The sequence below is a fragment of the Aotus nancymaae genome, unplaced genomic scaffold (assembly GCF_030222135.1).
Source record: "Aotus nancymaae isolate 86718 unplaced genomic scaffold, 86718_ANA_hifiasm-v0.15.2.pri h1tg000016l, whole genome shotgun sequence".
In the NCBI taxonomy this organism is placed as follows: domain Eukaryota; kingdom Metazoa; phylum Chordata; class Mammalia; order Primates; family Aotidae; genus Aotus; species Aotus nancymaae.
Window position 1 is genome coordinate 53,141,410 of NW_026988428.1, and position 138,659 is coordinate 53,280,068.

A 138,659-nucleotide genomic window follows, 5' to 3' on the forward strand; every position below is an offset into this window, starting at 1 on the left:
CTGTCACCCAGTCTGGAATGCAGTGGGGCAATCATAGCTCAACACAGCCTCAACCTCCTGGGTTCAAGGGGTCCTGTCATTTCAGCCTCCCAAGTAGCTGGGACTATAGGCAGAAGCCTCACCATGACTGGCTAATTTTTTTCATTGTTATTAGAGATGGGAGTCTTGCTGTTTTGACTAGGTGGGTCTCAAACTCCCAGACTCAAGTTATCTTCCTATCCTGACCTCAAAATACACTGGAATTACAGGTTTGTACACTACATCTGGCCAAGATTGGGGGTTTAAAAATGCTTTACTTTTAATTTTTGTGAGTACAGAGTAGGTGTATATATTTATGGGGTGCATGAGATGTTCTCATACAGGCATGCAATGTGTAATAATCACATCAGAGTAAATAGAATACCTCTCATCTTAAGCATTTATTCTTTGTTTTACAAACAATTTAATTATGCTTTTTTCCTTTTTTTTTTTTTTTTTTGAGATGGAGTGTAGCTCTGTCTTCTGGGCTGGAGTGTAGTGGTCCAATCTCGGCTCACTGCAATGTCCACTCCCCAGGTTCAAGTGATTCTCCAGCCTCAGGCTACCGAGTAGCTGGGACTACAGGTGCTTGACACTGCCTCCGGCTAATTGTTTTTTTTTTTTAGTGGAGACGGTGTTTCTCCATGTTGGTTAGGCTGACCTCAAACTCCTGATCCTCCTGCCTTGGCCTCCCAAAGTGCTGGGATTACAGGCACAAGCCACCATGCCTGGCCTCTTTTAGCTATTTTATAATATACAATACATTATCGTTTACCATTATCACTCTGTTGTACTATTAACTACTACATCTTATTCTTTCTAACTGTATTTTTGTACCCATTAATTATTCCTGTGCACTCCCTCCAGCCCACTACTCTCCCCAGCCTCTGGTAACCATCATTCTACTCTCTATCTCCGTAAGTTCAATTGTTTTTATTTTTAGCACCCACAAACGACTGGGAGCATGCAAAATTAGTCTTTCTGTGTCTGGCTTATTTTAGTTAACATAGTGATCTCCAGTTCTACACTTATTGTTGCAAATAACAGATTCTATTCTTTTTAATGGCTGAATAATATTCCATTGTGTATATGTACCATGTTTTCCTTATCCATTCACCTGTTGATGGACATTTAGATTGCTTCCAAATCTTGGCTATTGTGAATAGTATTGCAATCAATATAGAAATGTAGATATTTCTTTGATATGCTGATTTTCTTTCTTTTGGGTATATACCCAGCAGTAGGATTCCTATGTCATAAACAAGCTCTCTTTTTAGCTTTTTGAGGACCCTCCAAACCATTCTTCATGGTGGTTGCACTAATCTACATTCCCACCAACAGTGTACCAGGGTTCCCTTTTCTCCACACTCTCATTAGCATTTGTTACTGCCTGTCTTTTGGATATAAGCCATTTTAACTGGGGTGGGATGATAGCTCATTGTAGTTTTAATTTGCATTACTCTGATGATCAATGATGTTGAGGACCTTCTCATATACCCATTTGCCATTTATACGTCTTCTTTTGAGAAATGTCTATTCTGATCTTTTGCACATTTTAAATCAGATTATTAGAGCTTTTTTTCCTATTTAGTTTTTCCCCTGTACTCCTTATATACTCTGGTTTTTAATCCCTCATCAGATGGATTCAGGATTGGGTTTTGTCTTTATTTTACACCCAATTCTAAACCATTAAATGCTGTCAAGTGGAGAAGTGACTTAATATTTATATTGGAAGATGACTTTGTGCATTTGCAATCTATTGCTGTGTAACATACCAGCCTGGCATGGTGGCTCACACCTGTAATCCCAGCACTTTGGGAGGCCGAGGCAGGAAGATCACAAGGTCAGGAGTTCGAGACCAGCTGGGCCAACATTATGAACCCTGTCTTTATTAAAATACAGAACTTAGCCAGGTGTGGTAGCACACACCTGTAATCCTAGCTACTCAGGAGGCTGAGACAGGAGAATCACTTGAACTCCAGAGGCAGAGGTTGCAGTGAGCTGAGATCGTGCCACTGCACTCCAGCCCAGGGGACAAAGTGAGAGAGTGAGACTCTGTCTCAGAAAACAAACAAACAAGAAAAAAAAAAACCACCCAAGGTATAAATTTACAATGATGTTTATTAGTCTTCTCACACTTCTGGAGGCTGACTAGACTCACCTGGGCAGTTGTGGCTCAGGATGTGGTTGCCTTCAAACAGTATGGAGTTAGAATAGTGTCAAAGGTTTCCTTGCTCAAATATCTCCTGGTTAATGCATGCTGTCAGCCAGGGCTTAGCTGGGGCTACCTGGTGGAATACCCACACATAACCTCCCTACCTGGCCTGGGCTTTCTCACAAAACGGCGAATGGGTTCTAAGTGCACACCTCCCAGGAAGGAGAGCCAAGTGGAAACAGTATCATCTTTTAAGACCTAACTTTGGCAGGTCAAGAGCAGCACTTCTACTGTATTCTACTTACAGAAGCAGGGGTCTAAGCTCATTTTCAAGGGAAGAGAAACTGAATTCTATCTCTCCATGACAAGTGCAAAAAAATTTGCAGACAACTATTCACAATAGTGAAGAGATGGAATCAACCTAAGTTTCCTTCCATCAATAGAAAAAAGAATCAAGAAAATGTGGCAGCCGGGTGTGGTGGCTCACGCCTGTAATCCTAGCAATTTGGGAGGCCAAGGTGGGCAGATCACCTAAGGTCAGGAGTTTGAGACCAGACTGGCAAACATGGTGAAACCTGTCTTTACTAAAAATACAAAAATTAGCAGGATGTGGTGGTGCACACCTGCAATCCCAGCTACTTTGGGAGGCTGAGGCAGGAGAATCGCTTGAACTTGGGAGGCAAGGGTTGCAGTGAGCTGAGATTGCACCACTGCACTCCAGGCTGGGTGACAGAGTGAGACTCCATCTAAAAAAAAAAAAATCAAAGTGAATCAGAGAATAAAAGAACTACATTAAAGCAACTGAAAAAATTATGAAAATTAGAGATAGTAGTCTAACACTGGGTTGTCAATAGGTGACCCTGAGTTAGAGAACCTAAAAAAAAAAAAAAAAAAAAAAAAACAGGCCTGGGCATGTGGCTCACACCTTTAATCCCAGTGCTTTAGCAGGCTGAATTGGGAGAATAGTGTGAGGCCAGGAGTTCCAGAAAAGCCTGGGCAACATAGGAAAACCCCATCTCTTGAAAAGTAACAAAAATTAGCCAGGTGTGGTGGTGCATACCTGTAGTTATAGCTACGAGGGAGGCTGAGGCAGGAAGATTTTTTAAGCCCAGGAGTTTAAGGCTGCAGTGAGCTATGATTACACCACTTTGTTCTAGAACCTGGGTGACAGAGCAAGGCATTGTCTTGAAAGAAAGGAAGAAATGTAAGAATGGAGGGAGTAAGGGAAGGAGGAAGGGAGGGAAGGAAGGGAGGGAGGAAGGGAAGGAGGGAGGAAGGAGGGAAGGAATGGAAGGAGGAAGGGAACAAGGGAGGGAGGGAAAGGAGAAAAAGTGAAAAAGAAAGAAGGAAAGGAAGGAATGCAGAGATAGAGGAGTACATAATCAGTATCAAAGGGCACACCATATACCTGGAAAAACTAATACAGAATTAGTTTTGACCTAGAGCCAACCCTGGCTAAGCTACTGAACTTCAATGATAAAAAAAAAGTACTCCACTGGCCTGTTGAGAGGAAAACATAACACACAAACATGTGAGAAGAACCTCCAGCCAGCCTCAGACCTTCCTATAGCCCCAGCCAGAACCAGATGACGATAGAGTCAGAACTTAAAGAACTAAAGAAAAATGAATCAAGAATATTCTCCCAAGAATGATGTCATCCAAGTATACAAGCGTTAAACAGAAACTATCAAACCAATTTCAAAAATACAGCAGCTGTGGGTGAAGATAGAAACTGCAGATTAAAAAGAATCATGACGCATTTAACTTTTTCATAATTTTAATGAGCGTTCAATGAAAAGATATCACTTGCACACAGGAATTTATCTGAAGTTCAGAAATTCTCCCACCTTACTTTAGTTTCTTCAGCTTCTGTTGTATCACGCAAATGAAACTTATATATATTTAAACTAAACACAAACAAAATATGTAGTTATTTTTCATCAATTTATCTATTCATCTAACTACCTATTTGCACAAAAAGAGTTTTGAATTAATTATCACCTTTTTTTTGTGAGATAGAGTCTCACTCTGTTACCCAGGCTGGAGTGGAATGGTACAATCTTGGCTCACTGCAAACTCTGCCTCCTAGGCTTAAGTGGTTTTTGTCCCTCAGCCTCTTGAGTAGCTGGGGTTACAGGCACCCACCACGACGCCTGGATAATTTTGGAATTTTCAGTACAGCCAGAGTTTCACCACATTGGCCCGAGGGGCTTACCACTGGCAGGAGCCTGTGCTGGAGAAGAAGCTTCAGGCCTGGACAGGACACCGGGAGTCAAGAGCTGGCCCAGGAGAGTCCATGAGAGGTGAGCTGGGCTGAGAAAGGCTGGTGCAAGGAAGGACCTGGGCCCAGACTTGAGGCCAGTGCCAGGAGATAGCTAGGTCCAGAGACGTCTGCCAGAGGCACGAGCTGGGCCTCAACTGGCCAGTGTGAAGAGGCGCTGGGCCTGTGGACTCAGCTGGGATTCAGCCAGGCAGCCAGGCAGGATCTTGACAAGGGGAAGCTGCCAGCAGGCAGCAGCTGGTGCTGGGTAGGCTGTGGGGAGTCCAGAGCTGGGCCTGGAGTGGCCAATGTCAGGCAGTAGCAGGGCCTGTCAAGGCCAGCGGGAGGCAGAATGGAGGCCTGGAAAGCCCCACTTGAGGAAGCTTCGGGCCAACAGAGGAAAGGCAGCTGGAAGCTGGCCAGGAGCTGAGCCAAAAGAAGCTGCTGGGAGGCAGGACGCAGTCCAGTAGATGCAGCCAGAGAGGAGGATCCGGGCCTGGGGAGGCCGCCAGAGGGAGGCATAGGCTGGACCTCCCAGAGAGGCTGATGGGAAGCAGGAGCTGGGCCCCAGGGGGCCGTTGGGAGGCAGGAGCTGGCCCTGGAGGGGCCCACGTGAGCACATTTTGTGCCCATGGGGAGGAGACGCCAGGAGGGCAGGAGCTGGGCCTGGAGAGGCCGACTTCAGGACCCAATGCTTGGGCCTCCCGAGGCCAGCGGGAGGAGGCAGCAGGAACTGGGCCGGCAGAAGCTGACTCGGGAACGTTTGGGGCCTGGAGAAGCCCTGGGAGGGCAGGAGCCGAGCCTGGAGAGGCCAGCGTGAGGCATGAGCCAGTGGACCTGGAGAGCCTGAGTTGAGGGCCTGAGCTTTTGGGCCTACAAAGGTCCAAAAGCTGGGCAGGAGCCGAGTCCACATAGGTTGCTACGAGGCAAATTCGGAAGTTGGGCCTGTAGATGCCGCTGAGAGGAAGAGCTGGGACCCGAGAGGCCTACCTGAAGATGTTCTGGGTCCAGGGAGGATGCCAGAAGGCCAATGCTGGGCCCGGAAGGGCCGCTGGGATGCACTGGCTTGGCCCAATGGGGCCACAGGGAGGCCGGGGGCAGGGCCTCTGTGGCAGCAGCTGGGCCTGAGCAGAGGCCACCATGATGGCACGAGCTGGGCCTGGAGGGTCCACTGAAAGGCAGAGGCTGGGCCCGGAGGGGCCTGGCACAGGCAGGAGCCGGGCCTGCAGAGGCCAGGCCCAGAGAAGAAGCTTCGGACCTGGACAGGCTGCCGGGAGGCAGTAGCTAGTCCGGGAGAGTCCGTGATATGCGAGCTGGGCTGAGGAAGGCTGCTGCGAGGGAGGACCTGGGCCTAGACTTGAGGCCAGCATGAGGCGAGAGCTGGGTCCGGAGAGGTTTGCCACAGGCACGAGCTTGGTCCCTGGGCTCGTGGGAGGCCCTGAGCCTGTGGACGCAGCCGGAATGCAGGCAGGAAGGCAAGCAGGATCTTGGCCTGGGGAAGCCACCAGCAGGCAGCAGCTGGTGCTGGGTAGGCTGTGGGGAGTCCAGAGCTGGGCCTGGAGCAGCCAATGTCAGGCAGTAGCAGGGCCTGTCAAGGCCAGCGGGAGGCAGAACGGAGGCCCAGAAAGCCCCACTTGAGGAAGCTTCGGGCTGACAGAGGAAAGGCAGCTGGAAGCTGGCCAGGAGCTGAGCCAAAAGAAGCTGCTGGGAGGCAGGACGCAGTCCAGTAGATGCGGCCAGAGAGGAGGATCCGGGCCTGGGGAGGTCGCCAGAGGAGGCATAGGCTGGACATCCCAGAGAGGCTGATGGGAAGCAGCAGCTGGGCCCCAGGAGGCCGTTGGGAGGCAGGAGCTGGCCCTAGAGGGGCTCACGTGAGCACATTTTGTGCCCATGGGGAGGAGATGCCAGGAGGGCAGGAGTTGCGCCTGGAGAGGTCAACTTCAGGACCCAATGCTTGGGCCTCCCAAGGCCAGCGGGAGGAGGCAGCAGGAACTGGGCCGGCAGAAGCTGACTTGGGAACGTTTGAGGCCTGGAGATGCCCTGGGAGGGCAGGAGCCGAGCCTGGAGAGGCCAGCGTGAGGCATGTGCCGGTGGACCTGGAGAGCCTGAGTTGAGGGCCTGAGCTTTTGGGCCTACAAAGGTCCAAAAACTGGGCAGGAGCCGAGTCCACATAGGTTGCTACGAGGCAAATTCGGAAGTTGGGCCTGTAGATGCCGCTGAGAGGAGGAGCTGGGACCCGAGAGGCCTACCTGAAGACGTTCTGGGTCCAGGGAGGATGCCAGAAGGCCAATGCTGGGCCCGGAAGGGCTGCTGGGATGCACTGGCTTGGCCCGATGAGGCCATAGGGAAGCCGGGGGCAGGGCCTCTGTGGCAGCAGCTGGGCCTGAGCAGAGGCCACCATGATGGCACGAGCTGGGCCTGGAGGGTCCACTGAAAGGCAGAGGCTGGGCCCGGAGGGGCCTGGCACAGGCAGGAGCCGGGCCTGCAGAGGCCAGGCCCGGAGAAGAAGCTTCGGACCTGGACAGGCTGCCGGGAGGCAGTAGCTAGTCCGGGAGAGTCCGTGATATGCGAGCTGGGCTGAGGAAGGCTGCTGCGAGGGAGGACCTGGGCCTAGACTTGAGGCCAGCATGAGGCGAGAGCTGGGTCCGGAGAGGTTTGCCACAGGCACGAGCTTGGTCCCTGGGCTCATGGGAGGCCCTGGGCCTGTGGACACAGCCGGAATGCAGGCAGGAAGGCAAGCAGGATCTTGGCCTGGGGAAGCCACCAGCAGGCAGCAGCTGGTGCTGGGTAGGCTGTGGGGAGTCCAGAGCTGGGCCTGGAGCAGCCAATGTCAGGCAGTAGCAGGGCCTGTCAAGGCCAGCGGGAGGCAGAACGGAGGCCCAGAAAGCCCCACTTGAGGAAGCTTCGGGCCGACAGAGGAAAGGCAGCTGGAAGCTGGCCAGGAGCTGAGCCAAAAGAAGCTGCTGGGAGGCAGGACGCAGTCCAGTAGATGCGGCCAGAGAGGAGGATCCGGGCCTGGGGAGGCCGCCAGAGGGAGGCATAGGCTGGACCTCCCGGAGAGGCTGATGGGAAGCAGGAGCTGGGCCCCAGGGGGCCGTTGGGAGGCAGGAGCTGGCCCTGGAGGGGCCCACGTGAGCACATTTTGTGCCCATGGGGAGGAGACGCCAGGAGGGCAGGAGTTGGGCCTGGAGAGGCCGACTTCAGGACCCAATGCTTGGGCCTCCCGAGGCCAGCGGGAGGAGGCAGCAGGAACTGGGCCGGCAGAAGCTGACTCGGGAACGTTTGGGGCCTGGAGATGCCCTGGGAGGGCAGGAGCCGAGCCTGGAGAGGCCAGCGTGAGGCATGAGCCGGTGGACCTGGAGAGCCTGAGTTGAGGGCCTGAGCTTTTGGGCCTACAAAGGCCGCCGGGAGTAGGACAGGAGCCGAGTTCACAGAGGTTGCTGCGAGGCGAAGCAGGAAGACGGGCCCTTAGACACCGCCAGGAGGAGGCGCTGGGCTCCGAGAAGCTAACCTGAAGATGTTCAAGGCACCCGCTTGGCCCGAGGGGGCCACGGGGAGGCTGGGTGCTGGGCCTGTGGAAACACGCTGCTGCAGAGGCAGGAGCTGGGCTGAGCGGAGGCCACGAGCTGGGTCAGGAGGGTCCACTGAGAGGCGGAGGCTGGGCCCGGAGGGACCTAGTGCAGGCAGGAGCTGGGCCTGGGGAGGCCGGGCCCGGAGAGGAAGCTTCGGGCCTGGACAGGCTGCCGGGAGGCACGAGCTGGCCTGGGAGACTCTGTGAGAGGTGGGCTGGGCCGAGAAAGGCTGGTTCGAGGGAGGACCTGGGCCCAGACACGAGGCCAGCGCCAGGCGAGAGCTGGGTCCAGAGACGTCTGCCAGAGGAACAAGCTGGGCCTCAACCGGCCAGTGTGAGGGAGGTGCTGAGCTTGTCGATGCAGCCGGGAGGCAGGCAGGAATTTGGCCTGGGGTAGCCGCCAGGAAGTAGTGGCTGGTGCTGGGGAGGCTGTGGGGAGGCCAGAGCTGGGCCTGGAGAGGCCGCTGTCAGGAGGGAGATGGGCCTGAGTAAAAAAACATCTTGAGTAAAAAACAATCTTAAGTAGAACTTTTTGTTAGACAAGCCCCCCTTCCCTTGACCTGCTCCTTCTGCTTCTGTAATAATCTGCTTACTGCCCCTGACCCTAAACTGATATAAAAATGTTGATTGCCCTTTGTTCTTGGCCAAGAGGTTTGAGCTCTAGCTGACTCTCAGATGCCAGCATAAAGGTGGACTCTCAACAAACTCAGTGCATGGCGCTTCTGTTTAAACTTGCTAGGGCATAACACTATGAGACCATTTAATGACTGCCACTTCTTTGGTAGGCTCTAAGCCCTTCCTCCACTTGGTCACACAAGTCTATCTATGCAATCCCACCACACCCACATGGCACTCCTCACTCCACACACAATGGCTGAGGTATGTGAATATGTGACCCTATTTGACACCTCCCTGCCTTTACTCATATTTGAAACAGGTTCCCTTTCTCTTTTCACTTTTTGTAAGTGAAGCAGATTATGTTGTGGGGCTTCTGTTGTGATGGTGATTAATTTTTGTGTTTAAAGATGATCATGTTCAGCACTCCAGGTTGGGTGACAGAGTGAGACTGTCTAAAAAACAAAAACTTAAATGGTTTTCTTTGATGGAATTTATAATACTTTGCTTTTGCTTTCTCACTGATCTTTAATGAGACAGTAACTGGATATGCCATCCTTGCTTTCTTCTCCAAAAATGCTGAAAACTTTTCATTTTATTTTTCTTAGTATTAAGCCCCCAATGACAGGGTTCTTGTCAGACCCAATTTTGCACATCTAATGCTTATACTAAATAAATGTTTGTTCAATAAGTGATTCTAAATATTAATTGTAAATATAAAGAAGTCATGATGAGATGGGAACAAAAGGCCCATCTTCATCAAATTAATCTCTTCTTAATTTGTTTCTGCAGATTATCTTACCTTTTAATAAAAATTAATTTGGTTGCCCACTTGACTGATGTTTTCCAGCCTTGGAATTCCATATCACGAGGGACTTTTGAAAGGAATGTTTTCCAGTAGTCCTTCCACATACAGATCATTTGAATGTGCTTCAAAGTTTTGGTCTTAAAAGAGATCTTCAAAGATCCTAAAAGATAAAACTTTTTTTTAATACCCTTAGGAAGAGAGAGAAAGAAAATTATTATAGAAAATAAAGAATACAACCTAAATAGTATTTTTTTTTTTTTAGATGGAGTCTTGCTCTGTCACCCAGGCTGGAGTGCAGTGGCATGATCTCAGCTCACTGCAACATCCACCTCCCAGGTTCTAGTAATTCTTCTGCCTCAGCCTCCCAAGTAGCTAAGATTATAGGCACCTGCTATCATGCCTGGCTAATTTTTATATTTTTTAGTACAGACCGGGTTTCACCATTTTGGGCAGGATGGTCTCAAACTCCTGATCTCAGATGGTTCGCCCATCTTGGCCTCCCAAAGTGCTGGGATTACAGGCATGAGCCATCGCACCCAGCCTGTAAATACTATTTGGAAGCAGCCTTTTGCTACTCCCTGCTGGTGACCTTTAATAACCCTCCTCCATTGCTGCTGCACACTGGCACATTTCAGGCTACACTTTCATCTGCACTGCAACCACAAGATCAATATTCTTTACCCCTTCAACCTTGTAAGCATGCTATTTTAAAAGAAGTAACTTTCCACAAAGAATTCATGGAATGTGAAATAACAATAGTAAGCAGAGGCTGGTTTAGATTAAAAGAGGCATAATAACCAAAGTTAGCACAAGAAGATTGTTTGGATCCAGATATAAAGCAAACAATGAGCTGACACCAAAAAATCATTTTTAGTTTTGTCAGATGTGATGAGATAGTGGCTGTTTGGGGATGTGCACTGAACAGGTAAAATGATATGAAGACTGTGATTTGCTTTACAATATTCTTGCAAAGGGAGGAAAAGAAATAGAACAAAATGTAGGACAATCTTAATGATCACAGAAATTCAGGAATGGGTATTTTAGTGTTCATTGTACTATTTTCTCTACTTCTGAATAGGTATAAAAACTGTAATTTAAAAATGTAAAAAAAGAAAAAAAAAATGGCCAGACACCATGGCTCATGCCTGTAATCCCAACTCTTTGAATAGCCAAGGCAGGGGCATCACTTTGGTCAGGAGTTCGAGACCAGCCTGGCCAAAATGGTGAAACCCTGTCTCCAGCAAAAAAAAAAAAAAAAAAAAAGAAGAAAACTGGGTGTGGTGGCAGGCATCTGTAGTCCCAGCTACTCATGAGGCTGAGGCAAGAGAATCAGTTGAACCTGGGAGGCAGAGGCTGCAGTGAGCTACTGCACTCCAGCCTGAACAACAGAGTGAGAATCTGCCTTAAGAAAAAAGAAGTAAAAATGAATTTACTAATCCCTGCTCTTAAGCCACATCCAAACAGAACTCTAAAGAGAAACATTCAAGCAATTTACATGATGCTATTTATATACAGCTCTCCCATGCACCTCTGAATGTAACATTTAAATATTTTGCAACACGATGGCTGGGAGTGGCTCAAACCTGGGCATGGTGGCACATGGCTATAGCCCTAGATACGACTTAGGAGACTGAGACGGGAGGATAACTTGAGCCCAGGAGTTCCAGCCCAGCCCAGAAAACATAACACGACCCTGTTTCTTTAAAAAGCAAAGTCAGGGAGCTGTCAGGGAGCTCACTGATAATTTATTTTGGTGCTATCAACAACTGCTATCAAAACACTACTACAAAATCCAAAATTATATCTATTGCCAGACCTTTCTCCTTACTTCCGAACTCATTTACCAAACTGCCTCCCCCACCTCCACAACTCAACTTGAATGTCAACTTGAAATTAATTAATTAATTTCTTTGCTATTAGATTGGCTTTCCTCTAACATCTAAAGACTTGTCTTAAATTCTTACTTCATGTTATTAGCATCAAATCTGAAGGGATCTAGTGTAGGAGCTCGGCATAAGAAACACATGTTTTTGAGAAATCACACAAAGTGAAATAATTACCATAGCCGTAAAAAGAAATATGCCCATAAATAAATAACAGTAAAAGATTAGAGGCTTTCAGTCATACTAGAGAGTGATGTTAAATCAAATTATTCTGTTAATTCAACAAGAAAATATATAAACCTAATTCTGACAAACTTTCTATAAAACAAAAAAGAACGCTTTGTTGGGGTTGAGAGTGAAAACTGCAAGTTTTAGAAAGAGGTGAGACCAACTGCAGAATGTGCTTATCACGCATCACCAAGGCTGTCCCAATCGCACCCTCTGCCTCATTATCCCCCTTATTCCACTTAATTCTTTCCCAGACCACAACCCCTTCTTACATAGTAAGTATCTCCTACTTACTACAGATTTCCCCACCGGATTAAATGCTCCAGAACGCCTGGGGCAGGGCACTGTCTTCCACACTGCCCAGTTTCCAACACCTGACTCACAGGTACCAAATGACTTCAGGATTATGAGGTTGGAAGTAGTAATTATTTCCTCAATACTTGCAGTGGTTCATAGTCATGAAAATCCTAAGATTTCCTTTCCCCTTTCAGGGACCATAAAGAAAGCAGCAATACTGTCAGAGGCATTTGAACCAGAGCAACTCCATCTAAAATAGGAGCTGGGTAAAATGAGGCTGAGACCTACTGAGTTGCATTCTCAGATAGTTAAGGCATTCTAAGTCACAGGGTGAGGAAGGAGGTCAGCACAAGATACAGTTCATAAAGACCTTGCTAATAAAATGGGTTGCAGTAAAGCGGCCAGCCAAAACCAAGATAGTGACGGGAGTGGCCTCTGGTCATCCTCACTGCTACTACACTCCCACCAACACCATGACAGTTTACAAATGCCATGGCAACGTCTCAAAAGGGGAAGCATACAAATAATCCATTCCTGGCCAGGCACAGTGGCTCACACCTGTAATCCCAGCACTCTGGGAGGCCAAGGTAGGTGGATCACCTTAGGTCAGGAGTTTCAGAGCAGCCTGACCAACATGGTGGAACCCTCATCTCTACTACAAATAAAAAATAAAATTAGCTGCGTGTGGTGGTGCACACCTGTGATCCCAGCTACTTGGGAGGCTGAGGCAGGAGAATCACTTGAGAACCTGCTTGAGAAGTAAACAAGACAGGTATGATCTGGGCTGTCAGGGCCACTGTGCTGAAGTAGGAGGAAAAAGTCAGCCAGCAGCGCTCTGTGAAAAATGAAAGGAGGATGAGTCAGTGAGCCTCGAGGCTGAGGTGAGATGGTGCTCAGTGAAGACCTCTCCAGCATGGTGACATTTCAACTGTGATGCTAATAGAAAGGAGAAGCACAGAAAGCCCTCAACTAACAGCATTCCACAAACACCAGCCCTCAGTGCAACAGTGCCAGGAGGCTGTGACCTGAGAGGAAGAGAGGCACACAAATGACCAGAGTGGCTGGCACAGAGCAAGCAATCCACAGAGGGCATGTGGAAAAAGCAGAGGAATGGCAGAGAGCAGCTCACCCATGCCCCTGCAGATCCAATCAGGGGCTGTGAGGTTTACTCCAAGTACAGTGGAAGCCACAACAGATGACATTCCAGAGAATGACAGGCTCCACCTCCTACTTTCAATGAGCCTGACCTGGCTGCTCTGTGGCATGGCTCTAACTGAGCACTGGAGGGCAGTGACAGAGGATGGGGTAGAACCTGGGCTTTGTGTTTGGGCAGAGTCAGCAGGTCTTGCTAGGCTGGATACGGGAAGGGAGACAATCATACCTCAGGGTAACTCCTGGGCATCTGGCTTGGGCAGCTGGTAGACCCTGAGAGGAGCTCATGGAGAGGGAAATGGGGACTTTGCCTGGGACACATGAAGCCTGAGGAGGGGTCAAGCAGATAGGTAAATATAGAGGTCTGGTATGAGGAGCGTCTTCAAGGCCAGGAATGAGAGTCTTAAAGACATAGACAATATAATATTTTCAAGAGGTGGGCAGGGTGGGATTATCTGTAAGTAAGATACAGTACAAAGAGAGAAAGAGGCTGGGCAAAGTGGCTCATGTCTGTAATCTGAGCACTTTGGGAGGCCAAGGCAGGTGGATCACAAGGTCAGGAGTTCGAGACCAGCCTGGCCAACATGGTGAAACCTCATCTCTACTAAAAAAATAGAAAAATTAGCCAGGCATAGTGGCGGACATCTGTAATCCCAGCTACTCAGGAGGCTGAGGCAGGAGAATCGCTTGAACCAGGGAGGCAGAGGTTGCAGTGAGCCAAGACTGTGCCACTGCACTCCAGCCTGGGTGACAAGAGGAAGATTCTATCTCAAAAAAAAAAAGAAAGAAAGAAAGAAAAAGAAAGAAAGAGGGCTCAGGATGAAGCTGCCAGCTGGCACTCTCCAGTGTAGAGAGGATGAGGGTAGGGGCCTCAAGAGACTGAAAATGAGACAGAGAGGAGCCAAGAAAGAGTCCACAAGATTTGAACATTTTTATACAAAATGGGGGGACAGAGAACAATAACCTAGAATTCTGCTGAGAAGCAGAATTAAAATGGGGCAGAGAGCAACTCTGGGTGGCAAAAGGTGTTGAATAAAAAATTAAAACTAAGTATTTTGAAGTGTTGATGAAGTATTTAAGGAACACGATAGAAAAGAAAGGTTGGCTGAGGTTGTACCTTCAAATGCCCAGTGGTGGCTACTGCCAAAGCTCTCTCTGATACTACAGAGTGGCACCCAGGCACAGGTAAAGCCCAAAGAAAAGAGGCTTCCCAATGGTGTCAATCCTCCTGCAGAAAACTTTGACTGTACAGAAAAATCTACTCAGTAAAAAGCATATGTGGTTCCATTACCCGACTCTCTCCTCTTATGTAGGATTAAAATTTCCATAATCTATGCATATTAAAAACTGTAGGATGGCTAAGCATGGTGGCTCACATCTGTAATCCCAGCAATTTGGGATGCTGAGGCAGCTGAACCACCTGAGGTCAGGAGTTTTAGACCAGCCTGACCAACAAGGCAAAGCCCTGTCTCTATTGAAAATATAAAATTAGCCAAGTGTGGTGGTCATGCCTATAATCCCAGCTAGTCGGGAGGCTGAGGCAGGAGAATCACTTGAAACTGGGAGGCAGAGGTTGCAGTGAACTGAGATCCTGCCATTGCACTCCAGCCTGGGTGACAGAATGAGACTCCATCTAAATAATAATTTAAAAAAAGTCAGAGTCCAGGTGTAGTGGCTCATGCCTGTAATCCCAACATGTTGGGAGGAGGGGGAATCAACTCAAGTCAGGAGTTTTAGGCTAGCATGGCCCAAATGATGAAACCCCAACTCTACTAAAAATACAAATATTAGCCAGGCATGGTGGCAGGTGCCTACAATCCCAGCTATTTGAAAGGCTGAGGCAAGACAATCGCTTGAACCTGGGAGGTGAAGGTTGCAGTGAGCCAAGACAGTGCCACTCTGCACTCCAGCCTGAGCAGCAACACTGAAACTCCATCACCAAAAAAAAAAAAAAAAAAAAACCAGTAAGAGAAAACTGGAGCTGAGTCCTACTCATTGTATTTACTTTCCTAAGATAAAACATTATAAAAAACATTACCACCAGGTGTGGTGGCTCACATCTGTAATGCCAGCACTTTGGGAGTCCAAAATGTGGGAATCACAGAATGAGGAGTTCAAGACAAGCCTGGCCAACATGGTGAAATCCATCTCTACCAAAAAAATATAAAAATTAGCTATACATGGTGGTGTGTGCCTGTAATCTCAGCTACTCGGGAGAGTGAGGCAAGAAAATTACTTGAATCCGGGAGGTGGAGGTTGCAGAGAGCCACTGTACTCCAGCCTGGGTGACAGAGCAAGACTCCATATAAAGAAAACAAAACAAAACAAAACAAAAGACATTACTCAGTAATATACTTTAAAGGAGGAAAAAAAGGTTTACCAAATTTTTTTGCAGAAAAGCTGATCCACTGCCTTTCTTAATTTGGTGATTCTGGCACATCATTCTTCCTTTACTGTCGAAATCACAAAAATACAAGTTTTCTCAATGTAATGGGTTTACTAACTTGGGTTGTTAAATATTATCATTATTATTATTATTATTATTGTTTTAAGACGGGTTTCACCATGTTGGTCAGGCTGGTCTTGAACTCCCGACCTCAGGTGATCCAACCACCTTGGCCTTCAAAGTGCTTAATTACAGGCGTGAGCCACCATGCCCAGCCGAAATATTATTATTATAAAATAGGCAGTATTTTTTCTCTCCTGTGACTAAAACTATTTCTACGATTCCAGAATGTACTTATTACTGAAACAATGCTAACACTGAACAAAAAAAGGAAGAACCAGACATTCATTAAAGCTGGAAAAAAGCAGAACTCGGTGTGCTCAAGAACAGCTACCAGGCCAGGCAAAGTGGCTCACGCCTGTAATCCTAGCACTTTGGGAGGCCAAGGTGGGCAGATCACCTGAGGTCAGGAGTTCAAGACCAGCCTGGCCAACGTGGTGAAACCCCATCCCTACTACAAATACAAAAATTAGGCAGCCATGGTGGCAGGTGCCTGTAATCCCAGCTACTTGAAACATGAAGTAGGAAGATTTGCTTGAACCCAGAAGGTGGGAGGATACAGCAAGCTGAGATCATGCCACTGCACTCCAGCATGGGCAACCCAGCAAAACTCCATCTCAATAAATAAATAAATAAACAGCTAGCAGGCGACATTTGCTATGGGGAGACTAGGGACATGATCTTGCTGGCAATCCTCCCATTTTAGTAAATCTAAACAGTTTAATTCCATTCTGTTTTGTCCCCACACCACGCCAGAGCCAAAACTAGTAAGAAAACACATCTAACAGTTAAGACATGATATGCATGGCTCCATACTCTAAAAGGAAACCTTCTTATGTTCTGGGTATCACGAGCATTTGATGAATGCTTGTTCAGTTGACTGGCGTAGACTTGGACAATAAACTGTTCGATGCGCTATGCCAAATAAATCTTGCATCTGAGAAGTAGGACAAAGATTGTTATTTTACTGCTGTCTACCCATTAATCCAGTATCTACATGTATTTATAATGGGTTAATACAAAGAAAATAAGTTGACTGTTTTAGAGAGTATTAGAATTTTGACAGCATGAATTATCTTATCCTGGAAAACAATTAATAGTTAGAGACATATTATTTAATGTGGAAGGTACCATTAAAGAAATCAATGTTAATTATTAAATAATTATTGCACATAATCTTCTCATCTGACTTAAGACTGAAGACGTACCTCCTGAAGCTGGTTTATCAAGCTGTAAATCTTCAGTTATTGAATTCATAAGTTCATGTCTGAAAGGTGAGAATATTTAATATTCACTAGGCAGTATTTAGCAAAGTAATATCCATTAGTACACATTTAATATTTAATCACCAAGGGTGGTTTTGAAAAGAAAAGACAGGCTGGGCACAGTAACTCCTGCCTGTAATTCCAACGCTTTGGAAAGCTGAGGCAGACAGATCACAAGGTCAAAAGTTTGAGACCAACCAGGCCAACGTGGTAAAACCCCATCTCCACTAAAAATACAAACCTTACCTGGGTGTGGTGGCAGGCACCTGGAATCACAGCTACTCAGGAGGCTGAGCTGCAGAATTGCTTGCACCCAAGAGGGGGAGGTTGCAGTGAGCTGAGATCGCATCACTGCACTACATAGCCTGGGTGACAGAGAAAGACTCCCTCTCAGAAAAAAATTAAGAAAAGACAATCTGAATGCTTGAGCACAACTAAATCTTCAGTTGAGGTTTCTAAAGAGTAACAAAAAAAAAATTGCAAATTGTCTCATAAGTTGCTTCATGGAGCATGTGTCCTCACAAGTAAAGTGGCAACTTGGCAACACACAGCTCTTTGAAGCATACTACAAAATCTTAAATGGAATCCTTTAATATTGCATTGCATTCAAGGCTATCTTCCTCTACATATCTACAAAAACAATCGTATATTCCCACATATGCTTTAAAAATCTCATGCCTAAAAGCAAGACATGGATACTCTTTTCTTCAGCAAAAGTAGCACAACATTGTAAAAGAAAATGTAAGTTGCATGCCAGTCAGGTGTGGGCGGTGTTCATGTTTCAAAAGCTAACACTGGCATGACTGACTCAAAGTTGGACCCAGGTAAATTAAAAAGGGGAAGATGAAAAATACATAAAATAGGCTGGGCACAGTGGCTCATGCCTGTAATCCCAGCACTTTGGGAGGCCAAGGAAGGTGTATCACAAGGTCAGGATTTCGAGGCCAGCCTGGCCCATATGGAGACTGAGGCAGGAGAATTGCTTGAACCCAGGAGGCAGAGGTTGAAGTGAGCCAAGATCATGCGACTACACTCCAGCCGAGGCAACAAGAGTGAAAACTCTGTCTCACAAAGGAAAAAACATTCTTTTGGGAAGTCCTTCTACATAAAGATCTTCAACATGAGACTGGAGAAAAGGGGTATAGGATCATCAACAGACCATTGGCTTTTACTGTTTGAGCTATCAGGACAAAAAGAAAAAGGGAGATCATTTAAACACAATCTGTATTGCTCTTTAACTTTTTATTTTTCAGATGGAGTCTCGCTCTGTCGCCAGGCTGAAGTGAAGCAGCACAATCTCAGCTCACTGCAACCTCCGTGTCCTGGGTTCAAGTGATTCTCCTGCCTAAGCCTCCTGAGTACCTGGGACTACATGTGCCCGCCACCATGCTTAGTTAATTTTTATACTTTTAGTAGAGACTGAATTTCACCATGTTTGCCAGGATGGTCTCGATCTCCTGACCTCGTGATCCACCCACCTTGGCCTCCCAAAGTGCTGGGATTACAGGCATGAGCCACTGAGCCAGGCATTGCTCTTTAACTTTTATAATTTAATCTCTACTTCTGTTATTGTAATTCAGTCCAAAGAAAAACTGTGTGAGGAAAATAAAAATAACACCAAAAATGCTAATATTCTGTTCATCAAAGTTCGCAGTGAAATATCCCACTACAGCCAGGCAGGGTGACTTACCCTGTAATCCTAGCACTTGGGAGGCCAAGGCAGGTGAATCGCCTGAGGTCAGGAATTGGAGACCAGGCTGGCCAACATGGCAAAACCGCATCTCTATGAAAAATACAAAAATTAGCCAGTTGTGGTGGTGAGTGCTTGTAATCTTAGCTACTTGGGAAGCTGAGATAGGAGAATCACCTAAACCCAGGAGGCAGAGGTTGCAGTGAGCTAAGATCACCCCATTGCACTCTAGCATGGGTGACAAGAGCAAAACTCCAGCTCAAAAAGAAAAGAAAAGAATAAAGAAAAGAAAAGATAGGTAGATCCCATTACATTAAGGCAATGTAGATACAGCCAGACTTTCTACAGAAATCTGAACCACATTATAAAGCGAGAAAAACATACCAGCTAATATTATTTAATACATACAGTACTAAATGGAAGAGGTAATATTTTCAAAACAGAAACATCAGTGTAACCTTATTGGACTTATAAAAATAGTTTTTTAAATAACGGAAACAGAAGATTCCCTGAACTGCAACTTTTAAGCTAGCATTTATTTACTCAAGATTCAACTAATATAACAGCTATAAGAAGTCAAGAGCTGGGCTGGGCATGGTGGCTCATGCCTGTAATCCCAACATTTTGGGAAGCTGAGGCAGGCAAATCACCTGAGGTAGACCGTTCCAGACTAGCCTGACCAACATGAAAAAAACCCATCTCTAATAAAATATAAAATTAACTGTGGCATATGCCTGTAATCCCAGCTACTCTGGAGGCTGAGGCAGAAGAATAGCTTGAACCCGGGAAGCAGAGGTTGCAGCAAGTTGAGATTGAGCTATTGCCCTACAGCCTGGGCAACAAGAGCAAAACTCCATCTCAAAAAAAAAAAAAGAAAAAAGTCAAGAGCTACCCAAGTGCGGGTGGCTCACACCTGTAACCCCAGCACTGTGGTAGGCCAAGGTGGCTGGATCACCTAAGGTCAGGAGTCCGAGACCAGCCTGGCCAACATGGTGAAACCCCATCTCTACTAAAAATAAAAAAATTAGCCAGGCATGGTGGCACTCACCTGTAGTCCTAGCTACTAGGGCGGCTGAGGCAAGAGGATCGATTCAACCTGAGAAGTGGAAGTTTCGGTCAGCTGAGATCACACCACTGCACTCCAGCCTGAGTGAAAGAGCAAGACTCTCTTTCAAAGAAAAAAAAAGAAAGTCAAGAGCATGGGTAGTATTAAAATCAAACATAACCAACAGTCTCCCATCAAAACAGCTCCATTTTTTTGCTATCATTATGTGTTAAGGTCTATCTGTTAAACACTGATATTTGTACTAATGTTTCAAGTGCACTATACAGCACATTAGTGCTTAGATTTAATATCCTTTGCTGTACACTAAACTTGAATATCATACTTTCATATTACAAAAAAAAAACTTTCCCTAAGGCAATTACCATTAATATTGCTTTAAAATTATAAAATGTGAAGATTGTTTTTATAATTTCACAACAGATGAACATTGTTGTCTTAAAACAAAATAATCTAATAAACCACCATCACAACAAAAGCCCTACAACATAATCAGTTTCAACTTATAAAAGCACTGACATTTATAAAAATTGTCAGTCAATTTATGAAACAGTGAATTCATAAAACTTTAATAGCAAATGATTTTTACTCAGAATAGTACTAAATTAACAATATCATGAAAACATAGGTCGGGTGTAGTGGCTCACACCTGAAATTCCAGCACTTTGGGAGGCCAAGCCGGGTGGATCACTTGAGGTCAGGAGTTCAAGACCACTCTGGCCAACATGGTGAAACCCTGTCTCTACTAAAAATACACAAGTTAGCTGAGCATGGTGGTGCACGCCTATAATCCCCACTACTTGGGAGGCTGAGGCAGAAGAATTGCTTGAAACCATGAGGCAGAGGCGGCAGTGAGCCAAGATCTCATGCCACTGCACTCCAGTTTGTGCAACAGAGCAAGATTCTGTCTCAAAAAATAAATAAATAAGTAAATAAAAACATAAGGAAGACGCATTTATTATGTATTTATATACCCGGTATTATGTGAAGCACTGTAGCATGTTATCAAATCTTCGAGATAGATCTTCAGTTCTCACAACCACAAAAGAGCATACTAAAGCTCAGACAGGATAAAAGACTTGGCCAAGCTGACCTCATGATCTGCCTGCCTTGGCCTACCAAAGTGCTGGGATTACAGGCATGAGCCACCATGCCCAACCTAATACCGAATTTAACAAAGCAGATAAAGGGAAATAATTAGTTAAAAAGAAAAACAATATTAATTAAATCCCCAAGATCCAGGGCTTTGCAATAAATATGTAAATAAATCCCCAATATCCATGCTGAAAGTTTAAAAGAAATGCTAACTGATAATTTAAGAGATACAATTTTTCCTTAGCTTTGCAATAATCTAGAAACAAAGAATGTTTCTCATATTTAGACAGACACTACAAGATGAACAGTGACTCCACTGTGTAAACACTCATGAATAAAGTATTACAGGACTTTTCCAGTTTAGACATACTGTATTTTCTTTCAGATAATTCTTCAATGTGTTTACATAGATCAGTGACACGATCATTCCATTTCTCTGAAAATTGAGCAAAGGTTGATTGTCAATAATATGTCCCTATATCAGAGCAACATTAACACATGATGACTTATTTCCTATATTTTACATCTCAACGGTCCGTATCATTTTACCGCTTTTGAAAAAATGTTTCCCTTTTTTGGTGGTTCTTATAATTAGTTTAATTGGACACTGTAAGAGAAGTTTTAAAGTCTAGTACCTCTTTTTATCCTTTTAATTTCTGAAAAGGAGGAGGGCAGAAAAGATCAATCAAATTAAATAAGACAACAAGGAGGCCACAATGAGAATGTCTCCAAGGGTCTTTTAGCAAACTTCCTAAAACGTGTCTCAGCTGTGTGGAAATAAGACTTTACAGCAGCCAGCGAGGTCATGCAGGCCTGTAATCCTAGCACTTAGGGAGCAGAGTTAAGTGGATCGCTTTGAGCTGAGGGCAACATAGCAGAAACTTCTGTCCCCTTCCTCACCTTCCACTACCCCCTCCATTTCCCCATCTCCTCCAAAAATACAAAACTTAGCCAGACATAGTGGTAGGCACCTGTAGTCCCAGCTATTCAGGAGGTTGAGGTAGAAGAATGACTTGAACCCAGGAGGCAAACGTTGCAGGGAACGGAGACCGCAGCCAGCCTGTGCAAAAGAGCAAGAGTCCATCTCAAAAAAGAAAAAAACAAGTTTAAGAGGAACCCCAAAGCAAAAATCCCAACCCTTTTTCTCAGAATCACTGAAACACCAGGAAGGTGTAATAGTTTTGCAGCATACCTGTAATAGGCTGACAGTGACCCCCCAAGATGCTCATAACCTAATCCCAGGAACTGGTGAACATGACCTCATACGGTAAAAGGGACTTTGCAGATATAATGAACTTAAGGATTTTTGGCAAGGAAGATTATTCTGGCTTGTCACAGTGGGGTTGATGTACTCACCCAGATCCTTATCAGAGCAGAGCAGGTGATGGAGAGTGATGGGAAGTGTAGTGATGGAAGCAGTAACCTGGAGTCATTCAAGAAGGGCAGCACAGCTGGGAGTGCAGGATGCCTCCAGGGCCAGGAAACTCATTCTCCTACAGAGCCTCAGAAGGTACCTGCCCTGCTCCCACCTTGAGTCAGTGGGACTGACTTTAGAATTCTGGCCTTCAGAACTGTAAGGGAATACATCTGTGTTGCTTTCTTTTTTTGAGACAGAATTCCACTCTTTTTACCCAGGCTGAAATGCGATGGCATGATCTCAGCTCACTGCAATCTCCACCTTCCAGGTTGAAGCAATTCTCCTGCCTCAGCCTCCTGAGTAGCTGGGATTACAGCCATGCACTACCACGCCCAGCTATTTGTGTATTTTTAGTAGAGATGGAGTTTCTCCATGTTGGTCAGGCTGGTCTCGAACTCCCGACCTCAGGTGATCTGCCCACCTGACCCTCCCAAAGTGCTGGATTACAGGCGTGAGCTACCACACCCAGCTACGTCTATGTTGTTTTAAGCCCTAATTGTGTGATAATTTGTTGCAGCAGAAACAGGAAACTAGTATCGTAGTGAAGCCTCAAAACCCACCTGAAGGGGCTGAGTGCAGTGGTTCATGCCTGTAATCCCAGCATTTTGGGAGGTCAAAGTGGGTAGATCACTTGAGGTCAGAAGTTCGAGAGCAGCCTGGTCAACATGGTGAAACCCCGTCTCTGCAAAAAAAAACTAGCTGGTGTGGTGGCACATGCCTGTAATCTCAGCTACTTAGGAGGCTAAGACATGGGAACTGTTTGAACCTGAGGATGGGGAGGCGGAGGTTGTAGTGAGCCAAAATTGTGCCACTGCACTCCAGCCTGGGTGAGAGAGCCAGACTCCATCTCAAAACAAACAAACAACCCCACCTGAAGAAAGTTTCCAGTTCTGTCAGCAGTCCCCCACCCAACCCCCAGAAGTAGACATTTCTTCTTCAGGGTGTTTTTTTTTTTTTTTTGAGATGGAGTCTCACTCTGTTTCCCAAGCTAGAGTGCAGTGGCGTGATCTTGGCTCCCTGCAACCTCTGCCTGCCTGGATCAAGCCATTCTCCTGTCTCAGCCTCCTGAGTAGCTGGGATTAGAGGCAAGTGCCACCACACCTGGCTAATTTTTGTGTTTTTAGTAGAGACACGGTTTTGCCATGTTGTCCAGGTTCTACTCAAACTCCTGGCCTCAAGTGATCTACCTGTCTCAGCTTCCCAAAGTGCTGGGATTACAGGTGTGAGCCATGGCACTCAGCACTCACCAAGGCCTTTGATAGCATGCTTTTCCAGGTGATCAGTCCTTGTCTGGGCTGGCTCTGCCACACTCTCCACCACACCAAGGTGGAATCCTTAGCTACTTTTCAGAAGAGGAGAGTGTGTACTTTAATCCCAGCTCAGTATGGTTCAGATCTGCATTTAACTCATGGAACCTGGCTGCTCCCCAGACCCTGGAGAAAAAAAGGGTCTCTCTGTGGGTATGATACAGGATGAGCCAAGATCATGCCACTGCACTCCAGCCTGGGCTACAACAGCGAGACTCCATCTCAAAAAAACAAAAACAAAACAAAACAAAACAAAACAGACTCCATCTAAAAGAAAAACAAAGACAAAACAAAAACAAATGTGCCATGGCAAAGAAAATAATTACTGTGTTCAAGACAGTTTCACAGAAAATAAAAGACAATACAATAAGCTGTCTTTTTAGATTAATTGTTATTCTTATTTTACAGTTAAAAAATGAGCTCAGGGCAAGTGTGGTGGCTCACATCTGTAATCACAGCATTTTGGGAGGCTAAGGCAGGTGGATCATGAGGTCAAGAGATCGAGACGATCCTTGCTAAAATGGTGAAACCCCATCTCTACTAAAAATACAAAAATTAGCTGGATGTGGTGGCACTTGCCTGTAGTCCAAGCTACTCAGGAGGCTGAGGCAGGAGAATTGCTTGAACCCAAGAGGTGGAGGTTGCAGTGATCCAAGATGACACCACTGCAAAAGAGCAAGACCCCGTCTCTAAAAAATAAAAAATAAATAAAATAAGTAAAAGAGAAACAGGCTCAGAGAATGTTATTTGATTGGACCATGTTGCATTTCTGGACAGTGAAGCTGAGATCAGACTTCATGTGTAACTCCCCTAGCCTACCAGGGTGCCTCTTATAAAGGGAAGACATATAAATTTGGCCTAATATACAAAGATGCTGGAACAGTCAATTCTACATACAGTACTTCCATGTTCATCAAGGGAAACCTTAAAGGAAGGTGAAATGCTTCTAGAAGGGCCTGGATACCAGTGCCCTTCCTTGTTGCCTTTGTGCTCTTCCTCCATGGGTAACAGTGACCTGAAATTACTGACTGTTCCAATCAATGGGAGAAAATGGTACCAAGGTCACCAACATCAGCCAAATTCACTTGAGGACCTATCTGTGTGCTTTGACAGACAAAACTGCTTTTGTAAAGAACACTGTATTTCAGAAAAACAGAATCACATTAACAACTAATAACACTGTAAAATGCTGATGTGTTGAATGTTACTTTAGAAAAATATGCTCAAATGTAGGAAAAAATTCTGTTAGAAAACTACGTATCAATTATCTAGCTAGCTATCTAGAGACATGGTCTCATTCTTTTGCTCAGGATGGAGAGCAGTGGGATGATCCTAACTCACTGCAGACCTGCTCCTGGCCTCAGGTGATCCCCCTGCCTCAGCATCCTAAGTGGCTGGGGCCACAGGTGGACACAGTTACACCTGTCTTTTTTTCACTACATTGCCCAGGCTGGTCTCAAACTCTGGAGTCTCGCTCTGTCACCCAGGCTAGGGTTCAGTGATGTGATCTCGACTAACTGCAACCTCTGCCTCCTGGGTTCAAACAATTCTCTCATCTCAGCCTCCCGAGTAGCTGGGACTACAGGCACGTGCCACCACATGCGGCTAATTTTTGTAAAAACTGGGTTTCCTCATGTTGGCTACACTGATCTCGAACTCCTGACCTCAGGTGATCCACCTGCCTTGGCCTCCCAGAGTGCTGGAATTACAGGTGTGAGTCACCAAGCCGAGCCACGGACTTTGTAATTAAATAGCCTAACCCAAGTGGGGTGCCGTGGCTCACACCTTGAATCCCAACAACTCTGAAGGCCAAGGTGAGAAGATGGCTTGTACTCAGGAGTTCGAGACCTGCCTGGGCAACATGGGGGCAAGACTCCCCCCCATCTCTACAAAAAAATACAAAATATTAGGTCAGGCATGCACTGTGCCTGGCTAATTTTTGTAGCTTTTGTAGAGACGGGGTTTTGTCGTTTTGCTCAGGCAGGTCTCACACTCCTGATTCCAAGCCATCCTCCTGCCTCGGCCTCCCTAAGTGCTGGGATTACAGGGCCCAGGCAGCCTCAATTTTTCTTTAAGCAGTCCCCCAATGTCGCACGCTTGAACAGTTTTTTTTTAGTTTTTAAGACAGGGTTTACCTCAGTCTCGCAGGCTGGAGTGCTGTGGTAGGATCACAGCTCATTGCAGCCTTGAACCTTGGGGTTCAAGTAGCTGGGAGGCTGAGGTGGGACCACAGAAATGGGGTCACACCACTTTGCCAGGCTGCCCTTGAACTCCTGGCCTGAAGGAAACTTCCCACCTCCCGGGCGTCCAGACACACTTTTTCTATTTTTTTTTTTTTCCCGAGACGGAGTTTCGCTCTTGTTACCCAGGCTGGAGTGCAATGGTGCGATCTCGGCTCACCGCAACCTCCGACTCCTGGGTTCTGCGGAGAAAACAAGCCAGCTCCTAGACGACACACCTCCGCGTGAAGTCGCGGAAGGTCCGCCTCTGTGACGTCGCCGGAGGCCCGCCGCTGTGATGTCACCGGAGGCCCGCAAGACATTTTCAGAGGCCGGCCCCTCACGCGGAGCCAATCGGAAGTAGAGGCGGGGCTGCTGGTTCTTCCAGGAGCGCGCATGCGCGGGCTGGTGACGGAGAGCCGGCACTTCCGCGTTGACAGGCTCCCGCCTGCCTGCAGTCACTATAAACTCCAAGAGGAATTTTAAGACTTCCCAGTGTAAGGTCTGTTCTCGCGGAGTATAAGATGAAGAAACTGAGGCCAGCACGAAAAAAATCCAATGCGAAGGAATTTATTTAGGCTCCCTAACGAGGTTCTGCAGTCTGACAGGAGGGGCCAGAGAAGTCGCACAGACGCCTCTCAGACATGGGGTTTTATAAGGAGTGAAGGAGTTTGATTGGTTGTGCTCAAGGTGAGTGCGGCCTGGATGGGACAAAATGGTATCGGGTAGGTCCTGGCGGGGCTTTTTTCTGGGCTCCCAGTGGGGGTGGGCGGGTGTGTCCAAGCTCCCCGCGAGGGAGGGGGTGCGTCCGAGGGGGTGCATCCTCATCTCTACCAAAAAAAAAAAAAAAAACTACACAAAAAATTAGGCATGGTTGTGCATGCCTATAGTCCCAGCTACTTGGGAGGCTGAGGTGGGAGGATTACTTGAGCCTGGAAGTTGAGGCTGCAATGAGCCAAGATGATGCCACTGCACTTCAGCCTAGGTGACAGGGGGAGATCCCCATATCTTTAAAAAAAAATGGCCGGGTGCGGTGGCTCACACCTGTAATCCCAGCACTTTGGGAGGCCAAGATGGGTGGATCACTTGAGGTCAGGAGTTCAAGATCAACCTGGCCAACATGGTAAAACCCCGTCTCTACTAAAAATACCACAAAAAATTAGCTGGGCTTGGTGGCAGGCACTTGTAATCCTAGCCTCTCAGGAGACTGAGGCAGGAGAATTGCTTGAACCCAGGAGGCGGAGGTTGCAGTGAGAGGAGATCCTGCCATTACACTCCAGGCTGGGCAACAGAGTGAGACTCTGTCTCAAAAATAAAAATAAAAATAGGCAGGGTGTGGTGGCTCACCCTTGTAATCCCAGCACTTTGGGAGGCTGAGGTGGGTGGATCAAAAGGTCAGGAGATTGAAACCATCCTGGCTAACATGGTGAAACCCCATCTCTACTCAAAATACAAAAATTAGCCAGGTGTGGTGGCATGTGCCTGTAGTCTCAGCTACTTGGGAGGCTTAAGTAGGAGAATACCCTGAACCCAGGAGGTGGAGGTTGCAGTGAGCTGAGATTGCACCACTGCACTCCAGCTTGGGCGACAGAGCGAGACTCCGTCTCAAAAAAAATAAAAAAATAAAAATAAAAAAGGGAACCAGTTGTATACTCAGGTGTGTACTGCATGTTATTATTTAGGTTAGGTTAAAGCTTACAGCTGTGGCATGTGTCTGTGGACATGTGGTAAAAATTTAAAGATGTGTCGGGGATGAGGGTGTAGGGACAGATAGAATTATTTGCAATATTTTCTTTCTTATAAAAAGAGCATTCTGGAGCAAACATGAGAAAATGCAAACATTTCCTTATTTGTAGTCTTCAGGGACATTTATTTTTTGGTTTGATCTTTTCATTTTTATTTTTTTTGAAGTAGGGTCTCACTCTGTCACCCAACCTCGAATGCAGTGGTGTAACCTCGGCTCACTCCAACCTCCACCTCCTGGGCTCAAGTGAGCCTCCCACCTCAGCCTCCCAAGTAGCTGGGACCACAGGCACACACTACCACACCCGGCTAATTTTTCTATTTTTGTAGAGAAGGGGTTTCACCATGTTGGCCAGGCTAGTCTCAAACTCCTGGGCTCAAGTGGTCCTCCCACCTCGGCCTCTCAAAGTGCTGGGATTACAGGCATGAGTCACCATACCTGGCCTTCACAATTAAAAATTAAATAAACTTGTGTAAATGAACTTCCCATTTCAGGTGATATATTAGATTTTAAGAAGTAGAATTTATGGGGATGAGGTCCTGAGATTTTTGTTTTTATGAGGCAACGTCTAGCTCTTGCCCGGGCTGGAGTGCAGTGGTGTGATCATAGCTCACTGCAGCCTCCAGCTCCTGGGTTCAAGTGATCCTCCTGCCTCAGCTTCCCAAGTAGCTGGGACTACAGGCATGCTACCACACATGGCTAATTTGTAATATATTTTGTAGAGGTAGGGTCTTGCTATTTTACCCAGGCTGGTCCCAAATTCCTGGCCCCAAGCAATTCTCCTGCCTTGGCCTCCCAAAGTGCTTGGATGAGGTGTGAGCCACCGTGCCCAGCCCAAGATCCTGAGACTTAAGGCTTCATTGGGTCTTTCCAGGTCATGATGGCCAAGGCCCCAGGAGACAGTCCAAGGCCAAGTGCTCCTGACATGGAGGACTTCGGCCTGGTGAAGCCACCTCACCCACCAGCCCATGTTGCTGTGAAGAGGAAGCAAGTCCTTTGGGAGAGCCAAGAGGAATCCCAGGACCTCACGCCAACTGGGCCCTAGTAGGAGATCTTGGGGCAGCCTCCCGCCCTGGGAACCACCCAGGTAAGGCGCACGGCTGTGACACAGTCTGTCTCTGAGGGCTCTGCTGCACAGCCCAGGGAGCCCGAGACATGTCCTGACCCCTAGGGAGGCTGCTTTTGAGAAAGTTGCTGCAGGCATTTGTGTCTCACCACTTGCACGTTGGCTGTGCTCACCGTCTGTCCCAGGAAGAGTGGCTTGTCTGGCTCCAGTTCCACAAGAAGAAGTGGCAGCTGCAGGCCCGGCAGCGCCTTGCCCGCAGGAAGAGGCAGCGTCTGGAGTCAGCAGAGGGTGTCCTGAGGCCTGGGGCCATCCAAGGTGGGCCTGCCACTGGGCTGGGGAGCTTCTTGCGAAGAACTGCCCATAGCATCCTGGACCTTCCATGGCAGATTGTGCAGGTATAGTCCTTGATTCAAGGGGGAGGACAGTGGTTCTGCTGAACCCCAGGGATGGGGTGTCCAGCTGGGCCCTGGGGTCCTGGATGGGAGGGTTAGAGCGGGCCTGGAGTTTCCTGCCCATCGTAGGGAGGCCTAAGGCCCTGTGCTGGGGGCTGGAAGCTACCTGGGAGGTGGCCCTGTCTGTGTGTTCCGGTGTGTCCTGTGATGTGCTGTCTGTCCGCCTGGCCTTTCAGATCAGCGAGACCAGCCAACCCTGCCTGTTCAGGCTGTGGGCACTCATTGGCAGTGACTTGCACTGCATCAGGCTGAGCATCCCCCGTGTGTTCTATGTGAACCAGCGAGTTGCCAAAGCAGAGGAGGGTGTCTCGTATCGCAGGGTAGGGAGGCAGCTGGTGCTGGCCTCTGCAGTCATCTGCCTGGGCAGCTTCTGAGGTGGTGTTCCATGATCTAGTGTGGCCTTGTGCCTCCATCTCCTCAGTACTTCATTGGGATGTTGTAGGAGTTCCTCAAAACAACGTGTGTGAGCACTGAGTGCAGAGCCTGGGGCAGGGCGAGTGCTGGGGATGGAGCTGCTGGGGTCCTTGTCATGAACAGCTTGTCTGCCTGCAAGGTCCATGAATGGCATTGATTAGAGGTCGTGAACTCTGTCCCCACAGGCTCTTTGATTAACAGCTTTATTGGGATGTAAAGTTAAGTGCCATCCAACTCACCCATGTAAAGTGCACAATTCAATGGTTTTTAATGGCATGACTATTGCCTGTCAATTTTGACATTTTCTTTTTTTTTTTAATTTTACTGTAATTCCCCGGATCCATATGCAGAACGTGCAGGCTTGTTACATAGGTAAACATGTGCCGTGGTGGTTTGCTATTGACCCCGTCACCTAGGTATTAGGCCCTACGTACATTAGCTATTTGTCCTGATGCTTTCCTTCCCCTCTCTCCCCATTTTGACATGTTTATCCACCCAAAAAGAAACCTTGCATCACTTAGCTGCCACCATCCTCCTACAATCCTCAGTAGCCATTGATCCACTTCCTGTCACCATGGGTTTGCCTGTTTGGGCATTAGATATAACTGGAACCCTACGGTAGATAGTTCCTTGTGCTGGCTCCTTCCACATGCAGAAAGTCTTCCAGGGTTTTCGTGTTGCCATTAGTGCTCCAAGGCTCTTAGGTGGCATCTTGGCCTGAACCCCATGTTGTTAGTAGATCAGCTCAGCACATTTCTCGACTGGATGCTGTGAATCACATAGGAAGTGACACATAGTTGGGGAGACGAAGTGTGCGTATTTACACCTAGATGAGGTTTTCTGGAGAAGGTGAAACTCGATTCCAGACAGGTGATTCAGTGGAATGTGCATCTAGAAAGTGGACGCAGAGCCAGGTGCGATGGTTCACACCTGTAATCCCAGCACTTGGGAGACTGAGGTTGGCAGACAGAAAAAGGAAAGTGGACGCAGAGTCATGAAGACCACCGAGAACAGGGGGCATTGTGGGATTTTCACACCATCCTGGAGATGCTGGTGCTGTCATGCTGTGCTGTGTAGAAGCGCGCTTACTTTTGGATGACTGCCAGCTCCTCTCTGGAGGGAGGCTCTGGCGCTGTGTGAGTGTTCTGTCCTCGATGTTTGACTGGACTGTGTCAGCATCCATGTCTCATAGGGCGCATGGGGGGGCTCCAGTATGATATCTTCTGATTTTGTTCCCCTGTGTGTCTTAGCTATTTCCTTTTATAATGAAGAGCTTTGTGCAGATCAGGTGGAAGTGAACTCTGGTTTATTCCTTAAAAAGCAGGATACAAGAGGTATAATATGCTGAGGTTTTTTTTTTTTTTTTTAAGCAAGGTAAATGCTTTTTCCCTTTAAATTAGTTTTAATTTTCAAGGTAGAGCATGGCAAATGGGTTTATTTCTTTCACTTTTTCTCTCTTTTTAAAGTATTACTATGGATTTGTGGATTTTTTAAAAATTTTTGTTGTTTATGTTTTTTGAGACAGTCTCACTCTGTCACCCAGGCTGGACTGCTGCTGTGGTCTTGCCTCGCTACAGCCTGGTACTCCTGGGCTCAAGTGATCCTCCTCCTGCCTCAGTGTTTAATGTTTTAAGATCAACTGTAGCCAAATCCCACCCAACACACGTTAGGTCTCTCAAGGTATACAGTAGGCCCTCACTTTATGTCATTGATAGGTTCTTCCAATCTGCAACTTTAAGTGAAATTACTTTAACTAAAATGATGTATAATGAAACAGATTTTTTTCTTCTTGGCCACATTATAATGAAACTATGTTGGCCAGACGCAATGGTGCATGCCTGTAATCCCAACAATTTGGGAGGCTGAGGCCGGTGTATTGCTTGAGCTCAGGAGTTTGACACTAGTGTGTGCAACATGCAAAACCCCTTCTCTATAGAATTTTCTTTTTTGAAAAAGGAAGAAACTACATTGAACAAAATGATGTTATTTGAGTACCTGCTATACATTGTTTCACTTAACATCGTAGTTTCCAAGAATCTATTGATGATGTTAAATGAGGACTTACTGTAATTTACATATAGTTAAGTGCAGATTTTTAAATGTGCAGTTGATTGGATTTTTGGATACATGACTGTGCCTGTGTCGCCCACATCCCCACCCACGTGCAGAACATTTCCATCACCCCAGAGGGTGCTCTTGTCCACCCCATGCAACCATCTGCTGACCTGACTTCTGTATTTCTGTAACTTCATGTATGTGTGTGATTTTCTAGAACTTTGTATTAATGGCACTAGACAGTAGACTCTTCGGTGGTCAATATCTTTTTGAGGCTCAAATTATCCCAAATTGGGCTGGCAGGATCCCTTCAAGCTGGCACCTGAGTCCTTTTGACATGCCCCGTTGGTTTTTGAACACTTCCTTGCTGTCTGGCCATTAAGAGATGCCAGGCTCATCTTGAACTTCCAGACATGGAATTAGCTGTTCCTCTAAAGAACCTGAGCCTTGTTGGGAGATTATGTTGAGAAACCAAGATTAGAGCTCAAGGGGTACCATTTCATCTAGATTCCTTCAGTGGACAGCCAAGAAAGAAAAAGATACATTTGAAATATGTAATTACACTAGTTGTTCCAGTTCATACTTACCATAACATAGTTTTTCACTTCTTTGATTTTTGTGTCAGTCTAATTTCATATTACTGGAAAAATCTAACCCTGCTGGTTCTCTTCTCCCTTGAGAATTATTCAGATTTTCCTGGTTGTTGTTATGCCAAGAAATGCTTTATTGAACCTAAATGTTTTACATATTTGAGACTTGGGTTTTTAAAAAAATCCTTTAGAGAGTGTTGATTTTTTGTTTGTTTGTTTTAGCAACAACTAACATGGTTAATTCCAGTGCCCAAGCTCTGCCTTGCCTCTTTTGTGCAAAGCCTCCAACGTCAGCTCAGCCTCCAGAGCCTCTGTTGCTCTGTTTTGGGTCACCTGTACAAGTGCAGCTTATAGTGAGCCTGGGACTTGTGCTGATTCATGCATGAAGCTAGGGTGCTCCTCTCCAGCTCTCCTCTCCAGGAGAATCCCAGCCCCCCATGCACAAAGCTAGGGTGCCCTCTCCAGCTCTCCTCTCTGGGATTCCCCCAGCCATCAATACACATCCCAGGGGTTCCTTTTTCATTCCTCTGACTAGGAAAATGTGGTTTATCTCAGTTTTTGTCACCTATACCCTCATATTAAACCCATGAGAGAATGAAGGAAGATGAACTGGGAACCTCCCCAGACCAGTGTTGACTGCTGTATTCCGAGAGTTCTTGTCTACTCACAGACTGCAGGTTGCTTTTCAAAATTGCACCCAGAGACCAGGCATGATGGCTCACATCTGCAGTTCCAGCAATTTGGGAGGCTGAGGCTGGGGGGTCGTTTGAGCCCAGGAGTTTGAGACCAGCCTGGGCCACATAGCAAGACCTCCTTTCTACAAAAAAACGAAAAAGTTAGCCACGTGTGGTGGTGTGTTCCTGTTGTCCCAGCTACTCAGGAGGCTGATGCTGGAGGACCGCTTGAGCCCAGTAGTTGGAGGCTGTAATGAGCTGTGATCACACTGCTGCACTCCAGCCTGGGCAACAGAGTGAGACCCTGTCTGTAAAAAATAAATGACATAAAAATTACTTCCAGAGTTTTTAGTTGTAATCATTGGGAGAAGTGGACTGTGGCATGGTGGGTGGACCCAATCGTTAGGGGCTCTGGAAGTCCTAGGCCTCCGAACAGCGTGTGCGTGTGTGTGCACCACAGGCATTACCACCTGCACCCTTTGACAAGATCCTCGCTGTATTCTCGCCAGGTAAATCGGGTCCTTCCTCGCTCCAATGTGGTCTACAATCTCTATGAGTATTCAGTGCCGGAGGACATGTACCAGGAACACATCAACGAGATCAATGCTGAGCTGTCAGCGCCAAACATCGAGGGCGTATATGAGACTCAGGTAACTCCCCAACCACCCTCAGCTGGACTGGGGGAGGCTCCATCCGGGTGGAATAGAGGAAAGAAACCCGCCCAGGGTGTGGGCTGGGGAATAGCAGCGATTGTGAACTTGTACCCACAGGTGAGGTGAATGTCAGCAGCGTGTCTGCCAAAGGTGGCCTATAGGCAGTGGGCCGGGCAGCTGCAGAGGCACAGCCACATCCCAGGCATGAATCAGGTGGGCAGCTGGAGTCCCCCATCCAGCCCTTGCTGGCTTGTCTGCCTGCCTCTTCCAGGTTCCGTTACTGTTCCTGGTGCACCTGGGCTGTGTGTGTGTGGTCAATAAACAGCTGGTGAGGCACCTTTCGGGCTGGGAAACAGAGACCTTTGCTCTTGAGCACCTGGAGATGCACTCTCTGGCCCAGTTCAGCTACCTGGAACCAGGTATGGCCTGCACCAGCCACCCACCATATGCCTGCCTCTCATATTTGTGGGGTAACGGTCTTGTTTCCTTCTGCAGGGAATATCCGCCATGTCTACCCGTACCACCACATGCAGGGCCACAAAGCGCTCTTCGGGATCTTCATCCCCTCACAGCACAGGGCATCCGTGTTTGTGCTGGACACTGTGAGTCCCTGGGCCCTCCATGGCAGCACGTTGGTTGGGGCAGGGTCTGGGGAAGGAGGACATCTTTACCCATAAGTGCCTGTCGATTGAATTGGCAGTGCAGTGGCAGAGGCGCAGTCTGCCCCAGAACTTTCCCCGCTTCCTCCCATACAGGATGAGGCCAACGCGACTTGCATTTGTCTAGGTGCGCAGCAACCAGATGCCCAGCCTTGGTGTCCTGTACTCGGCAGAGCATAGTCTCCTCCTGGAGAAGGTAGGCCCTGAGCTCCTGCCGCCCTCGAAACATACCTTTGAAGTTCCGGCAGAAACTGATCTGAAGACCATTTGCAGAGCTATCCAGCGCTTCCGGCTTGCCTACAAGGCGAGGGTGGTTGGGTTCCTGCTGTGTGAGCCCCCTCTCCTTTGAGGCTGGGTCTATCCGGGTCTTTTCTTCCATTTTACCCTGACCCAGGAGGAGCGCCGGGGGCCCACACTCATTGCCGTCCAGTCCAGCTGGGAGCTGAAGAGGCTGGCCAGGGAGATTCCCGTCTTGGAGGAATTCCTGTTGGTGCCTATCTGTGTGGCTGACAAGATCAACTATGGGGCTCTGGACTGGCAGCGGCATGGAGCCTGGCGCATGATCCGGCACTACCTCAACCTGGACACCTGCCTGTCACAGGCCTTTGAAATGAGCAGGTGAGCGCAGCACTGCCGCCACGGGCAAGTGTCCCAGGCAGGGCCGCCTCGGTGGTCTCTGTGACACGGTGATGTTTCCCGGCACTGACCTGTGCCCGGCACAGGTACTTTCACATTCCCATCGGGAACCTGCCAGAGGACATCTCCACCTTCGGCTCCGACCTCTTCTTTGCCCACCACCTCCACCGCCACAACCACCTGCTCCGGCTGTCCCCTGCGGCCCGCCCTGACCTGGGTGGAAAGGAGGCTGATGACAACCACCTTCTCATGGAGTTTGATGACCAAGCCACAGTTGAGATCAACAGTTCAGGCTGTTACTCCACAGGCAAATGGGTGGGAGGATGAGGCCCAAGAAACCTGACTGGTGTTTCTGCCGTTCTGTGACATCTTAAGGCCTCCCAAGTAGCTTAAGGATGGGCTCAGAGCTTGACCTCGCAGGTTAGAGCTGAGGCTGCAGGAGAGTGTCCTGGGGTCAAGGGCCAGGTGGGGCCTCCTGTGCCCTCAGGAATCTGAATAGCCTGGCAGATGTGAGGATGGGTGTAGGCAGGTCTGATGCTGGTTCCAGAGGTGGTATTGGCTGGAGTCAGGCCTGGGGGACTGGTGGTGCTTGAGCTGGCAGGATGTTGGCTGAGCATGGCGTTTCCTCTGCAGTGTATATGGAGCTGGACCTTCAGAACCTGGCCCTCAACACCATCCTCCAATCTCACCACGTCAATGACATGGAGGGAGCTGACAGCATGGGCATCAGCTTCGACGTGATCCAGCAGGCCTCCCTGGAGGACATGATCATGGGCGGTCAGGCTGCCAGTGCCCCAGCCAGCTACAATGAGACAGCTCTGTGCTCTAACAACTTCAGGTGCCACCCTCTCCTGGAAGAGTGCTACTCATAGACGGTGTCTTATCCTCTGTCCTTAATTTAGAAAGCTAAGGTCTAAGACAGTGTTCCTTAGGCTTCCCTTAATCTTGATGGCAGAGCCAGAAACCACCGTGGCGAGTTTCCCCTCTTCAGTCTGTTGTCTTTACCACCATGTGGGTCCAGCCTGGTTCCTGGCAACTGTGCCAGGTGCTGCCTCTGACCTCCTTGTGGCCGGAGGTGCTTCACACAAAGAGCCTTTCTAACTGGGGCTGCTTCTCGAAGTAAACAAAGGTGCATCATGGGAATCTCCAGCTAGCTGTGCTGAGTGTGACGCGCGAGGCGTTGGCCCTGAGGTGTCAGGAGCCGTCAGTCTGCCATGGAGGGGGCTGAGGGCAGCTTCTCGCCCTGCTCACCCATGGTGGTTCATGCTGGGGAACGCTTGCTTTGCAGTGCAGGTGGGCCAAGCCCTTCACCAAGCACTTCACTGCCTCAGTCCGCACAGCAGCCCTGGGACGGGCAGCAGTTATTGTCCATTTTCAGATGAGGAAGCTGAGGTCAGAGGGGCTGCCTTCGTGGTTCTGGTCATACCACAAATTAATGGAAGGGTTTGTGCTCAAAAACAAATCTTTGTGATTCCAGATCCTGTCCTTAGCCATAGTTTTAATGACTCCACACAAAAGGGGAGAGGGAACATGTCAGAGCTGGGAAGCAAGGCAGAGAGAGGACCGGTGGAAAGGTGCAAGGAGGCAGTCGGGAGCCTAGAGCAGGGTCTTGGCAGAAAGACAGGCAGCCCAGGCCTGAGAGGTAGAGGGAGTCTGACAGCAGGTGGCAGAAACCGCCGCTCTGAGGAACGTGGGCTTTGCGGAATTGTTGAAGTGTTTGTGATGAAAGGGAGTTTTAGGAATGGGACTTCGACCTCTGTAGGTTCCATTGTGACATTCTGTCGTTGACCCCATTGAAGTTCCCACTTCTTCAGTAGGGCGACGTGCAGTTTTGGGACCCTTTAGCTGAATTGGGGTTTCACTACCGAAGCAGCTGGCATCTCTGCCCTAAGGGGAAGCAGAGGGGGCCAGAGAGGGTGTGTACAGTGCACTTGCCCAGTGCCCAGTTGTCTTATCTGTGGCCGGGGCCCCCGCCACAGGAAACTTGTTTACACTGGCACGCACCCTTGTGGCTTTTGTGTGAGCTGTGTCCAGGTTCTACCGGCCTGACCATTGCTCCCATGTAGGGCCCAGCCTTGTGGTCCCCCTAATGTTGTAGGGAAGACCCAGTATGGCCCTTGCTTCCTCAGCAGGAAGGCACCACATCAGTAATCACCTCAGTAGGGAACAGGTGCAAAGATGTGATCCTTACAGCTTCTGCGCAGGGAGGTCACCCTCTGTCCCTGGGTCACACTAGGCAGAACCAAAGAGTCAGTCAGGGAGGGTGCCCAGGGCACTAGCCGAGTGAGAGAATGGGATGTGGGCACGTTCAGTTCATGCACAAGCACCTGAATGGTCCTTTTAAAGGAAGTGATGGGAAGGCAGGGAGCCCAGCCTGCTAGGCAGGAAGGAGCCTCTAAATTCTTGTCTCTGGCCAATTTATTCTTATATAGCTAATCCTGTAGTCTTCCTTCACACCATTTCTGAACCTCTCTTTTTTTGGAGTTGTCCAGATTTTGCTGATGCTTTTCCAAATGTTTCCTGGCAATCTGTCTGTCTCATGCCACACCCTCCTGGGAATTGTTATTTTTGTGTCAGAGTCCCTAATACTTTGAATGTTTTCATTCTGGATCTGAAAATGTTCAAAGCTTACTTCATGCTCTGAGTTGTACTGATTTTCTCTTAAATATAACTCAAAGGAGTCCATTTCCCCACATTATCTGTGCTGCCACCTCGATCCAGCCACCCTTATCTATGACCTATAATCTGTACCCTTATTTAAAAGGTAGCCTTGGCCTTCTGACTCCTTCTAACTAGATTTCTCCCTTTTTCTTAGCTCTCCCCCTTCTACAGACACACACAGTGATTTCCCATATAGCAGCCAATGTAGTCATTTCACAGGAAACTATGACCAGATTTCTACTGTATTAAAACATCTCATCTAATTCCATCTCTCTTGGATAAGTCCGACACCACCAAAACAACCACCCTCCCCTTCACCCCACCCAAAGAAAAAACAAAATATCAATTCTGCTTGGCAATTCAAATAATTTTATGCTGGGAAGAATGGATACCTTTATGACATTGTCCTCCCACCCAGGAATATAAAATACCTGTTTATACTTGTTTTAGTTAATTATTATTATTTTGTATAAGAGTTCACTTTAATTTGTTCATAGATATTTTAGGGCTTTTTTCATTAGTGTAACATGTGAAATGAGATTTTTGTTTTCAGATTATCACTCTGCTGCCCAGGCTGGAGTGCAGTGGCACATTCATAGTTTACTGCAGCCTTGAACTCCTGGGCTCAGGTGATCCATTAGCCTCAGCCTCTGTCTGAGTAGCTAGGCCTACAGGCTCACACCATCATGCCCAGCTAATTTGTTTTGGTTTTGTTTTTTAGTGAAGAAAGGGTCTCACTATGCTGCCCAGGCTGGTCTGGAACTCCCAGCCTCAAGTGATCCTCCTGCCTCAGCCTTCCAAAGTGCTGGGATAACAGGTGTGAGCCACCACACCCAATCCAAAATAAGATTTTTTCAATTTCAATTTTTAATTTCTCCTTGTAAAAGGAAAGCTGTTGATATTTCCATAGTTATCTTGTATCTGCCGTCTTATTGTATTGTCTTGTTAGTAATGATAGATTTTTAATAAATGTTGCTTGGACTTTTTTTTTTTTTGAGACAGAGTGTCACTCTGTTACCCAGACTAGAGTGCAGTGGCATGATCTCCGCTCATTGCAACCTCTGCCCCTGCCACAGGTTTAAGCGATTCTCCTGCCTCAGACAGGTGCCCGCCACTATGCCCAGATTTTTTTTGTATTTTTTGTAGAGTTTAGTATGTCTACATTTTTCAGAAATTTAATAAATCTGAAAAATCATGATTTTCAGTCAATCTAATATTGTTAGTATTCACTGTAGCTTTTGAGGTGCCCCGGTGCGTATTGCTCCACAACTTTGCCTCTGAAATAGACTCTTAGGAAGTAGGTCCCTGCCTTGTCATCTAACCCTCAGAACCAAAATGTGATGCTCCAGTGGCATCGCAGCCCCCACACCATGCTCTGATTTGCTTCTCTTCCCATACCGATACTGTCCCTTCTAGGAACAGTCTGTTGCTTATTCTGTACCTGGCCAACTCTTTCATCCTCTATGACTCAATCGGGTGTCATCATGCCAAGGATTCTTAAGCTCCCATCCTCCTAGGTCATGTTAGATATTTCTCCTTAATGCCCTACGTATATTTATGACTAAATTTGTCACACTTCATTTCATAATAACTTTCTGTGTTTGCATCTGTTTCTCCTGTCTACGCAGCCTGAGGCGAGTGGAATTGTGTTGTTTTCATCTTTAAGCCCCAGCCCCTAGCACAGGGTTTGGCCTGCAACATGCAATAAAGCCTGCAGGTTTTGCTTCCTGCCACTTTTGTGTAGTTTTATTTACTTAGAGTCCACCTTCTTTAGACATTATTTGAAACTATGTACAACTATCCACAGGTTAGTGAGAAGGTAGCACAATTCTGACTTAAGGTGAAAAAAAAAAGAATAACAAAAATAGAGGTAAAACTTAACCAGCAATGAAGTTGAAGCTGAATATGAATTTAGCTAAAATTCCTCAAAAATTAGCCTCAAATTTTGCTCCAAGTTTTCTATTAGTCCACATGAAACAAGATATTATTTATTTTATTCCATTCTCAATGTTCACAAAATCAATTTCTCAGTAGATACTGTTTTTATCTTTAACAGAATTTTGGGTGTCCAAATGCATTTTTATTACTAAAATTCAGATGACCTTACTATTTATGACTCGGTTTGAGGCACCTGATGAAAGGATTTAAAAGTTCTTTAATTTTATTTATTTATTTTTTGAGACAGGGTCTCATTCTGTTGCCCAGGCTGGAGTGCAGTGGTTCAACCGCAACTTTGATCTCCCAGGCTCAAGCGATTCTCCTGCCTCACCATCCCAGGTAGCTGGGGCTACAGGCATGGTGGTGGGCATCTGTAATCCTAGCTACTCTGGAGGCTGAGGCAGGAGAATCACTTATACCTGGGAAATGGAGGTTGCAGTGAGTTGAGACCATGCCATTGCACTCCAGCCTGGGTGACAAAGCCAGACTTTGTCTCAAAAAGAAAAAGTCTTGTTATATATCTATATGAATATTATCTAAATATAATACTTAAGTTTAACATTGGCTTTTTAATATTGAAATATATTCCGTTAATACGCAATTCATTAAAAGTCTGTTTGTGTCAAGCACTGTGTTAGTAACCTGCTCTCCCATCCCCACCACATACCAATATTAGGGATAGAAACAAAGTGTAATCAATTTTTAAATTTTAAGTAAGCCGCTGGCAATGTCTCCTTGCAAAGCCCTTGGCTAATCTATAAGTGTTATTTTTGTAGCTGTTAAAAATATCCTGTGCATTGTTCTAAGAATGATGTAGCTGATTAGAAATGACTGTTAAGTTTTCAGTATGACTTGAAAAGTGCCAGCTGCCTAGTGGTAGTTGGGAGTCACAATTTCCAGGTGGCCGTCGAGTTCCTACTGCTACCAGGATGTGCCCAGCAACCACCAGTGTTTTGGGATGCGAGTAGCCAAATACAATGTCAATAGAACAAACAAGAGATAGCCTGGGAAGTGAATTGTCATCACCTTCTGCTTGTTTATTTTTCCTTTTGGGAGAAAAAATTTCTGTATTACCCTTCTGCACCTTAGGGTTTTCTACATTTGTTAGAAAGTTGCTTTTACCCCAAACCATATTCATCTCAGAATAATCTTATCACCTTTTTGTCTGTTCTTCTCTGATCCCTAGTGATAAAATTTGCTGGCTATTTAAAAATAAGTTTAATTAAATCTATCTTCTAGGGATGCAAGATTTTGTTTTTCCTCCATATCACTCAGCTAAATTTTTTGGCTTTGACATTGTGAAGTCTGTATTTTATTATAAGGGAATAAATTAATATAGATCGTTTAAAGAGAATTAACTTCTATGGGTTTCAAGCACATAGTTTAGAAATCAAGAAACAATGTCTCCAGTGGTACTTATAAGAAATCAAGAAATATATGTCTCAATGCTAGACTCACATTATCCTGAAACACAATATCTAATCATCTAATCAAAAACAGCCTGTTCCAAGGGCTTGTAAAGGGAAACAGAATTATTTATTACAACTAATGCTTATTATGTGTTACACAATGAAAATACCTTATATCGTGTAACATCTGATAGAATCTCAACCTTTCCAAAGGGAAAATTACTTGATCGTGAAGAAGCTTTTTGAACTCTAACTTGTACAAACAACAGCAAATAGCTCTCATAATCTAATGACCTGATTAATTAGCATGGGTTTCTTTACTTTGCGATCTAGTCAGGAACATTGAGAAAAATATCACTGGAACATTTAAAATGCTTGTAAAGGATACTTCATAAAAGAATAAGGTTGTGTTTTTTTTTTTTCCCCACAGTGTAGAAAGCTGAAAAAAACAAATGAAACAAGGAGACAAAATTAATCTACTAGAAGTTTTGAAGATTTAAATGTCCATGCTATAATTTTTGACTTTAAAAGGAATTTCTGGCATTTATTTTTATAAAGAGTTTAATGAACAATTTGTTCAGCTGACCCAAAAGCCATAAATTATAAAAAGTATATCCTAAAATGCTCCCTTTCATCTGCTTAGGTTTTACCATGCTTCCTCCCACTAACCACCACCGCCTTAACTCTAAAAAGGTCCATAGATTTTTCTGCTGTCTTATAGTTTCTTATTGTGTGTACAAAAAAATAGAAAATATGTTATTTTTCTCCCTCCATTTTTCTGCATACTACTATTTTCACGGGTCAATATATCTTTCTTTAATGATATGTGAAGAGCATACTCATTCTTTTATACAATGGAGTATCATGCCATTAAACGAATAAGTATACTTTTTTTTTTGAGATGGAGTCTTGCTCTGTCCCCAGACTGGAGTGCAGTGGTGTGATCTTGGCTCACTGCAACCTCCGCCTCCCGGGTTCAAGTGATTCTCCTGCCTCAGCCTCCTGAGTAGCTGGGACCATAGGTGCACACCACCACGCCCAGCTAATTTTTTAAATATTTTTGAGTAGAGACGAAGTTTCACCATGTTGGCCAGGATGGTCTCACTCCTTGACCTTGTGATCCACCTGCCTTGGCATCCCAAAGTGCTGGGATTACAGGCGTGAGCCACTGTGTCCGGCCGCATAAGTATACTTTTTTTTTTTAACTGTTTTCTATGGATAGACATTTCCATTGTTCACTGTCTTTTGCTGTTATAAGCAATGTGGTCTGACTAAAGTAGGACATACATCAAGTTGTTCTTGTGCCAGTAGTAGGATTAATTCTCAAAAATGAAATTTCTGAGTCACAAGGCACATATCTTTTCATTTTAATAGATACTGCAAAACTGCATCTATAAGGGTTATATCAATTTATGCTCTCTCCAGAAATATATGAGTTCTATTACCCTACAACAAATAGAGTGTGTTATCAAACATTTACATTTTTCCTATTCTCTTTGGTGAAAAATGGTATATCAGTATATCCTTTTAATTTTCACTTCTTATAAATGAAGTTAAGGATTTTTTTTTTTTTCTGTGACATTTAAAAATCAAGGCTGGTCCTGGTGGGGTGGCTCATGCCTATAATCCCAGCACTTTGGGAGGCCGAGGCAGGCAGATCACTTGAGTCCAGGAGTTCAAGATCAGCTGGACCAACATGATTAAATCCTGTCTCTACTAAAAATACAGAAATTAACCAAGTGTGTTGGTGCAGTTTGTAATCCCAGCTACTCAGGAGGCTGAGACAGAAGAATTGCTTGACCCTGGGAGGCAGAGATTGCAGTAAGCTGAGATCATGACATTCATGGCACTCTAGCCTGGGTGACAGAGTGTTGGCATCTGCTCTGTCTCAAAAAAAAAAAAAAATCAAGGCCAGGTGCAGTGGCTCATGCCTGTAATCCCAGCAATTTGGGAGGCCTAGGAAGGGGAATGGCTTGAGCCCAGGAGGTTGAGATCAGCCTGGGCAACAGAGTGAGACCCTGTCTCTACAAAAATAAAATTAGCTGGGCATAGCGGCACCCACCTGTGGTCCCAGCAACTTGGGAGTTTGAGGTGGGAAGATTACTTGAGCCCTGAAGTTGAGGCTTCAGTGGGTTATACTCATGCCACTGCACTCTAGCCTGGGTAACAGAGTGAAACTCCAGATTAAATAATAATAATAATAATAATACATGTAAAAATCGAAAGATTCTTTATACAATAGGGAGGCTCACCCTTGGCCTGAAAAAATATGAGTCGACGTTTTTTCTCCAGTTTGTTGTCATCCTTTGCTTTTTCTTGTGTTTTTAGGTAAGAAGTTCTCTTTTATAGTGGTTAAATTGAACTAATCCTTTCTTTAATGGCTCTAGATATGGACACAAAAAGGTCCTCCTAACCTCAAGGTAATGACAAAAATGTACCATATTTTCTTTTAGAATTTATATGGGTTATTTTTCTGCATGTAAATCCCTGATCTATTTAGATTTGTCTTGATTTAGAGTATGAAGTGTGTATACATATATTGCATTTTTATTTTCTGGTCATGCAGTTGGTTTTTTTAATAATCCTTTCCACTTAAATCCTGTTTTCTAAATTATCTCCATGAAATGTCTTTCAGTTCACAAAGACTGACTTTTCAGAAATCTTAGACACTTGGAATTTTACTACTATATTGTTTTCATAATAATAGTATATGTGTGTAGGGCTTGACAACATATAAAGTAATTTTTTACGTATTACCTCATTTACATCCTTATTATGTTTTAAAGTAAAGAATCTGACACTGATCAAATGGATTTGGAGAAAAAGAGCTACTATATTAGAAATGTAACATTTGAGCATAAGTATAGTGCTCTGTCTCCTACACTAACCATATAATGCCATGTTGGTACACATTTGTAGTAGGCCATTCCTGCATTGCTATAAAGAAATACCTGAGACTGGGTAATTTATAAAGAAAAGAAGTGTAATTGGCTCACAGTTGTTGGCATCTGCTCAGCTTCTGGGGAGACCTCAGAAAGCTTGTAATCATGGTGGAAGGTAAAGCATAAGCAGGCATGTCACATGGCCAGAGAAGAAGCAAGACAGAGAGTGGCATGGGGAGGTGCCACACACTTTCAATCCACCAGACCTCATGTGAACGCAGAGCCAAAACTCACTTACCACCAAGGGGATGGCCCAAGCTATTCATAAGGGATCTGACCCCATGATCTGAACACCTCCCACCAGGTCCCACCTCTAACACTGGGGATTACAGTTCAGTATTAGATTTGGGTGGAGATGAATATCCAAATTATAGTGACATGAATGTGTTTTGTTGCCCTGAAGACCTAGACTATGTCTGCTGTCTTTCCACCATAACAACTACAAGAGTTACTTATTCCAAACAGACACTCAATGAATATTTCTTTGTTGGCTACTTTAATGTGTGATGGCTTCCTCTAGTAATTGTCCGCTTAATTTTATTCATATAGAGCTCTGTGTTCCAAAATGGGTTAAAAATTCCTGCTTTCCATTCATCTCTCAGTTTTCTAATGCAATGACTAGTATTTCTAAGTTGGAGCTCCAATAATAATAGAAATCGGGTTGAACCAGATAGTAGAATGGAAAAGGCAGAGATTTTCCTTTGAAAGGCCCACATTACACCTAAAAACACTTCGCTGTGTCAGAACCCAGATATAAGTGAAGGCATTTATTATATAACTGTTGGAAGACACTAATGCCAGGCAGTAAAACAGGTCGTGGAAAAGACTACTGATTTGGTGTCAATATTTGAGAATTTCAGTTCCAGCTCAGCCACGAGAGATGACATTTATTTATTTATCTTTAAAAATCACCCAGTTCTATTTCCCCTCCAATGTCTGGAAATGCCTTAAATTTCGTCTGGGTTTCATCCCTTCCACCACTCTCAGTTCATGGGCTTTGGCTCCAAAAAAGACAAGTCATGTATCAATGAGAGCAGTGCAACACTCACATCACTGGGCTAGGTTCAATGATGTAGATCTTATTCCATCAGTGGCGTGATCTCGGCTCACTGCAACCTCCACCTCTTGGCTTCAAGTAATTCTCCTGCCTCAGTATCCTGAGTAGCTTGGACTACAGGCCACGCCACCACTCCCAGCTAATTTTTGTATTTTAGTAGAGACGGGGTTTCACTATGTTGGCCAGGATGGTCTCGATCTCTTGACCTCGTGATCCACGTGCGTCAGCCTCCCAAAGTGCTAGGATTACAGGTCTGAGCCACTACGCCCAGCTGACAGTTTTCTATTAGATCTGAACAAGAGAAGATACAATTCAGGAGTTGGTATAGACAATTTGCCACTACATAGAACCTGAGAATTAAATAAATGTACAGGGAAAAAAGAGATTTGGAGAAAAACTGCATACTTCTGACGACATTGATTTTTTATTCTTGAATATGGTGTTGCTTAATGTCCGGTTCCATTCCTAAGCTTTTCAGCTAGTTGCACCGATAAATTCCACCTTTCTTTGTTTTAGCTACTTTGCAGAAATACTAAGCAGTAGATCCACAAAAGTACTTGAATATCAGTTTCTCGTCTGTAAAATACCTTGGGCAAAAGTCACTTACTGTTCTAAAATCGTATGAGATCGAAGTACCGATATGGATAAACTATCCATGTCTGTCTCATTCAGTACAGTTTTTGCATTGTGGATATTGACCCAGGGAATATCTGAATCCATGTATTGACGAGTCAGGTGTTATTGGGCATCTCCTCTATTCCTAAGGAATGTTATTAGTTCCATTTTTCATGTTTCCCCAGACAGTAAGAAAATAACAAAAGTCCTCCAACTGAATGTGTGAGGAATCCTGTGGTTTTTTTCTTGATTTTATAGCATCTTATTTTGTTATTTATCATCCAAGTGTATGTCCTCCATTAGATAAAAAATTATCGAACAGGTACTATGCCATATAGTTGTAGAGTATGTCATTTTGAAATAATTGGTTAGCCGAGACAGATACGTAAAATAACAGTGATAGGAATATATTTCTCCCTAATATAAAAAGCAACTGGGAGGCAGGCAGTCAATAGCTGGTATAGGCAGCTGCATGCAAACTCAAAGCCCAGCCTTCTTCCAGCTCTTGGTTCTGCCATCCCAAGGATTTTGCATTTCCGTCCATGGTCTGGGACAGCTGATAAATTTGAGATTGTGGTCTTCTCATTCTTTTGGCGTTAAACTGTCTTTTCTTTTGTATGACAGTAGAAAATGGGATTTTTTCTCCATGTCCTTATTTGGCAAAATTAAAAGTTGGCAAACTTGTGTCCGTGCTTCCTAACCTCCTACACACGTGTCCATTCCCCCTTTTAGACAAAGTTTAAACAATTCTAAACTGATCCATGAAATTGAAGTTTGGAAACTATTGGCTTATTGCAAATTCGACATTCAAACTGGAACGATCAACTAGAAGCATATATTAACTTAATCCTCCTCCTTACATCTAGATATGATCACCATACCAACAGATTGAGTAGCTTTGGAAATGCAGCATGAAAAAGGAATTTAATAACTTGTCCATCTCCCTTTCTGTAATACAGAAATAATAGTATCCTCATTATATGCTGGTGCTGGAGCATTAAAGAATTTCAATATTATTCTAAAAAAACACAAAAATATGACAACTTTTTCAGTTTTTCTGCATTATAGTACACTTGAGAGAGGATTTTAAAGTTAATTGCCTGGATTGAATCCTGGTTCTGTTATTTAGCGGCTATTACCCATGTGCCTCTTCATGTCTGTTTCCTCATCTGTAAAATGAGGACACAAATACTTCACAACAGTGGTTCTCAGTCATGGGTGATTGTCCTCACCCCCTCCCAGGAGACATTTGTCAAGGTCTGCAGACATGTTTGGCTACACCTTGTGGGCAGAGGTGTGTGACTGGCATCAATTGGGTAAATCAGGGACACTGATCCTACAATGTGCAATGCAGCCCCCACCATACAGAAACACCCAGCCCAAAATGTCAACAGTGTTGACGTTAAGAAACATTACCTTATAGGATAGTTGGGATGATTTAGGTAAGTTACTTGGAACAGGAAAGACTACTAAATGTTAGCTACCATGATGACCAAGCTATGTGCTAAGAGTTTTACATGATTTTCTCATTTAAACAACCCATATTGAAGAGGTACTGCTATCATCACTGTTTTATATGTGAGGAAATTGAGAATTAGGAGTGATTAAGTAGTCAACTTGACCAAGATCACAGTTAATCAATGATAAGGCCAGGACTCAAGTCCTGGTTTGTATGACACCAAAGCCCATGTTTTAAACACTACCTAAATTTACCCCTACATACGACATGTAAATTGGGAACTCTTTGTTAAAGGAAGTCTACCTAAGTTCCCTGTGAATTCACATGTTATGCTATCTCCAAGTAGCCTGAATCTAAATAATCCAGACCAAACTTTCATTTGCCTTCATTAAATAGAACTAACTCTAACAAAGTTTCCATTTTAGGGGTTCTTCCTTTTAAAATGGGCTTTCTTGTAAATGTCATATACATTGACATCCATTACAACTTCTTCAGTTATTACCAAAATGATAATCATATTCTCAGGACAACACCAACTACGAAACTGTGGCACATGTTGCAATAAATAATTTTTGTGCCACCCAGAGGGAGGAATGTAGATGACATTGGAATTTAGGGACATTTATGATGTGTGGTAAGAATGACTTGACAGATTCACTGAAATCTTTCAGGAATCATTAAGGAAGGAATCCCAGAAATAGAAGCACACTGCAATAGTTAATTTTATTCGTTCAAGAACTCATATTGCAAGCATTAAACCAAGCATAGGCTTTGATTCTGTGAGCCAAAATTCACATATTGAAGATCAGAGCAAACTGCGATTCATGTACATGGATGAAAACTAAAGGCTCAGAGTTAATCACATTGTAGTTTTTAAACTTCTACAGCCTAGGGCTCAGTAGTCACAGGTCTTTTAGGTCCTTCTGGATGTCCCACAGGGTATCTGCACTTTTCTTGAGCTGAGCAACCTCATCATCCTTGAGCTTCTGGTTGATAACGCTGGTTAATCCCCGGGCATTGAGGATACACGGAAGGCTCAGGAAGACTTCATTCTCGATGCCATACATCCCCTGCCAGAACAACAAAGCACTGAGATTAAGACACGGAACCATATGTAAAAATGATCAAAGACAGGAGGCTGAGGTGGGAGGATTGTTTGAGCCCAGGAGTTTGAAGCTTCAGTGACCTATGATCGTGGCACTACTCTCCAGCCTGGGTGACAGAGCAAGACCTCAACTCTAAAGGGGGTAAAAAAGAGAAGAATCGAAGGTCTTATGCTTCAACAGAAAGACTTGTAGGAAACTTGATAGGCACAAACTCATTCTCTTATCTGATTTTCATCACATACAGGTCCACATTTCCCCAATACTTACGTTTCGAGTTAGGTTTTATACATAGAATATGCAAACATACACTATGAGCTTTAAGTTGCTTAAAGACTTTGAGTTAAGAAAGAAATTTCAGAAAGTGGTAGCCAATCTACAAGGTCCTAGGTAATAATTAGAGACCATTAAAAGCAAGATTCTTGGACCACCTAAGAATTGCTAAAAAAACAAAAACAACAACAAAACAATTTCCAAAACACTTTACCAGTTTCTGTGGGTACTTTATTCAAAGGGTCATTTAACTATATAAGTAATCAAATTATATAATTATATTAAACATACTTTAATATAAGTTTTTAAACTTTTAATTTCAAAAATTTGGTACATACACAAAAGTAGACAGAATAAACAAATTCCTACACATGTACCCTAAGACTCAGTAATTACCCAATTTTTGACACACTTGATTTACACTGACTTGTAGAAAATGAGTCAGTTGTCTTACAAAACATTTTAATATAATTTTAGTTTTGTTTGAAAAATAATTTCTACCTGTTTTATGCATTTGCTCCATAGCTTTTGAATTAAACTGTATTTGCTAAGATATCAAGTGCTCTATGAAAGGCAATCTTGAGTTTGGTATATCAACTTTAAATGAAACTATTACACTTATTCAGATGATCAATACTTTAAGAATGTACTAAGTAAAGAATCAGAGTTAATACTTAATTTGCAAAATTATACAAAGAAGAATGACAACATCTATTGAATGTCTTAGAGTCTGTAAGTTATTGCCCTTGTTGACCAAGACTTCTGCTGGAAAATGACAATGGTTTACATAAAACCTTCAGAGACATTTCTAACTGTGAACTATGATGTTATCTGGTCTGGGCCTCTTGAAATGAATCTTTTTCTAGAATACACTGCCAGAAATCATATTTTACTTTGTAGTAGTTTGTCTTACCTTTACCATTGTTGACACGGGATGAATCCTGGATAGATTTTTCAACATGGATTCAATAAGATCAGCCACACTTAATCCAATAGCCCAGTTGGTATATCCTTTTAGCTTGATGACTTCATAGGCACTTAAAAAAATTATAAAGACATCAATGAAATAAGACTCAATCAAACCAGATCACCTGAGTTTGACTCCTGCTCTGTCTCTAATTGTAATCTTGGGCAAATTATCTAACCTTTCTTGCCTTAGTCTTCCCTTCTTTAAACTAGGATATGAATGGTAACTATTTCCTAAGTTTGTTGTGAGTGTTAAATGAGTTTATATATATGTAACATGCTTGTAACTGTAAGCACTACATGGTAAATACTATATAAATGTTTGATAACATTAGTTTATTGTATAAGTAAAGATTCATAAAGTCCCTGTGGTAAAAATATACATTTTCCAAGCAATGTAATTTATTTGTAAACATATTTCCAAACACAAAATCAGGAAACAATGAAAGTAAAAGGACAAAATATATCTCAACTGTGAGGTCTCACTTGCCACTGTCACCTAACATATTATAATCAACTAATAAAAATGATGACAATATCTTGCCCGGCAATTTTTTCAGCACAAATTGTAGCTCTGATTAGAAGACCTTGGGCCAGTTACATTATCTGGGTAAGCCATAGTTTTCTCATTTGTAAAATAAGGGGTTAAGTTAATTGAAATTATAAAGACCTTTTCAACTTTTTTAAGGTTATTTTCTCCACTTGCAGGTCAAATTCCTGAAAAACAATTACTAAAATTGAACTAAACAAAACGATTCTATATTTGAGACATCAGTTAGTCTTGTTATTAAAACTTAAACACTGTTAGCAATCAGCCAGCAAGTGTATTTATTTTGGGCAATTATGAAACCAATAGTGTCTAAGTTTACCTTTCTAAATAAATCAATCTTATTTGTTGAGAGGAGGCAATTTGAAGACTCTTCTCGCTTGTTAATTCCACATTTTGCTCCTGTTACTGCTACAATAGACTTAATCTACAGAGAAAACATTTACTTTCCCTAGGGAGACTGGTATAGCAAGTGTGACCAGTGTAAAACTCTTATCAGTTTCAAAAGATAACAGCTGGATAATTACATTAAGAGTTTATCTAAGCAGACAGTCATAGAAAATGTTTATAATTTTATTTAAGTAAAGATGAAATTAATCATCTAAAATCAAGCTCCCTTTCACTCACCTTTCAACCACCATCTTATGCACTTCCTTCCAATTTTCACTATCATTGTCAGTTCCCATTTCTGGATTCAATTCCTGAAGAGAAACACCTGCCACATTCACACCACTCCACACAGCCACTGTTAAGAAAAAAAAGGTCACTGCAGATATTTCTGACGTTATTCTTAAAAATCTTTTCTTCTTTTAGTGCAATTTCACCTCTGATGCAAGTTACTGAATACCAACTGCAACTGCTCCAAGAAGTGACTCTCTAGTATAGTTCCCCACAAAAGGCTGACATTTGCCTTCAAATAGCAACATATCTGACCTTTTAACTCTCAATAATTTTAGTGCAAAGCAGAATTGCTGTGTCACAGTTACAGAGAAAATAAAATTCTTTGCCTCTGTCTAGGTGTGTGAAATCACAAGAGATTCTAGTTGGGGACTATGCTAAACTTTTGGTGTGAGGAATTTTTTACTTTTTTCCTCCATATTTTTCTAATATATGCTTCTTTATTCTAGAGTAAAGAAAAAAAATCCTAGAATAAGACCCAAATAAAGTATAATTATGAAAATGCAGTAACAATTATAAATAAGGGTCTACTTATTTTAAGGGTGAAGAGTGTCAGAAAGAACTACACAAAACAGGCTTTTGAATTGGGCCTTGAAACCTAAATTACATATTTCTTGGAGACCTTTGGAGAACAATTATTCCTTCTCCTCCAAAGGTTTCCAAGGAGAACACTAGGTGTGGGATAGAATCTAGTGTGGCTGAAACAGATATGAAGGACAAAGCTGTTTATAGCCATATAAGATCCCCTTTTAGTCCACAACTTCTGGCAAGTCAGGGTAACTGGACATTTTCACAATTTTTGATGAAAAGTATGAAATGTGCATAATCATGTCTAGTGAGCATGGTTTAATTATCTTTCATTTTATGTATACAATATAGATCAATGTGAAAATTTTAAAAACTTTTTGGGAAAAATAAAAGTCATAACAGAAAAGAACATTGGACAGGAATCAGAAGACATGATTCTAGCTGTAGTTATGCCACTAGCTAACTAAAAGATCTTCAACAGCTACTCCACCTACTTTATTTTTTTCTCACTAAAATTAAAGTCTTGAACTAGAGGACATGTAATATCACTTCCCATCTATAGATCTAGAAATGTATAATTATAACTAGCACTTGCTGAACTTTTACTGTACACCTGACATTGTACTAAGTACTTTTTATATAGTACATAGGTGGTATAATTATCTTTATTTTGTAGATGAGGAAACAGGTTCAGAGAAATTAAGAACTCTCGTTAGTCACATTATCTTGTTAAGATGGGAGAGCCAAGCCTAAAATTATGGAGTTGACTAGCTAAAAACTTCCCATGTTCAAGTTAATCTGATCAAGAGAGACACATAGGACCATTACAATTTAACCAGACAAAAATTCAGACAAGTCCTTGGAGGTAAAAGAATTCTTGCATAGGCAGGGCGTGGTGGCTCACACCTGTAATCTCAGCACTTTGGGAGGCTGAGGCAGATGGATCACCCGAGGTCAGAAGTTTGAGACCAGCCTGGCCAACATGATGAAACCTTGTCTATACTAAATATACAAAAAATCAGCTGGGTGTTGTGTGTGTGCCTGTAATCCCAGCTACTCAGGAGGCTGAGGCATGACAATTGCTTGAACCTGAGAGGCAGAGGTTGCAATGAGCTGAGATCGCACCACTGCACTCCAGCCTGGGTAACAAGAGAAAAATTCTGTCCCCCCAACCCCCACCCCGAAAAAAGAATTATTGAATACAGTGTTATGATGTGTCAGAAAAAAAGTCAGTATTATCGTATTAGAAAGCACAAATAAATTACACTATAATTTCAAGAACAAATTCTTAGAACACCAAGATAAACCCTTTACTGAAATTGCATTTCAAACTCCTGCTGAATTCAAAAGAAGATTTATACTTTGACCTTATCGGGAGAAAATAATCCTTTACATATGTGGCAGAAATCAATTCAGTCAAATAAAACATTTATAATACAGTTTTTAATTGTCTCACCATGAAGCACTAAAAAAAGTATAATGTGATTTTAACGTTGCTCTTTCTAGAATGACTGATTTATGTACAACAATTCTTTACTTCGACTTAAGTTCCTAAAGAAAATATTTAGTTTTATCATATAGTCTCTTACTAAATAATTGAGTTATAATTAATAGTTTATTAAAAATAAGATTTCATTTCAGGTAAGGATTATTTTACATTATAGAAGAGCAGACATAATTCATTTCACCTTCAACAAACACAATGGATGTAATAGCTCTGTCTACTGAAAGGTCCTAGAAGCAAAAATATACCAGTAACGCAAGCACACCTATGCCTGATCTTGGTTTCTAATTACCATTCCTTGCTAAAAGCAAGCAGGGCTCATTAAGAAAACAGCTGATTCTAGTGCTGGGCAGGAAAACTTCAAAATGAGGCTGGTGCAACTTATTGTGGAGGAAGTGCTCAAAAAATGATGGGACAAGTAAAAAAAGACATACGAGTCAGTTTGAAAAGCCTGTAACTTGCCAAACCTGGGATAACCTGAGTGTTACAAATGATAGTGACAGAATATTTGGGGCATGAGATAAAAATCTGAGGCCACACTGATATCAATAAATGAATAAAGAAAGAAGAAAAAGTTCTGACTTACAGTAGAATGCAACTAACAAATATAGAATAAATGATGGAATTAGTAGATCATGTTTGACAACTATCGTGGTAATAATTTATTCAACCACAAATCACTAATAGATGCTAAACTTAGCAGAGAAAAATCTGATGAGGAATCAGATATTTTCCTAGCCAGTATCAAAACATCTTCCCACAAATCACTTAAAAACTACAAAGGAAAAGTAGTAACTTCACACAGAGTAACCTAGCAAAATACAACCTTAACTGACTTATCACAGTTATTCTCATCAGTTTTTGGCCACACTGACATTATATGCCTTTGGATGTGATGCCATGAGAAAGCTATAGGCTCATTTCTGTGGTATTTGTACCAAAAGTACATAGCTCAACCTAATGATAAAGAAACAATCAGCAAACCTAAATTGATGGGCATGCTACTGAATAACTCACCTGACTTTTGAAAAACGTCAAGATCATGAGAGGCAAAGATAGACTGAGAAATTGCTCAGAATGAAGGAGGCTAAGGAGATACAATAGATGTAATGTTTGAACTTAGAATGGATTCTGAATTAGGAGAAAAGCTTTAGAGAAAACTACTGAGAAAGTTGGTGAAATGTGAATTAATAGACTGTGGATTAGATGATACTCTATCAGTGTTACACTTCCTGACTTTGATAAGTTTACTGTGATTATGAAAAAGAAAATCTTAGTTTTGAGGAAATACATAGTAAAGAACTATGGAGAAAGGCGTAAGAGAACTGATTTATGCTTAATTCATCAGGGTAAAGATAAATGATAGATAGAAAGACAGATAGAGGAATAAATGATAAAGTAAATTGGAATAGAAAAGTAACTACTATTTTTGCAACTGTTCTGAAGTACATCAAAGTCTATAAAATTTGAAATAAAACAAAAAATTCAAAATGGCAAAACCAGTATCATAGGCATTTTTTTTTGTTTTACCACTTGAGTCGCCATGTTCCCCCAAAATCCATCCATGGCAGCTGCTGGGATGAATGCCAAGTTTTTCAGCCATAAGGTAGCGAAACCTTGCAGAATCCAGATTACATCCACTTCCAATCACTCGGTGTTTGGGTAATCCACTCAGTTTCCAGGTAACATATGTAAGAATGTCCACTAAAAATTTTGGAAATAATGTATGTAAGTAAACCAAAGCCAACTTCAACTGTTATGCAGCTTGGGGTGCCCAGGCTTCCCTTGCCCCACTTCCCCATGCCCCAAATGAAATGTGACCAGAAAGATGTAAATACTAACTTTTCATAGTTAGAGGTAACAGGAATGAGAGAGATAAAAAGAAACTTTTAAGCCTTATATGAAGATAGCAAGACATGAAAAGTGCAACACTGCTTTTACATTTGCATTATTATGTGAAACAAGAATACATAAGAACCTTGCAGATTAACTTAAAGTTGAAAAAAATGAAACAGGCTGAATTAGATTGTCATTTAAGTTTCCCCCAATTTTAACATTCCATAATTATAATGATTGTCATCATAAACAAAGAAGCCTTTGATTACTAATGTATCTAATCCTGCTACCTTAAGTTTTTCTGGGCTTGAGCTATCTTTCAGTAAACACTTATGATAATACATAGTATTAAAAATTTCTATTTAATAAAAGAACATCTATGCTCCTAAGAACCTTTGCTCCAGTGTGGCATATAGCCTTGAAACCACAGAGAAAAAACTTTTGCTGTTCCAGACAGGATCACAGCACTTGCAGGCTAAGCTGTAAAAAGTAAAAACTGTGCACACAAGGAAGGTGAAGAGCTGAAAGTTAATCCTGCAGCCTCCACCCCCACACTCATCTGTAGACAATGGCTGAGATAATTCAAGGACATTTGGTACAGGATAACTTTTCCTTGCCAACTTTGATTCAGCGGAAGTGACTCCCTGGAAAATCCAGCTGTGAAGCTGTATCTAGAAAGTTGCATAATCATTTAGCGATGCCTGCCTGAGGCACAGGATGCATTAACTCCCTACGTGCTAGCTACTTGTCATTCCTGTTCTACATCTACCTGGCAAACATATATATGCATGAGAAGTTTTATATCTAAGACTGAACCATTTCATGAACTCCAATCTGGGTTTACAGAGAGTAAAAATATGGAAATAACTTCTGTCCTTGCCGGCTCCCAACTCTCAATACTCAAGATACTGTGGGGATTCCCCTAGCTCTCATTCATAATCTTTCTCTATGTGAAGTGTAAGAGATAATCAATCCATTTTATTTACTATTTTACCAATGTACCTGCTATGCTCACCAACATGCAGTAAGTTTGGTGGCAACTATAGACAAAAGCAGTGTCAAATGGAGCACATTTTAGCTGTTAAGGCTAAAAAAGTGCATTCTTTCTAGTCAGAACCTTTAATGTTCACATTATAGATGTTAAGTTAGACAGGAAAGCAATTTTTAAGTCAGAGCATTTGGTATCAGCATATATTTGCCCATCAATACAGTCTATTTCCATCTTTAAAACAGACTTGTTTAATGGCTTTTTACATGCCTCTTTTCAAGGTTGATCTGTTTCAATTCTGTATAATGGGATTTTCCAGAAGACAAAAAGTCAAATACGTTAAAATGTTTCTTACAAATTGAAACTACATTCAAATGTTTCATTCTGCATCACAGGATAATCCTTAAAATTTTTTTTAAAAGTCTTTAGAATCTATAACCAAGCCAGATGAAGCAAAAACATGAAATCGCTTCTTTTTAAAAAAAAATTTTATTATGTTTTTAAATTTATTTTTTAGAAGAGAAAAAAAGAAAGAGAAAGAGGGGCTGGGCATGGTGGCTCATGCCTGTAATCCCAGCACTTTGGGAGGCTGAGGTGGGCGGATCACCTGAGGACAGGAGTTCAAGACCAGGCTGGCCAACACAGTGAAACCCATCTCTTTAAAAAAAAAAGAGAGAGAGAGAGAAAGAAGAAGGAAGGAAAGGAGGAGGAGAGAGGGAGGGAAGGGGGAGGAAGGGAGAAAAGAAAAAAGAAAGAGAGAAGGAAGGCAAAAGAAAGAGAAAGAAAGGAAGGAAGAAAGGAAGGTGTCATGAAATTGCTTTATATAAAACTCTTCTCACATTTTTCAAACGTTTGGTGTTTGCAAACACCACTAAGGCCAATAAAAGAAGACATGTAAATTGCTTCTGTAAGTGAATACTGGGACTGATTTTAGTCCAAAACAACACCAAACACCCCAAAACACTGAACTTAACAGAATAGAGAATGACAGTATTACAATAATACCTGGGTTGGAAACCACAATTATGATGCAATCAGGACTGTACTTGACGATCTGAGGAATAATGAATTTGAAGACATTAACATTTCTCTGCACCAGATTGAGACGACTCTCCCCCTCTTGCTGACGGACTCCTGCAGTTACCACTACAATCTTAGAATTGGCGGTCACGGAATAATCTTTAAAAAGAGAGGCAAAAACAGGTACTTTAAATGACAACTCTTCAATAAAACATATCCTATATGATATGCTCTAAAAGCCTAACCACATATAAGATGCTAGAACAGATATGTGAATTAAGTTTTCTGTATTGTAAGGGTTGGAAGTGTAATGTTTCTGTGGCTTCTTTTTTCTCCCTTGAACTAAACTGCAATAATCCAAACATCAAAATGCCTCAGAAAATAAAGATGACCCCAAAATATGTTTTTGGCTACGAATTCAATGAACAATCAGGAATAAAATGACATGTAAACAGTGAATCCAATAGGTAGCCAAAAAGAAAGAAAAAAAAGCAGAATCAATTTTAAGTTACTTTTACCTTAAAAAGTTAAATTTAGGAAGGGCAAAAAGGCACTGAAGTGTTTGGTTTTGTCTGGAAACTAAAACTTGGATTTCTAATACGTTTGTAGGAAGCTTATTTACTTTTTATCACTACAAGTTTCCCAGGAGATTTTATTTTTTTCTTGAGGAAGTGTGTTCTTTTGAAAAATATACAGATACTGCAATTTGATGTGATCGTTAGACTCAATAGTTATGGATGATTCACATAATTAAACTGGATTACAGTGTGCCTTTTGATGGTTACTAATACTTTGGTTCCTCTCCCATAAAATGGAGGTAATTATAGTCCCTATGTTTCATAAGGTTGTTGCAAAGATGAAGTTAGATGAAATAATATGTGCAAAATATTTCACATGGTGCCCAGAATGTCACAAATTCATAAATAATAGCTATTGTTTTCAAGGCATTGAAATTACCTTGTACCAATACTTTTGGGGTCGAAAACATGCCTGTTCTCAGATACATATAAACAAGCCATTATAACACAATAGCCCAAAATGTTACATATAAAATGTGTAGAAGTTATGTGGGAGACGGTTAATAGAAGTGATACTTCAGTTTAATCTTGAGGATAAACTGGACCCAGAAGAAAAGAAGAAACTGCCAAACCAGATTCACCAGGATGGGAAGACTAATTTTATAACAGAGACTGAGGGAGAAGAGGAGGATGATGAGGCATGAGGAAATGCAGGTTGTATCCAAATTGCGATCTGGGCAGGCTGTGCTAAAGGTTTTAGAATATAGACAAAGGTTTATAAAAAGATAAGACATTTTTAAAGAAAAGAATGCATTCAAACTTTCATTTTAGGGAATACATCTGTTTTAGGATAAAGATAACTCGTGTGGAGTGTGGAATATATAACCATTTTCTACATATACTTCTAATGGGAAAATGCCAATTTGTTATGTGTATATTTTAGCAGTAGCAAGTGGGTTTCTAGAAATGGATGAAAGAAAATTGGCCTGTAGAAGAAAGGTGGTAAGATAAACCAAATAATGCTATGAATCCAATTTGTTATTTCCTCTTAGTGACATATCAATGATCATTTATGGCTAGCAAACTCATTTTAGGTAGCTGTCCGTTAATAAATGAATATAAAATATATTAGAAATAAAAAGTAGAATAGAGAAATAAGAGCTTTTTATAAAATGAGGACAAAGGGGAAAACATTTTATAATTATATAACAATTTTGCAATAATTTGAATTTACTAAACTAGATTATAAATATTTTATTAACAGGTATTGAAATACCTGTTCCAAAACTTCAACTTTTCCTACTTAAAAATAAATCTATTATGCTGTAAGATGCATTCTAAATGTATATTTTGGGGACGTGAAAAAAATTAACATTTGTTTATTTTGGGCATTAAGTGAAATTACCTTTATCTGCCACAATTTTGGGCGTCTGAAGAAATAAGCTCCCATGCTGCAGATCCATCATTTCTCCTTTAAGTTTATCTTCCAAAACATCCACAAGAGCAAATTCATCAGCCAGAGACTGTAAATGCAAAAACAGGCATTAGAACCCTAAGCCACTCTAGGATGTCTCGGATCAAAATCTAACCCAAAGAAAGATCTTCACATGGCTAAGCACCAAAGGTCAAAACATCTTAAGAATTTTACCATGCAATAAGATACTCAACTAGGATTCAGTTCACATGATACAAACTCTACTTTAAGAGCATATAGACTAAAAGATTCATTACGAAACCAGCTTAGTTCAAGAGTAGGCCCAGTGAATACAAGTCTACATATTAAGAAGAGGGAATGGTGAAAATAAAAATACACTCAGGCCCAGAAACAACCCTGGACAATGCATTCATCCTTGAGGTCACCCCAATTTAGAGGTTTTCTGAGGGTAGATTTGGCTTAAATCACCAGGAGTATGAGTTTACTTTAGAGTAGGATTTGAAACCCAAGTTGAAGCTTAGAATCTTCGGGTTGGCTCTGATGCACTCAAATGTCTTAGTGGGGAAAGGAAGGAGCGTTTTAAGAACAGAGAATCTAGGATTGGGAGATTTTTTGACAGGTGATCACTCCGAATGTGTGCCTGAGACTTGCCCAGTTTCAGATTTCGTTTTCTATTCCAGTTGTCATTCTCTGTTCCCTATCCAAAATAAAATCTAAAGTAATGAATATACTATTTAATCTTGATCTGAAATCGTATACATATATTTATTTATACATATATATATATGTGTATATATATATATTTTTGAGACGAGTCTCACTCTTGCCCAGGCTGGAGTGCAGTGGTGCAATCTTAGCTCACTGCAACCTCTGCCTCCCGTGCTCAAGTGATTTTCCAGTCTCAGCCTCCTGAGTAGCTGGGATTACAGGTGTGCACCACCATGCCTGGCTAATTTTTGTATTTTTAGTAGAGATGGGGTTTTGCCATGTTGCCCAGGCTGGTCTTGAACTCCTGACCTCAGTTTCAGCCTCTCAAAGTGCTGGGATTATAGGCATGAGCCACCACCCCAGGCCTGGAATCATATTTTTTTTTCTATATGCTTGGAATCTCTACATAAAAACGGAAGAAAAAAAGGTGGTTGGTCTAGACACATCTAAACAAGCTGTCAGCTATGAAATTCCATTATCTTACAGAAGTCATAATTTATAAACTGTTTAAAAAGTGGTTATCCCTCCGATTGAAACATCACCAGAATCCTCACTTTTATTGTTTTTATGGCTGGTAGCAAAAATATCAGCTAAGTAGAATATATCAATACTGGGGCCCAGTTAAAAATGCTAATACAGTCATTCCTCAATATACGATACTCAAGGGATTGGTTCCAGAATCACAGAGTGTACCAAAATCTGGGTATAAGCAAATATACAAAAATGACAGTATTCACGGGATGTGAAAGACTCTCCATATATGTGGGTTTTGCATCCCCTGAATACTATATTTTCAATATATTTTTGGTTAAAAAAAATCTGCCTGTAAGTGAACCTGCCCATACTGTTCAAGGGTCAACCTATTCTAAGAATAGTAGTGTGATCCGCTACACAGGTGAAGGGTGTAGGGTGTTAATTCGTGGGGGGACAGAAGTAACTGGAGTTCAGGAAGCACTTTGAAGAAGAAGGTGGAGTAGCTCAGGCGGCAGGGGCCACCTGAGGGAGATGCGCCAGAGAGCTGGGAGACAACAAATAAGAAAAGCTGACCTACTGCTAGATAAAGCAGGTCTCGCTGCCTCTTTGACAATGAATAAACACTGTCGTCTATTGCTAAAATCTAAGTGGCTAGCCGGTCTCATGAAGTGAGTTACAGTGGGCTTGCTTGTGAGGGTTTCTCTTAGACTGAAAGCGTCCTGATGGCTGAATGAGTCCTTAGTTCTGAGCAACCAAATTACTAACAGATTTTTGAAATGACCGTTCTGTGAGTTGGGGATCACTTACAAAACATTTCTTCGTTTCCAGTTATATCAAATACTGGCATTAATTTTTATCTATCTTTACTTAAACACGTTTTGACACCTTTAAAGCTGCTTTCGTTGCTTTGCAACCTCTGATAAGAACACACAAAATTCTCATTTGTGTTTTTTAAGTCCTAAATTAATGCAATATAACTTAATAATAGCTGTGACGGTTCTATTAAGGTACTGAGCACTGGGAATATCATTCTTATTTTAGTAACATCACATGTGTGCTGCAGAAGTCAACAGGGCAAAACAATTTAGTGCTTAAGTAGAAAAGGATGTCACAGGATCTCAGATCCTGTCTCTTTGTTTCAGTGGGTGTAGAGAATTGCCTGAGTAGTGCATACTCTGCTGATAAGGAAGGAAGCGATCCAACACTTAAATAATAATAATTGAAACGCCGAATTTAGCTGCATCTGCAGCATTGACTATCCCACAAATGGAGAGGCGTGCAAATAGAGGATGTGTGACTAAGTACTGGTGCTGCTGTTTGGCTTAAATAAATCTCCCTCTATATTCACATATTTTATAAAACGAACTTACCATATGTATAATTCACTTAAGCTGTAAGTATGTTTAAAATGTTTGAAACAGCAAGATTTAGATTAACTTAAAAAGCAGTTTTCTTTTTATGGATCAAGGTCAGTTAGATATCAAAATACCATTTTTGAAAGCTTACTTAATATAACAATAAAACTGCTTTTTAAAAACAACTTTATTTTTACTCGTGTGACAGACTTAAAAAAAGGCTTTTAATCTACAGTCTTGTGTGGAACAGACACAGCCATATATTCCGCCTTTTCTTCCTCCTAAGTAATACATTGCTATCACCAGTGCCTTAGTATTTGATGGTCTTTATATCCAAGTGTTGGCCGGGCAAGGTAGCTCATGCCTGTAATTCCAGCATTTTGGGGGACCGAGGCAGGTGGATCATCTGAGGTCAGGAGTTTAAGACGAGCCTGACCAACATAATGAAACCCTGTATCTACTAAAAATACAAAAATTACCAGGGCGTGGTGGCATGCACCTGTAGTACCAGCTACTCGGGAGGCTGAGGCAGGAGAATCACCTGAATCCAAGAGAAAGAGGTTGCAGTTAGCAGAGATTATGCCACTGCACTCCAGCCAGCCTGAGTAACAGAGTAAGACTCCATCTCTCTCTCAAAAAAATGTATATATATATATATATATCCAAGTGTTTAGTATGTGTAAAATTTGTGGGAGGAAAGGGCATAACCTTTCTCAAATTATTAACTAAATGGACAAGTGCCATTTATTCAATAGTTTGTGTTTCTTCCTGCCATTTATTCAATAGTTTGTGTTTCTTCCCCTCCAAAATGCTACTTTTATGTTATTATTAAATACTATCTGAGCATGTTTCTGGCTGAAATGCCAAACCTGGCTTGTACAAATACCAAATTTTAATTATGTTTTACTTTTAAGCCAAGTCTTGCACTGCAAAACTACTTTGCAATTTGTCTGTACATACCTTGCTCCTCCTAAGAGCTTTGTTATCTGCGTTTGTACTACAAGAACATGGCTACAGTTGACTGAAGCAAAGATAAACACTCAAACCAAAGACAGACTTAGAAGCTAAGGATCTAAGATAATATTGTCTGGAAGTTCTTCATGACCCTTACAATATCATGACTTAAGACATTCAGCTCCTCCTCTTGGTGGCTAAAATGTAGAGCCTGAGATAGCTCACAAAAAAAATCAAAAGTTATGACCAAAGTTTGACAAAATATGAGTGCACCTTATAAGTAATAGCAGAAAATATTCATTTATTTATCATATAAGTGCCTGGCATTAACCTACTACTCAGGTATACACTTATGGTAAAGTCTCTGCTGTGACAGATTGCATCAGGAAGGAAACAGGAATTAAACAAACAAAAAATCTGGATAATCTCTGAAGGCAGAAGTGCTCTGAGGTGCATAAGGCAGCGAGATGTTGAAACTACTAGAAAGGAAATTTACTTTATATGGGAAGGACCTGCCTGCAAAGGCATGCATTTGCAGTAAGATCTCAATGATAAGAAGGGGTCAACCCTATGGCCTAGGGAAGAACATTCCAAGTGAAGGAAAATGCAAGTAAAGGAGTTTAAGCAAAAATGAGGTTGGTATTTGGGAGGCAGAAGGCAAATAGAAAAGATGAAGTCAGAGATGGGACCATCACGTTGCACTGGCAGGTCTGTTGCCTCTGTGTGCACGGTGCCCCTGGAGTTGTGTGCTCTAAGAAATGAGCAGGGAGGTATCTGTGAGGCCTCATGGGATTTTATGTATGTGTGTAGCATATGTGCACTGTAAAATGACTGGAAAGTTTGAGTAGGGGAGCCACTAGTTTTATGAAAGCTCCCCATGGTTATTATGTAAGCAATGGGCTGCAGAGAGTGAGCAAAAGTAGAAGCCAAAAATAACCGAGTTTCCATACGGTGGGACACCACACTAGGAAGCCTTAGTGGGCTTTGCAAGTCTAGCTACTGCATGTCCCTACTCAACCTCTCTGATGCTATACTTTTATTTAACTTCTGGGGGCAAAGTACACTATCTATGAGCTCAAAAAGGCCAGATGTGGCATATACTGTCTGTGTGATCTTAGGTGTTTGGTTTTTGTTTTTTTCAACAATAAGGTATAGATGACAATATCCTCTGACAGGTTCCAGAAAGGAATAAATGAAGTAATATACAGACACCCACATGCAGAGTTATTTTCCTTTCTCTATTAAGCCAGTGGGATTTCTAATCTTTACCATGTATTAACACAACTTTGGACCACTTTTATTTTTACCCATTAAAATAATATTTCGTCATTTTTAATTGGTTAAATCATCTTTCAACAAGTCAATCATTCTTCTCTGTATTTATGTCATCAAAAATATTCTTCGGTATATAGTCTCCACATAATTTCTAAAGCAATGTACTCCATTTTGTTAAAGATAAAGGGAAAAGGAACAGTAGATTGAAAACAGAAATCAGCTGGGCGTGGTGGCTCACACCTGTAATCCCAGCACTTTGGGAGGCCAAGGCAGGCGGATCAACTGAGATCAAGACCAGCCTGGGCAACATGGTGAAAGCCCATCTCTACTAAAAATACAAAAAATTAGCTGGGTGCGGTGACAGGTGCCTGTAATCCCACCTACTTTCGAGGCTGAGGCAGAAGGATCACTTGAACCTGGGAGGCAGAGGTTGCAGTGAGCCAAGATCACACTATTGCACTCCAGGCTGGGCAATAAGAGGGAAATTTTGTCTCAAAAAAAAAAAAAAAGAAAGAAAGAAAAAAGAAAAACAGAAATCACCCTGAATCTGAAGATTCCAAATCTGTTAGCAGCAGGGCCTAGTCTCTAAAGCCCTTGAGTTGAGCCGAAGTGTTACCTAACTCTAGGTACAGTCTCAATGAAACTATTTACTGAAGAGATTTAAAACTTGCAATTACAACAATCCTAGAGGTACTTCTTATAGAATCATGGTAGCTCAGATACAGTTTCCTGAAAGGTCCAGATTTTGAGATTAACAAAAGAAAAATCTTTAGCTGCAGATTTTGAGATTAACAAAAGAAAAATCTTTAGCTAGTATTTAATCAATACATTTATTTTTTCTAAATGCCTAAATGCTAGCATTGAATAAAAAGAAAATTGTAAAGTCACTATGGTGAAAAATTCATAGCTGGGTTCAACATACAGCCCTTCCTTCCACTGCCATGTGTGAGACTGTGGAAGGGCCCTTTGAGCATTAGCCATGTCATCCAACACCAAGTATATAAACAGTTCCTATCTCCTATGGTTATTTAGGAGAAAGCATTTTCATTTTATCTTTGAATATGGCAGGTACTCGATGTTTTTTTCCAAAAAAATGTAGGCTGAAATACTTTTTGTTTTTATTGGCATGAACAGTGAGCACGAAATTGTGGTTATTTAAATTCCCTGTAATCTAGGAAGCTGCTATCCTAAATGATAGTTATCTAGTCAACTGAAGCTAGCTAGAAGGAAATGCAAAAGGATAAAATTTTCATTGATGTGCACTACGTTTTTTAGTTTATTTTTTTTTGATAACTGTTTCTCAGTAAAGTTTCAGTTTGCTGGTTTAGAATTTAAACTTTGAAAACAGAAATGTGCTTGGTTAGGGGTTATTCAGGCAGCCTTTACATAACACACAAAGGGACAGTGTGTTCTGAAGGCAGGAAGCATTTTTGTTCTTGTTCCTACATTTAAGGCAGCTGTCAGAAGAAATAAGGAATCAGTTCAGTGAGATAAATAAGGAAAGGGCATCTTTCCTCAAGTCTTTGAGAACTAAAGAAAGTGTAACTGTGGTTTGAACTATAAGGGATACATATGAGGTAAGGCAAAAAGCTTACGGAGGTACACAGGAAAAATAGAGCCTTGAGAAGTGGATGGTGATAATAGTATGGTATTAGTGTTAAATCTCCTGATGTTGATAATTGCACTGATTATCTCAGAGTATGTCCTACTCTTAGGAAATGTACTCTAAAACAGGGGTCCCCAACACCCAGGCCACGGACCAGTACTGAATCTAGAGAATCTAGCTAATGCTGGATGATCTGAAGTGGAACAATTTCATCCCCAAACCATCCCCCCACCCCAAATCTGTAGAAAAATTGCCCCCCATGAAACTGGTCCCTAGTGCCAGAAAGGTTGAGGACCACTGCTCTAAAGGACTTGGAAGTAAAGGGCAAATATCTGCAATTTATTTTCAAATGGTTCAGAAGAAAGCCATATATAGGTAGATATAGACACATGTCATGGACATATGATCTCTGTATCCATAAATCTATCTATAAACACATACAAATATATGTATATGTACATGTGGAGAGAAAGCATAAAGAACAAAATGTTAAGAATTGGTAAATATAGGTCAAGTATTTGTGAAAGTTTTACGTTTTTACTATTCTTACAAATTTTCTGTAAATCTGAAATCATTTCAAAATAAAACCATTAGGTAAAAGTTTAAGGAGCATAATAGGATATTCCCACAACCTCAAAAAGCCATGCACGGCACAGATTACTTATTAATTAAAGGAGAGAAAGGGATCTTTGCATGGCGGAGGCTTGCCGTGACCACTTTAGCCAGGGGATTAAGTTCAGCAGTAATGAGACAAGTTAAACATCATGTGCCTCCTGATGGTCTGCACAGAGAAGGACATGACATCACCTAGTCCTAACCCCACCCAAAAAATTCAACCCCGGGCGAAATTACAAGAAAACATCAGACAGACAAATTGAGGGACATGCTACAGAACTCACCTGGATGCTACAAAAACGTCAATGACACAAGAAACAAAGGAAGGTTGAGTAACCGTTCCACATCAGAGAAGAATGAAGAGACATGACAAGTATATAAAATTCATTATCTGGGACTGAGGTGAAAATAGCTATAAATGCCATGATTCTGACAACATGGAGAATTTTAAATGTTAATAGTGTATATTGGATGACAATACTGCATCAGCGTTAAAATCTCTAAGTGTAGTAACTATTATGGTTACATAGGGAGAATATTAGGAGATACATGCTTAGATATTTTAAAGTGAAGTGTGATTACACCTACGACTTTAAATTGTTCAGGAAAAAAGTCTTTTAAAGATATAATAAAATCTCAAGGTGCCCTAAGAAACTGTGTACACATGCTGAACTTCTCTATCATCTATGGTGTTCTTGAAATGTACCTTTCCCAGAATGCTGATAGCACACGCCATACCAACTTGTCCAACACCCACTACAGTGATCTTATTGTTTGGAACTGTTGTCTCTTCTTCTGCAACTGGTGCAATGAGTTTTTCCTTAAGAGTTGCCATTTTGCACTGCAAGGAAAGAATCGAAACATTACACATGTATCTGCATATAAAATCCAAATAGAAATTATCCTTAAAATGTTACTGTTGCAATTTTGAATTCAAGTACAACTTAAAATCAGCCTAATGATAGTCTACTAGAAAGCAGAATATATTTTAAAGAACCACAAGACCCATTTAATGGAATAATTTGTTAAGGTAAAAACTTTCATGAAGTCCATTAGAATTCTTCTCTTCAGCCTATGATTCCATGTGTGTATTTAATAAGTTGTGAATATTTCTGGGTAAAAAACTGTGAATATTTATGTTGAACTTAGCTAATTTATTTGTTTCCCCTATGAAAAGAATGTACATGTAACTATGTAAACTAAGTTTGGGTCTAGTATTAACTTATATTTAAGTTTGGATAAAAAGAATAAACGGCCAATTATAAGCATAATTTCTACTACCAATGGTTATTTTCATTCTTGGAAGATAGGGACTGTTTCTTCTACTTTGTCGCACATAAAATGTGTTACAGAGTACTGGACATAGAATGTATACTTAATACATAGTGACAATAAAATGGCAATGAATATTTTTTATGCAAAGTCTGCAAAAATATCACCCTGAATTCCTTTTAGGGCACCTAAGAAGCTTCTTGGAAGGTAGGCAGACATTTAATACATTGTCCTTTCAGGGGATCACATTAGGTGAATATCAGCCTCTGAACCAGTTTCTGTCTAACCATCCAAACTAAAGCCCCCAAAAAGTCAAAAAAAAAAAAAGAAAAGAAAAAAGAAAAAAACACCTGTTGGAAAATGATCTGTACAGTAACACCAAACGTTATTTGTGTCATCAGATAACCAGTGTTTTCTTGATAACTGAAAAAAATAGCAAAATCTATTGAAATAAACATCAATTCCATGGCAATTTATAGTACACTAAATATATACCACCCTGCCTTCTTGAACAGAGAATACAGATGGCAAATAAGTCTTTTCTTCATAATTATCCTCCCTTTGTAATGTCCATTATTTTCATTTGCTTTTTACTTTTCATGTCAGACTGTCACATCTGAGGCCACCATACCTGTCTCAGACTGTGCCAGCGCTTTGTCTAGTTTTTAATTCTAATCTGCAACGGACTAAGCAATAAATCTGGTTTATTAACTGTATATGTAAAGTAAGAGTTAGCAAAACTCTGAGTTGGAATAAAGTAACTGAATTTGGAGACAACTGTGTAACAACTATTTTATTTTATAGCTACTTTTTCTCCAAAAAAATTTCCCCCATCTTAAGGATAAAAGTAGATTCTTTCCCCTTTACAGATCAGTTTCCTAGCAGATGCTAGAGAGAGAAGAAAGATGCAATGTTGTGCAAATGCCTCTACAAATAGATGACCTTAAAATGAAATAAAACATGGCCTGCATTTTAAGCAGGCTCAGAAGAAAGAATGCTGCAGCTCTTCTTGAACGAAGACACACATAAATGGTTGTTCTGCACTTAAGTTTATTGTTGTCAGATGGTTTGTTTAAGATCAGTTTGGTGTATAGGGAGGCCCAGGAAGCAGTGGAAAATGAAAATCCAAAAATGATGGCTATATAAATACAGATTCGTTGTTCTGACAGACCTTTTAATTCAGAAAACTTCAGGCAGTACGATTTAAAGGCTTGAGCCAGATTTTCTGTCAGACTTTTCTGGAGAAAGTGCTTTTCTTTAATTTTTCTTTAAAAGGAGTTTTAAGAAATGAGAAGAAAATGGTCTGCGTCATATGCAGGCATATGCCAACATCAGAGTGCAGGATAAGGAACAAGAACGAAAAACAGGGTAAAAATCTCTGAGTCTTGGTCCTTTATGTCTCCTCACTGCTGTGGATATAAATCATTAGAAATATGAGTGCTGGTCGGGCTCACGCCAGTAATCCCAGCACTTTGGGAGGCCGAATCACGAGGTCAGGAGATCAAGACCAGCCTGATCAACATGATGAAACCCCATCTCTACTAAAAATACAAAAATTAGCGGGGGGTGGGGGCGCGCACTGTAGTCCCAGCTACTCGGGAGGCTGAGGCAGGAGAACCGCTTGAACCCGGGAGGCGGAGGTTGCAGTGAGCCGAGCTGAGATCACGCCACTAAACTCCAGCCTGGGCGACAGAGCGAGACTCCATCTCAAAAGAGAAAAAAAAAAAAGGAAAGAAAGAAACAGCGAGTACCTTAATTTCAGAAGCAAAGATCCTCTTTGCAGAATCTTTCTCATTATAATCTTTTAAAAACTCAGCTTTTGCTTTTGAATTCCTCCCCTCCCCCAGGCCCCAGGCCCTCACTGCAGCCAGCACCGCTCGCGGCGCGCCAAAACCACCTCTCTCCCTCAGGGCACAGGCAGCAAAGAACAGCAGATCACGAGGGCAGGCAGAAGCCCGAGATCTCCCCGAGTGAGGTCTGTGGGGACAAGCCTAGGACTTCCTTACTCGGAGCACGCAAAGCTGGTAAAGTAAATGAAGCACCTAAATAAGCATCAAGAAAAGAAGCCAGGAAAGAACTGGCGCGTGGCTCCTGGAAAGACTAGGAGAGCCGGGTAAAGATGAGCGCGGGGCCAAACGTGCTGGTCATCTAACGCCTTTCTCCTCATCCCAGCGAGCGCAGGGGCATTTCCCTATTACCGTGGTAGTATATTCAAATATTCTAGGTAAAGACCGTCCAGGCTTCATAGACCACCTGGTTCCTTCCCCGTCCCCCAGCTACTCGGGCACGTGTCCCGACTCCCGCCAGCAGGCCGCGGGGGTGATGTGGCCGCCATGAACCGACCAAGGACAAGTAGGGCCCGGTTTTAGCTGCAAATGCAACAAGTCTCTCTCTCCCCTGATAGAACGCCCTTGGGCCGCAGCCGCTGCCCTCCGCCAGGGCACGGCCCGCCCTGCGCCCTAAACCAAGAGGCAGAGTCAGGGCCCGAGGCCGGATGCTCAGAGCTAAAGGCCGCGGAGGACAGATGTGCTTCTTGGTCCTTCCCACGTCTCCCCGCACAATTACTCCCCCACACGTCCCACTCGGCTTGTCTGTGAGCCAGGATTCAGGGTCCTGAGCAGAAACCTACCAGGAAAGAGAAGGCTCTGGAGACCGCAGAAACAGTGCTGCGGAGAAGACAATGTCAGCTGCCTGCGTCTCCTCCGGCGCCGGATCCGCAAGGAGGGAGGAGGGGGCGGGGCCCCACCACCTCCGCAGCCTCTTAGGTTTCTCCATTGTGATTGGAAACCCGAGCACCGCCTACCCCTCCCCTCGGCTTACTCAATCCCCTTCAAGGACAAGGGCTCCAGTGTGCGCGCTCCCTCCCCCGCCCTCCAGATGAGGAGGTCACCTTCCCGAGGCCTCTGCGCCCAGCTGGTCTCACATCTCACAGGCTCTCCGCGTTATTTCTAAAACTTGCCCATCCCCGACTCTTCTGGACGTCAACGCTCTTGTTCGATTAGATCTAGTCCAAACAGAAATAAATTTCTATGTTGCATTTCAGTTCAACTTTAAGACTTAAAACAATACATCTGAATTTAGATCATCTCCGTTTTAAAGTTCATTTGAAGGAAATAACTATTTTTTTTTTTTTTTGACCTGTTTAAACAAACACGCACTGATCGCTTATTTGTTGCCTGACAAGACCAGTGAGGCCTGGTCCCTGCCTTCTGAAGTTCCTCTACAAATTCACCTGGTCTCAAGGTCAGGCTTTGCTCTCTAGCGGCAATGGTGGGACCACTAAGTGAGAGGCACTTGCTTTTTCAGTCCCTGAGCGACTCCAAAGTTGGATGTTGTCATTCATTCTGTCTTCAACACTCAGCTGGTGCTTGGTACCTTAATACAGCATTGATGACTAATGAATGAATGACAAATTGGAGGAATTCTGGAGTCTGGCTTCAGTTCTGTTTTCTTATAATTAAAATGTTTTCAAATATGCCCATCTCACAAACTCCCTGCATGTGAAGTTTTTTTTTTTTTTGTAAATTCATATTTCTTGTAAATGACCACGAATTCTGTAATGATTGCTTCAGTTTCTTCTCAGTGCTAAGCATTGGAGGTACAAACATAAATTTAACACGATGCTTTTTGAGTTGTTCCTAGTCCAATGGAGATAGACAAGTAGGCAACCTGTTTCAATTACAATACGAGTGATAAGTGGCAATAGAAATTTGTTTAAAGTACAATAAAAATTCAGAGTAAAGAACCACTAAGAAAAGGGTATGTTGAGAAGAATTCATAAGCCTCAAACTCTCCTAGCACAAATCATTCAGCTAGTGGGGACTTTGAACGATTGAAGATATGGTCCAATTACAAATTAAAATACAATGATGAGGAAAAGAGCTTGGAGGATAATCTCAAAAGTATTGCATTAACCCTAAATCCAAGTTTGAAGCAAGAATAGCCAAGTCAGCCTAGCAAGGTATCTAGAAGCCACCCTAGGCTTCTTTTTCACCTACTTTGCAAAACAGTCACTCACCAGGCTCTGCAGACTTTAATCGAAATATCTCTCCATTTATTCCTCTTCTTGCCATCTCCATTACTGTGCAAAGGAAAAAAATGAAGAGGTATCTATTTCCTTCTTCTAGCCTCATTTCCATTCCTCTCCACAAGGTGTGCTAATCTGATTGAACAAAGTGAATGCTCTAGTATATAACTCTAAATACCAGGAGAGCATACTACCACCCTCAAATGTTTGAGAATTATATACTCTGGCAAGTTATCTTTCACATGTAAAAGATAATTTTATATATACAATGATCCAGAAAATATATTCCCCATACTATTCTATTTTGAAATGAATCATTGGGAAACTATTCGCCAACATATTGAAAAAGAAGCAAAATTCGGAATCCAAGAAAGGGGAAAATAATGGCATAAAAATATAGGCAATGCTGGCTAAACCAATCAATTTAGAGAGAAGGACAAATCATTCCCGGAAATGTAGTTATAAAACTGAATGTTAACGTCAAAAACTGTCAAAAGAATATTTGTCAAAAGAAGAATATTGTTCTTTGAAAAAAATATTTATTGAAGACTTCTTCTGTGACAGGCACTGTTTCAGTAATCAAGACAGACAAATGCCTGCTCATGAGGGACACATGTTCTAGTGGAGGATCATAGATGATAAACAAGTTAATGATTTTAAAATGATGGGATAAAGAATGTAAACATAACAACATACAAGTTCCCTGCCTGGGCTTTTTCATCCTGTGGGCTGTTGTGAACAATATTTATGATGTGTTGTGACATAGCCTACTGCAGAAGATGGAGTAATTCACTCCTATAGTAAATGACTGCATACTGCTGTGTTTTTTGACTTCTCGTGCCTTAAAAAAAAAAGTCTCCTGTTGTCAGATTGTAAACTGTTTTAAAACTGTATTCATAGAATTGGAGAACAAAATAAGAACTTTAAAATGATCTAATCCATATAAATACCTAGAGTTTGAGTGACTGGGCTCAAATTACTCTGTGATTTAAGAATAGAACCAAATCTTGCTGCTCTCTGTGTGCCTTTCTGTGGGAATTCTTGGTTAATTCTATTTTGCTGTTTTCATTCTTCGGTAGCCACAAAACCAGATTCGCTAATGTTATTAGGACTGTAAATTCCTTGAGAGTACTTTATTCACTTTTGTAACTCCAAGTAACATAGTATCTCCAACAAGATGCATTTATATCTCCCAGCAGATACCTATTTAACTTGAGGCACAATATGAGTAAATGAACCCTGACTTAGGATTTGGAAGACATTCACTGATACATAAATTATTTTACATCATTTTCTTTGCAATTTTCCTTATTTCCTAATTCTTAGGAATAGTTTGAGGAGATAAAGTTCCTTGAAGCTGAGCTTCAGGTAGGTGAGGTGTTACTATACAAGCAGTGTATGCTTATAAATAGAGAACAACTGGCCTTGGTGGGTATCTCTAACAACAAGAAGAAAAAGGATCCAGGGAAAGAAAACAATACTAGTGGGGAAAAAAGAGAACTGAGGGTTTAATGTCTTAAAAAGGAAAATAATTACATTCTGATTGTCTAGCCTTCATTACATAGTTGTAACATAGAATACCTTTTTCTGGGTACATGTTAGCTGTTCTTTTTAGAAGACAGGTAAACTCTAAATCATAGTAGTAGCTGTGAACTGACTTATTGTGGTGTCTATTTGGATATAGACTAGTTCATGCTAAGCAGTAATGCTTGAATGACAGATATTTAGAAGTAGTTTGTCAGTAAAAAATACCCTAGGCTCAAAGCCATAAGTATGCATAGATTTTTATGCCTTGTTCTTGCAAGCTGTTTTCTCTGGGTATCTGAAACACGTCATGCAAAACGCTTTGACTAAATATATCCTACTCATGGAAAAACTGCTTCTTGCTCTCTTCTACTGGGGGACATGATGAATCTGCGAGAGGCACCTCAGGTAAGCCTCTACTTGCTAAAGGTTCAGCCTTGCTAGAGTTATACAGAGAATAAAATATCCCTGTATAGTGAATTATATACCAGATCCAAGTTCACAGTTTTTGCCTGAAAGTTTCAGGCAGATCAGCTGAAAGATCAGCAGAGCTAATTGGAAACCAGAACTGCCCCTGCTTTCCATGTGGTGTTCCTGACATTGTCTGGACACTGTTTTGGGAAAGAGAAGCACCTATTCTACATTCTCTGGGCATTCTGTGAAGTCGTCTGATGCCATCTATAGTTCCCCTTCCTGGAACGATGACCTATTATCCTTCCTGGTGCCAAGGACTGGAGTTGGAAATACTTATTTCCTTATTTTAGAGACCCTGAAGGAGATAGTAGCTTTTCCGTGTTCTGGCTGTACACATTTCAAAACACAGATTTTTTATTTTATTTATTTATCTATTTATTTTATTTTTTAGCAAATGAACTGTAAAGAATCAGAATGGAAATGCTGATAATAAACAAATACTCTTTTGACCACTTTGAAATTACAGTGTCATTGTTATTTCAATACTAATACAAGAAAAACTTCAGCCAAATTAAATTTAAAGGAGTTGAATTGAGCAGTGAATGTTTTGCGAATTGGGCAGTCCCCCAAATCACAGCAGATTCACAGAGACTCCAGCGCAGTCATGTGGTGGAAGAAGACTTACAGACAACAAAGGGAAGTGACATACAGAAATTGGAAGTGAGGTACAGAATGGCTGGATTGGTTACAGCTTGGTGTTTGCCTTATTTGAACGCAGTTTTAATATTCAGCAGTGTGTGAATGGTTGAAGTATGGCCTCTGGGATTGGCCAAGGCTTAGCTATAGTTACAGACGCATACTCCTAAGTTACATTTTCAATTTTGTCTGACTTTTAGGCTAGGTTACAGTTTATCCCCAAGGACTCAAATATAGAAGTATGGAGTCCTCCTCAGGCCATATTTAGTTTGCTTTAACAATACCAAAATACTAAAAGTAAGGGTGATTTTTAAAAATGTTTTATTTTGTGTTAACTTTAAACTCACAAAAAGTTGCCAAAATTGTTTGCTGAGTTCCCATGTATCCATCACTCAGCTTCTTCCCATAATAACAACTTACTTGATCATTGAGCTTATTATCTGAAAATTGACACTGGTACATTGTAAGCTGAACTATGGATCTTACTCAAAATTTATCAATTTTAATATTCATATGAGTAGTTTTTCAAAAGTACACATTTCCTCATGTTAGGCAATTTGTGCAATGTGGATAGATTGTTTTTCTAACTAGAAAATAAATATTAAAAATACTTAAAAATATATCAAGCATTACCTAGGTGTTTAGGCAATGGCAATGAACATTGACATTATCAGGAGCCTATTTGACTTTTAGAGTAGAAAATGTTGGAGAGAATTTTTACCTCTGGCATTTTGATAGTGGATTGGGCATTTAGGTTAATTATTATGTCTTACTCATTATTTAAGGCAAGTTAAAATGTAACTTCTTGCAGTGTTCTCATGTACCACGAAGGAATTTGTTCCTACCCACATCCATCACCAATGGTTGAGATCAGTCAGCTTAATGGGTTTCTAAAGGCCATTTCCAGGCAGCTGTGTTTACACTTCTCTCCAAATGCTCATTGGTACTTCCTAAGCAAAAATATGACAAGGAACACTTCACTCATCTGTATTTAAATATAAAAGCCTTTAGTTTAGTGTCTCTTTTTGTTTTCTCTGATATTAACCTATGACAAAAAAGAACAAAAAAACAGCAATAACAAACAAAAAACAATTTGAAAACAGAGAGGTGAACCGAAAGCAACCCCTAATATTCAGAGCTCTGATGTTGTAGTTGATTTTTTTGTTTTCTGCTTTTTGTTTTAGGGATGGGGGTCTCTCTATGTTGTTCAAACTGATCTCAAACTCCTGGTTTCAAACTAGTTTCCTACCTTTGTCTCCCAAAGGTCTGGGATTACAGGCGTAAGCCGCCACTCCCAGCCCTGGTATTACTTAAATAAAATTTATTAGATAAAAAATGGGTGCCATGGGGGAATGGAACATAAGAGAGCTAATATTTATTGACACCTACTATGGCTAGATGCCATACTAGGTGCTTTGAATGGCTCAATATAATCTTGGTGGTGTAGTCAAAAGTGTACTCATGATGTTGACCTTGATACAAATGCCTAATAGTGTTTAATGAATAGGGATGACAGTGTAAAGGGGCAAAAGAAGCATTGTAAAGCCAGAGGCAGAAGGTACAAACCAACTTCTGGCTAATTCGGTGATATTGTACTGTTAGATCCTCTCCCTTTAATTATCTTAATTTTATTATCTGAATAATTCGTAATTTTTTTTATAAAGAATTGAAAGAACACAGGAATGTATAAGTAAAAAGCAAAAGTCCTCATTTTCCCCATACCCTGATTCTTCTCCCCAGGGGTAATTGTCATTAACTTATTAATGTGCCTCCTTTCTGTCTCTCACAACTTAAATAAAAGGTAGAGTTGAAATTTTGTTAGTGAACAATAAGATTCTAATAAATCTTTTTCAGATGTAAATTACTTACTTTTCATACTGATTGTTTTACCTTGGTAAATTGTATTTTCTAACTTCAAATATTGGATCTCTTAGATCATAAGAGGAATAATATATCATTATATGTATATTTTTCTTACTGGTTTAGAATTTAATAAAAGTAGTTAAAATTGACTGAGTTTAAAAGTTTACTAAAGTTTATTACTGTGTGCTAGGTTCTTTGACTATATTATCATACAATAATGTCTTTAATCTTCATGACAACCCTTTAAACTAGGTTCTAAAACTCTCTCTATCAGACAATTGGGAAATTTGAGGCATTGAGAGGTCAAATAAATTGGCTAAGACCACAAAGACACTAAGTGGTGATGCTAAAATTCAAACCCAAAAGTAAGATCCCAAGATCCCAGAATCAGAACTCTTAACCACTATACAGTACTGAAGCTATTGAGCTAGTGAAAGGGCAGGGTACACACACACACACACACACACACACACACACACACACACACAGGAAGCTGGTAATATCCTAGAAATCACAGTTTTGCTCCCAGAACAAGGAGATTTTCTACTTCCTATGAAAAAACCTATTTTATTGTTTGTTGTTTGGGTTTTAGAAAGAATTTGACTGAAGGTCACAAGGCAGAAAAAGAGTCAAAGCAAGTTTCAAAGCAGGAGTAGAAGTTTATTAGAAAGCTTTAGAACAGTAATAAAAGGAAGGATAGGAAATAAAAGAAGAAAAGTACACTTGAAAGAGGACCAAGCAGGTGACTTGAGAAACCAAGTGTGCCTATGTTATTGTTATTGTTAACTGATAAAGTTGATGTTTCCTCATGAGTTTGGATCGTAATCCCGAAAGACTTGAATACCATAATCCTGGATGTTGCAATCCCGAAAGATCAAAATCCCTAAAGTCCAAATCCCTGAAGTCCAAAACCCTCAAAATCACAATCACATGATAATTAAATCATGTTTGGTGGAACTATAACCCTGTTATTTTATTTGAAAATTAAGTGTGAGTGATTAAGGAGATGCATGTGGGTGTCAAGTTGACCAGGGGTGAACTTGTGGACTCAATTATAGGTGTCAGCTTAACTGAATTTAGGAATACCAAAAAAAACCTGGTAAAGAATTATTTGGGGGAGTATCTGCAAATATGTTTCCAGAGGAGATTGCTCTGTGAGCCTGAGTGGTCTCGGTAGGGAGGATCTGCCCTCAATGTTGGCGGCACCATCCAATCAGCTAAGGGCTTGGAGAGGATAGGTAGAGAAAGCAAACTGGTCTCCTTGAGAGTGGAGAAACTTTACTTTTGCTTCCTTGGACATCAGAACCCCTAACTTGCTGACTCTTGGACTCCAGAACTTACATCAGTGGTCCCCCAGGTCCTGGCGCTCTCAGACTGAGAGTTACAACATTTGCTTCCCTTGTTCTCAACATAAAAACATTGAAACTTCCTCAATAAATGAAAAGATGTCTTTTTTGTACATCTGCAGTTGTGAAAGAAAATTTCACAAGGTCTCAGCTCTTTGGGAGACTGCAAATGCCATGGCAACCCATTGCAATCTTTGGTCATGTCAAAAGACTTATGTTGTCCTTCATAGTCCTTCAGATGACTGTAGTCACAAAACTAAGTGCACACAATTACCAACTATGGTGATATGCATTTATACATTTTGTTTTTTGACCTATTTATGAATATGGTTTGTCTGCTCATAACTGTTGTACCTGTGGCACTCTATAGCTGAGTGTTTATACTTGCAAAAATACGTGTATTTTACATATTTTATTATGTAAACTGGTCTATGACAATAGACCTTTGCACAATAAAATAATGACAATAGACCTTTATATAATAAAAATATTTTATTTTATCAAGTGATCTATGAAGTATTCTGTCCTGTTTTTATATTTCTCAAATAAATATCCTTTTAAAATGTAAATAAATGTTACTAAAGAATTTTAAATCATCTTTACCATAACTATATTTTCAAGATGTTGATCTTTTAAGATTTCAACATTTGGAATTATGCCATGTGGGAGTTTCCTTCAAAATTATTATAAGCTCCCTTTATCCATAACTTTTATGGTTTTCTTTCCTCTTCTGTTGGCCTTTGGCAAAATAAAAACCAAACAAAACAAGCCCTTTGTCTCTCTTAGTGGTCTCTATGCATGAATGTGTGGAATTATATCTTGTGGCCTAAGAGTTTCAGCCTTCATTAGCTTATTAAAGTCACATTTCCATTTAATGAACAGTTTCAACAGTCAGAGCCTCTATCCCATAAGACCAAAGACATTTTAGTCGTTTTTCAACTTTTCTGCTTTCCAGCTCTGTCTGGGAACTGCTGGGTAATGTGCACAGTGTTCCTCAAGTCAGTCCTGGTTACCACTCCCCGTCTCAGTCAGTGGTAGGGCTTCATTCCATTGAAGAGGAGACCTTCATTCTCCTGCAGGTCTCCTCTTCCGTTTTGAGACCAGCTTCTGCCAAGTGCCACCTGCTTTTCCTTGGCCTGTTTCACCTCAAGCATGGTAACAGACCATTCTCTCCAATGGGAGCAGAGATTAGGCTATAACGTTTATTAAAATTTATCAGATAGTTTAAGAAGAACAGAAGGGAATTATAACACAGAAAGCCTAAAACTGGAATCTATGGATAGTCACTCCAGAGTCCACAGATGCAAGCGCCTCTGCAGATGGCACTTTTAGCTCCGAACCCAACTACAAATTGTAGGGTACTGCTTCCCTCCAAAAAGGAGTAACCTCACACACAACTATGCCACTGATTCACAAAGTCCAGGGAAAGGAAGGTGTTTCCTCTTCTACTGTGTCTAAGCTGAGCCCATAAAGTCCCCATTTCTTGCCCCAATTATTTAGGGAATAATTGCAGGTGGAGATAAGGTCTCACTGGTTGGCAGAGAGCCCTCACCTCCTCCTCCACATCTATAGGGGTATGGACTTGCTTTTTGGAATCCCCAGACCATTGAGATACATCGGTGCTCTCCTCCTGTATGCCATTGTTTCATCTTATGTGACTCCATGTGTAACTTCAACAATCCAGACTTGTTTAGATGCTTTTTAAACTTTTGTTGCTTTATTGCACTGACACTTTTATTAAGTAGAAGTTAGGAGAGCAGACATCTACCTCTTGCTCCCAATCTAAGGACAAAGTCCTTAAGTCAGTATTAAGTATGATACTAAATTCAGTGGGAATGCTTTTGTTTTCGTTTATTAAGAATAGGTGCTGAATTTAGCAAACATTGTCTCTGTATCTATTAATATGATGATTTAGTATTTATCTTTGATTACACTGACTTGTTTTCAAATATTAAACAACCTTGCATTCCTGGGATAAACCCTACTTGTGGGGTCATGAGATAGTATTCTTTTAGTTTATTGTCAGATTTCACTTGCTAATATTTTGCTGAGAATTTTTACATCTTAGATCTCTAGAATTAGTCTATAGTTTTCTGGTAACTTTTTCATGATTTTGGTTTCAGGCTAATGGTGGCCTTAGAAAACAAGCTGGAAAGTATATCCTTCTCATCTGTTTTCTGAAAGTTAAATGTCTTGATTTTACTATAGTTTGTAAAGAGTGTGGGAGTTTGTTTGGCCGACATTTAAGTTACTTATGGATCAGCTTGATACTATGGAGGCTTGTTTTTAAACTGTTAGAGCAGGTTTAAAGAGTTCTTGCTCTAAAACTGATTTATACATATTACCAAGGTTTATACTTCTGGGCGATATATTGAAACCCCAGGTCTTCAATAGGATCTGTATGCAATGGCTGACTTGAGTTTGAATATCTCCAGATTCCCTTTGGGTTCTGAGAATCGTTTCACGTACATCTCCTCTCCTTGGTTCTTTGGTGCCCTCCTATCTCATATGTACCCCACACATTCCAGCTGGCTGAGCTTTCCTGAACTCCCATCCTTGTCTTTTCAACTCAGTGAGACTGCAGTGCTCTGCTTGGACTTGTACCTCCCATATGTACCAAAAAAATCCCTTCAGGAAGAAAGTAAGGCAATTGTAATGATCATCTTCTTTCTTAGTTTTCAAGGATCATATTCTTGTGCCTATTTCCTAATGTCTAAAAACTGGTTTCTCCCGTCTTGTTCAGTTTTCTAGTTGTTTACATTGGCAAGCCTAGAATTGTTTACTCTATTGTGGCCCCAAAACCTTTTTACATAATCAAGCATTGTGAATAATTCTCAATTTCCTACTATATCAGATTAAAATAGGTGCTTTAAATGGTAAAGATGCAGGCTGACCTGCATGGTATTGCATATTTAGAAGCAGTTTCAGAAATTCTGAATGTTCCTTTAAACTTTACTACATTCAATATTTTGTAATTATAGTAGTGGAATTGTTAAAACTGTTGTATCACAGTTCAAACAAACATTTCCTAAATACTCTATAAAGATTCTGAATCAGTAAGTTGGGGTGGAGTGTCTGGGTTCAAATTCAGGCTTTCCCATTATTAGCTATGTCACAGTGAATAGACAATGTCATCTTTCCTAACCTTCCTCATTTCTACAAATAGCACTGGATTGTTGCAGAGCTCAGATTAGCTAAAGTGGCAGGATATGCCCTATACCTGCAACCAAGAAAGGACTAATAGTCCCTAGCTTCAACTTCCCTAAATCATTTCTTAACCTTAAAAGAGGGAAGGGTCCCCTAGCTTCCATAGCACCTTCTACATATATCTGTCTGGGTTACAGCCTGTGCACCTGTGCATGTGTAAAAGGGGCCCCTGGGAGCGGTGGGACACACTATACCTACTCATACCCTTAGGTAGAGTCTGCTGGTTTACTTGTGCACTGCAAACCTCTAGAGGCTCATCTTTCAACTCTGTATCTTCAGTGCATAAAACAGTTCAAGACATATTGCAGAAAATAATTTAATGGTTGTGATATTGTGTAATGTATATTTGGTCTTCTTCCATGTTTCCTGGTGTCCAACCTCTAAAATCGATGGAATCTCCAAAGTGACGTATCTTTTTGTTTGATAATGAGTTGATTGGTGGCTAGTGGTCCTAGGTAGTTTCAGGATGGGGGCTGGTCAACCAGAAAGACCAAGGCAGGATTAGAGTGCTGGAATTTTTCAGCCTCCTCCCACATCCTGCCACCTCCAGGGAGGGGACAGGGGCTGAAGGTTTAGTTGATCACCAGTGGCCATTGGTTTAATCAATCATGACTCTGTAATGAAGGCTCCATAAAAACCAAAAGAACTGGATTCCGAGACTTTCCAGGTTCCAGGAGGGTGGCATGACTGTGGAGGGCGTGGAAGCTCCACTCTCCTTCCCACATGCTTGCCTTATATATCTCTTCATCCATATCTTTTGTAATATCTTTAATAATAAACTGGTAAATAAACCTGAGTTCTGTGAGCTGCTCTACCGAATTAATCAAACCTGAGGCGGGGGATGTGGGAACCCCAATTTATAGCCAGTTGGTCAGAAGCACAGGTGAAATAAGCTGGGGCTTTGCATCGGAAGTGGGAGGGCAGTCTTGTGGGGCTGAGCCCTCATTCTGTAGGATCTGATGCTATCTCTAGGCAAATAGTCTCAGAATTGAATAGAATTAAAGGACACCCAGCTGATTTCTGCTGCAGAATTGCTTGTTTGCTTCTTGCGTGGGGAAAACGGTACACACCTAGTGTCAGAATTACTTCATTGCTGGTGGGCAGAAATCCTCACACATTTTGGAGACCAGACCAGAGGTCACAGAAGTGTTCCATGTGGATCGTGTTGTAGAGGGTAGAGAGAGTAGGAAAAATGTTTGGGTTTTTCTGTATCTTTATGATGGCTTCGTTTTTTGTTAAATAAACCGATGAATGAAGATGATATGAAAACATAGAAGCCTTAGATCAGTTTGCTGATGCTCCCTCTCCCCCTCCTCCTTCTCCTCCTCTTATTCTTCTTCTTTGATGTATTTTGCATGTTTACCTTGATGCACTCCTGACCTCTCTTTCTAGATGCAGGTTTGAACAGGTTAGGAAATAGATGTTTACAAGGCTTTCAAAACCCTCCTAAGTGTAAGTGGATGATTCACATCAGGGCAACCTGAGACTGATGTCTCCACTTTGAATGTTCCACTAGCCATGAGGAAGAAAGATCATCTTAGGGCATGCCTGCAGACTTACGATTTCACGGAGAAACACACCTGTAATAGGACAGTACCATTCATTATTATATTCCTACATTCTTAGCACACAGTGATCAATAGGTATTTGAGGGATACTTTTTTTTTTTCCATCTCTCACTGAACTACTGTTACTTTCTCTTTTCAGCATTCTACAGGACTGGCCTTTTTAGGGCATATCGGTGTAATTTAAAGAGTATAGAGTGTAAAATTTGCTCTTACTTTGATTTGGAAAGTCTACTGCTATTAAATCTACTGTTGGGGTGACCCTAACTTAACCTTCCTGGATTTGGGTATTAGCTCTTCTTGCATCTGTCCTAAATATTGGTGCTTCCTAGGATTTGGTGTGATGCCAGCATCTCACCCACCGTCTATGCTGCTTCGGCTATGACATCCTTCCAGTGACATCAACAATTTGTTACCCTTGATCGCTACCTCCTGACCTCTCTCCTGAGTCTAGACCTCTGTTTTAGCTCTCCTGGATACATTTGCCTGGAAACCTTCCAGGCACCTTAGACTCAGCCTGTCGCTGAAGAGGCATCTCTACAACATGCTATTTCTTCCTTATGGCAGCTGTCAAATATTGAGAATATTTTAGCCACAGCAAATTATTTCTCTGAATGTATGTCTTAAAATGTAATAAAAAATGTCATTTATTTTTTAATATGCTTAGACTCTCTATGAAAGATTAACAAATACTGCAAATGGTGGTTGCTTCTGGGGAGGAAGAAAGGTTACTTTGTATTGTTTATCTTCTGATAGCTTTTAAATTTTATGCCATAGACAAGTATACTTCTTTATACAACAATAACAGTGTAATGAAAAGAGAGGGGAAATATTTATCATAAACATTCACATACCAGAAACTGACCACTTGAGAACTCACCCACAAGGGAACTGGCCCATTTCCTTTCAAAGTATAGTTTGCTGAAAGTGAGCAAGCAGATAATTTATTCATGAGTACTTGTTCCTTTTAAACAAGCTTGCTCGAAGTCGGTGGTATTGTTTCAAGTACTCTTGAATACAAGGTTAAGGGTTCTGAACTTTAAGCCACCTGAATTTAAATATTGAGTGCATGTATCACATGCATGTGTGCATTATTCACGCATTCAAAAATATTTCTCAGTGCCATGCACTGAGTTAAGATCTGAGGACACAGAATTAAATAACTCAGAGTTCCTGCACTCAAATTGCTCAGTCTAGAGACCCCATTGATACCGAAGCCCACCAGGAAAGTGCTGGGTAGAGGTGGGCCATGGTCCCTGGCTAGGGTTCCACCCACAGGCCTAAGCCCACAGACCTAGGTGAGGACAGGCATTTATTTCTGTTTTCCTGCCCAAATGTTGCATTTCCCAAGACCACCCTGGGCAACCATGCCCCGGTCCTGTGCCTATAAAAACCCTGGGACCCTACCAGCCAGAGACACAAGCAGCTGGATGTCAAGAGGAACACATCGATGGAGGAACACACAAGTGGCTGGATGTTGAGAGCACACCACCAGGCACAGGCACACTGCCAGGCTATTGACCGGGTAACAATGTGGGGTTTGGCCCATGTGGTCAGAGGAGAGCCCGGCTGCTGAGCAAACTGACTCCAGCAGGAAAACCATCTTCCCACTCTGTCTTTCTTCTGGCTCCCCCATCTGCTGAGAGCCACTTTCATTCAATAAAACCTTGCATTCATTTTCCAAGTCCATGTGTGATCCAATTCTTCGCTACACCAAGGCAAGAAACCTGGGGTACAGAAACCCCTCTGTCCTTGAGATAAGGCAGGGGTCTCATTGAGCTAACACAAGCTGCTATGGACTGCTAAACTAAAAGAGCACCCTATAACACATGCCCACTGGGGCTTCAGGAGCTGTAAGCATTCACCCCTAGCTAGACACAGCCGTGGGCTCAGAGCCCCACAGCCTGCCCATCTGCACGCTCCCTTTAGGGGTCTGAGCAGTGGGGCACTGAAGTGAGTCACACCCCCATCATATGCCCTGCAAGAAGGACAGGAGAACTTTTCCCGTTTCAATATGAAATGATGTGTCATTGTGCAGGCAATATTGGGCTGTCTAGCCTTGCCATGAGCAGAAAGGGTTTAGGCAGCCAGGTAAGGCTTTCTGAAAGACAGGGTATATACCCACTCCTATGGTGGAGCTGAATTAGACAGCAAAGAAAGAGGAGGCGAACAGGAGCAAAAACAGAGACCTGGAATGGCAAACTGTAAACTGGGGAGAGAAAAGCAATTCGGAGTTGTCAGTGCTTGTGTGAGATAGCTAATGACTTCAGATGCGTCATCTTCCTAACTGAATTCAAGAACTCAGGCTGTGTGTGTCTGTGTGTGTGTCTGTGTCTGTGTGTGTGTGTGTGTGTGTGTTTAAAACAGGGAATGTCTTATGTGCCTAATATTTTTATTTCCTGAAAAGTTTTAGTTTATCTTTTACACTGCCTAAAACTGTATCAATTGATGTAAGTCTTCCTAACCTTTCAGTAAACCCATAAAACCTCTGAATCTTCTATATAAAATTGTGTGTATATGCATATGGACATTTTCCCAGGGTGAGTCCAGACAGCTTATCAGTGGCTTCCCAGAAAGCTTCTCTCTCTTTCTCTAATTCTCTCTTTCTTTTTCTCTCTCCCTGTCTCTCTTTCTCTCTCTCTCTCTCTCTCTCTCACACACACACACACACACACACACTCAAGACAAGGATACTTCATAAGTTACAAACTTTTAAAATACAGATAACTCTGGAAGGATTAAAGAAACTCTCATTTATTCCGGCCATTCCCAAACATTGAGCATTCCACCGCCAATGCATGAGAAACACTTTACCCATCTGAAGGGTAATACATTTACCGGCTGAATACATTTCTGGTGGCTTCATATTGGTTGACTAGAGAATCCAGGATGCATGTACTACACTATTTTTTATACCTAGTAGCTATTGTACAAATTCATATAAACCCTTAGACTAAAAGTGTTTAGGATATAGAGCTATATTATTCTAGAGAATACATCTGTCATTTTTCTGAGCCACAAGTCCTCCCAGAAGCTGGAAAGTTTACTGTGCAAGCTTTCCTCTTCTATGTGTGGGCTGTATAAACACAACCTGTTAGCACATATTTGAAAGTAAATTGATAATCTTGGGGGAAAACTGTACTGCATAAATTGGGTTAGAAATGTATTTCCTTTCTTCCTAAACGATGCTTATTTTTCAAGCAAACAAGCAAACCAACAGAAAGGACTTTAAAAATAGCATTGAAATAAACTAAGTTACAGAACTATTTCTAACAGAAGATTATTTTTTCTATCGGTCACAATGCACCTACAAGAAAAGAGAAATGAGAATGTGTGAGATATACATTATCAGAGACCAACGATACGCGTGGTCATTTCCTAAATTAATCGACAGTTATGTTCTTCCTTTACCCAGCTAATTATGTCAGAGCATTTCAAGTTTATTATGACTCTGGCAATGAAATTGACAGGAAAAAAATACAATGAATGAGTTCAATTTTGAGAGATACCATACAGAAAAGAGAATACAATGGACTTTGTCTTAATGAGCTGACAACTTTCTCCTCTTTGGTAAAATCTTCCTTCTTTCCTTGCTTTCCTGTATTTATGACACATGTTCAACTGAAAATTGCAAGATAAACATATACAACATATACATTATTATGGGAAAACTGATTTTATGCATTCTAAGAAAATACATAGTTGCAAAAGAAGAACACAGAAGTAGTCAAGGAATAATGCCTAGGGAATGTTTTGTAAAGAGTATTTTGAAGCAAGGTAGGTACATGGATTGAAAAAGAGTAAAGCAAAAAATTTTTTGATAGGTAGACTGAGTGTAACAGATGGAGGTGCACACAACAGTGATGATTACGGAAGGTATATCGTTTGCTAAACAGGACTGAGGGATGAGTGTTGCAGAGCAGAGAGAAATGCTGAATGTGGAGCAGTTTGTAAAAGGCCTTAACTGTTAGGAAAATGTGGCAAACTGGTTTCTAGGCCAAGCATATAACGTAAGCCTTTTGAATGATTCTTGTGCATTGTCAACAGAGCCTGACCCTGTATTTCCCATATTTTCTAGATATCTGAGAAACAATACAAAATAACAGCCATTTAAATACTGCTCTGAGGCTTAGGCCACAAAATTCCAGGGAAGGAACTGATATGTGGAACAATTTCAAGGACCTTACACAATTTCCAAAGTAAGAGTCACTAAATTTACCGTAATTTGTTAAAACCATTGTTCCATATTTACAAGTTGAAGTGAACCTCAAATTAAACAATTATAAGGAAATGGTAATGTCTTAGCTCTTGAAACTTTCCAAGGACAATGAATAAAATAACTGGAAATTCAAGTTTGGGCCAAAGTTTAAAGCCTTTTGTTTGAGACTCAATCTCTCTTTGCAGCAATAGCTGCAAAAGTTGTGATTATCAGTAATGTTCTTAAATACTGCCACCTACTGGTTTTCTAGAAACGCTGTGCAAGTTAAATGAGTGCTTCCAACATTTTCTGTTTCAGTCTGACAGTATTCATCTCTATTCATTCCATGAAATCATTATTAACTAGAGACAAAGGCAGCTGGAAAATATAGAAGTAGTACTAAAAAGTTGTATTTTTCTGTTAATTTAGGATTTTTATTTCTTTTCATAAGTTTAAAATTGTTGATGTTTTGCTTATCTTCTCATTAGACATCAGAGTTACTAAGAGGATAAGTTTTAGACTGAGACATATAGCTCAACCAGGACTCCACCACTTGCTAACTTTGTAGCTTTAGGTAAATTGCTTAAAACTTCTAAACCTCAGTTAGCTCTTCTATGAACTGGGACACTCTGAAGATTAGCATTACTAAATGTAAAACACTAGTACTTAGCATACATTCAATAAATAACAGTTGTTTATGGAAACTATGCTCATAAATATAAGGACAATAGTTTGGAGATTTAAAACACCTCTTATTGAGGAAGGCATTTGGGATCTTAATCTAAGTTTTTTTTTTTTTTTTTTTTTTTTTTGTGGTGGTGGTATAGCTTCTGCAAGGCCAATACACAAAGTCTGATTCTCCCATTACGGGAGCCTTGGTCAGGGAGCATCAGGGAAAAAGTATTGAAGAGATAGTTATGAAGCAGTTATGATGCATAAAAAGCATTTGCTAGTACTCTTAGAGAACTGAGTGTTGACATCTTTTCTAGGAGCCACATACCCAGGAAACATATGCTCAGGGCAAAATGAGGATTTCCCTTCATTCCATGCCCTGAGATCACTCAACTTCCAGCATGAGGGAAAATAGTGTTTTATGTTTCCTGTGTATGCAAAAAAATAATTAGGTGATATCTTTAAACACCAGCTCCTATCCCCCTCCCCAATCTCAATGACAAAAAAACAAACAAATCAGGCAGGGCATGGTCGGTGGCCAATGCCTATAATCCCAGCACTTTGGGAGGCCAAGGTGGGCAGATCACTTGAGGTCAGGAGTTCAAGACCAACCTGGCCTCCAAGGTGAAACCCTGTCTCAACTAACAATACAAAAATTAGCCAGGTGTGGTGGCAGGTGCCTATAATCCCAACTACTTGGGAGGCTGAGGCAGGAGAATCCCTTGAATTGACAAAGCGGAGGTTGTAGTGAGCTGAGCCACTGCACTCCAGCCTGGGTGACAGAGTGAGACTTCATCTCAAAAACCAAAAATAATAAGTAAATATAAATGTTTGTTCCTGTTTCTTATATATGGCCTTTTCAGTTTCTGCAAGGTGATATCTACTTTATCAACAAAGTGAATGTCCTTTAAGCCTTTTGGTTTCAGTTTTATAGGGTAGTTGCCTTCAAGTTTTTGTCAGTTTTGCACAATCTAGACCTTATGCCACCTATTGTCAATTGACCAAGGGCACGATTTGTGAAGATCCATCTGACGCAGGTACAGGCAGGAAAACAAGGCCAAAGCTGAGAGGAGGAAAAAATCACAATGCAACATGAAAGTGCTGGGGCGTTTGAGGAACCAAAGTCTCTGTTGGCACATTTGCTTTAATACCTCCCTGAGATATTCTGCCCCCAGATATGTTCTGGGAAGCTCAGGAGTATTTGACTAGCCTGACCCATGCTTGGTCATCAATTCGGGATGAAAAGTATCTACTCGTAATCTGATCATTTAAAGGTTCTTGGATATTGTATCTTTTTTGTTAAGTGGGACTGTTTTTTCTGAAGTTTCTTTAATTTTGATATCAGTTTTTACAGACAAAAGCTTCTCATTTTCTAGGAGCTAACTGACTTTCAATGGATTAATTTATATTTATGGAATAAAACAGATAATTGAATTTATTCTTTGATGCTGTCATTGTTTTCATAATATAAATTGCCTTCCAACCTAGACTGCCAGTCTTGCCAACCTGATGACAATCTTGACTTATCTCTCTCAGAATTGAAGTCACTACAGTAGTGGTGATAAAGCAGATGGAAGTTTCATCTAGCTCTTTTGTCCTGTTTTGAGTACTAAATTTTTGAAGGTTTTAGGTATTTTCATTGCCATAGATCATAAATTCTGTGAAGTAAAGAGTTCTGGCCATTGGAAAACATGGTCTTACAGCCTTAGTTACTGTACATTAATCTCTTATGGATTCAGTCAACTTTAAAATCTAGTTCACAGGGTTTGGGATTGTTATGGAAGGCAGCTAAGAAAGGTGAGCCTAGGAAAATCCTTGTTCTGGCCTCTCAGCAAATAGCTCTGGAGAACTGTGGGTCAGGATGGCCAGGGGGAGACCTATGTTAATTCTAGCTAAATAATAATAAGCTTGCTTGGCTCAGAGTACACTGAAGTTTATACACCAAACCAAACTATATTATTGGTGCAGTTAATTAGAAATCAAGTGGCAACAGGAGGCCTAAGGTAAAGACCATCGAGAGTGCAGTAACGCCGGGGAACACCTCGGGGTGGTTGCAGAGCGGGGAATACTGCTCTGGTCCCACAAATGCCTTCTCAACGTGGAGACTGCATGAGGGTTTCTTAAAGAGGGCTTATGCAATGATCTCTGAGAAGGGAGGAGACCTCTGCTCACAAGATCCAGGAGGGTCTTTGCAGATGGGAGCTGGCAAGGAGGAGAAAAGCCTTGCAGGGCAGAGATCATGTAACGCCTCAGGCTCTACCTAGGTTCTTGGAATATGGAGAGATTTTAATTGCTCTATGTCCTCAATGCTCAGGAGATAAAAGCCCCTTGATGCACTGGGTGTGGTCAGACCCATGGCTTCTCATCCGCCATACTTCTGATGCAGCAGCACCCTGATAACAATTGGTGATAAACTAGAGCACTAGTTTAGCATGTCTTAGAAGGATCTCAAGTGCTCTCCAGGCTTATCTTACCTAACCCCGTCACCCTCTCCTTCTACATTTATAAGATCAATGAGATTATGCACATAATAAAAGTGTTTGGAGCCCAGAGCTCAGGGCCAATGGGGTTCGCAGGCTTGTGTTGGTCCCCTGGACCCATGCTGTAAATTCTACTCTTATGTCTCTGTCTTTATTTCCTTTTCTCAATCCCTTGTCACCGCTGGGACTAAGGGTACCCACGTACAGGGGTTGGGGCAGGTACCCAACAGAGAACTGACTTACTGATAGAGAAGGAAGAGACACCTTATTTGTCCTCAGAATCTGTTCCTCTTTTGCCCATTAGTGTATTCTCTGTGTCTAGTACAGGGCTTGGAAAACAGCGTATGTTCAAATAATGTGTTCATTTGAATAAATGAGATGAATGGTACTAACAGCCCTCTGTCTTTTTAAAAGCAGGAAAATGGCGACCATCATTGATTTCTGAGTCTCCAGATCTCATCACTCTAAAGTTCTCTGACCTATTTCTAGCAGAGAAAATTATTTTCTTGCTCATCATTTTTGGGGAATGCTCTCCTCTTGCCATGCCAGGCATATTCCTCTTCCCAATCAGTCAGAGATCACATGTGGAGCTATTCTTGGATTTTGAAACCATCAGCCCTTGCCAAGGTGTGTGGAACTGCTGGAAAATTATGTAACTCTGCGTGCATCCACCTTTCTGTTGCAATGTGCCCTTTGTCTCACTCTCTTTAAGGACAGATCTTTATGGCTGGCCCTGAACACCATTCGTTTTGTGTTTCTATAAATAAATCTTTGGGGATTAAACAACCTCTCTACTTTGCAGTCATTCTCTCTTTGTTTTTTCTTTTTCTTTTCTTTCTTTTTTATTATTATTATTTTTTTTGAGACAGAGTCTCACTGTCTCCCAGGCTGGAGTGCTGCGGCATGATCTCAGCTCACTGCAACCTCCACCTCCCGGGTTCAAGCAATTCTCTGCTTCAGCCTCCTGAGTAGCTGGGACTACAGGCACTCACCACCATACCTGGCTACTTTTTGTATTTTTAGCAGAGATGGGGTTTCCACCATCATGGCCAGGCTGGTCTTGAACTCCTCACCTCATGTTCCACCTGCCTCGCTTCCCAAAGTGCTGGGTTTACAGGTGTGAGCCACCACGCCCAGCCCATTCTCTTCTCTGTTTCCTATTCTTTTATATATATATATATATATATAGTTTTGTTCTTCCTTTGTACTCACTTAAGTTCTCTTGGTTCTTTACTCTTAAGTAACTCAGATGTTCCCCCTTTTTAATCTCTGTTTCTAAAGCCAGCCTCCCCCTTCAGTCTACTTCAGATCAGTTGCCTTGCAATAAGAACCATCGAGGCAGACAGTGCCTTTAGAAATTGTATGGATAGCCATTTCATTCCATTCTTATTTCCACATCAAATTAAACAAGAGACAACTATTATTCCTCTAACATCCTGGTGCACCTTAGGTCAAAGGCATCTCAGAACCTACATTTGCTAAAAATTCAAACCTGAGGCTTGCTGATGTCTGGGGTCACTCAGAGGATGCAAAACCCAGCCAGTCAGGGTGGAACTGAGGAGATTTTTCTCCATTAAAGCCCACCCAGGTGGTCAAATGCAGATTTAGATTGGCTTTGGAGTGGAAGATCTTCCTTTTTTTCTTTTTTCCGGCAGGTGAGTTGTTACACACTCCTTAGTGGATTCTGACTTCCATGACCACCATCCTGCTTGTGGAAGATCTTCACTGAATGGAGTGCCTTAACAAGTAAAGGATATTAGAATTAGTTGATAAAGGGCAAACAAAAAATTACTGCTTCCTTTCTCTTCTTGTGTCTATGTTTGATATCTTTCAAAATTTTTGGAAAATTATGTTATCATTTCTTCACCTATTTCACTAGACAAAGAGCTTGGCATATTCACAGAACAGAAAGGCTGTCAGAGTCACTGGTACCAAATGAGCAAGGGAAGAGTGATGAGCTGAGATTGGAAGGATAAGTATAGACCAGGTTATGTAAGTCCTTGTAGGCTAATAGTAAAGATTAACCTATAATTTACCCATGTAACAAACCGGCACATGTGCCCCACCCCCGAAACCTAAATGTTGCAAAGAAAAAGAAAAAGTATTAAGCAGATATATTTTTTGCTTTTGCTAGTGTATCTTTGCATTGATGCCTAGAAGTAAAATTGCTGGATTAAGAGTCACAGGATTTTGTATGGTTTTCTAATCTCAATGGGCAGTCTTGAGGTATGTAACCTTTGCCATGGTCATAGTGAAACTGGAAACGTTCCCTTGTCCCCCTCTCAGGGTGTGGGATGGGGGAGTGGCTGGCTTCTTCGGTGTCCTGCTGCTGAAACCTCTAGGGGAGCATACACACGGGCAGACTGTGGGGCTCCCAGCCCACGGCAGTGTCTAGGGGTAGACTTTTACAGCTCTGGAAGTCCCAGTGAGCGTGGGCTACTGTGTGCTCTTTTAGTTTTGCTGTCTATAGGCGGCTTGTGTTCACCAGCTCAATTAGACCCTCCGCCTTGTCGCAAGGACAGAGGGCTTTCTGTATCCTGGGTTCTTTCCTTGGTGTACCTGAAGAATCGGATCACACGTGGACTTGGAGAATGAGTGCAAGGTTTTATTGAGTGGAAGTAGCACTTGGCAGATGGGGAAGCCAGAAGGGAGAGGGTTTTCCCTGGAGTTGGGCTGCTGGGTGGCCTGGGCTCTCCTCTGACTGCCCCAGTCAAACTCTGCATCATTCTGCCGGTCGGTTGGTGGCCTGCTGGCCTGCTGGTGCGTTCCTCTCAGTGTTCAACTACCTGTGTGCTCCTCTGATGATGTGCTCCTCTCGACCTCCGGTGTTGGGGGATTTTATAGGCACAGGATAGGGGAGCGGCAGGCCAGGGTGGTCTTGAGAAATGCAGCATTTGAGCAGGAAAACAAAAATGCCTGTCCTCACCTACGTCCTTGGGCAGAGGCCGGGTGGTGGAGCCCTAGCCAGGGACCACGCCCTTCTGTACTTCTGTATCATTTAAAGGGACCACACTCTTTCCTTCCCAGCACTTCCCTTCTCCACTTCCATATCAATAGCAGGGGTGGGATCCTTAGGGCATCAGTGCTCACGGGAGTGGGACAGTGGTTTAATAAATGATATCATCTTTGGAGATACACACACACACACACACAACTACACACTCAAACAGCAGGTGAGTGAATAATGTTTCATTCAACCTTGTTTTTTCATAGCATTGATGAGAAAAAAAAACAACAACAAACACTTCTCCCTAGGGCCAGTGTCTGTGTGAAGCTTGCATGTTCTCCCCAAGTCTGCATGAGTTTTCTCTGGGACTCAAATTTCCTCCCACATCCCAAAGATATGCACGTTCAGTGAATTCGAGTGTTGAAATGGTCCCTGTCTGAGTGTGAGTGTGTGTGCACGAGTGTACCCTGTGACCGGATGGCGGCCAGGGTGCATTTCTGACTGGTGCCCTGAACTGCTGAGACAGACTCAGCCACCGTCAACCCCGAGCTGGAATAAATGGGTAGATAATTATCCTGTTTGAGTGTATTAATCTTTTAAAAATATATGTATAGCTCAAATATTTTTCTATGTTTAATATTAGAAGTGTTTTGGCTCTTTATTTAGAAGTTTGGTGATGTTTTTGTGACCAGAAATTTGTTGTAGGAACTGAATCTTACTTATATCAAGTAGCTAATGGTAAAATTGGTTTTGTTATATGTTGTTTTGTTTAAACTTTTGTTAAAGTCTCAGTTTCCAAGAACCTATTAAGTGAGAAATTAACGTGTGTGTGTGTATGGGTGTGTGTATGTGTCTGTGTGTGTATTATATATATAACATGCATATATGTGTATATATATATACATACACTACTTTTGTAAAATGACTGCCCTTTTAAATGGTAATTTGGGAACATTTTTATCATTCCCCAGAATGAAGGATAAACATTCTTTTCCTTAAAAATAACATTTAAACATCATTTTTTGGAGGAGCTGAATTAGTTACTGTGATTTACTAGAAATGGACAGGGACTGTGGCAGTCTTTGTCAGGCCTCTAGGAGCAAACTGACAAAGCTGTCATTTTCACATTTAGAATTTTCCATGTGTTCACTGCCAGCCTAGAAACCCGAGAAGCATGGTGACCCCTACCTTTTCCAATATCTGAAGATGCTCTACCCGGATCTCTCGTAGGATTGATACTACAGCCCATACAGAGTCTTGTCCTGTTATTCTGGAGTCACCATTCAGAGTCATCCAATATTCTTTAAGAGCTCTTTTCCTTTCATGAAAGCCTTTTCATATCAATGAAAACAGTTAATCATCAATCTGCATTGGATATCCGGTATATAAAAGAGACTGAAATAATAAACACCAACCTTTATTGAGTGCTTAACACATAACAGGCATGATGCTAGTTAAGCTCTTTTCATGGATTATCTCAATTAATTTTCAAAAAAGTTTATTGGTATTTCAAAGTGACAAAACTGAAGATCTGAGGCCAAGTACTTTGGTAATACTGTAAAGTTGCTAGTGGTAGAATGCAGTCTGATTTTGAAATCCACACTATTAACCAGGAGACCACTCCGTTTGCTAATGAGAGTTCTCTGGAGTTGCTAAAGGAGATGTCATTCATACCTTCTTGAGAGAAATGGATCCCATTGCACAGGAAAGTGATGTAAGAACATATATGTATTGTTATTATTAAACACAAATGTGTTATTAATTGTATCAGTTATATAAGACTTTATGTGCATGAACACTTCTGTGTATGTGTGAGTGCATGTGTGTGCACTATAGTCCTAATAGGATGATGAGTAAGGTAGGAATGAGTTTAATCTTTAAATTAGACTGACTTCCTTCAAAACTTGGTTTCTCCACTCACTCCCAGTGCAGACTTAGATAAGTTATTCACTGCTCTGAGCCAAGGTTTCTCAACTCTTAAATAGGAATAATCATTCTCCACATTTTTTTTTGAGAATTCAGAAATAATAACATGTGCATAAAATGATTGAAACAGTGACACATAGAAAGCAAACCCTAAAAAATAATATATAGATAACCTTTGAGGCATTTTCAAGGAAGTGAATTTTTAAGTTTGGCAAGAACCTGGGTAGTTGAAGAGGATAATATGACAGGCAATACAAGTGGAAATAAAAGAAAGCATAAAGACTCGAAAGCAGAAACAAACAAATGATGTGTTCGTACAATGTATGAAAGTTTGATTTCCTGTATAGAGAGTTTAGTATGCTGTGTAATGAGAGATCACATTGCTTAGTGTGTGATAGAAGCTTGGGTATAATAGAAGCTTAGATATGATGGAAGCTGCTGTGGAATCCCCCTGCAGAGTCAAAGTCTGTCACATTGTAACTCCACACTGTTGAAAGCAATGGTATCCTGAAGTTTGTCTGATTTAATTACATTGACAACTTCCTAGGAAAGACACCTTAAGAGCTTCAGAGAGGTAAACAGGTGATGAGATGTCCCCTTTGAATGCTGCACCCACCACATAGCATGATTGTAAATACTTAAGTTTTCTTGAAATAACAACTTTGAAGGAGGAGTTCCATGGGGAGGTGAAATGGTTGCAATGATCATTTAACTTTTTCTACGGTTCTTGAGCCTGAAAACTGGGAACACCTCTATGTACCTGGAAATTGAGAAAAAAAATGTGAATCGGAAGAGCTCATATATTCCAACTACTCTGAGTCAAATCAGTAACATAAACGTTTGATAATCATTTTTGAAATAAACGGACAAATGTTTTTGACATTTTATAAAACAATGCTTTTCCCAAACTAATTGTATTTTGAGCTCTCAGAATGTGTATCCTATTTTCTTGCATTTTCACCACCAGATGGCATTGATAACCTATTCATTCATTTCTCATTTTTTAAAAATCATTCTCTCGCTTAATGTTATTCTAGAAATGAACAAGTGGCTCTAAGTTAAAAGTGATGGCCAAAATTTTCACTCTATTTTCTACGGCAATTCAGTATACTAGAGTCATAGTTCCCTTGTGCAAAGAAGGAAAAAAGTGCATGGAGGCAAGCACCAGAAGTACTGGGATCGTGAGTGAGTTAGAATGCCGCTAAGTAATAAATGACTCTGGTACGTTGTAAAAGACTCTCTTGGGTTGTGTATATTAAAAGTGTATATAAAACTCTATGTGTGTTTGTGTGTGCATGAGAGAGAGGTCTTTGGGTTTGCGGTACAGGTCGTATACCTGTGACTTCAAAAAAAATCCCCTGCCACAAGCTACCCTTGTCGCATTCTAGGCTTGACCCCATTAAGGGTGAAAGAGTGAGATTATCAAAAAATCAAGTGGGCTGTCACACAGCACAGATATACATGACCTCTGTCTCTACTCCACTTAATGATCATTTCTTACTCAGTTTGTCTTAATATGGCATATTTCATTTTTCAGATATTTTCTGCAATTTAATTTTCTCATTCAACTATCCTGGATTTACAAGTACATGTTTTAGCTTGGGAAGCAAAATTTTTTATTTAACTTTTTTTGTTTCTTAAAAATAGCATGAAAATCTTCTAAAGATTGGGGAGGAAATCCCTGTAATTATACTGAACAAAACAGCTACTTGGACATACTTCTTTAAACTTGGCTTGATGGGGCTGTTTTTAAATGAAACATTCACATGCAAAATTCGAGAGACCAGAAAAAATAGCATGAAATGGATAGCTTTTTGTTCATTGTTTTTTAGTTAGGATTATCGGGACCATTTTTTTAATATCTTGGAGTGATCAATTGATCTGGTTTTAGTTTCAGCTGAAAAGGACAATTTTCCGGGCTCCTTCAGTTAACAAAGATGTGGTCACAGACTAGGCAGCACAGGTTCCATCAGTGATATACGATGGAAAGGAAAAGAGGCCTTATTATAATCAAGAGGTCTGGGTTTGCTTGTGCACTTTCACAGGCCACACATATGGATGTGGGCATATGTTTTATCTATAAAATGGGGAAAATAACGCTGACATGGGGTTCAATGAGATGAAATCTACGATCTTCTGGCATGCATGCAATATTCAATAGAGAGTTTTCTCTTTCAGTCTATCCCCTGTATAAAAGTAGGTTGATTCTGGCTTAAGTTACAAAGAGGAAGAGCTGTGTCTTCCACATTTGTTGCTTCCAGAAATTTACTCTGTAAACATCCACTTCCATGCTTTTCTTTGGTCTGGAGTTTTCCTAATGATAAGCTAATGGGGAGAATAATTTTTTGTTCTTAGGCTTTTTACAGCCCTTTAAAACACCTCCATGGGCATCTAGAAGTTAAGCTTCTTTCCTTAATTGAATAAGAAACCGCATTACAAATTAATGCAACATAGTGAAGATTAAATAAGGTAATTAACAGGTCAATACTTTGAAATGTTATATTCTGTTATAGGATTGGAAGAATGTAAAAGCATGCTTTAATATGAAAGGTTTCTAAAAGCTTATGTCTTAAAGGTGCCTCTAAGATCCATCTCCACTAAAGAGCTTCAAACTATGACACATATTTCTGAGTAGATATGGTAATCAGCCTTTATGTTCTAGAATAACACAGATTTCTGAAGGCAGGCAACATTCACTCTTTCCTACAGTTTCAGCATTGACTAATTGATAATTCATTTTCAAATAGCTTTATCCTTTAATTTTGAAATAGAGGATAATGTTCCAATGGAATCTTGCCATCCTGAAGGAATAACTTGTGTTTTAAAATTTTGCTTGGGGACATTTGTGGTATTTAGGAACTCAAAAACCACATGGCACTTTGACACCTGTGCAATCAAACTGTACTTGTTCAATGAAAGCTTTGGGTTGCCTTATTCTAGAATGTTAAATGCTCAATAGTTTCCTGGCCTTGATGTGGTGATGTTGGAGAATTTTTCATGTGGGGAGTAGTAATCACTTTTTATCTTGCGGTGGTGGTACAGGAATTTGCTTTTTTGGGAGATCTTCCCTTCCATCCAGGAGTTTCCCAATGCTAATGTTGGATGAGAAGCTCTGAAATCCACTGAAGAAGCCAAAATGCAGTACGGTTCTTCCCTAGTAGCGAAAGGGTGTTGTTTCCAGTACCCTCCATCCCTGCTGATAACAAAACCTATGGATGCTCAATCCTTTATACAAAATGGCATAGTATTTGCATACAACTACACATATCCTTTTGTATATTTTAAATAATATCTAGTTTACTTATATTATAACAGAAATCTATATAAATAATTGTTATACTACCTTGTTTTAAAAATTTGTATTATTTTATTATTGTATTGGTTTTTTGTCCACAATATTTTCAATCTGAGGTTGGTCGAATCTGAGAAACTGGAACCCATGGCTATAGAGGATTGACTGTACCTTCAGAATGAAGCATTAAGCATCCTATTTAGTAATAGAAATTGTATTTATTGGCTGAACTTCATTTCTGCAAAGTTAGAAATCTTCCCCACCCCATATTTCGATAGCTAAGGCCTGAACAATACTGTTTGTTTTAGAAAGGTGTGTAGACACTTCCCTCCCCCAAGAATTTATTCATAGGAGATGAGAAGCTGAGACTCTGCTATAGCTGATGATGCAAATCCTGATCATCATTTTATGAGGGAAGCCAGAGAAATGAGATAGACTGGGCCTAGTAGAAAAGAACCTGAAAATCTGTCCTTCGCAAGGAGTTATGTGCAGTTGACACTTGTGATTGTCTTGTCAGGAGCATGTAGCCAGAAGACTCCCATGGGAAGGGATGCACAAGGCAGAAAATACTGAGATATGAATGTAGGCACAAATACATGTATACCATATGCATGTCCATACGTGCATACAAAATAGTTTATCAGATCATACTGATATATTTCCAATTAAAATTTGGGGATAGAGATGTGTGTGTCAGGGGAGTGTTTTTACTTAAACTACAACTACTTTCTTCTGTATCAACAATCTTGGTTCTCATAAACGCAGGAGATAATAGAATTAGAATTTCCCATAATAATTACTTTATCCTGTGTTACAAACATAATAGTCTTAAAATAACCATAATAAAATCTCCACCATGAAAAATTACTGAGAACTGTTAAAATATATTTTACATATGTTCTACCCATTGTATCCTTTTTTTTATAACTTCACTACTTTGCTTAAATATAAAGCCATTTTTGGGAGGCCAAGGCGGGTGGATCACCTGAGGTTGGGAGTTCAAGACCAGCCTGACCAACATGGAGAAGCCCTGTCTCTACTAAAAATACAAAATTAGCCGGGAGTGGTGGGGCATGCCTCTAATCTCAGCCACTCCGGAGGCTGAGGCAGGAGAATCACTTCTGGGAGGCGGAGGTTGCAATGATTGCCCCATTGCACTCCAGACTGGGTGACAAGAATGAAACTCTGTCTCAAAATATATATATAAATTATATATTATGCTCTCCTCCTTTAATCGATAATTTTGTACTCATTTTGGTTGTCTAAAGTACCTTCTGTAGTAGATTCCTAAGGAGGAAAATAGAAACAAGATTCCCTGAGTTTTTGCCTGCTGATAAAAATTCATCTGTGCCCTTTATACTTGAAGGTAAGTTTTGTTGGATATAAAATCCATGGCATACATACATATGTATCTCAAAGGTTATTCTTTTTTTTTTCTGGCATAAAACATTACTCTCCAAAAGTCTGATGATAATATATTTTTTTTCCCTTATGTCACTTTGTCTTTTTTGTACATTGATGTTTTGTGTGGACATAAACTGCACCTGTTTAAAAGGTATGTGGTAGGCAGCATTCTATGATAGCCCCCCAGATTTCTACTCCTGGGAGTGCACACCCTGTATAATCCTCTCTGTTATGGACCGAATGTTTGTGGCCCTCCAGTTCCAATTCATACATTGAAACCCTAACCCCCAATGTGATAACATTTGGAGATGGAGATTTGGGAGATAATTAGAATTAGATTAGGTTGTGAGGGTAGTGCCCTCATGATGGAATTTGTGGCTTTTATAAAAAGACAAGAAATAAATCACTTTTTCCCTTCCATAGGTATGAACTGAGGAAAGGCCGTGTGAAGACATAAAGCAGCCATCTGCAAGCCAGGAAGTGAGCCCTCACTGGAAACCAACAATGCTGGCCCATGGTCTTGAACTTCCCAGCCTCCAGAACTGTGGGAGAACACATTTCTATTGCTTAAGCTACCCAGTCCATGGAATCTTGTTACGACAGCTCAAGCAGCTTCCCTTGAGTATAGGTAGGCCTTAGGAATAGGATCATTACTCCCGTGATCAGGTTATATGATTTCACCATAGCACACTAGAAAGAGAATCTCCTGTTGGCTTTGATGAAGTAAATTTCCATGTTGTGAGATGGCTACATGACAAGAACCTGGAGCAATCTCTGGGAACTGAGGGAATCCCTAGCTAGCAGCCAGCAAGATAATGGGAATCTTAGTCCTACAACCACAAGTCATTGAATTCTGAGACCCTCGAGTCAGATGGAATCATCACAGCCCTGATTGACACCTTGATTTCAGTCTAGTGTGATTCCGAGTACAGGATCCAGTTAGCTCATGCTTCTATTTCTGACCCACAGAAATGGTAAGATGATAAGTTAGTTTTAAGTCACTAGGTTTGAAATAATTTGTTATGCAGTGATAAAAAACTAATACAGGATGCAATTTGATAAGGTTTGATATGTGCATATGTATAGAAAACTGTGAACAAAATCCAGATAATAAGCATACTTAATACTCCCTTAGATTTTCTTATATTCTTTTATAGTCCCTACCTTCACTCCTGCCTCAACCTACTCTATTTCCAGGAAAGTATTGATCTGTTTCCCTTCATTGTAAATTAGTTTGTATTTTCTAGTCTTTTTTGTAAATGGAATCCTATAGTATGTATTTGTTTGGCTTTTCTCTCTGTGCATAATTATTTTGACATTTATCTGTGTTGTTATGTATACCATAGTTCATTCCTTTTTATGGCTGAATAGTATTCAATTATATCTATTTACCAAACTTTATTAATTCATTCAACTGTTGATGCACATTTGTGTTGTTACCAGTTCCCAGTGATAACAAATAAAGATGCTACAAACATTTGTGCATACATTTTTTGATATATACTTTCAATTCTCTTGAGTAAATACCTAGAAATGCAATGTCTTCTTCATATGACAGAAGTGTATTTCAATTTTTTTAAATGCCTAAACTGTTTTTCAAAGTGGTTTTACAACTTTATATTCTCATCAAAATTTAATGAGAGTTCCAGGTGCTCTACATCCTTGCCAACACTCGACATAATTGGTTTTTTTAAATTTTAGGTATTTTATTAGGTGTGTAATGTTATCACAGCATAACCTTAATCTCTATGTCCCTAATGGTTAGTAATGTTGATCTTCATTTTATGTGTTTATTTGACATATGTATATCTTCTTTTTGGTGAAGTATTTCTTCAAATATTTTGCCCATTAAAACAAAATTATATCAATAGCTTTTAGGAGTGCAGCTGTTTTTTTCGTTACATGGATGAACTGTACAGTGGTGAAGTCTGAGTTTTTAGTGTACCCATCACCCTAACAGTGTACATTGTACCCACTAGGTAATTTTTCATCCCTCACCCATCTCCTACCCTTTCTTCTTCTGAGTCTCCAATGTCCATTATACCACTCTGTATGCCTTTGAGTAACCATAGGTTAGCTTACAAGTGAGAACGTGCAATAATTGGTTTTCTACTCTTGAGTTTCTTCACTTATGATAATGGCCTCCAGTTTCATCCAAGTTGCTGCAAAAGACATTCTTTCATTATTTTTTATGGCTGAGTAAAATTCCATGGCATATATAAACCACATTTTAATTACCCACTCATTGCCTGATGGACACTTAGGTTGATTTTACATCTTTGCATGAATGTAGGTGGTTTTTTATAATGACTTTTTTTCCTGTGGGTAGATATTCAGTAGTGGGATTGCTGAATTGAATGGTAGATCTACTTTTAGTTCTTTAGGAATCTCCATACTGTTTTCATAGTGGCTGTACTAATTTACATTCCACCGGTAGTATACAAGTGTTCCCTTTTCCCCACATCTATGCAAACACCTATTGGTTTTCAACTTTTTAAAATGGCTATTGTAGTTGGAGTATGGTGGTAACTTATTATGGTTTTATTTTGCATTTCCCTGATGATTAGTGATGTTGAACATTTTTTCATATGTTGGTCATTTGTATATCTTTTTTTGAGAAATGTTTGTTCATGCCATTTGCCCATTTTAAAATAAGATTGTTTTCTTGCTGATTTGTTTGAGTTTCTTGTAGATTCCGGATATCTGTTGAATGCATAGTTTGGAAGTATTTTCTTACATTCTGTAGGTTATCTGTTTACTCTTGATTATTTCTTTTGCTGTGCAGAAGCTTTTTAGTTTAATTAGGTCCCATTTATTTATTTTTGTTTTTGTTGCATTTGCTTTTGGGGTCTTAGTCATAAATTCTTTTCCCAGGCCAATGTCCAGAATAACTTTCCCTAGGCTTTCTTCTAGAATTTTTATGGTTTTAGGTCTTAGATTTAAGTCTTTAATCTATCTTGAGTTAATTTTTTTTATATGGTGAGAGATAGGGATCCAATTTTATTTTTTGACAACTGTATCTTGCCCATATTTTAAATTGGGTTATTTAAATTCTTATTACTGAGTTTTGATAATTTTTAAATATATTCTGGCTGCACGATCTTTATATGATTTGCAAATACTTTCTTTGAGTCTGTGGCTTGTCTTTACATTCTATGAAAAGCTATTTCAAAGAACAAAAGTTTTAAATTTTAATGAAGTCCAATTTATCAATTTGTTCTTTCATGTTTGTACACTTGATATCATGTAAAATAAATTATTAACTAATCCAAAGTCACAAAGATTTTCTCCTCTTTTTTTCTAGAAGTTTTAGGTTTTACATTTAGCTCCAGGATCCATTTTCATTTAATTTTTTACATGGTGAAAAATATGTATTAAAGTTAATTTTTAAGTTAATACATAATATCTGTACATAGTTATGAGGTACATGTGATACTTTGTTACATGCATGGAAAGTGTAATAATCAAGTCAGGGTATTTGGGAATATCCATCACCTCAAGTATTTATCATTTTAACATGCAGAAAACTTTCCAAGTTCTCTCTTCTAGCCTATTTTAAAATATACAATATATTGTTGTTAACTGTAGTCACTCTGTTATCAAACATTAGAATTCATTCCTTTTATTTAACTGTCTGTAGCCATTAATCACCTTCCCTTCGTTGTTTCCCCCAACTCCTGCACAACACACACTCTTCCCAGCCTCTGGGATCATTCTACTGTTTAGCTCCATGAGATCTACTTTTATAGCTCCCACATGTAAGTGACAATATGTAATGTTTGTCTTTCCGTGTCTCTTCCCCTGAGAACTGGTTGTTAAAAAGAGCCTGGAATTTCCCTCCCGGAATCTTGCTTCTTCTCTTACTATGTGATCTCTGCACACACCAGCTGCTCTTCACCTTCCACCACTGGTGAAAGCAGCCTGAAGCCCTCACCACAAGTAGATGCCAGTGCCATGCTTCTTGTACGACCCACAGAACTGTGAGCCAAGTAAAACTCCTCTTTGTAAATTACCCAGCCTCTTTATAGCAACACTAAATAGACTAAGACACTGCCCCTTTGAGGTATAATTGCCCCCACTACTCCTAACTCTGAACTGATCTGTTCTTCATCGCTGTAGTTTTCTCTTTACCAGAATGTGAAATGGATGTAATCATAGTATGCAGTCTTTGAGACTGGCTTCTTTCACTTAGCGTAATACATTTGAGATTTATCTGTGTTGTTTTGTGTATCAATAGTCTGTTCCTTTTTATTGGTGAGGAGTATTTCATTATATGGACATACCACAGTTTGTTTATGCATTCACCCCTTGAGGGATATTTTAGTTAATTCCAGTTTTGAGTAATGCTGCTATAAACATTTTTGTACATGTTTTTGTCTAGAAGTGAGATTTCTGGATCTCAAAACATGTGCATAACTTTATGAGAAAATGCCAAACTGTACCACCTTGCTTTTCCAGCAACAGGAATAAGAGTTTCAGGTACTCTACATCCTCACTAGCCCTTGGTATGGTCAATATTTTTTAAATAGTCATTCTAATAGATTTGAAGAGTATTTTTTAATTATATTTTCTGATAGATGTTTGTTAGTGCATTAAGGTATAATTTTTATTATACCTATTGTAGACGATGGGGTGATGGATGCAGCAAACCACCATGGCACATGTATAACTATGAAATAAACCTGCACATTCTGCACATGTACCTCAGAACTTAAAGTATAATAAAAAAATCTTTTAAAATAAGAGTAATTTTTACAAGTCATACGTAAGTGAATGTGTATGAATATGAGTTACTAAATACAGAGGAAGTCAGGTAAAATGATGACCTATAATCAGCAATTCCTGAAGGACAAAATACACTGGTAAAGTTTTAGGTATTATGCGTTGGTAAATTTGTATGGACTTACTAAGTTGAGTTTATATGATCTAATTCAGATTAATTCAAAAGCATGTGATGAACTGCTTTTTTACGAACTTTAAAAATGAAAGTATATATACTGAAAGGATATTTATTATGACAGCTTGATGAATTAGACACATCCTTGTAACTAGTAACCAGATCAAAAAGAACATCACAAGAGCCCTAGAAATCTCTTCTATGCTCTCTTTCATTTATTACCTATCCTTTGAAATCTAGTCTAACTTGGAATAATGTAGATGAATTTTGCCTTTTTCTACATAATATAAATGAAATCATGCAGTAGATGGTCTTGAGTCCACTGATATTTTCTCTTACCCCTCTTAAAATGTTAGTCAGAAGGAAATAACCCAGGACAACGCAAGCATTATAATAAATTGCAATTGATAGTATGTTATTTTACACATTTATTTATAGTTGTCAAGTGCAGACACTACATATTGTGCACATTCATTAAGATAATGATAGGTGTTGTGCTACTAAAATATCAAAAGAGAAAGCAGATTATTGGGGCTTAATATTGATAAGGCTTTCTTTTTAATATTTATTTATTTATTTTTGAGATGGAGTTTCACTCTTGTTGCCCAGGCTGGAGTGCAGTTGTGTGATCTTGGCTCACTGCAACCTCTGCCTTCCAGCTTCAAATGATTCTCCTGCCTCAGCCTCCTGAGTAGCTGGGATTACAGGCATGTGGCACCACTCCCGGCTTATTTTGTATTTTTAGTAGTGATGGGGTTTCTCCACATTGGTCAGGCTGATCTTGAACGCTTGACCTCAGGTGATCAACCTGCCTCTGCTTCCCAAAGCGCTGGGATTACAGGCATCAGCCACCGCACCCAGCCTTCATCTTAATTTCTTTAATAGTGATTTTTATTTAGCAATATGACCATGGTTTGTGATTCATAATTTATCTGGTTTATTGTGTGCTTTTTATAGGTTTTTTTTCCCCAGTACAAAATGTATTTTTCCCCTTTTGGGAAGTGTGGGGTAGAAGCACATATCTTTTCCCTCACCACCTAAGGCTCCCATATTCCCATCATAAATGTCCTGCATCAGCAGCCGACACGTTTCCCACAGTGGAGGCAGTAAAGAGAGATTAGGCAGCTTTTTAACTTCCATGTGAAGTTTTCTCTGGAGAAGTACCACCATTCCTATTCTTTCGTATTACTTTGATTCTGTGTCAGAATGTCAGAAGCCCATGCTGGCTGTTACAGAATAAAGTGCCAGTTCATCACATGCTTTTGAATTGATTTGAATTAGACCATATGAACTCAGCTTAGTAAATCCATACAAATTTACCAACGCATAATACCTAAAACTTTACCAGTGTATTTTTTTCTACAGGAATTGCTGATAATAGGTCATCATTTTACCTGACTTCCTCTGTATTTAGTAACTCATATTTATACACACATACACATTCACTTACCTATGACTTGCAGGCATAGGTAAATTACTATTTGCATAATTTTTATTCTTCATCTATTCCATATTTTATGATAGCCTTGGCCAGAACAAATAGTAATTATATTTTAAGAAACCAGTACTCATATCTAACAGAGGTGTCTGCTAATAATATTTTTATAGGATTGAGGTATTTATACAGTATTCATTTCTACATGTTTAGACAAAAGTAATAAAATATTAATAAATCAGCATTACTTTTACATACCAGCAATCAGACAAAGTAATTTTATAACTAAAGAAAATATTTACAAGGTGAAAGGACCTACGGATATGTAATAGTTCTCTGGGAAAGAAAAATCAATTTTAGTCTTCAAAATTCTTTTTTCTACCTGAAAAAGCACATCTAGGAAGACAGGACATTTTGCACTAATGGAATCATTACCAACTGCTATGATAGCCTGGGGTAAGGTCTTTTCTCTGGATCTGCATTTTGAAATTTCCACTAGCAGAATTGCAGAGTGCTGAATTAAACATGTGGATTCTGAGCCAGATTGCTTGGAGTTTGAATCCCAGCTACATTGCTTGACTACTAGCTTTGTAATCAGTGTGCTTTTTCTTTGTCCTCTCAGTTATAAAACTGGGATAATATTAGGGCTTATTTCATGGAAATGTTAGACAGATTAAATGTATTTATAAATAGAAAGTGTCAAAAAGTGCATGGCTTAATACATGTTGACCATTATTATTGAATTCGTGAATTAAAATATTAAATAGGCATTTATAATTCAGTTCATCTTCTAAATCTCATTTTTGTTATTAGCCTGATATTATCATAGTGTTTTGGAACTAAAAAAGGACTTTAGAAATTATTTGTTTCAACTGTCTCAGTTAAACTTAAGGAAACTGAAGTTGAAGAAGGTCAAGTTATTTGTTTTAATTGTCCAACTTGCTAGCAATAAAGCTGGGATGTTAACCAAAGCCCCTTAGTCTGTATTGTTTGAGAGGAATTGGGTAGTCTAATTATAACTGAATTTACAAGAAAAATAAGATAGTAATTTAAAGTAGCCAGTCAGAAACCTTAAGGGCAATTGATGGTTCACTAAAATGAACTTTCCACCTAATTCCTCATTTCTTGTTTTCCACATTACACATGGCATTACATTAGCTATTTATTCTAATGGTTATGGATGCTTTAAAATATTTTATTTCTTCATGCATGATTTTTTATTTTTCATTAAATGCTGCTAATGCTTTTTGTTTGCTCACAGGCTCAAAGGAAAAAACTTCAAAGCCTGGCTAAGGAACTTTGTGTTTCTTAGGTAGTTTGAGATACCATCTGAACCATTCCTTAATTTGTTTTGCTTCTTTCAGAAAAATGCTAGCCAAAGACTTCTATCAGACAGGTCCATGGGAGAACAAGTGGACAATTTCCACACTGTCTTTTTCTAATGTGACCAGAGTAGACAAATTAGCTATTTTAAGCTCCAAATGTAAATTTCTTATTTATGCCTGTTGGAACGATGTTAATCCATGGTTAACATATTCATAACAACATTAATGTTACTGTTCTACAAACGTCACTGTCCTAGGAGAAGCAGCTATTCTCACAAGTGATCAAGAGAAAGAAAGAAAAGAACAGAAATGATATGCTATACCATCCTTTCAAAATGTGTCTTGATTGTGTCGGGGGTTGAGGGGGTTGGGGGAGGGAGGGAGAGAAGTGGGGGGAGAGAGAGAGAGAGAGCGCGCGCCAAGTCCCCATTTTCTGCAAAAATAAATTAAGTGTTAAAAATTCAATACACTTTTATTACCAGTTACTTAAGTGTCAGACCCTTTGGTTGGCATTCAGGATGCAGCAATGACTAAGACAACATGTCATAGTCATTAAGTGTTGGGACGAGGATTTAACCCAAGCCGGCTACCTCTCGGGTTGACTCTCTTAATCACTACCTCTCAAAACTTTCCTCTATAGGAAACTATCTTATTTTTTGATTAATGGTGAGATAAAATGTTGTAGGACTGATTTCCCACAAACATTTAGCCCAAAAGTAACAAACATTTATATCTGAAGGTTACGTCTTTGATTATTCAAAACATCTCAATGAAATTTAAAAACAATGTTAAAATATAGCTGTTTCCTAGTAAGTTGTTTTTGGTCATGTCTCAATTTCCACACTGTCTTTCTGATAGGCGAGTCAACGTGCTTATTTTCTATTTTTTATGATGTTAGATAGATCTTTCTGAGCACTTATTTGCAAAGTGCTTAACTATTCTTAATCTCAGCCAAATCCCAGCTCCTTCTTATTGAGGGAAGTCAGAGCAAACTGCTTAAAAGGGTGCTGCTGGAATAGATGACCCTGTCTTGAGGATTTTGCCATGACAGTTGTCTCATCTCTGACAAGTGGCTTAATTTATGCTTTCAGTTTTTTCATCTGTAAAATATTATGTTTCTCATAGATATATGATTTACCTGCAATTGTTATTTATCTTATACATAAAGTATTGCTTACTTCAACTCTTAAGATAGCTGCATTCAAACGTCAGGCATTGTTTCTGTAAAGGGAGAGAGGCAGCCCAGAGCTCTCCTGGTCTAGAAACTCTGAGCCCAGAGACCTTAGACTTTTCTGGAAGGTAGCTGACACTATTTGGAGTTTGTGTGGAATCAGCTGGCACCTTCTGTTTTTGAACGTTCTGTATAGTGCTCCTGAGCAGTAACCTCCCCAGCTTGCTCAGGACTGGTTCTTCCACTTTGCTTTCAAACACTGTCTTCATATTGCCCATAATGAAAGTGAAAACCCTGTGAGGTTAAGTATGATGTGCCATTTCCCTCAGAGAATTATCAGGACAGCTGAAGTTCTAGTCACCCACCCTTCACTCGGTATTCTTCCTGGCACGCTGCCTTACAGCTTTATAAAAGGGCTCAGGGAGAACAAGTCATTTCTGTAGCACACTCACAACTTTTATGGGAGTGGCTCCATAAATCTCTCTAGTGTGTAACAATGGGATAGTAAAACTCGGGGATTTGGAATTCACTGTGGTTCTCATCTTCTCTCCAGACCTTTGTGATTTGGAAGTCCATGTGCTAAAATCTCAGAAAGGGTGATTCAGAGAGACCTCCTTTAATTTGGAGCTTGCTGGTGACCTCTTACTTATTTGCTTCTGCTTATTTTTTTTCCAAACTAAGGTTTTTCACAGGACTTCATATAATTTTTCCAGCTTTTCTGGTATAAACCATCTGTGGTCATTTTGCTGAGTGTCTTTAGGTCATGGGAAAGTTCTGTCTTTCTGCGTAGCACATATATGAGCCCTGCTCACCACAGCCGCTGTTAGTGGTGGACAGTTCTATTTGTCTCTAAGGAGTTGAGATGTAGTCACAATGCCAAAATATTGCCTATTTACAATTGTGATAAAGTTTAGAATACTCATATCTCTAATTAACTCATTGGTCACTGTTAAAAATGAGTTTTACCTCTTTTCTCAGAGAGACAAGCTATTTTAGAATCTCTGCAAGAAAATGAAAGTTGTAAATGCTCTGATGTGTTAGTACAGTAGTACATTTATGTTGGTTTTTCCAGATACCTTCCAACTTTAAAATATCCATCAAAAGCATACAAACGTGATATATTTTGCCAGACATGTTTTGTCATTGTCTTCAGGATGTGTCCTGTCCTGTCCTATCTGCTCTCAAATCTTGATCACTTATCTGTGATCCACGATGCCTCAGAATTCCAAAATACAAATTATTCTGTGTGCTGACATTTGAATATAGCTTGTCATCTACATGTGATTTGTCTTTTATGTGTATGCACATGTGTTAGTGGAACTAAAAGCTTCTTGAAGAGAGGGACTGTCTCCTACAATTCTGCTGAAGATCAGACATATGCATGGTTACTGCATACATGTTATTTTAAATAATAATTTCTAAAAATAATAATACATAGCCCTTGCAGCTATTCTAAGAAATACCAAGACAATAAGGCAAATCTGAATGACCACAAGATTGCAAATAATATATTTGTCTATTTTCTGTGTTTTCTTCTACAAAAATGTGTGTGTGGATTTGTGTGAGAGTGTGTTATCAAACTTGGATTATTCAATATATAGTTTTGTTATTGGATTTTTAAAAAAATAGCCCCTCATGAATATTATCCAAGTGCATAATCTTACTAACCATAATTTATTTAACTATTCCCCTGTTGTTAGACATTTAACTTGTTTTACTTTTGACTTCATTATTAAAAATATTTTCATAAATATCTGTGTATCTTTTTCCCAGGAAACTTTTATCAATTTGTAATTCCCCCAATAGATCACAGCACTCTTTTCATTTCCATTTACAGGCAAAAGTTGTCCTAATATTTTTAATTGCATCCTTTATCAGGGAGATGATCAATTTAATACACTTAAACATTTAAATTCTTTCTTTGGTGAATTGCTCATTTGTGATTCTTCTCAATTTAATTTGTTGTGTGATGTGTTGCTGTCAGGTTCATAAGAATTCATTATGTTTTAAAGACATTATCTGAATCCATATTTATTAGAAATATCTTTCCATTTTAGAGTTTACTTTCTAATTTTGATATCTTGATAGTATTTACAAGTAATTAGATTTAATGATTGTTTTCTTTGTGAGTTTTTCATTTCTTAAAGCTTAATTTTTCCATATAGCTTTGAAAGTATTTGTTTATATTTTCTCCTGGTTTTTATTTTTCTGTTTTGAATTTTTATTACTACTTTTTGTTTGTTTTAAGGAGTGGAGAGTTTAATAGACAAGAAAGAAAGGAGAACACAGGAGGAAGAAGCTTCCCTGTACAGGGACAGAGGGAGGGGGGCTCCAAAGCTAAAAGAGGAATCCCCCGAATTTTTAGTTTTTAACTGTATAATACACTTGGGATTATTTGTTTTTCTACTCTCAAATAATTGATAAATTTTCCAGGATCATTATGTAATAGTTCCTTTTCTACTTATCCAATATATTCTTATGTATTATGTTTTTTTTAATTTTTAATTTTTAAGATGATGTATTTTCTTATCATATACTAGTTTTTCTATGTATTTTCTTGTCATATGCTAGCTTTCTATATGTGGGTATTCTTGGGGTCTTGGTTATACTCCTTTGATCTATTCATTCTTGTTCAAGTTTCTCAGTTTTGATTATTGTGCCTTTATAGAAAATTTTAACAACTAGTAAGACAAACTCCTCATGTTACTATTTTGTTCTTTACAAAAATCTATTTGTCTTGTTCATTTTATCTTACAGAAGTTTAGCATTATTTGCCAAGTTAAACATATCTGCTTGGGATTTTGCATAGAATTGCACTAAATCCTAATATTCTCTGAGATACAACAACAAAAAAACTTGATCGTATTCAGTATATTCTTCTCAACTGGACTAACATTCCTCCCATGCTGGAAGATAACTAACTTCCAGCCTATGAACTAGTCTAATGCTGCAAAAGGTAGGATATTCAACTGATGGTAACTTACTTCTACAAAGAACATTTTAAGAAGAGATTTCCAAAGTAGCTCTCACAGCTTCTATTTTATTTATCTATTACCTTTCTTTAAAATACTGACATGCATTTTTTTGTCATTAGTAAACCTCAAGCAAATATTTTAATTCTGATGGCCCTTTAAAAGCCATGTTTATTAAAATATTAAAGTAAATATCTTAAACAAATTTCATATTTGAGTAAAATTTAAAAATTTATCACTGGAAAATTGTTCTAAAATCTATTTAGAAGACTATTACATAAACAACAAAAAATAGTTTTCATTCATCTAACCCTCCTTATCTGTCTATTGTTTTTGGGTCCCGTTCAGTTTTTTTGTTGTCTGAAATGCATGTCCTTGTTTCTGGTGGGAATTCTTGCTAAGTGATATGTGTCTTTCTCTTCCTTTGGGATTTGAACTATCCCAGAACCATCTTTTCTCTTTTTCTTTTCCCATAAATTCTGCTTCTCGAATGACAGTGTCTGTGTTTGGTTTCACAAACATCTGAGTGAAAGTCGTTTATTTTCATTTAGAAATGCATATTGTAAATTGAGTGCACTTTTGTTTTTAGAAAAGTACAAGGTGATAATTCAAGATCTATACAGACAGAGAATTTTTACTTTCAGCGTAAATAAAAGAAGTATAGCCTTATTTTCCAAGACTATCTGTGGGAAACAGCATCTTTAGATGATAAATAAATTCAATTAATTTGATTAACTCTATTTATTAGTTTGGCTTTCTGTCAGCAATTTTGAAGAACAGATTATCTGTTGTTAAGAATGATGATCATTTTCTTAATTCTTATTTTATGCTCTTATCAGAATAATGATCTAGTAATGAATCACGAATGTCCAAATGAATGTGGCTGCAAATGCTAGGAAAGTGTTGAGTGCAGAAACGTTTTGTGTTTGGGGAACTCACTGCAGTCTATGAACATTTCCTGCAATTTCTGTGATGCTAGAAAAAGGAGAGGCCTTGCTACGGTCCCATAATGACTTCTTTCAGGAGCACTAGGGTGCTTTTAAGATGTAATTTGGGCACACAACAGAGGAGATCAAAAGATTTCAGGAAGGCAATATTTTTCTTTAATTTCAATATAAATGGTAAAATTGAAAATTTTTATATGGCTGGAAAAAATACATAAGTAAATTAAAGATACCGATACTTTAGCGTGAACATACCCTGGAAACACTCGGAGTAGATATAGACAATTGCCAGTAAGATGGGCTGCTGAGAGTCATACGTTTTTCATCTATTTTTGAGTTAACAAATTTAGAGTTTCATGGCAGTGAGATTCTGATGGTACTTGGGGCAGTCTTCCACTGGAAACAACTATACAAGGATTCATGTGGGTTCCAGGTATGATGTATATTCGAGAGCCTGAGCACATGTGCATCTTCCATGCCGTGTGAAATGACCATTTTCCTTGTGCAGAAGTAAAACAAATTCCCTCAGAAAAATGAATTGTGCTATTCAATATTTACTTTAATTTTACTTTATTTTAAAACATTAAGCATAGATTTGATTATTGCATGGCTTGAATATGGTTTATCCCAACAAAAACTCCTGTTGAAATGTGGTCCCATTTGGTGATGTTGGGCCTGATAGCAGGTGTTTGGGTCACGCGGGTGGATCTCTCACAAATGTCTTGGTGTCACTCTCCTGCTCTCCTGGTAGTGAGTTCTCACTCTTTTGAGAATGGAATAGTTCCCTTGAGAGCAGGTTGTTATAAAGTGAGCTTCCTCCTTCTGTTTGGTTCCTCATTGCGCATGTCTGTTTCCCCTTTGACTTTCTCTGCCATGTTTTGACCTAGCTCATGGCTTTTACCAGAAGCTGAACAGATGATGCTGGTTCCATGCTTCTCACACTCGCCAGCCTGCAGAACCATGAGCTAAGTAAACCTCTTTGCTTTGTAAATTACCCAGCACAGCCTCAGATGCTCTGTTATAGCAATACAAAATGGACTAACACAGTTATCCAATTTGATTCAGTTTCAATTTCATTTTTTAATTTTTAAGAAAATGCAATTCAGAGGTACCAGACAATAATGATAATGTGCCTAACCATAAAACATGCACAAGATTGACTTTATTTTTTCATAAAGGGAATCTGAAAAAGTCCACTAGCTGGATTTTTCTTTCTTCAACTAAAACATACACAATTACTTCTTGAACAATAAAAAATATTATCATTTGGTACTGCTCAACCCATGCAGAATATCACAGAAAAAAGTAACATGCTTATTATGCCTAAGAGCCCTTCCACTGTTTCTAACTGTAAAGAAGTTAGAAGACTAAAAGAGAAAAATAAGACTGAAAGAGAAATAGATTTATGCAACTTTAATACTTATTAAAAATGTTAATTTCTACTATCAGTAAAAATCTTTTCCATCAAGTGTTTACGTTCTACAGGCTCGGTTCAGGAAAGAAACAGGGGCTATATAATGCAAGTTGTAACAAACTATAACTCACAGACCAAATTTGATCCATGTCTATTTGTGTATATATAGTTTATTAGAACACAGCCTTGCCAGTTTTTTTTTTTTTATATTATCTTGGATTGTTTTTGCACTATAATGAAAGAGTTTCATAGTTGTTACAGAGTAGGTTCAACAATAAACAGAATATTCAGGGAAATAATATGACTGTGGAGCAAATGGAAAGATTAAGTATAGATAACTCTTATGAGAAACGTTTTAGTAAAGACAATCAGGGAAATGAGGCAGTAGCTAGAGAAAGACATGGCATCAAAGGGCTTTCTTCTTTAAATAGGCCCTATTACAGTATGATTGTATGCTAATGAAAAAGATGTCTAGAGAAAGAGCGAGATACTACCTTCAGTAAGTGAGAGGGGTAGAATCCAGTGTATAGTGGAAGCAGTGGTGTTAAATAAGAACACAGAGGATTTATCCACAGAGCATGAGGGAAAATGGAGTATATAAACTTAGATAAAGATGGCACGATAGGTTTGTGGTAGACCCATACAAATGCTGTCTCCAAACTGATTCATATTTTTCAGTAGAATACTATTCTGAGTCATCAACTCAGAGTGAAGAATCACCACTCTGAAAGTGGGTGAGTGAATGAATTAGGGAAATGAATCCAATTGCCTAGCAGCACTAAAGGCCCACTTGAGGTTAATGGTTATAAAAATGAGCCCAGTGAGCATGGTTGAGTACATTTCTTTTTTCAGCTCTGTGCTCCTCCTTTGTGCATGTGAGAACTACACAGAGAATGCCACCTAGCTAGGTTCAGAGTTTTTCCAGAGGACTATGATGGAGGGAAAAATGGCCTAAGAGGTAAGCGAGTGTTTACACTGATGAATTCTGTAATCTAATCTGGATAAGAAGTAGGTGAGAATATGACTTGAGTAAGACACAGTAAAGAGGTGATAGGATAATAGGAGGAGGTCCAAGTCAAGTAACTGTTAGAGTAAAGGACAAGAGCAAATGATCAAGAAAGATACAATGTGGTGGCTGGAGAGAGGTCTGATTGAACTTGAGGCTGGGAATGGTGCAGTTATTGGTAACACATACAGAGATGTGTTTTGAGAGGTGACTTTGGGAGAGTGAAGGATAACCACAGTTCAGAATAGGAGTCAAGAATCTGAAAGTATAAAATATTGAAAGCATTATGTATCTGGATGTGGAAATCACCAAGAATTATGGCAGTAATTGCTCTGGAGTTACCATTGCGAGCACTGCAAAGAATGGGAGGAAGGTTTTGGAGGTCCTCAGATGACTGGAATAAGCAGGAATAGTGAGAAATACAGTCTGATAGCAGAAGCTGGGGAGTTTTGGAGATTCAGTCCAAGAGAAGTCTAAACAATTGCTAGGACAGTGGTTCCCAAATTTTACTGTACATTAGAATAATCTGGGGAGCTTTAAAACACCTGGAATCCCAGTTTGCCACCCATACCAACTAAATCAGAATCCCTGGGGGTAGAAACAGTATTTGAATAGTGTAAGATCCCTAGATGATTTCAATATCAGCAAAGTTTGGGAACCACTGCCACAGCATCCACCTTATACATTTTGGTGAACCATTTGGTGAGAATTAAAGTAGGACAAATTAATCTTGGCTGAAGGAGAGATTAATTCTGAAACCAACTCTCTGTAAATGGGGAGCAGGAAGTGAAAACAACATCGAGAACAATAACAAAAACAGCTGTTGGAAATCAACCGGAAACGGTGAGGTTATTATGATAAGAGAGTTGACAATTTGAGAATTTGTGGGGGTGCTTTAGTTTAGATGATAACTTTAATAGGCATGTGGCCTTGCTCCAGGTCCTTAGCTTTATCTTTAGTCTCTTTATTTAAAAAAAGGGATAAATATATATACCTTTCAACTATTGACAGAATGTGAATGTTCACAGAGTACCCCTAGTAAATATAAATTCTTCCATTGAAAACATTTTTGTACCTTCCTCACAAATGTTTATGTAATGTTCCTTTGTTACATAATTTTTATATATTTGTATATAATTTTTATGTTATATATACTTTGTATAAATAAATAAAAAAATAAGACAAGTGATGTGCCTGGTGAGTAACAGTTCGTCATGCTGAAGTCAGGTTTGTGCGTTGCTCTTCTCTTAAAACCATTGTATGATTAAATGTGACCATATCAAGCTCCTCGTCTTCTCTTGCCTTGTGAGAGGATTATAAATAATATCTTGGAGAAGGGAGAGGGGAAACTGGTCATTGCTCACCTTCTAGCTTCATTCTGGGAAGGCTGTGCTGTTCCATTGTTAAAATCACAGTGTGGAGTGAGTCAGACACGGTACTAAATTTTCATTGTATTGATTTTAATTTAACCTTTCTGGATCTCTTGTTGGAGCTGTTGACATAATATAGGCGCCAATTGCATAAATTACTAAGTGGCTCATAGTGTGTGTGTGTGTGTGTGTGTGTGTGTGTGTGTGTGTGTTTTCAATGAATTGTTGCTGTCACTATTTATAGTCACTTTAATTGAAGCCATTACAAGTTAGTAATACTATTAGGAGAATAAAGGTAGTGTGTGAAAAAATAAACATTTCTAATAATAAAAAAATTTGGTATTTGATGATTTTTGAAAGTTTTTCTTACATTTTGTTTACTCAGGACATAAAGATTTCAAGGGCACATATTTAATTTCCTCTGATAAAGTGTCTGGCAGGAAGTTGAAAAAAGTGGAAAAGATGAATTGCTTCATAAGTGCTCAAAGTTAAGACATGAATATCACTATGACAGAGACCTGTCTATGGAAACGGCATTTTTAAAATGAGATAATGACCTATTGTCCCTTCTTACAATTTGCTGAATGTGAATTTGGTGAAGAGTAATCACAGAGATCCAGTTATGCTGGATTCCAAAAGCAGCCTTCTGTGGTGATGAGCCAATGGCAACATACCGCAGTGCTCACAGGAAATCCACTGCTTTACGGATGAAACAAGTTCTCCAAAAGTATCTTTTTTTTTTTTTTATGTACAGTACTGGCAAGAAGTAATTTAGGTACTAATTAACATTTGAACATACTTAACTATATAGAAGTTTTTATTATTTTCAGAAATTACCACTTTTTTTTAATGAGCGAAAGAAAGAAAGATAAAGAAAAAGGGGGAGAGAGAACAGGAGTCTTGCTCTATTGCCCGGGCTGGAATGCAATCTAAAAATAGGTATTAAAAACCTCTTTTATGCCGATAATTGTGCTTAACAACGGAGACAGGAAGGAATAAGAGAAGAAAATAACAAACGAACAGCCAAGCAATATTTCATTAAGTCTGTGAAATGCTATGCAAATGCTGAAGAGTGATTTACTTCCAATTTTCCATTTTATGTGGTCACTTTCAAAATAGGTGTAATGTGATATTGAGAAAAATGTATGTTCTGTGGACCTGGGGTGGAAAATTCTATAAATATTCACTGAGTTTACTTATTCCAGGTCTAAGTTCAAATCATAGATGTCCCTATTAATTTTCTATGTCATTGATCAGTCGAATATTAACAATGTGGTGTCAAAATCTCCCACTATTATTGTGCGGGAGTCCAGGTCTCTTTATAAGTCATTAAGAACTTGTCTTATGTATCCGGGTGCTCCTGTATTGGGTGCATATATATTTATAATCATTAACTCCTGTTGTTGCATTGATCCTTTTACCATTATGTAATGTCCTTCTTTGTTTCTTTTGTCTTTGTTACTATTAAAGTCTGTTTTGTGAGAGACAAAAGTTACAACTCCTTTTTTTTTCTTTTTTTCTTTTTTTTTTTTTTTTGCTCTCCATTTAATTCGGGACTCTTCCTCCATCCCTTAGTTTTGAGTCTTTGTATGTCGTTGCTTGTGAAATAGATCTGGATACAGCGTACTGATGGGTTTTGACTTTTTATTCAATTTACCTGTCTGTGTCTTTGATTGGGGCATTTAATCCATTTAAATTTAGAATTAATATTGATATTTGTGAGTTCAATATTGTCATTTAATGCTAGCTGGCTATTCTGCCCATTAGTTGATGTAGATTCTTCATTATAGAGATACTCTTTATGTTTTGGTAAGTTTTTGGGATGACTGATACTGGTTGTTGCTTTCTGTTTCTAGTGCTTCTTTCAGAAGCTCTTGTAAAGCAGGCCTGGTGTTGATGAAATCGCTGAGTGCTTGCTTGTTCACGAAAAATTTTCTTTTTCCTTTGCTTATAAAGCTTAGTTTGGCGGGATGTGAGATTCTGGGTAGAAAATTCTTTTCTTTGAGGATATTGAATATTGACCCCCACTCTCTTCTAGTTTGTAGGGTTTCTGGTGAGAGATCTGCTATGAATCTGATAGGCTTCCCTTTATGGGTAACGTGACCTTTCTCTCTAGCTGCCCTTAGAATTTTCTCCTTTATTTCAACCCTAGTGAATCTAGCGATTATGTGTCTTGGAGTTGCTCTACTTGAGAAATATCTTTGTGGTGTTCTCTGGATTAGCTGGAGTTGAGTATTGTCCTGCCTTACTAGATTAGGAAAGTTTTCCTGAATAATATCCTGAAGAATATTTTCCAACTTGGATTCATTCTCTTCATGACATTCAGGTACACCTATCAATTGTACATTAGGTCTTTTCACATAGTCCCATATTTCTTGGAGACTTTGCTCATTCCTTTTTACTTTCTTCTCTAATCTTGCCTTCTCATTTCATTTCATTAAGTTGGTCTTCGACCTCTGATATCCTTTCTTCTGCTTGATCAATTCAACTGTTAAAACCTGTGCATACTTCACAGAGTTCTCATATTGTGTTCTTCAGTTCCATTAATTCACTTATATTCCTCTCTAAATTGTCTATTCTCGTCAGGATTTCTTCAAACCTTTTTTCGAGGTTCTTAGTTTCTTTACATTGGGCTAGAACATGTTCTTTTAGTTCACTAAAGTTCCTTATTATCCACTTTCTGAAGCCTAAATCTGTTAATGGAATGCACTCGTTCTCCATCAGGCCTTGTTCTCTTGTTGGTGAGGAACTGTGATCACCTGTAGAAGGAGAGGCATTCTGATCTTGGGTATTCTCAGCCGTTTTACACTGGTTTCTTCCTTTCATTGTGAATTCATCCACCTGTCGTCTTTGTAATTGCCTACTTTCAAATTAGGTATCTGAGTGGATGTCCAACTTGTTGATTCCCAGCGCTGAAATCTGAGCAACCACTGCGCCAGCCAAAACAGTGGCATCAAGATTCGTGGTGCTTTTCTGCCTGGGAGTCTCCAGTCTGGCTTCCCTCTTGAGTCCCTTCTTCAATCAGGTAAATGGGCGACTCTGCCTTCCCAGAGCTCCAAACATCGATCAGTCCCGTTTACTCTGCACCAAGAACCGCCAGGCTGGGGCGCCGGCAAAACAGCGACACCAGCCACAAGAGTCGCCCTGGCGACCCGTGGGGCTCCTCCGCTGGGAATCTTCCGGTCCGTGGGTAACAAAAATTTGTCTGAAAGTGTGGCGTCCTCTCATTCTGTGCGTTTTCTCTGGGAGCTACAATCCCAAGCTGCTAGTGATCAGCCATCTTGGATCTCTCTCCAAAAATCCAAAAGTATCTTTAATAGCATGATATTATTTCACACGAAGCTATTAAACTGTCTACATGAGAAAGAGGCCTTCACTCTAAAGGTCTACTTGGTTCCTTTCACTTTTATTTTTTTCTGGCTATTATGTAATAAGCATATATAAATCCCATTTGAAAATTTCAAGTCTTATAAAGGTCTAGAAAATTTCAGGTCAGTTAACCCAGCTAAGCAGTGTCTTGGCATGATTCTCTAATATTTAACACATTTCTCTGGGCCATAAATTAAACAGGCCTTTACAGGAATTTATACAGCTTATTTTGGGGGTGGTCTTTGACAAATTCAGCCTGAGAAGTGATATCTTCTTAGGGAAAATGATGATTTAATGCCTTCTTTTATTTTTTTTCTTAAATGACCAAAGTCTTATATTTTACAAAATTACTTATTATATATCAATACTAGCATATTCTTGGTGGATTAATGCATTGTCATCGTTGGAAAAGGATAATGCTTGCTTGTGAAGGTCTTGTTCTGCTGAGTGTATAAAAGACCAAGAACAGGAAGGGTTATTTCCCTTTAAACCTAATGAAGAGTTAGTAGGAGTTTCTAACATGGCTTTGAAAGAAGACAAACTCAGCAAGGTGGTCTTCACTTTAATTACAAAGTATAAACCTTTTAAAAGTCTTATATTAAAAGAGTCATGAAGGAAAGAAAAGTTTAAGCTAAATATTTGCTTTTTCAAAGAACAAAGAACTTACATATATTTATTTTTTGTAGTATTCCAAGTCCTATTATTTTAAACTTAGATATTAATGGTGTGATATTTGGCAAGTTACCTTAACTCTTTGAGACAATAATCTTTTTTGGAGTTAACTATGAAGACTGAGTGAAATAATGTGGATAAAATGCCTAGAACTTAATAGTCACTCAGCAAATGTTTATTCCTCATCACTAAACATAGGCCTTATAGGATTCACCATGACTAAAAACTTAGGTCTTCTTCCCTGTAATGGGTTTTCCCTCTATATTCTTGATTATCTAATGGTGGGAACTTCTTCTAATCTATTCTGTATGCTGCATAATAGATTAAACATAAAAAAAGTAAACAGGTAAAAATACTTAATGTTAACCCTATGCTATTAGGATTCACATTGGGCTTCACCCTGGCTTTTTTTTTTTTTTTTTTTTTTTTTTGAGACAGAGTCTCCCCCTATTGCCCAGGCTGGAGTGCAGTGGCACAATCTTGGCTCACTGCAACCTCCACCTCCTGGGTTCAAGCAATTATTCTGCCTCAGCCTCCCAAGTAGCTGGGACTATAGGCAGGGACTACAGGCACACGCCACCAGGTCCAGCTAGTTTTTTTGTATTTTTGGTAGAGACAGGATTTCACTATATGAGTCAGGCTGGTCTCAAACTCCTGACCTCATGATCCACCAGCCTCAGCCTCCCAAAGTGCTGGGATTACAGGCGTGAGCCACAGCACCCAGGCTGACCCTGGCTTCTAATCAGAACCATTGGAAGGGCTTTTTAAAAAATATAGACTTCAAAGTACATTTTTAAAGGTCCAAGAGTGGTTTTGTTGCTGAAAGAAATGGTTTTAAACATAAACAACCTAACAGATCAAAAAGCATAAGTAATAAATCAAGGCTATTATACCCACGGAAAAAATTTTATTATGTTTGCGAAAACCAAAAGGAGGCCAGGCGCGGTGGCTCATGCCTGTAATCCCAGCACTTTGGGAGTCGAGATGGGTGGATCACCTGAGGTCAGGAGTTCGAGAACAGCCTGACTGATGTGGCAAAATTGCATCTCAATTAAAAACACAAAAATTAGCCAGACATGGTGGCGTGCACCTGTAGTCCCAGTTACATGGGAGGCTGAGACAGGATAATCACTTGAACCCAGGAGGCGGAGGTTGCAGTGAGCCAAGATCGTGCCACTCCACTCCAGCCTGGATGACAAAGCAAGACTCCATCTCAAGAAATTCACCAAATGGAACGTTTTAGATGTATATTTGTACCTTCTCTGAAATCGTTTGCATGCATGAAGTTATTTGCAGGAATCCTGGCTTTAGCAGACCATTTTACACACAGACACAGATTGACTCAGAATCCTTCTACACTGCCTACACAGTAGAGTAGGGAGGGGGTGAGTTTTAAAATCCCCAAATGTAAGATATTAGACTTGCTGAATATTAAAAATAGCATATTTTTGTAAAAACCACATGTATTGAGAATAACTAAGTTGTTGATGAATATTTAAAAATATGTGAAGTTTTACTTATACTTTTAAAATATGGCAGTTATAAAAGTTAGTGCTCTTACAGTAAACAACACATTTAGATTAGGACAATTTCAAGATGGTTTAATAATGGATCTATTTACATGGGTGTGGGTGAGGTGTGGAGGAATCGCAAAGGATGGTGCGGTCATGTGGTTAGTGTCAGCAGAGCTGTTACCATCCTTTCTTCCAAAAGAACGAGGGGAAGAAGTGGTTACTAGAGTAGAGAAGAAGAGCTGCCTGCACACAGCCATCTTGAAAGAATTAGTGACCTTAGGCCAATGGACACAGACAATTCAAAGTGACCACAAAGAGAGGGAGGCAGCAGGGGAATGTACACTCTGAACTCACACTTCTTCTGTCTCCCTCCAGTCTCCTATAATAGCTCTCCATTGGCCAAACCTAAGAAGAAGTTAGAGAACAAGGAGGTGGACTAGGGCCAAGAAGGGGGAGCACAGAGAAGATATCCGGTAGAAGAGTGGAAGTGGAGAAGCAGAGGTCTTGAAAAGATTATTATCTCTTGATAACACTGTTGATTTATTCATCAAACATATACTGAGTATCTATTATTTGTCAGGCTCTATTACTTGTCATTGAGAAGACAAAGATTAATAGCATCAAGTCCCTGGAATAAAGGAGCTCACAGATTACGTAGTGAGAGTCACAAGCACGTGCAAGAGGAAAAATTTTATGTAAGTGGAAGGTTAAACTTCCAAACAAATGACAAAAGTTTTGAAGAAGGATTTTAGCAACTGCTTTCAAAAGAGTATATTCCTGCAAAGATTCCCTAAAGATAACAGGAAATCCACTTCCAGGAAGAACGTCGCATCTGACGGGTATACAGGGAGAAAATACAATATCAGGATGTTACATCAAGACCTGAGAGCAAGGAGTGAAATTGACAAAGGTTCAGTTAAGGAAATTTCTACACACAAAAAAATTCAATCACATATATTTCTTTAAAAAGCTCTTCATCACAAATTTGTCATGTCTTTTACAGATTTATAAAAATTTTGTAAAGGTTATGTTGGGAATTAATCATAAAAAGTGTTCCTCATCAAGCAGCCATCTCGCTTCTCCTTCCTTTCCCCCATCGTCTTCTTTTCTTCTTTCTCCTTCCAGATTTTCCGCAGAAACTTCCATTATTTCCTTCTATCATTGTTAATCTAGTAAAAACACTTTAGCAAATACATTTGCTTCAGAAAGTTTAATGGTTCTCAAATGTTAGCATTATCACAGTCACCTAGAGGATTTGTTAAAACAGATTTCTGGGGGCTGAGAATTTGTATTCTTAAGTTCTCAGATAACACTGATGCTGCAAGTCTGGGGGCCACACTTTGAGTACCATGGTCGTAAGTTACAACACAACACATCTCTGATGACTACTTTAATTTTAAAATGATTTCATTCCTCTGTTGATGTCAGGAAAGCAGGTACACATGAATGGTTTCAGAAAACTCCAGTAACTTTGAGAAAGAATGTTTCATGAGACTGAATTTAATCTTCTACCTTGGCCATTTTTGAAAATGTTTCATCAGGACATAGCCCTTTTTTGATTAGGACTTACATTAAACCAAATCATAACATATTCCTTGATTTAATTAGTTATATGAGAATCAAGAGAAGAGAGTGATAACCTAGAGATTATTACATGATTTTTAATATTAGTCTGCCACTTGATAGTACTAATATTTGATATAACTCTTATGTGTATTTAACCATTTAGAAAAATATCTTGAAAGCAGGTGTTTAAAAGCAATCTAGTAAAAGCTACCAAAAATGTCTCTCAGTGTTCCAGTTACTCTTGGATTTATTGTATATTATTTCACAAGGACTTAAAAATTCCTAGCATATGCCGAATACTTTCTTGTCCTGGAAAGCATAAAAAATTTAGTGTAAGAGGACCGGGCACGGTGACTCATGCCTGTAATCCCAGCACTTTGGGAGGCTGAGGCGGGCGGGTCACGAGGTCAAGAGATCGAGACCATCCTCGCCATGATGAAACCCCGTCTCTACTAAAAATACAAAAATTAGCTGGGTGTGGTGGCACATGCCTGTAGTCCCAGCTACTCAGAAGGCTGAGGCGGAAGAATCACTTGAACCCAGGAGGCAGAGGTTGCAGTGAGCCGAGATTGTGCCACTGCACTCCAGCCTGGAGACGGAGCAAGACTTGGTCTCAAAAAAAAAAAAAATTTAGTGTAACAAAGAAACATATATATAAAAGAAGTGAACAAAGAGTAGAAGGGGAAAACATTGCAATTTTTGTGAAGTATGGAAACAGCTGGCAGCAGAGTGCCAAGCTCAACATTAATTCTTTATTTTGTGCAATATTTGAGTCTTTGGTTGATGGCGAGTGTTTGGGACGTAAGGGTAGAACAGATGTAGGAGCATGGACCTCAAGATGAGGTGAATTCTAAGAGCCTGTGTCAGGTACCACTAAGACTATCTGCAAGTAACAGAGTATCCAGTCAACAATGGCTTAAATAAGATTTCCAGGCAAACCCCATTTTATTGCATTCTGCTTTATTGAGCTTCATAGATATTGTTTTGTTTTTGTTTTCAAATTAGAGTTTGTGACAACCTTGCATCAAGCAAGTTGATTGGTGCCATATTCCCCAAAAGCAGGTGCTTACTTTGTCTCTGTGCCATATTTTGGCAATTCTCACAATATTTCAAACTTGTTCATTATTAGTATATTTGTTATGTGGTCTGCGATCAGTTATATTTTATGTCACTATTCTAATTGCCTTGCGGTGTCACAAACTTCACCCATATAAGACAGTGACTCTTGTTAGGGGCTAGTGCAGCTGGTACTTTAATTTCAAGTCAATGCTCATTGGCAATTCTGAAAATTCCATAAGAATTATGCTAAATGAACTCTGCTTGTGCTCTATAAAAAGAACAACAAAACCTGAATGACAGCCCATCTATTTATAGCATGGTTTACTGAATATTTCAAGCCCACTATTAAGACATACTGCTCTGAGAAAAATATTGCTGCAGATCACCCAAAAGCTCTGATGAAGATGTACAAAGAGAAAAATGCTGTTTTCATTCCTGCTAACACAACATCCATTCTGATGTCTGTGGATCCAGGAATCATTCTGGCTTTCTGGTTTCTGGTTGTGTTACTTAAGAAATGCACTTTGTAAGGTTATCACTGCCATAAATAGTGACTTCTTGGATAGAGCTGGGCAAAGTAAAGGAAAAAATCTTCTGAAAAATATCCACCATTCTAGATGCCATTAAGAACATCATGCTTCATGGGAACAAGTCAAAGTATCAACATTAATATGAATTTGGAAGAAGTTGATTCCAACCCTAATAGATGACTTAGAGAGGTTCAAGACTTTAGTGGAGGAAGTACTATAGGTGACTTAGGTGGAAATAGCAAAAGAACTAGAATTAGCAGTGGAGCCTGAAGATGTGACTAAATTGCTACAATCTTCTGACAAAATTTGAACAGACGAGGAGTTGTTTCATACGGATGAGCAAAGAAAGTGGTTTCTTGAGATTGCATCAACTCTTGATAAAGACAATGTGAACATTGCTGAAATGACAACAAAGGATTTAGAAAATTGAGTAAACTGAGTTGAAAAGTAGCAGTGGGGTTTGAGAGGATTGATTCTAATTTTGAAAGAAGTTCTAGGTTGATTTCAGTGACTCATGTCTAATCCAAGCACTTTGGGAGGCTGGGGCAGGATGATCGCTTAAGGCCAGTGTTGGAGATTAAACTGGGCAACATAGTGAGATCCTGCTGCTTTTAAAAATATAAATAAATAAATACATAAGACAGGCATGATGGCATGTGCCTGTAGTCACTCCTAGCTACTTGAAAGATTGAGGCAAAAGGAGATCCAGGTTACAGAGAGCTATGATTGCACCACTGTGCTCCAGCCTGGGCAATAGAGCAAGACTCTGTCACTGAAAAAAGAAAAAGGAAGTTCTATTATGGGTAAATGGCATCAAACAGCATCCCATGCTACAGAGAAATCTTTCATGAAAGTAAGAGTCAATCAATATGGCAAACTTCATTGCTGTCTTATTTCGTGAAATTGCCACAGCCGCCCTAACCTTCAGCAACCACCACCTTGATCAGTCAGCAGCCATCAACATCAAGGTAAAACCCTCAAGCCAAAAGATTATGACTTGCTGGAGGCTTAGATGACATAAGCAATAAAGTATTTTAAAATTAAGGTATATGCACTGTTTATTTAGACATAATGCTTTGGCACACTTAGTAGACTATGGTATAGTGTAAACATAACTTTTATACATACTAGGAAACCAAAAAAATGTGTGACTATATTGCAGTATTCAGTCCATTGCAGTGGTCTGGAAGGGAACGTGTGCTATCTTCAAGGTATGCCTATACTTTCTTTTCATAATAAGTTGTCTGGGGGTAGGTGGTCTGCTGTGGATTCAGCAGTTCAAATTCACTGCCAAGATCTCTGTGATTTTCCTTATGGCTTTAAGATGGCTCCTGCATTCTATCAGCTTCTTGTCTACATTTGAGAAAGGAATAAAGCAGGGAATATTCTGGTCCAACTTGTCCCCATTTATTAGGAAAACACAGCCTTTCCCAGATTCTCTTTCAGTCACTTATTTAAATATTATTAGTCATGTGTCACATAGCCAGCTCTAGCTAGAAGGAATGATAAGAAAAGTATTTAGCTAGGTACATTCCCATCTCAAATAAAATCAGGCTTTTTTTTTTTTTTTTTCCCAAGAGGGAAGGGAAACATATAAGAGTGTCTGTCTCAGGGGGCCCTTGGGAAGCTGTTTAATATTGTCAGGCTGACACTACCAGCCTCTGTCTGATCCTGCTCTCCTATTAGGATTAGTACTTGGGAATGTGGACAATATAACAAAATCTCAAATTCTAGTGTTCTACAGCCCCACAGTTTAATCCTGCTTTGGGAACTTAATAGGCTATGTGATCCTGAACAAAGTATTTGACCTATCTGAGCTTTAATTTTCATAAAACAGGGATAACAAGATTACCTCCTTTTCCAGGTTATTGGTGGTTTTAAAAGAGGCACTGTATGTGCCACTTTTCCTTCAGGGCCCAACACAGAGTGAAAGTTCAATAAATTAGAGACTTAGAGTTTTTGTCGCTGAGATCTGTCCCAGGGAAGTGAAGGAATGGATATTTACAGAATGGCTGCAGGAAAGGATCACGGTGAGATGCAGGAATAAACGACTGGCTAACCCACAGCTAATTACAGTCTCTCAAGTTATCATAGTTGTATATATTAGCAAATTCTTTCCAGTCTAGTTTTAACCTGGGCACTGTTCACATTACTCAATTTTAAATGCTTGAATGTTTATATGAGCCAACGTAAATGAACTATAACTCATGAAATGTACGTAGAAGAGATGCACTTTTGTAACATGTGCGCCATAAACTGTTGGGACTTTCTCTGAATTGCATTCTGTTTCTTGTAAAATAGAGATGGTGAGTTTCTACGTAATTATAAACAATTTTCTCCTTATTCTGATTCGATTAACTTAATTGACTGCTTTATGACTTTTGCTTGATAATATGAAAAGTAAGTGCTGTATTTGTCCTTATAGTTGTCCAGTGTAGAATAACTGATTTGTGCCAATTACCATTATAAAAGGGCAGTGCCATTACTGTGGACTCTGTAGGGCTAGGCTAGTCATGTAAAGAGACGTGAGTAGTGTTACCTGCACCTGAGGCCGAAACGAAGTTCCTGGCAGGAGGGCACTGCATGAGAGCCCATGGGCTAGGTGAGACGTCAGGAGCTGCCTCTTAGAGTTGGTGAGAGTGGGGAGTTCATTGCTGAGCCAAGGATTTCATAACTGAAGAGAACAAAGTCAATGTTATGTTGAGTGGGCAGGACAGGACCAAAGCCTCAGATGCCCCATCCTAAGTAAATGCCACAGTGGCTTTGAGTGGTCATGGTGGCATCTGGTGTTGCAGAACCAGATCACCTCTCTGGCAGATGCACCTGCTCCTCTGTTGTTTGTTGAGTGTCCCATCACCAAAAGAAGAAAATAATGACTCTCCTCCTCTTGTCATTCCCCAAAACTCATCTTGCTTAGCCCAACACAATTTTCCTTTTCATTGAAGAAATACTGGAGATACTTGCTCTGTGCCAGGTACTGTTCTTAGCAATTTGAATTTGCTCTTTCTTCTTCTTGGCATGTTTGTTTCGTGGACATATGCGTGCATTGCTAGTTTAAGATTTTGCTTCCTCAAGTGTTTGATTTCAGTGTCATATTCACAGTGATGTCTTTTCTGGTCTAGATCTTTAAAATTGCAACCTTCATTTCTCCAGCTCCTTCCTTCCTTCTTCTCTACTTTGTATTCCATACCTCACACCACCTTTGAATATATTAGGAGACTTACTCACTTGAGTGTTTATTTTCTGTGTTCTCTGCATAGAAGGTAAGCATAATAAAAGTTGTTGTTTGTCTTATCTGTTTTGTTTTGCCTACTCTGTATCTTTTGTATCCCCAGTGCCTATGAGTCCCTGGCACACAATAACTTTTCAAGAACTATTTGTGGAATGAAATAAATAGACTCTAGACAAATCCCTTTGTAATCTACATTAACTCCAGTATTAAACAGCCTGTGCAGGGATTATTCTGTGTATCTGGATGATGTACACTCTACTTTTGACCTTAGTCTTGATACTAGGGCCATTGGTAAGTAAACCTAGCTAAGCAGCACCTTTTATAGAATATGATCTTATTAGAATCTTATTCTAACTATATGTAGGTATCTGAATTACATTCTCTGGACACACACATGGATCTTCTTGGTTGGACATCCTGCCATTATCTAGGTAAAGGAGACCTCAAACTCATGGATTTCAACAGCTTACTTTCAAAGCACTAACCTTAAACCTGCATGATTTCCTAACCTTAAGGCTATGAACTTTGTATAGAGTGGTTCTTAAATGAAAGAATTGCATCTCTTGGAGACTTCTCCACTAATTCTTAACGTTTTATTTCTCCAAAAACATAAACAAAACAAATACTTTCCTTTCCTTAGGGTTTTACTGTAGATAATTCTAAAATATGTTTCTGTTAGCTCTGGTTTTCGTTATATTTTTCTAGCATGACAAACTCATACATACAGAAACATGATTATTATGCCATTTAAATAATAGATATTTGCTCACTGTTATTTTTACCAAGGTCACCTGTTTTATAGATTTTCCATATTTAATTCTTATAAAGCTCTGTGTACTATCCTTGTTTTTGGTAAAGGAACAAAGGTCCAGAGATGTTATGCTAGTCAAAGCCTAAAACCCACCACCTAAAACCACCTAATTTCCACAGCAGGGTTACACAGAATATTTATGAATTAAACCCTAGCGTGGGTTTCTAATCTCGAAGCTGGCTATTGTTTAAGACTTTTAGCATTCTTTGGAAGTGTGACAACAATAAAAATATATGGGGTTTCTTGAGCATGGGTAACATTTATATCCATATGATTGCATATAAAAATGTACCCTTAGAGAAAAAACAGAAAATTAATCTTACTGGCTGACTCTTTTTACTTATTAAAAGACCAGTGATCCTGAAGGCAAGAAAGAACAAAAAATGGATGATAGTAAACGTATGCACACAAAGAAGGTATGAACATTAAGCATAATTTTCTTTTCATAACATCAGCATGCAATAAAATGTTTTATAAACGCTGCTGCTGCAAAAAAATACTCATTCCCATGAATGCTAAATGCACAAATCTGCCTTTTAAAATTCAGTCAGATAGCTAATTCTGGAGCTAGATTAATAACATGCATTGACAATCTTTATGATGATTATTTCTGGCATCTCTTAATTTTTCATTGCTAAGAAAGTAAATCAGCACCCAAATTCATGCCTGTGAAATTCACACAATTTTCTTAGCTGTTATGATTTATGATTTGGTTGTTTGTGTGTCTGGCTTAAATTGTGAGTTCAATGGCTACAGTCCTATTCGCTTGATGTGTTGCCTAATGCTAAGCATACTGTTGGCTCTCAGCAAATAATAAATTATTTCAGGCATAACCCCTAACATTCTTGTCTAGACAGTCTTCCATGTGGTGCAATTGTTCTTGTTTCCATATTTTCATCAATAATGGCAGAATGAATTTTGAGGTTTATATGCAGATTTTTTTAAAAAATCATACCTTCTGAAAATAACCAGTATGAGCTATTTTGGGAGCCATATTTTATAAGAAAACATTTTTGAAAATGCTCTAATTAGTTTGGAAGGTTTCAAGAGCCCTTTTCATACCAACTAGATTTTATCAAATAGAGATTTTATGGTGTAAAGATCTGAAGCTAAGCATTTGCTATTTCTTTCCTTTTTGGCTCTGCTTAATGACTACTGCCTGGACTACCCCTACATAATGAATTCTCCATTATGTAAAGAATAATTCAGTTTTCATTAAAGGTCACAAAAATCAGTTTTGTGTAATGTTAGAATTCAGAATTATGGATTCGTATTTCCTAAGGTGGGAAGCTCTGCCACTAGTAACTTATTTATTCTTCCTGTATACTGAAGTATATTTAAGAAGGGCTGTAAGATGTAACAATATTGTTCATTAAAAGACAGATCTGAGCCTGCAAACAAGACCTGGTAAATTTAAGAGGAACAGGATTGTGCATGCTATATAAAGTATGTTGTCGTCTGCTTAAAGATGATCCAAAACAGCAAAAATACTGCTTATTAGAACTCAATCGGTGCCCTCAGTCATCTTTTGTGTGCCTACCACTGTTTTACTTTCATACCTCCTTGTCTTTTAAAAATGGACAACATGGCTTTGAAAATGGAAACACACTGAAAATGTTTGAGACTAATGCTGTGAAATACATTTTGATGAATTCAGCTCTTGGGGAGACCTTGCTAGCATTCCCTGGTAGCTCTTATTGCTTATATAAGTAATGTTCAATAAAATACTGCCTGAATCCCCAATATATAAAATAGATAAAATGATGTTGGTCTACTGGAAGAGAACTGGTCTGGAGCCTCATCTATTTGTCTCTCTTTGGATTCTGCAGGGGTGCTTGAAAATCCATAGGGTTCTTTTGAAAACAATCAGCCTACTGAATAAAATCTTGATTCTTTTATTATCTAGTCCTTACCGATCTAAATAACTTAATATTCTACTTTTCCTTTTTTTTTCATCTTTGGCAACATGAATATTGTAATTTCTAGTATTCAGTTTTTTGTGTGTTGTAAGTCAATTGCACAAGTTTTTCTTGTAGACTAGAATGCCTGCTCCTTTTGATGCTTGCCTCTCTCCTAGCTCTTTGATGCACCTCTCTTAAATTTTCTCCAATTTTTCTGACAATTCTTTGAAGCAACTGCATCTAGTTTCAAAATATCTTATATAAACCTTGTGCATCTCAGCAGTTATGGCACAATTCTATAATTGTGGATTGCATAAATTTTCATCTCTGAAGTATAACCTCCTTCAAGTTAGATTTGTATCTTTTCATCTTTCTACCTCTGTGCTTGTCTTTCTATAGGTGATCACTAAATAAATATTTAGTAAAGAAATTAACTCAAAATTTATTGACACAAATTTAAATCTATTGTTAATTTTCTATGGTTATAATTGTGTACCTATAATTGTGTTTCATTCTTGGAAACTTGGCTTTTGCTGAAAACATTGTAATGAAATCTAACATGAAAAGAAAATCATCTGTTGTACTGAGTGGGAGCTTCTATGATAGTGGAATATGGGTAGACTATTTTTTATTGGTTGAGGAATCCCTAATTCCAACTATTTACATGTAAAATTTTGAAAGTAAATGTGTCAGGGGAGTAAAACCATTTTGGTGCTTCCTTGCACATTTGGCTCTGGAAGCTGGTTCCTTTAATTCACTTAGTAAAATTTTCTCCTGATTTAACATGAGACACTTGATTTGAAATTCAGCAGAGGACAAAAAGGATAAACAACTCAGAAAGGTCATATGAGGATAGTAAATTTGGCTGACTATTCTGTCCTATTCTGGAGTTCAATCAATATCTGTAGGTGAAAATAACCCTCATTAGGCTCTTGAAATGTTTATGAGCTAGTTTCAAGTTTTCTGCTTTCCTAACTTTCTGGCACTATAACTTTCTATAATTATCTAATAGTGGTTTTTAAAAATCAGATATGGGTTTTTTTGGACTTATTTAGGCATCATATAAACACTGGAATTTTCATGATCTTTATCTTCACATGTATATAAACAAATATTGATCCCATATTACAATCATTTAGGGACTATTTTAGTCTGCTGATTTTCTTCCACGTTCCTTCCTTGATGCCAGAAAAACCCTACTTGGCTCCAGTAATTCCAAAGTATTCCAACAGCTTCTTAAGATTAATAAATATCACACACAAAGACTATAAAGGCTAAGAGGGAGAACAATTAGTAAATTATAACTAATATATTGCAATGAGTGTTTATTATATGAGTTAAACCCATTAATTTTGTGAAGTATTTTTTCCTAACATTTTCAAGACTCATTATTGTGTAAAGACTTTTACAGGATGTTTAACTCTTAGTAAATTAATGAATTTATAATTGTAATAAAATAAAACACTTGAAATCACAATTCATTTTTATATAGTGTCCAACTATGTTACCACATATGATCTTACAGTAATCCTGGTGGTGTGACTCTTCTCTCTGTTCTATAGATAACATTTCTAAAAGTATGCTTAAATTTTCAAAATTTATCCTTAGGAAGCTGAAATTGATTAATTAACTCTCTGGGCTTTTGTAAGAGATTTTAGAATCTGTGGTTTTATTCACTTTGAGATATTCTTAGTCATTATCTCTTTAAATATTGCTTTTGACCATTTTCTCTCTTCCCTCTCTATCTAAGACTCCAAGTCTTGTTACGTATAAGATTCTTGCTCTAACCTCTGTGTCTTCTACCTTCTCTTCTAGGTTCTCCCCATTTGTCTGTGATTTTGTTATGGATTTTTTTTCTTCTAATCTCTTTTTCAGTTCAGTATTTCTCTTCACACCACTTTTTACCTGCTGCTATACCCTTTCATTGTGTTATCCATTGAGTTCTAATTTGTGATTCTATATTTCCACTCCAATTTGCTGCTTAAATTTATTATTTTGTCATTTTCTTAAACATAATGAGCATTGTTATTTTAAAGTGCCTCTCTACTAACTCCACTGTGTGGAGCTTTTGTGTGTCCATCTCTACTGTCTGTTGTTCCTGCTGATTTGTTCATGTCATTTTATCTACTGGTGGGTCTGATTACTCTACTATATGTCAGACCTTGCATTACAAACTGCATATTTTTTTCCCAAAATTCGTGTGTTGAAACTATAATCCATAATGGATGATATTAAAAGGTCGGCCTTTGGGAGGTAATTACATCCTAAGAATGGAGCCCAAACTTACTGAGATACTTGTTATTTTCTATAGTTCTGACAGTAGCCACCCTAATGTGTATGAGTTAGTATCTCATTGTGATTTTGTTTTGCGTTTCCCTAGTGATTAGCGATGTTGACCATCTTCTCAAATGCTTGTTGACCATTTGTATATCCTCTTTGGAAATAAATAGATATTTGAATGTCTACTCTAATCCTTTGCTAATTTTAATCATTGGGTTATTCGATTTTGTTGTTGGGGTGTTGTAAGAGTTTTTATGTATTCTGGATATCAGTTCCTTATCAGATATGTGATTTGAAAATATTGTCTCCCACTCTGGGAGACAACTAAAATATTGGTTGCTCTTTTTTTTTTTTTTTTTTTTTTTTTTTTTTTTTTTTTTTTTTTGAGACAGAGTCTCGCTCTGTCAACAGGCTGGAGTGCAGTGGCATGATCTCGGCTCACTGCAACCTCCGCCTCCCAGGTTCAAGCAATTCTCCTGCCTCAGCCTCCCGAGTAGCTGGGACTACAGGCGCGCACCACCACGCCCAGCAAATTTTTGTATTTTTTTAGTAGAGACCGGGTTTCACTATGTTGGCCAGGATGGTCTCGATCTCTTGACCTCGTGATCTGCGCACCTTGGCCTCCCAAAGTGCAGGGATTACAAGCATGAGCCACCGCGCCCGGCCATGGTTGCTCTTTCACTCTGTTGATTGTCCTTTGATGTACAAAAGGTTTAAAGTTTGAGGTAGTCCCATTTGTCTATTTTTGCTTTTGTTGCCTGTTCTTTAGGTTTTATATCTAAGAAAACATTGCAGCGTCCAATGTCATAAAGATTTTCCCATGTATTTTCTTCTAGGAGCTTTAGAGTTTGGGGGTTTTACATTTTTAATTTTTTATTCAGTTTAATTATTGTATATAGTAGAAGACACAGTGCACCATTCTTTTGCATGTGAATGTCTAGTTTTCCTAGCACTATTTGTAAAATGGTGGTGTTTTTCCTCATTGAGTGGTTTTGACACCCTTGTTGAACATTGTTTGATGATATAAATGAGGGTTTATTTCTGGGTCCGCTATTCTATTCCATTGGTTTCTATTTGTTATGTCAACATCACACTTTGATTACTGTAGCTTTATAATATGTTTTGAAATTGGTGAGTTCTACAACTTTGTTCTTTTTCAAAATTGTTCTAGCTATTTGCTGTCCTTTGAAATTTTAGTATGAATTTTTCTAATTCTATAATAAGTTTTAGTATAAATTTTTCTATTTCTGCAATAAAATGCCCCAGGATTTTATTAATAATGGGGATTCCATTGAACCTGTACATCACTTTTGGTAGTATGGACATTTTAAAAATGTTGCCTTCCAATCCATAAACACCAAATATTGTTCAATTTATTTGTGTCATCTTTAACTTTTTTCAGCAATGTTTTCTAGTCTTCAGCAATGTTTTCTAGTTTTCAGCAATGTTTTCTAGTTTTTTACAGGTCTTTCTTCTCTTGGTTAGGTTTATTCCGAAGTATTTTCTTCTTTTTGATGCTATTACAAATGGAATTGTTTTCTTAATTTTGTTTTTAGTTTACTCATTGTTAATATACATAAATACAACTCATTTTGTGTGTTAATTTTATACCCAGCAGATGTGCTCAATTCATTTATTAAATAGTTTTTATTTTTGCGTAATTTTTAGGTTTTCTACATATAAGATTAAGTCATCTGTGAATGGAAATAATTTTATTTCTTCCTTTCCAATTTGGATGCCTTTTTTTTTCTTGCCTAATTGATCTGACTAGGACTTTCAATACTATGTTAAATAGAAGTGGCAAGTGCTGGGATTCTTACCTTGCTTTCAATCTTAAAGAAAAAGTTTTCAGTTTTCCACTACTGAATGTGATGTTAGCTGTGAGCGTTTCACATAAGGCCTTTATTATGTTGAGGTAGTTTTCTTCTATTTCTAGTATGTTGAATACTTTTATTATGAAAGGGTATTAAATGCTGTCAAATGACTTTTCCACATCAGTGATCATATGGCTTTTAGTCTTCATTCTGTTAATGCAATATATTAATTTGATTGATTTTTACATGTCAAAACGTTCTTGCATTCTACAGATAAATTCCCCTTGGTCATTCTTGCATTCCACAAATAAATTTTAATGTGCTATTAAATTCAGCTTTCTAGTATTTTGTTTAGAATGTTCTCATCAATATTGATCAGAGATACTGGTCTATACTTTCCTTGTGGTTTTTTTATCTGGCTTTGGTATCAGGGTAATGCTGATTTTATAGAATGAATATGAATATGTTCCCTTCTCTAATTTTTAAAAAGAGTTTCAGGAGGATTTTTGTTAATTCTTTTAGTATTTCAGAATTTTCCTGTAAAAACATCTGATCATATACTTTTCTTTGTTGGGAGGTTTTTGGTTTTTAATTCAATCTCTTTTCTAATTATTGGTCTGTTCAGATGTTCTTTTTCTTCATAATTCAGTCATGGTAAGTTGTATGTTTCTAGGAATTTATCCATTTCTCCTAAATTACCTGAATTGTTGACGTAAAATTGCTCATAATATTCTCTTTCATTCTTCTTATTTCTGTGACTTGATTGTAATGTGTACTCTTTCATTTCTGATTTATTTGAATCTTTTCTTTTTTTTCTTAGCTAATCTAGCTAAGGATTTGTCAATTCTCCTGATCTCTTCCAAAAACCAGTTCTTGGTTTAGTTGACTTCTTTCTATTGTTTTTCTATTTCCTATTTCATTTATCTCTGCTCTAAGTTTTATTAGAACTTGGGGTTTAGTTTGTTCTTGTTTTTCTAGTTTCTTAAGTTAGATTGTTGATTTAAGATCTTTCTTCTTTTTTAGTGTACAAATTTAAATCTATAAAGTTTTCTTTTAGCACTGCTTTCATTGCATCGCATAAGATTTTGTATGTTGTGTTTTCATTTTCATTTGTCTCAAAGTATTTTGTAATTTTCCTTGTAACTTCTCCTGTGACCTATTTGTTACTTAAGACTTTGTTGTTTAATTTACATATATTTGTACATTTTTTCATTTTGCTATTGATTTCTAGTTTTATTCCATTGTGAATTGAAAAGATACTTTGTATAACTTTAATCTTCTTGAATTTGTTAGACTTGTTTTATTGCCTAACTTGTTGTATCCTGAAAAATGTTCCATGCACACTTGAGAAAAATGTATATTCTGCTATTGTTGGGGGAAGTGCTCTGTATATGTTTGTTAGATCCAATTAGTCTAGAGTAGCTTCTGAGTCCTCTCTTTTCTTTTTCTTTCTTTTTTTTTTTTTTTCAGACGGAGTTTCGCTCTTGTTACCCAGGCTGGAGTGCAATGGCGCGATCTCGGCTCACCACAACTTCCGCCTCCCGGGTTCAGGTAATTCTCCTGCCTCAGCCTCCTGAGTAGCTGGGATTACAGGCACGCGCCACCACGCCCAGCTAATTTTTTGTATTTTTAGTAGAGACGGGGTTTCACCATGTTGACCAGGATGGTCTCGATCTCTTGACCTCGTGATCCACCTGCCTCGGCCTCCCAAAGTGCTGGGATTACAGGCGTGAGCCACCGCGCCCGGCCAAGTCCTCTATTTTCTTATTGATCTTCAGTCTGGTTGTTCAATCTATTATTGAAAATGAGGTACTTAAAGTCTCCTACAATTACGGTGTTGATATTTGTTTCCTCAATTCTGTCAAAATTTTCTTCACTTATTTAGGATCTCTGAGGCTTGGTGCATAAATATTTATAAATATTATATCCTCTTCATAAATTAAGCTTTTTATTAATATATAATGCCACTTTTTTGTGGAACATTTTTTGACTTAAAGCTTATTTTGTCTAATATTAACATAGCAACCTCTGCTTTCTTTTGATTACCATTTGCATGCAGCATCTTTTTCCATTTTTTCAGTTTCAGCCTATGTGTATTTGTACATCTAAAGTGAATCTCTTGTAGAGAACATGCAGTTGGATCATGATTTTTTAAAACCCATTGAGCCAATCTATGTCTTCTGATTGGAGAGTTTAATTCATTTACATTTAAAGTAATTACTGACAAGGAAAGACTTGATATTGCCATTTTGTTAATTGTTTTCTGTATTTTATACCAAGCTTATCCAACCTGTGGCCTGAAGGCTGCATGCAGCCCAGGATGGCTTTGGATGTGGCCCAAGACAAATTTGTAATCTTTTTAAAAACATTATGAGACTTTTCTGTGATTTTTTAAGCTCAGCCAGTATCTTCTATATCAAGTTATTCCTTCTACCCATTTGGGAAAACATTATTTTCATTAAGGTGATAGCTGCAAAACATGTTTTTAACCAATTTCTTAAATGCCAACATATTTCTTATTGGGATTTTAGGATCCAAGCATTGAATTTTATGATCTAAGCATTGTGAATGAGCAAGTCAGCTGTGTTCTACTATTACTTTATAAGAAGACTCAATTGTGGCCTAAACAAGAGATTCCTGGTTCTTAGATTCTTGCCAAAACTTATTTGATATCTCAGCTACTAGATGGCAAATTGTAGGGCACTAAATGGTTTCCACAGACCCTGAAAAAAAATTGGGTAGCTCTCTAAGGAAGCTATTTTCTAGTATGCTGTTTTTATTAATACCTTACCACTAATAAACACTGAGTGCTGTGAGTATAGAACATGAGATAGGACAACCTTCACTTTTGAAAATTTGACCTGCCAAAAAAACACCACCTCCCTCTTGGCTTGCTCCAGTGTGGCTGGGGAGGTGCTGCAGTTTTTGTATGAGTAAGCAACTTTTCTTTTTCGGTCATGAGAAGATGAGACTTGCACTTTTCCCTTCCCCCATTGAGTTATTATTTCAGTCAAAATGCCTCAAGTAAATTTTCCAAAAGAATGGAGCACTAGAAGATTATTTTTCCATTTAGATCTGTGGGTTTTGTTTGTTTCATTCTTTTTTTAGAGATTGTGTCTGAGATATCTGAAGAATTAATAGCAAGATTAGTCTATGAATCTGAGCATAGAGTTTATGGGGTTGCCTCATTCCTCATTTCTCTTTTTTAAACTTCTGCCCTATAACTAACAATAGCAGAAGCAGCAGTGCTGGTCTGATGTCCCTGACAGATTCTGTTCTGTACAGATTACCATTTTCTAGCCTAGGCTGCTTCACCTGACAAATTGAGTCATCTTGAGATCTTTGCTAAGCAGCCAATTCTCATAATGCTTCCAGACAAGCTGTTGCTATCTTAATGTATCTTCAGAAAGCGTCCTGGTCAAAGCAATTTTTACATGACCTTAGATGGAGGACAAGACTGTATTTGCAGAGACTAGCAGTAGAAGGCTGGCTCCTAGAAATTAAGTGACTATTTGTAATGTGTCAGCTGGATGGCATGCCAGGTGTGCCCCAGCCTAATTTTATCTGTCTTGTTTTCTCATTTACTTTTATCCTTTTTTAATTTTCTTACCGTATCTTTCTATTTCTCTCCTTTGCTCTCCAGACACAAGGATTTCCAAGGGTAGTAAGATCATGGCTTACAGCCATGTTCATATCACCCTCCTCCTAAGATTTTTAAAGGGGTGAAACCAGCTGCACCAAAACTGTCCATGTGGCATCTCCCTTCCATCCACAAAGCTCTTCTTCTGCAGTTTTCGTTCTTTAGCTAAGAAAAACAATCATCAAATTAACAAATTCAGAGAATTGTGCTAATGATTGAGATATCATAAGGCACTATCACCTTGGGGAATATTTACAAATTAGAAGTGTGTGCAGGAGAGGCCTGATTCCTGTAACCAATGTCTACATTGCAAATGCCTTCCTAACTGTTTATGTGTTGGGGAGGGAGATAAAGAAGTAAGTGGCATTATTCTAAAGTGACCACAGGCTCCATATTTACATATCAACCCCAACCTGCTTTCTATTCCTTCCAGATGCCCATGTTATTTGCAGTGGGCCTACTTGTCAAGTTGCTTCATACTCACCCAGCATCCATAGAATCATCTGGGCTTCCTTTGACTGTATGGGGGTTTGTTATTTCTATCACCTTTGGGGCTCCAAAAGTAAAAGACAACTAAGTAACCTAGATAGCACTGAAAATTCTCAGCTGTGATTTTGGATGGTGGGGATGAGGGTGTTAGAGGATGAGGAGAAGTGTTAAAATTTCCCAGTCCTCCTACTTTTATTTTAAAAAGTCAAAAGCTTTGTTGGTGAAGTGAATGAGACGATGATGCTAGCTGAGTAGGCTGCAGCTTTCTTCATTCCAGACACATTCTGGAATAAGATTCCACAGCATAAGAAGCTTCCCTTGGGCCTGAGATGAAAACAAGGTCATTTTCCCAGGGGAGTAACCCATGGAGCAAGCGTTTAAAATAAACAAACTGCTTGGCTCTAGCTTGAAACAAACAGTAGTTATCAAGATTTACTGCAACTGACTTTGGACCTCATCCAAATGTTGAATTAATGCAAGCTTCTTTTTAACTAAAATGGAGATTCATTTCTGGTAGATGCAATAGAAAAACTCCTTTTATCAGATTCTAGTGGACTCAGTTGCACGCTCACCCCCAACATGGGTCACTATCCGATGTAACAAGAGAATCAGTACTTTCTGTAAGCAAAAAGGTCTGATTTAAACTCTCGTGAAACAAAGAAGAACAATTCATTTATAATATGCAAGCTTAGGACACACTTCCAAGCAAGTTTTTTTTAATGTAGCCACTCTCGGTTAAAATCCCACCATATGTATATTATCTGATTTTAATTGTGTAATATCTATAATATATGCAACTCTGGTAAATACGGTATACTTTTAATTTTTTTCCAAACAACTATATCATATAGTAGAAAAAGCAGTGTACTGTGAGTAAAGTAAGCTAGTTTGGCCTTCTCCTAAACAACGTTTTCTTTAGGATCCTAATCTGATAAATGAAGAGGGTTGACAATGTTAGGGGTGCCTGTAAAATATGAAGACTGCCATCACTTGCTCTGAAGGATATTTTTTAACTTGCAGAACTTATAGGTCCTCTCAGATGAAGGGGATGGGCCACTTTTTGACAAGGCTTTACTTGGGTTCCCTGGTAAATTGTACATTTAATTTTAGTTTTAATTGTAACATTCAAAGAATCTATAGTTTTTCATCTCTGCAAGATAAGAAATGACTCAGCATTCCTAAGGAGCCTTAGCTCTTCTATGTATGCTCTGCTAACAAGCATTTAAATATAGGAATGCACAAGTGAAGATGTGATTGGGACTTGAGGCCCTGATTTCACAGTCATTGAATAATTGAAGCTTTGGAAGTGAATGAGATTGTCTTGCTTTGGGAGAATGAAAAGATACAGGATAGACAGGGAATAACTGAGAGTGCAAAACCTAAATCTCACTAGGATAATGGAAAAAGTGACCTCTTTTTAAAAAATGTCAACTAAATATAAGATACGGCAGGATGTAGA

The 138,659-nt window shown here is 40.0% G+C and overlaps 3 protein-coding genes, 2 long non-coding RNA genes and 1 pseudogene across 9 annotated transcripts; 1 reads left to right on the forward strand and 5 right to left on the reverse strand.

The window, feature by feature from the left end:
• Positions 1-3,932: 3,932 nt before the first annotated feature.
• LOC135275326 (putative uncharacterized protein FLJ44672) lies at positions 3,933-5,803 on the reverse strand. Its single transcript, XM_064376796.1, has 2 exons — positions 5,573-5,803; positions 3,933-5,419 (listed from the first exon to the last, which is right to left on the reverse strand). Exons 1-2 carry the CDS (start codon positions 5,801-5,803, stop codon positions 4,745-4,747), a joined length of 906 nt encoding a protein of 301 aa, XP_064232866.1. The 3' UTR covers positions 3,933-4,744.
• A 487-nt stretch (positions 5,804-6,290) lies between these two features.
• LOC135275327 (putative uncharacterized protein FLJ44672) lies at positions 6,291-7,474 on the reverse strand (annotated as a pseudogene).
• A 2,027-nt stretch (positions 7,475-9,501) lies between these two features.
• On the reverse strand, positions 9,502-17,405 carry LOC135275404 (uncharacterized). Of its 3 annotated transcripts, none has more exons than XR_010343013.1 (4): positions 17,005-17,405; positions 16,702-16,760; positions 15,368-15,440; positions 9,502-9,587 (listed from the first exon to the last, which is right to left on the reverse strand). It is a non-coding gene; the product is annotated as an uncharacterized LOC135275404 (long non-coding RNA). The 3 variants fall into 3 exon arrangements; XR_010343012.1 differs by lacking the exon at positions 17,005-17,405 and adding an exon at positions 16,310-16,430 and having other exon boundaries at positions 16,702-16,751; XR_010343011.1 differs by lacking the exons at positions 16,702-16,760; positions 17,005-17,405 and adding an exon at positions 16,310-16,689.
• A 1,048-nt stretch (positions 17,406-18,453) lies between these two features.
• On the reverse strand, positions 18,454-21,521 carry LOC135275281 (uncharacterized). The gene is made up of 3 exons (XR_010342923.1): positions 20,977-21,521; positions 19,497-19,616; positions 18,454-18,541 (listed from the first exon to the last, which is right to left on the reverse strand). It is a non-coding gene; the product is annotated as an uncharacterized LOC135275281 (long non-coding RNA).
• Positions 21,522-25,962: 4,441 nt separating this feature from the next.
• Positions 25,963-43,253, forward strand: LOC105720541 (DNA polymerase epsilon catalytic subunit A-like). Of its 3 annotated transcripts, none has more exons than XM_064377328.1 (9): positions 25,963-26,239; positions 28,168-28,380; positions 28,545-28,754; positions 33,054-33,194; positions 33,469-33,616; positions 33,693-33,799; positions 33,984-34,052; positions 34,251-34,474; positions 34,579-43,253. In XM_064377328.1, the coding sequence occupies exons 4-9, from the start codon at positions 33,120-33,122 to the stop codon at positions 34,817-34,819; spliced, it is 864 nt and encodes a 287-aa protein (XP_064233398.1). In that variant the 5' UTR covers positions 25,963-26,239; positions 28,168-28,380; positions 28,545-28,754; positions 33,054-33,119; the 3' UTR covers positions 34,820-43,253. The 3 variants fall into 3 exon arrangements, with proteins under 3 accessions (XP_064233398.1, XP_064233400.1, XP_064233399.1); XM_064377330.1 differs by having other exon boundaries at positions 35,126-43,253; XM_064377329.1 differs by having other exon boundaries at positions 28,545-28,674.
• Positions 43,254-47,277: 4,024 nt separating this feature from the next.
• On the reverse strand, positions 47,278-68,962 carry LDHB (lactate dehydrogenase B). Its single transcript, XM_064377327.1, has 8 exons — positions 68,858-68,962; positions 65,663-65,797; positions 57,940-58,057; positions 56,002-56,175; positions 53,703-53,876; positions 50,090-50,207; positions 48,863-48,986; positions 47,278-47,643 (listed from the first exon to the last, which is right to left on the reverse strand). Exons 2-8 carry the CDS (start codon positions 65,789-65,791, stop codon positions 47,476-47,478), a joined length of 1,005 nt encoding a protein of 334 aa, XP_064233397.1. The 5' UTR covers positions 65,792-65,797; positions 68,858-68,962; the 3' UTR covers positions 47,278-47,475.
• Between the last annotated feature and the right edge of the window lie 69,697 nt (positions 68,963-138,659).

Bases quoted from the DNA above. Each gene is read 5' to 3' on its own strand.
- LOC135275326 (XM_064376796.1), bottom strand. From the start codon at position 5,803: ATGCTGGCCTCAAGTCTAGGCCCAGGTCCTCCCTCGCAGCAGCCTTCC. The intron at 5,420-5,572 runs GTGGCCTCTGCT...ATCTTCAGGTAG, and splicing joins GCCCAGCTCGTGCCATCATG to GCCTCTCGGGTCCCAGCTCT.
- LDHB (XM_064377327.1), bottom strand. From the start codon at position 65,791: ATGGCAACTCTTAAGGAAAAACTCATTGCACCAGTTGCAGAAGAAGAG. The intron at 50,208-53,702 runs GTAAAACAAAAA...TTTTCTTAACAG, and splicing joins GGAACATGGCGACTCAAGTG to TGGCTGTGTGGAGTGGTGTG. The intron at 47,644-48,862 runs GTAAGACAAACT...TTGTTCTGGCAG, and splicing joins CCGTGTCAACAATGGTAAAG to GGGATGTATGGCATCGAGAA.
- LOC105720541 (XM_064377328.1), top strand. From the start codon at position 33,120: ATGTACCAGGAACACATCAACGAGATCAATGCTGAGCTGTCAGCGCCA. The intron at 33,617-33,692 runs GTATGGCCTGCA...TTCCTTCTGCAG, and splicing joins GTTCAGCTACCTGGAACCAG to GGAATATCCGCCATGTCTAC. The intron at 34,053-34,250 runs GTAGGCCCTGAG...ACCCTGACCCAG, and splicing joins ATAGTCTCCTCCTGGAGAAG to GAGGAGCGCCGGGGGCCCAC.